The following is a 125,938-nucleotide window of genomic DNA, read 5'->3' on the forward strand; positions in this document are numbered from 1 at the left end:
AGCAACATTTTTAAAACTGATTTAAAAATAATCCCAAGTACATATTCATCTCGTGCAAAGAATTTAACGATACTAACTATATTACTATGGTTATCTAGAAGTTATAAAAGATTGTGTCGATGAAAAAAAAACTGCTGATTTTAAATAAAAAATTATTAACAAAGAATAGTAAAATTTTAAAATGTAGAAAAAAACATTTTTTGAACTAGAGCGCATGAAACAGTACAAAGTTGTAAAGTTAATTTTGAAAATGTTTTTTTCGTTTCGTGCTTTTTAAAAATAATAACTGACGTATCCTTTCATTGATACGTAATTTTAAAATTATATTAAATCTTACTGTAAAGGTTCAAATATTAATAAAATTTGTCAAAAACTAAAAAATTGACACAACCACGCAGGCATCTCGATAATTTGGAAATATTTTTAATAATCTAAATCAATCTTATGACAAAAAAAAGTGAAGCAAAAGAGGAAGCTAGAGAAAAAAAGAACAGAAGGGTACATGCTCAGTATAGATACAGGTGATCTTGTACCGTGAGAACATTCCCACAGCATCCCCCGGACGAGTCACCCCTTCTCATCCTTTCACTGTATACTCAACAATCTCTATCTTTTTCTTGTTCTTGATCGTCAGGTTAGAGCTATTTCGATATCCGGTGTATTCCTTTACTTCCATGAGTGTATCCATAAGGTGCTATAGTGCTAAAAGACCCCCCTGACCAAATAAGTTCAACCCCTGCTTGTGATCGGTCCGGACTATAATAGGAAACGGTTAGGGGCATAATTCTTCCGGGTTGCAGAAGATATTTTTACTGGTACATAAGAGAATCCGCATGAGCAACAGAGCGACGGGATATCATTGTCCTAGATACGGAAAACTGACAACTGTAGAATGCCAAGTGAATAGGAAGCTCAGCTGGATGATTCATGTCATTTCGCTCGTCTTGCTGTAACTTATTTTTATATTTTTAAACCGTCGCGATACTGTCATGCTTTTGGTTTATTCCAAATTACTTTATTATCTACATTTAAAGACTTAAGTCTTTTTTTTCAGCTAATTGAAAACACCAATAAGATGCCCGTATAAAAAAAATCGTCTTAAAATTATCGTTTGTTTAAGGTCTTAAACGTGACACAAACCAAGATTATTTTAAGACTTTTTTAAGACCCAAAAAAAAAAAAAATTCCGAGAGCAGATTTGTGAAATTCGGTTCTCGAATTTGTTATGAAAATAAGACGATATCATAGCGACAGCTGCGGAAAATTATTATAGAGAGTCTTAAAATAGTCTCAAAATCGTCTTAAAAAAATCTTAAAATAGTCTTAAAAAAGTTTTAAAAAAATTTTTCAAGACCATTTTAAGATGGAGCTAACAGTGACAGAGCCCCGGAACATTAAAACGGCGCGTCTTAAAAAAGTCTTAAAATTGTCCGATAATAAGTTTTCAACAATTTCAAATTCAATTTAAAAAAAGCGTACTCAAAAATGTAGTGGTTAGAAAGTCGTAAAATCGTCTAAAAATTAATTTTCATCACAAATTCGAGAACCAAATTTCAAAAATCTGCTTTCAGAATTTTTTTTTGGCGTCTCAAAAAAGTCTTGGTTTGTGTCACGTTTAAGATCTTAAACAAACGACAATTTTAAGACAATTTTTTTTTACACGGGTGATGACAATAACAAATTGTTGAAAAATTTTAATTCTTACCTGAAAATAATTTTCTCTCAAATCAAATAAGATAAATTTATTGAACAAGATAAATAATATTAGGCATGTTAAAAATTTTGTACAAAGACATTAGACCATACTCGAAAAGTTATGTACGAAATGTTTTCTATTGAACTAAACTTTAGTTATAGAGATCATCAGTTAGCACTAAATTAAAAAATTATTATTTGTAAGTTTAATTAAAAATTTCTAACTCTTTACTATTATAAAAATTATTAAAAAACAAAGTAGCAAAAAAGATAGTCAAAAGCAATTAAAATTAACAATTTCTTGTTATCAGTCGTGTGATTTATGTCTATGGGTGAAGACGTGTAATCTACAAATTCTAGCAATTTGAAACTTTATTAATTACCTTTTATTAACGAATGAGCTTCGGCTATTTTTTATAGGCTAATAGCACTGAACGAGTGTCATCGGCCCATAAAAAAAAAGGCCATTCGGCAGCCGAAATGGAAGTAGATTTCATAAATAGCGAATTCTAATTATATATATATATATATATATATATATATATATATATATATATATATATATATATATATATATATATATATATATATATATATATATATTAATAATAATTTATTTATTTATTAATTATACATAATGACTTAAAATTTTTACATTTAAGAATTTTTTATTAACAATATTTTAATCCAAATTTTTAACATTATATTGTAACATCATGAAATAAATTGTCGATTTTTAAACATTTTTAATCTCAATAATTCGTAATTTATTAAACTTAATAAATTTTTTTTTTTTTTTTTTTTTTTTTTTATTAAGTGGAGTAAGGTTAGATGAAGTGAGGTAAGGTAAGGTAAAGTAAGCCCAAATAGATGATCATGTACCAGTATATGATCACTCCATGTATTTGTATACATATATACACAAATATAGGTATACAAATACATGAAGTGATCGTATACTGGTAAGGTAAGAGCCTCAGTATATGATCACTCCATGTATTTGTATACTTATATTTGTGAATATAGATATACAAATACATGGAGTGATCATCTACTGGTACGTGATCAAATACTAGGGCTCGTACCTTACGTGATCATATATACAGTAAAAATTATAAACATACACTAAAAAAAATTTTTATTTCACCGAGAATACTAAATTTTTCATTTACTCGAGTTTTATTGATTTAAAAAAACTGGTATTCATAAACTTAATATGCCACGCTTTATCATAAGGCTAGTTTTATAACAGTAAGTAAACGGCACTCTTATAGATAGAATAAAGAAACATTTACTTGCTAAAAAAAAAATTTTTTTTCAGTGTAATAAAATTTTTGAATAAACAATAAAAAATGAATTGAATTGCAAAATTTATAAAAAAGATGATTAAAAAAAAAAAGTAACCAAAATAAGAGACATAAAAAAAAAGAAATTAGATTAAAAAATAAATAAAAAACAAATACAATTTTATTCACGAAAATGACAAATACTAATTCAGGAATCGTCACGTTTTCAATACAGATTAATTTTGTGCTCTTATATTGATAAATTCTATTCCATACTGTTAAGAATTGATAACAATCAAATTTGAATGTGATGCAATGAAAATAAATGATAAACCAAATTATTAATAAATATATAGCAATAAATAAAAAAAAAATTCTTGAGTTGTATTAGTCATTTTGCCATGGTATAGACCTACTGGGGACCCGCCATGTAAAAGAAAGGGAACGCATCATTCAACACAGTACCCCAAGGGTGATGTGGAAATCTGTGTCATGACAGATTGACCGACGTACAAATATAATAAAAAGTTACTTATCAGTACAATACAAGTTGTAAATTAGAAAAATTCAGTAGAATTTAGGATATAACTATAAAGAAATCCACTAATAAAAAAAAAAAAATAAATAAATAAATAAATAAAATAAAAAAAAAAAAATTAGAAAAACGGTTGACCCTTAAGGTCATCCCTGCAACTTCCCGCCAATTCTAGACCTAAACGCTTGAAATTGCACTTATGACGTTTTTGAGCTCTCCGAGCTCATAAATACAATTTGTATGTTATTTTGGCTCTCCAAGCTCAAAATATAGCTTTTGTATGCTTTTGAGCTCTTCGAGCACAAAAGTTTGATAGATATTTTGATAAACCACTATTTTTGGAATTTTCAAATCGCAATAACTTTTGAATGAACGAACCGATTTTTACGTGGTTGGTGGCAATCGTCGCAGTTTTTTAAGCTCCATAATGAATTTTTAAGTTCAAATTCATAAAACTAAAAATTTCGGAGTTATTCCGAAAAAACGCTTTTTTCGGTTTTCATTCGTCAACGATAACTCACGAACAAATCAACCGATTATGACCGGACTGACGGCGATCAACGTGGTTTTTTGATGTTAAGTGCTAATTAGTTTTTGGAAATGATTGATGGAGCCGTTTAGGAGTTATTAAAAAAAAACCACTTTGAAAAAAATTGTATTTTTCATTTTTTTTGAGATTTCTCGAAATCTATCGGTCCGAATCGGTCCAATTTATATTCGACATCTAAGTTTGGTCAAGCCCCTTCGAATGGCACCAACCGAGATCAAATCGGTCCAGCCGTTCAAAAGTTATAAGAGGTTTACATATATCCACACACACAAACACACACACACACACACGCGCACGCACACCCAGCCATACAGACACCCTCGCTAGAGAAGTCAGGGAAACTTCCTGACACCTTAAAACGTCGAGATCTGATAAAAACTCGATTTTTGAAAAACGGGGTAAGAACAATAACGTCCCGATTTTTGAATATCTTCGATTTTCTTAGCGGGAAGTTAAGAAATTTGGACGCGTTATACTTATTAATAAAAAAATAAAAACGACGGCAAGAGTAAAATTTCATTAAAAATCTACAGACGAAGAGGTTAGTTTGAGTTGAGGAGAATGAATTGGTATGAAAATTGAAGCTCATTAAATGGGCTTTAATACAAAATTTACAAAAATTAAATAAGTTATTTCATTCAAAAGTTATACGCGAAAGAATCTGCCAGAAAATGAGTTTTTATGATTTTGAAAATTTTAAAACCCTGTAATTTCTGAACTACTTGACCGATTGAGCTCATCTTTGAACTTGGCCTTAATTTTCGTCTGAAAAATAAGTATGTTGAGTTTGGAAAAGATCCATGATGAATTGGAGACGCAATCGTCCGGATAAGCCGCGTTATATCGTATATATGTATATATATATATATATATATATATATATATATATATATATATATATATATATATATATATATATATATATATATATATATATATATATATATAAATACATACATATATAAATTTTTGAACTAATGGTATTTTCTGAATCAGCTTGACGAACTGAGTCAGAAAATAGTAAAATTTTTCGAAAGTTGCGTCATGAGGACAAATGCAATAGTTAGATTTCTATGAAATCTACTAAAAACTGGTGACAATGATTTCGCTATCTAGCTCAAAGAATGAATGTGGTGTGATTAATAATATTTTTAACAGTCAAATATTGGAATGATGATATTTTCCGATAATATAATGTCACATATGTTGATTTGCTTCGTCATTTTTTTCCATGATGCTTGTAAAAATATTATTTTTTTTAATCATCTAAATTGAATTTACTGGAGCCGACGATTCGAATTAGCTTCAGAAAGCTGTTTTTAGGATGACGACGTTTTGAATGATTGTGGTTTTTCACGTGTGAAGTAATTTCTGAATCATTTCCAATTTCTTGGCGTCTACTATTATGATGCGTTTCACTCATCGTGATTACACTGTAAATCCAAGTGTTTTAACAAAACATACTTAAAGTGTTTTGTTCCTATCTTGAAGTATTGTAGTCATTTTTAAAACACTTCCACGTGTTTTAATTTCTTATGTTAAATGCCCATTTGTAGTCACTTTTAAAACACTTGGATTTACAGTGTAGTGAAGAATGGCTTAAAAGTAAAAAAAAAAATTAATAAAAATAGTTCGATTTACAAATTTTTTGATTTTTCACGAATTCTTTTCTTCAAAAAATTGTAACTTGTATAATCGACGTTTTTTAATTCACTATCAATTTTTAGTACTTCAGTAATTGTCTGATAAATTTAATTTATCTGCCAAATTATTACATGAAAAAAAAATAGAATCGAAATATCATACCTTTTTTTTATTTTAGCAGTATTTCTTTTAAAATATCTACAATGAACGGAGCGTCCCGACAATTTTTTTACCATAAAATGATATTTTTTGTCAACTCTTTTAGTCGTTGTGATTTTTTGCATGCATTGAAAAAAAGTATTTGTAGTAAAGCAATTGGTCCTAAAATAATTATTTTGATTACTTTACCACTTTTGCAATATTTGAATTATAAAAAATCAATAGTTACAATTCAATAATACAATACCTGCACTTTTCGTAAATTTTATAATTGTTAAAATGATTTAAGCATCGTTGGCACATTAAGTTAACCATAACAAACATCTTTGTTTTAAATGTACCCGTGCAATTAATTTTCACAAAATCAGATCGAGTTTCGTCTGCAGTCATTATATCTACACTTCGACAATTTAACATAAAAAGTGAGATTATTGTATAAAACATGAGAATTTTTAAACTCATTTTACATGCAGTATAGCGTAACTTTTACACTCATGAAATAATAAGATTATTCACTTTTGTAACACTAAAAAAAAAAAAAAAAAAAAAAAAAAAGTAATTAAGCAACAAAACTAATTTCTTACTTATGCAGATGCGTAAATTTATCAAATTTCGTAATATTTGCCGCAGGAATATAATGGATTGTAAAAAATTTAATTACATCGATTGCAATGTACTAGGGATAAGAATCTATCTAATGATAGTGAATTGAATAAAAAAACAGAAGAAACAAGTCCAATAACATTTTATTGCCTGTTTCATTTAGAAGATATAAAAAATAATTTTGCAACTTGAGAATTCATATTACTTATAATTTTTTTTACCAATAACATTCAAAAATATTTACATTGCAAAAATCAACCTAGACCAAACTCAAGTAAATATCAAATTTAAGAAGATATTCACTAAATTTTATTCGTGTTTGTAGAATTTTATAGAGTGATTAAAATCGACTGTAAGTTCGTTTCAATTTTTTTTTTGTGTAATATTATTATTTACAAATATCTAAAAAAATTCAATGAAAGATATAATTACAAAAAGAACTTATAAAATTAACTACAATATTTTACAATTGAGTGAAGAAAAATATATTGATAGAAAAATCAACTTTACTCAAGAGTTGTAATCTTGAATCAAGAATACCATTCTGAAGAAAATGATTTTCTTGAGTCAAGAGAATAAATTCTTGAGTTAAGAAATTATTCTTGATCTAAGAAAATTTTTCTTGTCTCAAGAATTTATTCTCTTGACTCAAGAAAATCATTTTCTTCGAAATGGTATGGTCTTGAGTCAAGTTGATTTTTTTTATCAGTGAATGCAATCATTATTTTGAATGGTATTAAATTGTGACTCACCACTGTGCAACGGAAAATTTTGGATTACCTTTTACCACCTATTGACTACCACGATACAATTGACTTCTCTTTTACCAGATTAAAAAAAATTTTTTTTTTCATTTATTCCAATTAATATAAAAGTAAGAAAATTTTGTTATGCTAATAGCAGTTAAATAGTAACAATTCAGTTTAAATTAATTAAAAATTTAGCATACAATCTGGATATTTTATAATTATCCATGCGTTTTTTTGTAAGTATGCTATTGATAGTGTTTATAACAATATATTGTCTGCAGAACGACGACGTTGATACGCACATAAAAATTCAGTCACTCAACCTTTATAGTAGTATAAAAAATGATCAAATTATAGTATATTTAGAAAAGTGGCCAATCTGTGATTAATAGATTGAATCAACTCAACAACGTAGTTTTTATACGTTATCGGGCAAAATTTTTAATTACAAAAGGTTTTTTATTCTTTCATTATTAGATATCAAAAACAATGTAGATATAAAAATATATTTAGTGTACACATTTTACGAGTCAAAGTATCCGGTAATAACTTTTAAAACGTACGCCAATTAAAAAGTGTATCTTTCCACATGAATGTCACAACTATTACAGAATTAACTTGACATATAATCTGCAATTGTATATTCACGCCCATTTTGACTTATTCATTGACCCACAAAGCTTATTGTCCGGTTTTCATCTGGACCTCTGACCAAAGAACAGGTCCAGCGTGCGCTCATTCCAGTGGTTACTTTGCTTCTGTTCTATTGTTGGGTTTTTGTATTGAATCGCATAGTAATATTTAAAAAAGAAAAAAAAAGACAGGAAAAAACTAAAAAATGACACGCTTTATTATTTAGAACCCAATTATAAATAAAGAATCATTTAAATATTAACAAATTAAAAAATTTTTGGCTTTTTTAGATTTATTTTTAGATTTATGATTTAATATTTCCACGTCATGCATTTAATTTTTTAATACTCAAAATTTACAATACTATGTATCTGCATAACGTTACCTTAATCAAAAGTTGCAAAAAACGAACCAAATTTTTTTTTGGAAATTGAAAAATTCATATTTTTGAAAAAAATAAAAACACTTTTCTAAAAATTTCAGGATTTTTCAAGATTAGTACAAGGTATTTAATAAAAAAAATTCAGTCAAAATTTTATAACTGCGAACTTCATTTTTAACGATTTTCAAAATTTCAAAATTTGACAAATTTGTCATTTTTCGGAAATTTTTTGCAAAGTATTTTTTTTTTTTTCAATATCCCTAAGTGTCTCCTTTTAAACAAACAAAAGGCGATTCCTGTATCTATAATAGCGTTCGAGATATTACAATAAGAAAATTGAAAAACTGTAAAAATTGTAAAATTTTGAATTTTTAAATGCGAAAATTTGCATATCTTTCGAAAAAAAATTTTTTTTTTTCCTTTGGCAGAACTTTGATATATGATAAAAAAAAACTTCTGACCAAAATTTGTCTAAATCGAAAGTGGTCGATTCCAACTATTTGTCGATTTGACATGGAATGACCCATATTGTTTTTGATTTATCAGTCTTCTTAAATTAAGGGTCGATTAGAATAAAAAAAAAGATTTACTGTACGTTATAGAAAGAAAATTAATAAAAAAAATTCAATACTTTAAGTCAAAAATGTATATTCAAAAAAATTGACTGTCTTAAAAATTCACTTTTGACATTTATTTAAATTCTACGCAGATGGAAATCATTTAGTGAGCTTAACACTCTCATGCAATGCGAGAAGTTAATTACAAATGACAAAGAAGCATGCACTCAGGATTCTCCAAGGAACACTGTTTACAAAAAATGTTACTCACAATTAAATAAATAATTATTGAGTCATGATTTTCGGATCCGCTCTGAGCATTGATTATACAAACCGAATAAAAAAATAATCATGTTAATTAATTGCGTTCTTCGAGAGTGATGGTGTCAACACCATGCACCGAAATTATAAATCAAACTTCGTGAAATTTTCTTTTAATTAATTTTTTATATAAAATTTTCTATTAATCAACATTAAAGTGTATGAAAGTTGTTCATTAACGTTTTATCTTTATTTCGATATTTACAAACGATATTTATATTAAAATCAACCAGTTTTCATTTTTAATTTAAGTATCGCTTTTGAGGCACGGAATTCTATTAAAATAAATCCGTATATATTGAAACGGTCATTTACATTCTATATGAATGGGTAGCCCGATAAACATGTGTAAACTATATCTCTGGGAAAATTTTCAGCGACCGTCAAAATCAGTGGACAGGTAGTCCTTCATAAGCGTAAAAGTATTCTACAGGAAGCGTTAGAATATCGGTTGTGAAACTTGTTAGTTCAAGTGTCGGGATAGAAAAAACTCAAAACCTTGATACTTGAAACATCTACATTGATACAAATACATTATTACAGCGATTATAATCATAAATAATACAATAGTGATGCACATTATATCAGTTATGAATCTTAATCCTTTTTTGTACCTTATAACGACACAATTTTTGTTAACCCCGGAAGTAATAAAAATCTGTTAGCAAAATCGGGATGATTACCAATCTAGATTGCAATCATTTGATGTAACAGCCATGAATACACGATCAGATAGAATGAAAAGAAATGAAATGAAATGAGTCGTGGCATGGGTCACCATCAGGGTCACCCGTGGGATCCTCGGGTCATCAGAGTCGTGGACCTGTCGTGGCACAAACCGGAAAACAAACTTGTGGCGATCGAATTATAAAAACTATATTCACTAAGAGCCAGTTTTACAAGAAAAACTCATCGGTTAATCATCAAAGAGGATCGTTAGCACGCGCGCTCTTTTTATATCTCCATGTCATATATTATATACCTGCCGCAGGATTCAGGAATTAAATGTAGAACTTGCACCATGAAATACAACGTTTGATATCAGTTATATATTTAATACTTGATTCTACCTGGTCCAGTTTTCGAAGTTAGGCGATCAAGTCGTTACAACAAGTTTCCGAAAACTCATCGAAAGAATGACCGTTGGGTCGTAGGCCGTTTAGGTCATAGGCTGACCGTCATCGCGTGTACATCCAGTTCAACCGGTGATTCTCTATTCTGGTAAACATCAAAAGTGGACGATGATGAATCCCAGTGCCAGCAAAGGCTAGTTTAGTTGTTAGCTGTTGATTCAATGATACGGGCACGCTTCAAAGTACTTTTTGATCGTTCATTTATTTTTGTTGTAAGGATAAATAGAAATATATAACAAATGTCGAAAGATCTGGTTAATGGTCTGGTCAGTCTGGTCATGTGTCGACGGATTATAAGGTGAAGTCCAGCTAATGGTGATCTTGACCCGTGAGATACACACGAGCGTGTAATGCACTAAAAAACTTCGTGTTCTTCTTGCTCAAAGGTAAAACGCACCCCAAAAAATAAACACACCGTAAAAGAAGATATGTGGCTGTAAATATATTATAAATTACTTCGAATTTATGATCATTGCCCTTGTGGTTATTATAAGTTTGTTAGAGGATATTTTTTTTGCACGCAGTAGAAAATTTTTTTTCAAAAATAAGTAGAAATATATGTTGATCTTGTTTTAACAAAAAATTTATAATTTATTTGTGCTAAAAAAAAAAATTTACGATTCATATCAATTTTTGCATATTGAAATGTCACATAAAAAATGCTATTCCAAACTTTATTTCATGCTGCCTTGAAAAACAGAGGAAATAATCTACTTAAAGCAAATTAGAATTATTTTAAACTAGAAAAAATTTACAATTTACATCCACTGAAAAAAAAAATAAATCTGAAAAACGGTTGACCGACAGGCCATCTCTGTAACTTCTCGTCTTTTTCAAGCTTGAAAGGCTCGGAAATCTTCCTATTAGTTGATTTTTGAGCTCTCTAAGCTAGTAAATAACAATGGAACTCTTCAAAATTATTTTCCAAGTTCGAGATTTTTTTTCTCTTCAAAAATATAATTAATAATTTTATCAGTATAAGTAATCTGTGGACAAAGAAGAAATGATTCAGAAAACAGTTTCGTTTTGAAGTCTTATCTCTAAATATGTCAAATAGTTAGGTACTCATAAGACCAACTTTATAATTTATAAATAAGACATAATATCTCAATTCCATAAAATGCATATTATAAATTATCATAAAATGAACAGTTTACATTTTATTACATACATAATTTCACTAGCTTTCTTACGTAATAAGAAGAAATGCTTGGCTGCACAGTTTTTCTAAGTTCGTGAAAAAATGTTTTTCCACTTTCAGAGAATAAACTCTAGTTTAAACAAAACATTTACATAACTTTCAATTCGATGATTTTTCTATCAGAAACTTGTGCAAGATTTTTCTTTTCACCCAGCTTAAAGTTTGTTTTTATCCATTTAAAGTCTGGATTATTATTTTAAAACCCGAGTGGTTTTAATTAGAAAGATAATATTTGAAGTTGAGATTTTCTTACTGTGAAAGTTATCACTCTGATGAATAATACGTCAATTGCAGAATCCAACTATGATCGAGGTGAGATACAGAGTTTGAATTACTTAAAAGTTGGCAAAGATTTTTATAAAGTTTTAAACTTTTACAACGCTATTTTTCCGGCAATTCCGTATGTACTTTTTATAAAAACACGAATAGCATTAATTAATTCAATTAAAAATCCAATCAATAGAAATTTACATATTTGATTTAGACTTTATTTCTTGTTCGTTTCCCTCTTCTTTTGCTTACTCTCGAGATCAGATTAGCAGACACCAAGAAAAAATTTTCTGATATGTTCATATATGTCTTAATATAGTCTGATGTGCCTATATATGATTTTTCGATCCACAGTTGTTTTAAAAATCACGGAGTGAGGGCTCATGATCACTAAATTGTCTTCTTTCAATAGAAGTAAGTTTAAGGTAGAAAATTTCAAAATAAAAATCATTTTTGTTACTTACCTAAGAAGCTTATTTGAGATTGGCTTTTAGTTTAATAAACTACCAAATTAATTTACGTGATTATTTTTATAAAAAGTATCATTGATTTTTTTACTCTCACATATTTTCTGATATGGCCATATATGACTAAATCGAGTAATAAATGGACAGATATAAAAATTTGCTATATCATAAAATTTTTTCACTCTACCTTTACCTTATTTTAAGGCATTGTACTAACTGATGATCTCGATCATAAAGACTAATATATAAAAGCAAAGGGTTGAAGAATCAAAGCGATTGAGGAAGACAACATAGCATTGAAGCAGTAGACAATGGAGTTGAAGGTAAACATGATAGTGGTTGAAAGCTAGGCGCCTCAAGGAGTATAAATACAGTCTATCGATATCTCTCTGTATGGTACATACATGCTGGTGGATGCGCAGCTGTTTTCTCAAAGCAAGGGGGTACATGATGTTAGTGGATGAGAAGAGAAGTAAAGGATGAGCCGGATAGGAACTTGGTGGGAACACTGAGAGTCAGACACTGCTTCTTACGCTGCACGGGACTGATCTCGTTGGTGTGACGTAATCGTTCCTCTCAAAGCAGCTGTGGCTTCTGACCGAGCTAACCCAAGATTGATTGCAAGATTAGTCTAAGTATTCGGCTCCAGAGGGGTTTACGTCAATGTGCGTAGAGGAATCTAGGCGGGAACGATCGACGAGGGGAATACTAGTCTGCGCTATTCCAATAAACAAAATTCTTCTACACACATACATACGATCTACGATCTACGTCTACATTCTAACCCTTTTTAATGTTTTCTACTATTCTACTTGTTTTTCTGCCTCTTGCTGATTTATGTTGACTTTAAGGACAGACATTAGTATCACTAAATACTTGCATGAATCTTACTTACTTTTAGATTTAGCTAGTTTTTTTATATTTTCAAAATCAGGGTCATTTTTGAATGTTTAGTATCGGCAAAGATATTTCATTGTAACTAATTAAAAGTTGATGTTAAAATTTTTGTGATAAATGAATCACAACTTTCAACTTGGATTTAATTGATCTAAGACAAATTATATTTACCAAGAATATAATTTTGAATGAAACCAGTTAGCTGTCTTGCTTTGATAATTTATTTTTTTTTTGGTTTGAAATTCTTGAATTTGGATCTTGATATTTCCAATCGATAATATTACGACTTGGTTCAAAAGGACGTTATCTTCAATTGATACAATCAGATATTTAAACCAATAAATTCTCTTTAACTTAAAATAATTCAGTTTTATTTTGAGAACTTTAAATTTTCGATTTAATAAATAGTTTTGTCGTTTAAAATTCTAACAGCTTATACCGAAGAAATGAAATTTTTAGTTTCGCAATTTCGAAATATATATTTAAGGCTTATTTTTAATGATACAAATAGTAGCAGAGATCCGATGATTTTTTGATTTTAGCTGCTTACTTTGAAAAAATCCCGTGTAAAAAAAAATCGTCTTAAAATTATCGTTTGTTTAAGATTTATAGACGATTGTACGAATTTCTAACCGCTTCATTTTTGAGTACGCTCTTTTTAAATTGAATTTAAAATTGTTGAAAACTTTTTATCGGACAATTTTAAGACTTTTTTAAGACGCTCCGTTTTAACGTTCCGGGGCTCTGTCGCTGTTAGCTCATCTTAAAATCGTCTCGAAAAAATTTTTTAAGATTTTTGTGAGCCTACTTTAAGATTTTTTAAGATTTTTTTTAAACTATTTTAAGATTTTTTTAAGACGACTTTTAGATTATTTCAAGACTATTTAAAGACTCTATAATAATTTTCCGGAACTGACGCTGTGATATTGTCTTATTTTCATAACAAATTCGAGAACCAAATTTCTAAAATCTGCTCTCAGAATTTTTTTTTTGGCGTCTTAAAATAGTCTTGGTTTGTGTCACGTTTAATATCTTAAACAAACGACAATTTTAAAACGATTTTTTTTTACACGAGTATATGTGGTTCCTGATTAAAAATAATTACGGGCTTTGTTAGAGTGAAACTCTTCTTAGAATCTGGAAAATTTTCTACTTAGTCAAGAGTGATAATTTATTTAACCAATAGTTATCAAGATTATTGCTGTATTTTTTTATATGAGATTTTATTAAATGAGATAATAATTGAATTTTTCTCGATAACAGCTGACAAAAATACGTGCACTGTTGGAAAAATTTAATAACAATAAATTCTATTATTTGGGCACAATTTATTGACTTATCGAATGTAAATACTTTTTTGGAAGAAAAGTACATTTATTGTAAAAAAAAAAAGCTTATATAATAACAAACTTCTTTCTATCAATGTAAAAATACATAATATAATTCTTTGATAAAATAATATTTATATCAGAAATAAAATTTTTTTAATTAATTATTTTTTCCAAGAAACAATATGTGCTTGAGTCATGCACGTTAAGATTTACCAAACTTTTTTTTATGAACATACAGATTATTTAAATAGGAGTATGTTCAGCTTTAAAAATAATTTAAGAAAAAAATTAAACAGTAAATATTATTTCTGCTCTCATGCTTTACTTGCTTTGTCATTCTCAGCGGTATATCTGTAAAAGAACCGAAAATTAAGAAACAAAGTAAATTTGGAAAGACTAATTGTTGAAAATTCTCGAAGTGAAATGGTGCAGCAAATGGATACGCCAGACAGGGCTTAAGGAAAATTATATTTGACATTCGAAATGGTTATCAATTTTGACAGGTACACTAACAAATGGTCCTCTACTTCCTTGAAATAATAGAGCCCGCACGCATAATTATGTGTACAAGACATTAATGCACTAAAGCATAACTTCCAAGAAGTTGAATAAATAAAATTATTATTTATTATGTTAAGATGTTATGAATAAAAATAAATAAACTTTTATTAGCAATTTATGATGCTGCGAAGAATAAATATGTATATGTAAAAGAAATATTGGTATATATAAATAAATTTTGACAAAATGCACAGAGTTAAAAAGAATAAGAATGAGAAAGGAGGCTCTTTGTAAGGATGCATTGTATAGACCACACAGGGATTTTTTTGGCTGTCGCTTCTAACAAATAACAGTAGACCCGAGGACCGAGAACGATGCATTTTTTCGGGGATTTTCACGAGTAACCAGCAACCAAGATGTGCTTTGGAGAAATGAACCTGTTGCGGATGTTTATGAGTGACATTAACATACTTTGTTGGCATGCTGTGGTTGTGCCAGTGTTACTGTTACAGACTCTTTCGTTCCGACACCTACGGGCGCTACCGCAGGATTGGGTTGTCGGTTGTACACTCGATCCTCGTTGGGAGAGGGAACAACCCACTGAACGAGGAGAGACTAAAAAAAACATTTGATGCACTTGTTGCATGCCCACGTATACTTCATCAGCGCTCACGCCGATTCTTCCTATTATTTCACTACCGCAATCTTTTGCACCAAAGAAAGTTTTTTTTTTTTATTTTTTTTTTTAATGAAAAAAATTCCTGGTTAGCAATTATTTTGAAACAAAGAGTTTTTCTTTTGATTGTTCAATCTTCAAATGATTTTTTTACTAAAATGTTAAAGATTTTTATGATACAATAAAAAGAATTTTGATCACAAGAGTGAGTATTAATTTTTATTTTTAATAATTAAAGAAAAATTAGTGTTCGTAATATCAAAAAATAATATTGATTTGTTTCAAAATTTTATACATTTTACACAAATAATCCAAAAAATTTTTTATAAATTTGAGGATTTTTTACCTTGTTAACAATTCGGTGTATTAAAGAAACAATTCATCAACTGAAAGGTTTTTTTATTACTTTTTAATGCGAAATAATTATTTGTTAGAATTAAAATTGATCTGATTGTATATAATAATTACAAAAAAAATTAATTCGATTCTAGAAATAAATTATTAACCAAAAACATCATTTTGAAGAGTTAGATGATTTTTTGAATCAAGAAAATTAACCGTTAAACTAAAAAAGTTTGGAAAATCTAAAAGTGCACCACTCATAATGCTCATTTAATTATGAAATATCCTCTAAATTAAAATACATGAACGTCTTGAAGTTACACTGTTAAAAATGTTTGTAAAATTACAATCATTTTACAAAACAAAGGTTGAGTAAAATTACAAATCGATGTTTACCACTGCGAAATTATGAAACAATTCTAGTAATTTTCCAAAAGATGTCAGGAAACTTAGTAGGATGTGTTGTAATTTTACGATTTTAATGTAAAAATCCTACTTGTATTGTAATTTTACAGAACTGTTTGTCGAATTTCATGAAAAAAATTTTAGATTTACAAACATTATTTGTAATTTGGTTTACTAGAAATTTTTATAAAATCACAAAAGAAAGTTGTAATAGAAATTACAATAGGGTCATTGAAAATTTAGTAATTTTCTTTGTGATATTCAAATTTTGATTGTGAAATTATATCATGAATTGTAATTTCACCAACAATTATTATTTTTTTTAATGTGTGTGATAATTTTACAAGACTTTGCTGAATTACTTTAAAAATGTCTTATATTTGCAAACATTTTTTATAATTTTATTTACTAGAATTTTTTTGGTTTTCACGAACTAAAGTTGTAATATGAATTACAATGACGACTTTAAAAATTTAATACTTTTTTTTGTATTATTCAATTTTCGATTGTACAATTACTTTGTGAATTGTAATTTTGTCGAAAATTTTTATTTTTTCAATGATCTCAGCAATTGTACGAGACTATTTACTGAGATTTTATAGAAAACTTTTCATATTAACAAACGTTTCTTGAAATTTTATTTCCGAGAAGAAAAATTACAAAAAAAAATGTACCGAAAATTTATTTATTTATTACAATGGAGATATTAAAAATTCTTTTCATAACAAAGAATTATCTAAAAACTTAAATTAAATTATGCAAAAATATTTCATTATGTAATTTCGATTTTTTTTTCATGATCAATAATGTCGATTTGCTTAATTTTCATTGAACTATTTAAATTCAATAACATTTTTTAGAATTCCGACTTATTTTGAGCGATTCAACAAAATCTGCAAATATTTAAAATTCATTTCAAATCCTGTATATAAAAAAAACAATATTAATTTTTTCTGATGACAAACTCTTTTCTGAAAAAAATGGGTCCAAAGTTGGTGGGCGAGTCTGTTAGATTCTTTGAGCAAAAAAAAACTCAGTTACAAACTTTTAATTTTTTATTCTAGATATTTTGTTCATAAAAATATTCATTTTAGAAAAATAACGTATTTTATTTTATTAGTTTTTAAACGTGAAAAAAACATTTAAGGCACATTTGTGCAGCTAGAACAAGAAAGCCTGTAAAGGCTTGATTTTATGACTTTAGGTACTTGAGTTGACAAAGGACTCCTCATTTTACTATGTGCAGTATAACCAAATATTACGGTCTTAGTTAAAAAGAAAAATATGTGTTTCACTAAGGACAATACAGAGGGTTAGACTTCACAATATAGTATGTTATACATTTAGAGAAGTAAAAAGTAAGAAATGTCTCAGATCACATGTAATTGGTGGCCGAGGCGAAGCCGAAGTAACAAACGTGTGATCTGAGGCTTTTTTATTTACTTTCCGTGAAGTGTATACTATTTTTTTATCAGGCGAAGCGTCAACTTTGTTTCGCGCATCGTGACGAAAGTTGCCACTTTCCGCTGAGAGGGCAAAAAAAATAGTTTTAAGCATAGTGTAGGTAACATATAGTAATAGGTTTTAACATTATAGTCTATTTGCGACTAAACTCTGTCAGTAAGTAACGACATTTCTCTCAATAAATTTTTTATTATTCATAAAAAATAATATAGAAAATCATTTCAATAATTAAAATCTTATTATTCAATTTTATTTAAATAATGTTATGAAAAAAAAATTATTTATACGTTGAGAGAGCATTCAAATTGCATACTAGCCGCTAGCGACAGATATGTTTAAGGGGGATAGCCACTGTGACGCTGGAAAAAATAGGCAATTTTCGGGAATTTTTTTTACTAGGATAATAAAGGAATTTGGGGATCGGGTTTTTTTTGTTTTATAAAGTATATGTTGAGGATAATTCTCCTAAATTTTTATTCAAAAATATTTTGTTATCACAAAGTTATAAACATTTTTGTAGAGCACCAAAAAAATTTCCCCCTCCATTGCCGGTACTGTAACTCAAAAACGGATTATCTGAAACAAAAAAACCAAACGGCATTTTAATCTATAGGAATGTCGCTATCGTCGCACGTAGGGGATTTTGAAAATTTTGATTTGAGAAAAAATGGCGCCATATTGAAAATTTTTTCGTCTTTTTCCTCATTTTTTTGGACTCAAACAGCCTTAAAAATCTTAAAAATTAAAATTTTCAAAATCCCCTACGTGCGACGATAGCCACTAAGTAGACGAATACGGGGAAACAAAAAAATTGAGAATCGGTTCATATTTACGAAAGTTACAGTACCGGAAAGTTTGAAAAAGTCGTTTTGAGAAAAACGCGAGTAAAGTTTTAAGAAGATTCTCGCAACTTTAAAATCTAGTCTTTCACAAAATATTCATACTCACATCAAACTATCAAGTCCTGGGCCATATGAGGGTTCTTCCTCCTTATCTTTAGTATTGACCTTGACTTTTTTATTTTTTTACTGGCCGTTTCCATGCGGCTTTCAGCAGCTTTAACCCGAGTAGCGTCGCGCTCAGCGCAGTATGAGTAGAGTGTTGGTCCTACTTTAACATCGAGATTCTCTAATATCTTCAGAGTTGCTAGAGCCCCATCATTGAATGTAATTGTTGAAATATATAAAGCTATTTCAACAATAAGGGAATAAGAAGAATTTGTTTTTGGGGCGAGCTGCCACACTAATGCATTGAAGCTTTCATTATTATTTTGTGTAAACCCACCGACACATCGTTCCAATAACTCTGGATTCGATAGATCTTCATAAATCGGTATTAAAGCTTCCGCAATATCTGCAGGAAGTGGTGGTTTTTCAACTAATGAGTCCAAAGTATTTGTTGCCACAGCTTTTTGAAATTGACACCACGAATTTGCACCTTCAGGACAAAGAAAATGCTGCGGATCTTCGGGTGATGAAAACTTGTGATAAAATGTTTGCCAAATAGCATTATACATCTCATCAACATCATTAGAATGACGTCTGATTGCTAAACCATAATACTTTGTAAATTCATTAATTGCTTTGTCCGTTAATCGACCTTTCCCACCTAAACTTTTCTGTGTATTTTCTTCTTTTCCTGTTTTTGTCTTCTTGTTAGTTCGTTGCTTCTTCAAAGCCCTTAGTCGACTGCCCATTCGTTTTTGCACGTGATTAATACATTCCTTTTTTTTTTTATCTTCACCATGTCCCCATACGGTTTAGCATCACAAATATTTTTATACGTTTTAGTGTCACCATCACCTATATAGTTTACATACTTAACGTTATGTAATAACTCTGATCGCATAAACATCTCTTTTATTCCATCTACCTCCATTTGTCCAGAAGAATTTTCATGGTTTATTGGACAGTCTAGAGCATGGTCTTGCATAAATTGATCGTATTCAGCTGTTCCTTTTTTGAGCTCATTAGCGCACACATCTTACAATAACTGGATTTCATACTTACATCTACGATTTTGCCAGTGAAGTAACCAATTAGAGAAGATATACCAAATGAAGATTTAAACCCTCTTTTCTTCCAACTACCGTCACCGGAGACAGAAATTCCAGGAATGTCATTGGATTTTAAATGCTTGCAGGTTTCTTGGATTTCTTCTTTAGCAGCTTTTTTCAACACTAAATCACAACAGTTTCTAGCTGCATTTCTGATTTGTGTGACCAGACGATCGTAAAAGCTATGGAACATTGGTCGTGGTAAATCCATGAAAGCACAAAATCTTTCAGCTCCAGATAACCCAATACCAATTATCCGCATTGCAAAGATGAAACGGCGATTAATTTCATACGCATTCTTGATGAGTGGACATGAATTTATCAAAACTGGATCACATTTTTGCAATTCACAACTAGTTTAAAACCTAATCCTCGAATACTTGTCTCAGTAAAGTTTACATCACCACCACACTTTTTACACGATACACAGCCACTTAGTAAATTAAATATCGAAAAAAATTTATAATTTTGTAGCTAATACTCGAATCAATTGTACAATCAGATTTTTGTGATAATTTCCTCTTGGAAGCACTATCACGTCGTTGAGAGCCAGTATTTTTTCAGTTTCATATCTGTTGAGCGGTCGATTAAATTTTTCCTGTCGTTTGGCAGTTTTCTTTCGTTTTTAATAACTTTACTTTGTTTACGATCCATTATTTAACAAATTTTTTTGTTAAATAAACAAAAAAAAAAAAGATCAGAAGATTAAAAAAAAAATAAGTAAGTAAACAATAACGAGTACACTAAGAAACTCAATAAATTAAAGAACGAGTGTGTATTCATACAAAACAACTAAACTTAACTGTCAAACTAAACTTAAAAGTCAAATAATTGTAACGGTTGACAATCGTGAGGGAAAACAATCGCCAACCCGTACGAATCAAAGACGGAGCGAGCAGGCGACGTTTTCGTCGAAGCGCCGCGCGTAAAACGGTCAATCGACGCGCTCTTATAAAAATGACTATAACTCGAAAACTATTCGGAATTTTTCTATAAAATTTGAAATACATAATTTTGAATATATAAACTTCAGTTTAATGAAAAAAAAAAAAAATTTTTTTTTCCGAAATTTTACAGTGGCTATCCCCCTTAATTTTAAAAACCCAATCATATCACCCAGTGTCAAATTTATTTTGGGTAAATGACTCGAACACACCACAGTCTAGTACGTGTTTTAAATCTGTTCGTTTTTTTGTCATATTACCACGATATTCTCACTCACAAAAACGACAGCAGTATGGACTTATAACAAATACTGGACTATATATTACGCACTATTCAGTACAGTGTTTGTTTGTGGTGTCGTACAGTACAGAATGCACGCTTTAACATGTTTCCTCCTACCCCTTTTTTTTTGACAGAAGAAAATCTTGACACTAAGACGTCTTATGAGAAACGAACTAATCCACATTCAATCGCATTTTGACACCCATCAGGTTTACGTCATTTTCAACTCAACAAAGTCATTGAATTCTTTTTGTAATAGTTCAAAGCGACCTTACGTTTTCAGTAATTTGTAACATAAAGTGAAACTGAGGTGATTAAAAATTAAAATTTATGTGGTGATAGTAATTATAATCTTACTACGACCCAGGATAAAAGTTTCTGTGATAACTATAATTACAATAGATCAGGACTGAGGATAAAAAATTATTGTTTCTACAATCGGCATCAAGTAAGTTTAATAAATTTATTTTAATATTGATTAGTAAATAACTTTTTAAATTTTGGTTTCTAATTATGTATTTGGTATCGTCTACCCTAAGGAAATCGAGGGAACGTTGGAGACAATTCAACGGTGAGTGCTTAAAAATTTTATTGAAATTTGACTTTCAACTCTTCTGCATAAATATTTTTTCATTTGACTTCTATCTAAAAACTTTAAGTTTAAGTTTCTCGAAAAAAAATGTCATAAAAATCTTTAAGTTATTACTTGATATTGGTAAGTTTGTGAATTTAGCTTGACATTATAGAATTAGCATTAAGACGTTTTTTAAGAGAAAAATTTCATCTTACTCAATTTCCCTTTGTTACTTATTTCGTCTGAATTTTCAATCTTTTAAAAATTATGTTATTCCGTTTATTTTGTTGTTTATATGAAATTAATTTATCACTTAATTTAAATTTCAGAATATTTCTCGAAATTTGTCCTTCAAAAGGTACAAAACGGGGTGGGAACCGAAAGGCAACAAATGTTTATCCTAAAGTTATCAAGTTGATCACGATGATTGAACCGTATACTACAGAGTATACTAAAGAGTAACTGCATCAACACATGACGACTGCTCTACTGTCACTATTTAATATTTATTACTTCTCTATTATATGACTTCTTATATTATTAAACCATTGTATTATTACGGAGCTAATTTCTATAAAAATAATAATATTATTATTTATATTTTATGATACTACATTACATAAAATAATTAGTTAATATTAGTTGTAATGAAATGTGATCTCAATTACTGATATTTTATAAAAATTTATTTTTTATGAGAATAACGAGATCATTTTATACTACAAACGATATCTGTAATGTGTGAAATTGCTGACTTATGCTTGATAGCTTTAAGTATGTCTTGAAATAAAAGTCATGAATATTTATAATTTTATTAAACTGAGTTTTTAATAAATGTACCTTATTTTAAATTAACTGAATACTTTTTATTTCGGTGGTTACATAAATATAAAACACGCGTATTGAAAAATTGCAAATGTCTTTCTTATATTAACGGAAATCTAGTTAAAAAAAAAAAAAAAAAAAAAAAAAAAAAAATAAGACTCGACTGTACAAATATTTTATAATTTTCCGAAATTTAAGCAAAATGAATTGAGTATAGTTAAAATACAGTATTTTATAATTACCACACATTTTTAATATTTATTTATTGAGCTAAATTACAACATTCATATTGCAATATTACTAAAAAAATTTTGGATAAATTTTTAGTAAAATTACAACAAATGTTGAGTAATTTTCATCAATTTTTGGTAAATAGTTAGTAAATTTACTGCAAATTTTCTGTAATATTCTTAAATATAGATGGAATGAATGCATAGTATAAGTATATTACTTCATTCTAAAATTACTAAACATCTTGGGTATCATTTGATTAGTAAAATTACAATACGTGTTAGGAATTTTACTAAACTTTTTTTCAGTGAAAGTTTAGTAAATTTCAACAAATATGTTGTAATTTTCTTATATTAAATTACACTAAATAGTATAGTAAATTTACAAAACTGAGTTTTAAAATTACTAAACATCTTGGGTATCATTTGATTAGTAAAATTACAATACGTGTTAGGAATTTTACTAAACTTTTTTTCAGTAAAAGTTTAGTAAATTTCAACAAATATGTTGTAATTTTCTTATATTAAATTATACTAAATAGTATAGTAAATTTACAAAACTGAGTTTTAAAATTATTAAATCGTGGTGCGTAATTACTTCCAACACATTTTTTGTAAAAATACAATAGAAATTTTTAACAGTGTAGTCAAAGGTCGAAACTCGCAAAAAACGGACCACGATTCATTATTGGTTAAAGTTTAGGCGTAGCGCACTATTCGATTTTCTAGTTAACAAAATAAAGAATGTGAAAAAGATATAGATAAAACAGCTGAAATAGCACGATAGTGCGAAAGCGCCGCTAGTGGGATAAATGTACACAATATATATAGCTACACAATCTTCTGATTTTCGTTTTATTTTATTAATTTTAAGTAAACAACACTGAACTACCTAGCCATTCGCATTCGGTGACCTACAATTCTCTCAAAGAATTAAAAAAAAAAAAGGTTAACCCAATTAATTAATTTTTACGCAAGTTACAATGTTTCCGGGGTTTCATACATGACGGACAGGAAATATTTTAAACCTATTTTGATGTTTTTTTCCGTTTCTATTGCACTAAATTAATTTTTAAAAAATATGGAATTAATCTCCATTAAATAATCTTGACAATAGTATCCAAAATATTTTGATTCCGTAAACTAACAGGGCTATAATAATAAAAATAGTTGCCAAAATGAGGCGAAAAAAATTTTTAGATCGTAAAGCACTCTCTGATGCTTCGCATTATGCAATCGTGCAAAATTATTCTTGATTCAAGTAAGTTTTTATTGATTAAGGAACTTTTTTATTCAAAAATTCGTAATAAATTTCAACTAGCCAACAATTATGTGGTTGCCAAGTTCATTTCATAACACTCAGTAGAGATTCTGAATAGATGAGTGAAGTGAAATAATTTGAAACGTTTTGAAATTTTAAAGGCTACTTAAAATTTCAAGTAGTAAACAAAAAGCAAAATAATTGGTATAAAAAATTTTGTACGAATATTTTTGCACCTATGTAAATGAATTGGCCCAAAAATGAAAACTATATCTTGCATCAAGTTCTTTAAATTCATAATCTCGTTTTAAAGGGAAAATTATTATAGGTACTGTATTCCAAATTTTGAATATTTCTAACGTTCAAAATGTTGTGAGCAAAAAAAAAAAAAATTTTTTTAATTTTCTAAAACTTTTTCCTAATAAAAATATCGTGTACCAAAAATTAAAATAGACTTGAAAACAACATTCAAGATTTTATAATACCGAGTAAAACTGATTGTCAGAATTAAGGTGAATTTTCACAATAAACACTTTGTTACTGCTAAATAAATTTTTGACCATAAATTTTAAAATTTACCTCATATTCATTAAATTTAAAAGTTCTTGTCACTGGTTATTAATGATCAAAAGATTTGATGATCGGTAAATGATATTTAGAATAAATCAAAAGTTAAGTCATTTACTACTAAGTCTGTTAGCGTAATTTTTATCACGTTTTTCCTATTGCAGCTGTTTCATTGAAATAATATATATATATATTTATTTATTTATTGTCTGTCTTGGACTAAGTGAAAAGAGCCAAGCTGTGAAAATAATTACATCTCGAAAGACAGAAAGTAAGAGAAGAGAAAAAAACGGTTCCCAGGATTCGAATGGCATCGTCTGTCTCTTATAAAGGGAAGATTGTTTGGGGGGAGGATTGGATGAACGCTACACGGCAGAAAAAATAAGAGTTTGAGTAAGAGAGAGAGAAAAGAACGAAAAAAGTAAAGGAGGGGCTACATTGAACTCGAGACGATGCGAGAGTAACACCAAACGCTTTATAAGGGGAGATATACCTCTGCATCTGCCCCTTCGTTGTAATGATATCTGCCCAAGAGAAAAAAATTTATTGAACGCGACACTTGGCCATCAATTTACCTCATAAATGGAATTTCGTACTAGCACTTTCAAACGTGATGTATCGCACCATTTTGGAGTATCATATCAATCCATGTGACCAATACATTTGATAACTGTATTCATACATGAGACTTTTATATTTTTAATTTATTGAGCGCGGATATTATTATTTAAGCTGTTGAAAACAGTAATTACTAACAGAAATTAGACAAAGAAAAAGGGATATTGCTTTTTTTTTTTTTTTAATTTTCATCAAAGATTCTCCGTGGAAAAAAATATATAAGATTTCATTTCATCAAACATATAGGCAAATACACAAAAAAATTAAACTCTCATATATATTTAATCTTTCATGTATTTTTATTGAAATCGTGCATAAACAATTTTTCAGACGCTTGTCTGTATTTTTATATATTATATTTTTTTCGTGGAGGGAAAGAGACAGTTTAGTTAAGATTGATAATTATACTTAAAAAAAAAACCTCGATTTTTGGTCTTTAATTGGAAATCTTCAAATTCTACATACTAATAGCCAGCACAGACCCAGAAACAGAAAAAAAATTATAGGAAAAATTACAACTATCTTGTCGTAATCACGCAGAAAAAAAAATTTACTTGAATTAAAAATAATTTCGAAGTACATCATATTCTTGGTTTGAGTAGAAAAATTTTTAAACTAAGAAAATTTTCTTGGTTTAATTAAGTTTTTCTTGATTCAAGAATTTTTCGTCTTGATTCAAGAAGATGAAACTTTTCAAAATTATTTTCTTGGTTCAAGAATTTTTCACTTGATTCAAGTTAATTTTTTTTTTCTGTGCACAAAAACTATTCGAGTGTAATTATTATTTTGATTCTATAATTCTTAACTTCCAACATTTCAATTAAAAAATACATTCCATAAGTCGTTTTATAATTTTAGATACGTAAGATTGAATTTGACTTTGGTTTTAAAATTATACAAATTGAATCCATTATTATTTTTCTAGCATTGAATTTCACAGAATAAATTTATTGATAAAAGTAAATTATGCTAAGAATATGTTAGCAAAATTTGTACTGTTTCTGACCCAATCGAGAAACGCATCGTAATCATTAAAACTTAGCATCGAGTATGAGCATATTAATTTTAGAGTAATTACTCGCATGGGAAATTTACTAAATTACTTGTAAGTAATATTTAAAAAAAAAAAGTCTTTTATTACTACACTGATTAATTATTTCAGATAGTTATGATTAGATTCCATTGAACATTCAAACGTTCTATTAAATTAAAAATAAATATCAATATGTCCCTATTCCTGTGTTTCGTGTATCCAGACCACCAAAAATATGACAAACAAAGAATTTACAAACTTACTTTATTCAATAGTCGTAAGTAGGTAATTACCCAATAATTTGACAAAGGAAAAAATTATTTTCACATTAAGGTAGTTCTACTCTACTCAAAAACTGATAGAAAAATCTATCTACATCTGCAGTGTGGAAGAGACCAAAGAATTTCATTCAACTTCGAAGAATTTCACTATTAAAGAAATAATTTATAAAATGGTTATAAACACACAGAACGATAGAATAAATTAGTTGAAAGAGAAAAATAAAATTTTATTCAATAATCAAATTGTTTTGATGTGGACTTAATAATCTTTAATAGCTGTAATCGAAAGTTACTCAACTAATTATTTCGGTGACATGACGCATAAGATGATAAATCAGCTATCGTAGAATCAGAAAAAGAAATAAATAAAATATTTATATCCGTATAAAACTTTTTAACAAGTCTTAATCTCCATGATCGACAAAAACACGGAAATTCCTTTCTTCTGTGCATATATTTACGCAGCGGATTTATAAATGTATAAAAAAATTAACTTTAAACAAGCAATAAAACCATCAGATATATTTAACATTAAAACTCTTAGTTAAGGTAATTAAATGCTGCTTTAGAGATAGTTTATTTTTAAAAGGATTGAAAATATTCGATGTTTACTTTATAATGAAACGTCGATCTGAAAATTCGAGAGTGGGAGGAGTGAAAAAAATTTTATGTATATACAAAGTTCTCATGCTGAGACTCATTATTTATTATTTTATTTTTCGTTCTCTTTCCGCTAAATCTAAAAAAATTTACTTAATTAATCCACTCATCTCATAAATTGCTTTTATATACATATATCTTGATACAGTTTATTTTAAATATCTGGAAAAAAATATATCTCTCGAATAAAACATAAATTATTTATTTAAATTGAAAGCATAGAGAGGGAGAGATGGATGATTATTTTTCTCAAGCTAATTCTTTGAACATGCAGATCGTAGAAAACAGATTAGTCGATAGAGAAACTCGAGATCTTCGAAGACTAGAAATTCGATATCTATAGGCACATATTTTAAATGACGATTCAACAAAATAAAGTATAGTACAAAATACCAGAGGTCTCTTTAACGCCGTATATACCCTATAATTACACAAAAATAGTCGTGTCAGCGTCAGCCGTTTTCCATATACATCCAAAGATTCGAAGGAAGAATTTTTGTAAATAAGTGTACGTCGCATATATATCAAATTCGATGATACCTGTCTGTCTCTAACTACAAATTAAAAAAATGAAGATGATGAGCATTAGTTTTTAAATTACACACATCTCAGTTTTCAGATATCTCTTGTCGTTTACATATATAACGTATATCTAAGTTTAAAAACTTTTAGTAGTCTCTTATTTGGCGCTTAAGGATCGATAACCGTTTAAAGAACAGAAAAAGGATGATACTCGATATTCGCTGAAGAACAACGGTAAAGGATCCCAAACAAAAGCATTTGAATTTAATTATATATATGTACTATGATATACAACATATAACGGAACAAATACTTCAGTTAGGATTCGGTTACTAATATTATTATTATTATTATTATTATTATTATTATTATTATTATTATTATTGTTATTGCATTTAAAAAATTAACATTCTTAATAAACTTTTCATTTCAAGAATTATTTAATTATACATATGATAAAAAAATCAGAGAACCGGATTTTATAACTTGATATAATGAGTTTGAAAAATTTTGTAAGATGTTGCATCATTAACTTTAATGAGTTTATTTTTTTACTATTCCATCTGAAAAATTAAATTGTTAATGAATTTTATAATTTTTTTTTATATAATTATGAAATAATAAGAACACCCATGGAGTATTTTGTTTCACATTATCGAGAAAAAATTGATTTATTTCTTAAAACAAGAAAAAAAAAAGGGTGCGTGTACTTATGTACACGTGTAAGAAGTTATACTTCTTTGGCATAATAATTTTAATAGTTTTTTAATACTTTTAACATTTAAAAAAAAATAGTTTTTGATTGTATGCAAATAATTAATTACAATAAAATAATCCAAGACTGGAAAAGGAGTTATTATAGTCAATAAAGTTCAGTTTACATTTGAAAAATTAAATAAATAAATATTTATTATTATTCTCTTACATTAAGTGTAACATAAATTCTATTATTATTCGAATGTTGTTTTTAAATTATGTTTATTATTATTAATTATTAATTATTTTATTATATTATTCACTCAATTTAATAATAAATATTAGAAATTAATATTTAAATTTGATGTTCAATTTTAATTTTTTATCATAAATTTTTCACTTAATGTTTTATTAAATTTATTGCTTTTTTTTTTTTTAAATATTAAATAATTAATAATAAATATTTAACGTTAATAATTTAATAATATTTAGTATGAATTATATTAAATAATAATTTTGTCATTTATATTACTAAATAATACATACAGATAGAGTTAATCTAAATTGTATTGGAGCACTTAGGAAGGTTGATGAGCATAGTTTTTTCACAAATATTTTCTAATATTAATTAGTATTGATTTAAATATTTAATTCAAATCACTTCTGATTATAACACGTGTTTTAAATGTAGAAACTCAAAGCATGTGGATAAATAATATAAATATAAATACACAGTGAACACAAGCGGCGTGCGTGCCAACATGCGCCACTAATAGAGGTTCTATTTCTATTTTGTTGGTAGCATTTTTTCCTCAACTTAATGAGCGATTTAGTGGGCAACTTCATTTCTGTTAATTTTGTGTCACGGTGTGCGCGCGCATCGTAAAATTTCACTCTCATCAATTTTTCATAACGCGCCTAAAGAAGTATAACTTCAAAAAATATTCTGTCAAGACAAAGCCCCCTCTTTAAGTCAGGCATTATGAATTTTTTTATCCACTATGAATACAATTGAGAGAAAGATATTTGAATGGTCACTTTGCTGTCATCAAACTAAAAAAATTTAGGCGATTTACCGAGTACAGATATCCGTATATATAAGCTAAAACGACCCTCGATATTTTATATTTTGGTCTCATTTTACTAAAAGCTGATCATATTTCATTCATGATTCTCACTTTTACAGTCTATTCGTACAATACTCTCTCCATCCTTACATACGCAATAATTTTTTTCCTTCATTCTCCAGTTTATTTAGTATCTTTCAAACCTTAGATGTATTATCGAACTGTAACCTGACTTCTTATGACATATCTGGATTGGGGATGTAATTTTTTTTCAATACTTAAATTCAATTTTTAAATACCGAAAAAAACTCTAGCAACGCATCTATATGGGCGAAGTACGTATAGAGACACGGTCATTTGTCCGCAAATTTAACCAAAAATAGAGCGACTCACCTATTTACTTTATGCGTCATCTGAAAACGATAAAAAATTTTTTTTATCATTTCTATTGTACCTATCATTTCTAGTCTACCAATCTATTCGCACCCCAATGGAAGTTTTTTAATGTAGGAAATTTACCACTGAATCTAGAAAAAATATTTACGGTATTACGGAGGAATAATATATGGTACAAGGATCAAATAGCATGACCTAAAATGAGGAGCGTGGAAATTCGGAATTCTAGTGCATTCGTAACGGACTTGTCTGCACGCGTAGACTTTTCATACAAATGAATTCAAAACTCGTAATCTGCCTCTTAAAAATTCATTTTCAATAGATTAAGGATTAAGTTACTTGCAGATTTTAATTTTTTAAGATAGTAGAAAAAAAGGCATTTAGTTACATCCGACATGGCAAGATAAATTTCGAAATATTTTTTGGACAGAAATGAAGATACAGTTATATTTAAATCATATTATAAAAAATTTACCCAAATAATTTTTGAAAATTTTTTTCAATCAAGAACATATATAAAACTTAACGCTATCGTGAAACCTTGATAAGCAAAACTCGAAGAGGTTAAAATTTTTTTCGTACACAGAAAAAAAAATTTATTGACTGGAGAACAAAATTCTTGGTTCAAGAAAATTTTCGGATGCCTGAAGGAAGACCGAAGTTGTGTTGGCCGAAGTAAAAATTTTTCTTGAAATTCTATTCTTGGTAGAAGTAATTTTTTCTTGATTCAAATTATCATAAATACTTGATACAATAAATTTTTATATTTGATCAAGATTTTTAGATTTTAGGGAAGCAACGCCACCTAATTTAGCTGAGAAAAAAATTTTCTCACCTTGAGAACATTTTTCTCTTGAATATTTGATACCCATTTTATATTATTTTGGCGTGCAATTAATCATATTGAATAAAAAAAATGATTTAATATTATTTGATCTTCCCACACTGAAAAAAAAAATTTGCTATCATAACCAAAGTCAGGATTACGCAGCTATTTGTTATGATAACAAAACTATCTTGGTTAACGTAACAAAGTAACATTTGTTGTGGTAAGTAAAGTGAAGTTGCTGTTTTAACAAATAGTATGTGCTAAGGAAATTTTTTGAATACTCTCGAAACATAAATTTGTGAAAATTTACTTGAATAAATGAATATTCACTTTTTCCAAGTGCCAATCGAACCACTAGTGATTCAAAGTGGTTTGATTGGCACTTGTAAATAGTAAATATTCACTTATTCAAGTGCATTTTCACTAATTCATGTTTAGAGAGTACGCATAGAATTTTTTCCATCTGATACATTTCTAAGGCTGATAGTCAGTAGAGGAATTAGGGGCACGAAGGCCCCCCTGGGGCACGACGGCCCCCCTCAAAAAAATTTTTTTATATGAATTTTTGGGGAGGGGGCCGTTGTGCCCCAGAAAAAAAAATGGTTTTTCTTCGATTTTTTGCAAAATTTCGACTGATTTGTTCGAAATAGATGGAAAGTAAATATATTTGATGGTTTAAAGCCACAAAAAGGAAAAATCGGCTTAGGGGGGCCTTCGTGTCCCAGGCCCCCCTATTAATTTTAGTTGTAAACGTGATACTTAGCTCAATTTAGACAGATAGTTATTTTTCAGATAAAAATTGTAGACAATTATATAATCATTACATAATCAATTTCGGGAACTTGGAAAATAGTAAAAATAATTAAAAATATGCTGTATGGCATATTAAAAAAAAAATTATCATCTGATTATCAATGTCGACGTTCCGGAAATTGTTTATTTATTTATGAAACATGGATTAGAATCTACAGAGTAATGGTGAACAAAGTTTTCTGAGTTACTTTTATATTAATTTAATAATTTTTGTTTTACATAACATTTATTGTAAGTTCAATACTAATAAATATATAAACATACATACAAACATATCTAACAATTAATTATAGTACAATACGTATTTTTTAAAAGTTAACAAACATGATATTTTAAAACAATGAAATTTTCATTATTAACTGAGGTATAAATGTAGAGAGGAAATGGGTCAAGTAAGTCTTTAACATTGACAAATATAATTTTCTCATCGGTTTTTACTTCGTATGCCCATACATGTTCATTAAACCCTAATAGGTCAATACTTTTGCATGCAAAAACTAATTCATTACGATCATGAAGACTGATGATCAATTCAATTAAAGCAAATGTTGGGCAGAGATCTTTCGTTCCAGTAAGTAGAACCATATTTTGGGTATATTTAATACTTTTATATTCTACCCATCGAAAAAAACTTTTTTGGAATTATTTAATGCTTCATTTGAACAATTATACTTCGACCATGTTTTAGAATCAATTTTCATTTTAATACCAGTAATTTTTTCATCTGTAATAGATCTATTTGTCAAAAAACGATAATTTAAATTTAGTTGGTGCTTTATCGCGATAGATTTACAAATATTTACGCGAGATTTATTAATTGATGCCGGTACTGTTAAATTTGTATGCTTAGATTCAGCTCTGATTGATGATAAATGTGAGCAAGGACCACTTTCTTCACACGTTTTCTCGTAGTGAAGAGAAATATGGCCCTTTGGTTTCATAGATTTACCGGTCAATTCCTTATACAGCTGCCAGTGTCTGATTACAGTGGTATCAAATGCATTTATTTGATCATTTGTAATTTTTTAGCTAAAATAAAATCAAATATTTCTCGCAAAATAACATATAATTGCCAGTAAAGGGTTATCTTTCGACACTAAATCTCCAATGATTATTCCCAATAATCTAACAAACGTGGTTAACTCTGAAGCTGTCATTTTTAATTTATTATTTTTGCTCAAATCATCATCTCTAATAAATGGAGGTTTGTTTAGGGAATCAATAGGCCCATAATCAAAAACTGCTAATCTTTCATTCAATTCCGATACAGAAAACTCATAATATTCACTATTTTGTGAAGTAATTGCACTTAAAATTTCTATTAAATCATCATGAGCTATCCCTTCTCTAAAGTCATACATTTCGTCGACAGAAAAATTTTCTACGGCATGGAATGAAGCTGAATTAAATACACATTTTTCTCGTATACCTGTTAGCGTAATATTGTTTGTTTTAAGGTCTGTCTCGTAGTTTTGTACAGTTCGAGTCAATTCAGGGGATAAAACAATGGTATGTTGACATGTATTTTTGTCCATTTTACAAAATCGACAATAATAAGTTGCATAAAACGATTCAGTAAAGCCTAAAAGACCATGTAAGCCAAGGTTATCTCCTTGGATGAGACCCAACACAAAATAAACATGTTTTTCACCTTGATTTGTTAAAATTTTAATTCCTTTTTCTTCCAAAAATTTTATTTCCTTAATGAGCGGGCGGTAAATGCGAAATGTTCGATTTTTTTTATTTTTATTTAAACGAATCCAACTGTCATACAATAAAACAAGGAAATAATTTTCTAATTTTGACCGGCATTCTGATGATAAACATGGAATTGATGCGTAAATGGGCATAATCTTTCCTGATCGAGAGCCTAGAGGATTATTAACTTCCACGTCATCACCAGATAAAAAATATGGTATCACAATATCATCATCTTTGTATTCAGATCGTTTTTTAGCCCATGATTTACACTGAATATAGTTTTCAATTACTGCTTCATTATTTTTAAGTTGTTCCATATAATTTACCGTGTCAGTTAAAGCATTAGGTTGCTGAAAAAAATTTTTGAACGTTGCACGTAATGGTATAAATTGTCCACATATGTCAATCATTTTACCCTTAGAGCCTTTTTTTGATTTTGAAATAACATAAGCACGATCAATAATGTACGATTTCGGTTTTACATAAAAACCTGATTTTTCAAAATACTTTAACCGTCGATGCTCTGTATCTAAATCCGCAAAAGTATGTTTTATATCATCAAACATTTTTTTAATTACATTAATATCTTTATCGGAACAGTTTGAATTAATAAGAGTATTTTCTACTTTTGATTCTAATATACCTATAAAAGAATCACCCAAGAAAACCTTAATATCATCGATAATAGATTGAACAATATTTTTAGACAAGCGAAGATTAGCGTACAAGTTTGCTATAAGTTCTACTGCTGCTTTATTAAGGGCAGTTTTAAAATCATTCGCTGAAAAACCCGGATTATTTGTATTTTGCTGAAAGTTACTCTGAGTATTACTATCATAATTTAGATTTTCCCTATTAGAAAATTCTCGAGTTTCATTCATCAAATTAATATTTATATCATTTACAACTAATGAGTTCAACTGGCAATCATGTATTCTCTGTAAATGTTTTTGAAAGAATCTTTTGTGCTAAAAGTTGAGTAACAATTCAATTCTCCACAATTGTATACATTTTTACATCTGGATGTTGTTCAACGATATGAAAAATGAGTGTATTAATACAATCAATTTGAATTGAACAAATACTGCAAGTAGGCATTTTAAATTAAGTAATTATGTTGCTAACTAACTAATTATAAACATTTACGGAACTGTAAAATTAAACCATCAATGAAATGCAACTGATTTTAACTTAATAATTAAACTTAATTTTAGGGAGTAAAATGTTTGTACTCTCCAATCAATGTTTCGACGCTTATATAATGGCTGTTGTATGTGTCATCATATGGCAAACCCCAAAGAACTATTTGGAAAAACTGCCATATTGGTGCCGATTCAGGGGGGTAAATTGCGTTGAGAGCGAAAATACACTTAAAAAGCAAAAAAAAAGCTTCTAATAGAGAATTAACTTCATAACGATAGTCTGCATGCAAATAGAGGAAGATTTGAGAAATGTTTTCAATTGGACCCACAACAACAATGAATGGTTGTAAAGTACACTTGTATTGAGCAAGCTTGTCGACTTTTCTTGTCACTATTGCTTCAATGTTGCCAACAACCTATGAAAAATTTTAATTTTATTATAAAGAAATATAAATAAAATAAAACCTCAAATCACGTAAATGTCAAGTCGAATGTTCAACAGAATAAATTTTTCTGACCATTCATTTTTCCTACAACAAAATCATATAAAATAAATATTATCTGAAAATTAATTGGTTATTTTTACTCTCAAATTAATATAAAGAAACATCAAATTTATTGTAGAGAACAGATTGGAAGTAAAAAAATTAATTTGGAAAACTTAAATTAATGTTTTTGAATCGAATAGATATAAGTTTTCCAATAGAATAAAATTGAACCAGTAAATATTTCGCAATCAGAGGAATTTTCATTCAATTCATGTTAAACTTTTCAATTTTACTAAATTAACTTCTGCATGAACATTCAAGTGGAAATTCACTAAAATATTTGTTAAATAAATATTATTAATATTAAACTTACTGATACTTGTAATACGAATCCTCTTCGCATTTCTTCGTGAGTTGGACGAAAATGTTTAATAATTTTTTTATTTTGGATTGCATTACAAACACCGAATAATAAGGCCAAATGAGTTAAAATAAACGCGGTTTTTTCGTCTAAATAAATAAAGAAAATTATATAAAGTAATATACTTTACGACCTTTTAATTTTACAGCTTGTTTGAATTAGATAGATTTTATGTACACTTACTTTCACTTATGTCAGTAACAGAATCATAAAAATATCCCTATCGATCAATTTTTATATAAAAATTGTTCCACTTTTCTCCAATTTTCCGTTGCAATCTGGTCTCGATCAGGATATAAAGTATCAAAATCTTGTTTAAGCTAAAAAATTATATTTTTTAATATAAATTATTCCCTTCCATCAGAGCAAGAGTCGGAGAAAAAAAAATAAACAGAAAGAAACATTAATTGTTTTAACAGCAACATTATTATATTCAAAAAAATTTTTTGAATTAAAATATGTTTAAGGCATTTTGTTCGTTATATAATAAACAAATTAGGTTGATTGGAGCTAAAAAATATAGAACTAAGGATATAATTTCCACGAATATGTTTCTGTCAAATAAAACAAAAAGAAATTTCGAAATAACAATTTGTATTTAATATGAGTTGATTTTAAATTATTCAAGAACTTTTTCACTTGATTTAATAAAGTTAAGTTCTTTGAGATTATATACCAAATTTTTTCTTGTAAATCGATTGACTTATTTTATTTCTATTGAAAGATGTCTAATGAGAAATTTTTATTATTCTGTTTAGTAGTTAGTTTTTAATCATATTTACATTGAAAAAATTATTGTTTTATCAAATAAAATGAATACGACTATAAAAATTTCTATCGCTAATTAATGTATTTAATAATACGTAATAAACTAATGAATAATATTTCTCAAAAAATCGCATTGAAATCATAAGCCACATATAAATCTGTTAATTTGCTCGAAAAGTATCTTCGTTGAATAGTTTTTGAAAGTGTTTTTAAATAAATTAAAATTTTTTGTAAGTCTTGTAAATTTCAAATTTTTTCAACGATCTATTAAAAAGCTCAATTATATAAAAATAGATGTAATATGGAAAATTCTGATCTAATAAACCGCAAAAAGTTTCAAAAATAGCGAGCAATTTCATTTAATTTCTTAATTTTACGTTAATAAATTATCTTAAGTTAAATTATAAATAACAGCGCATTTGGCATACCAATAAATAGCCTCTATCATCTTTGAAAGCGAAAAATTCAGACAAATAATTATAAATTTCAAAATCATAGTTTTATAAAAGATTTCTTCTTTCATCGAAAGTAGCTTTCCAAAGCACTAAAAATTCATTTAAAGGTACATCGAGGTCTTTCAAAGATTCTAAAGTTATAGTCGAGCCATCATTTTCACTTTCTACACTTTCGTTATCTATAGTAAAAAAAATATTTTTATTAACTTTTGAAAGAACAATCAAAATATTCATTATTAAAATATAGATCGGAAATTTTGTACACAGAAAGAAAGATTAATTTCAACCGAGAAAATTTAAAAATTCGCTGAAAGATCTAAGGTTACTTGAAGCCAAAACAATAGGGGAGGGTGGGGCAGGACGGCCCACCTAAGCCGGTTTTTATTTGTTGTGGCTTTCAAGTTTTTCTTTTCTTTTACAATAATAATCTAACGCGGTTAAGTAAGAAACCCACATTTTGAAAAATCTCACGTGAGATTGGGGGATGGGGGAGGGGGTTGAATAAAATCTCACGATATCTTACCAAGGGGGAGGGAGGGTCTGAAATTTCAAAAAAACACCTCACGTAATTAATGAACGCCCCCTTACCAAATGTACAGTACCGATAATTACATTTATGAATATTGTGAGGATTGATTTATAATAATTCTAAATGATAAATCTCACTCCCACAGGGGGTTGCAGGGGTGAATGTCAACAATAAAAATTGTAAATTTTCGACATTAGTTCTTACACACTTGCAATTTGGTAGAAATCTTCATGTATAATCTTCGTGTCAAATTCAGCTAAGAATTGATCTTATTAATTAAATTCCAACCTCAATCAAAATTGTAGGGGTGTTAATAACGAATAATTCTTATTTCCAAACAATAGTTTTATACAAGTATATTTCATATGCAGGATGTGTCAGAGAGATGAGTAGAATAGAAAAATTGTTGTTGTTTATAAATTAGAACTTTTTGAAACATGAAATCTAGAACATGTCATTCAATTTTTAGGATGATCCTGAAGGTCTTAATAATTGTTATTTTTCTTTTAAATAAAGAATTTGTTATTGTTATTCACAATTTTTTCGAATGGTCTATTTCGCCCTAAATCTATAAAATCAGCTGAAAAATATGATTTTTACTTCATTAATCATGATTAGATTATAAAGTTATAAGAAAACTTCTTCTTAAAACTTTTCAGTGGCTCATTTTGCCTTTGTTTTCACACGTAGGGCTAACAATTCATCAATAACCCGAATTTGTCGTGATTAAAAAAAAAAAAATTTTTGGTCAATTTTTGAGGTGGGCCGTCTTGCCCCACCTGGGCCGTCCTCCCCCTACCCTCCCCTAGTTCATAACACAAAAAAACTTTTCTTGAATATCAAAAAAATTATACTTTCACCGAAATTTGTTTGATTGATTAGAACAATTCCTTAATTAAGAAAGTTTATATACATCAAATAATTTTTTTTCTGTGTAAAATTTTCTTGATAATATACAATACAATCTTAAACTTTTTCTTACGAAATTTTCTTATTACCTTCATTTCTCTTACGCTTATTTTTGTTAATGGAAATCAAACCAAGCTTAATCATTTCCCGTCTCGTATTTGACCATCGTCGGTATAATTTGCCATGGCCAGCTACAAACTGTCCGTTCTCAGTAATAAAAATGTACGTCAGCTATTATTACAATTAATTCAAAGTTTTATTGAACAATCTTATTAGATCTTCAAAAAAATATTTTCTTCTTAAAAAATATAAGACCCTAACGAACCTTGTTTTCTTTGGGAAAAAGCTCTACAATGGCCTCAGCTATTTCTATGAAACGTTTTCCTGATATGCTGCAAAAATTACAAAATTTACGAGAATTCGAATCGAATTAAAAGGTAAGTTTTACTCAAAAAAAAAGCCTAAACAATAGTTAAAACTTAAGACCCTACATGCAACTTCTTGCTATATTCAAATGGTCTAAAAATTTCATAGCAATTAATTTTTTAAATCGCTAAACTTTTTAAGATCTTTGGAAAGCGTTTTTTAATTTTTTTGAGTAATTTAAATGTTACCTCTTAAGAAGAAATGAATGTTACTTGACACAAAAGAGTATAATTTGATTTACTGACCATTTGTCAAGGCTACTTTTGATTTCATCATCAATAATTATGTCGACGAGTTTATTCCGATCGTGTTCAGTGAGACCTTCATAATTTTTTTTACGTTTTGGATTTTTTTTATATGAAGCAAGAACTTTTTTACCAAAACTGGATTTTTTTAAAAGCTCTTCTAGTGTCTATTGATAACATACAGTGAAAAATTAATAATCAATAGAATAAATAAATCACGCATATTATGACTCTCTTATCTAAAGTAAAGCAAAAAATCTCTCAAATGAAAAATTTTGGTTTCATTAGATAAATTTAAAGGTATAAAATTTACGTACTCAACGCTAAGCCTTAAGTTAAATGTTAAAAGTATAAGTAAAATTATGGGGTAATACCATCGATTCACTAAATAAAATAGGTCTCTGATTTTCTCGCGGATTTTGGGGGATAGGACTCTCATCACTCGGATCAGAATCCAAATCAGCAGGCCGTGGATCATCTGATGCACATAGCAGATGATTTGAGTAATATCAATAGTCTTTTTTAAAATTAGAACGAGTATCCCTGATTAAGAAATCTAATTTGAAATAATTTAAAATGATTTGAAATGATTCAAATGCATCGGATTTTAATACTATATAGATCTACAGTTAACATGAAAGTAATCATTTCAAATCATCTTTCTGAATCAGGGATAAACAAATTACCATTCAATGGAGTATTTATTTCATCCACGAAGGAAGTGGAAATGAGTTCTGTTGGAGCAAGCGAAAGACTAGACGCACTAAAATCACGCTGGTGACTCTGTTTCTGTGATAATAAATTCAATTAAGTATTTCAATTTATTGTAAACCTTAAATTAATTAAGGAAAACGCATCAAATTTTCAATCTAAAATTTCTGAATGAAAAAATTTTTGTCAGTGTAAAAATATTAATACATGACATCTAAACGAATAATAACAATTAATTATTAACGCTTAACCTTAGCTGAAGATTCTTCCAAATTAGTATTACTAACAAGATTTTTTAAATTATTTCGGAATTTGATTTGCTCGCCTAGTGATAAATTTAATTGTTTTAAAATATAGTCATCAACGGAAGGCAGAAGGTCAACTGTAATCTCTTGACCTGTGGATATTGTTAAAATTAATTGTTTTTCAATTAAATATTTACAAAAAAGTTATTGATTTTACATTCGATACAGAAAAAAATATTATCTAAGTCCAAAAAATGATTGACAACCGTGAAAATTTTCTTTATAGAGTAAAAGTTTTTAAATTTCACAAAATATTTAAATTTATCAATTTGTTAAACATTTTTTTCTGTGAATAAATTTTTAATTATTTTTTATTACAAATGGTGAAAACCTTTCATATTGATACTAACCAATGAACTTGTTGATTGATTCGTCACTTATCCCCCAATTTCTTAACAAATCATACATTTCTTCATTGTCCATTTAAATTGTAATTTTAATCAAACTTGAATAACTATGCATACAGTAAATTATAATTTGATCACTTCCTTTTTATCTCTTAAATAAATAAAATAACTTGGTAACCAAGAATATGAAATGTTAATAAAACCTGATTTATTATTTTGCCTAATACATGTCATTTGTTTCAACGGCAACTTCATTTTACTTGCCACAACAAATATTATTTCGTTGCGTTGACCAAGATGGATTTGTTATCTCAACAAATAACTGCGTAATCCTAACTTTTGTTACAATAGCAAATTTTTTTTTTCAGTGCATTTGACATGTTAATAACTAAAAATATTATGTCTACTGTCCCTACTACGAAGTGTTTGGCAACAAAATTCTAAACCGGACAAACTTAATTAATTTTTATGTAAAAAAATGTGAGGAATTCAATGGTGCTATTTGCCAAACTGCATGAGTAACAGCAAATTAGTTATTAACAAAAAGGTGTGCAAATCGATGCTAGGTCATACTTTAATCGCTATTTATATTATAGTTAATAAAGATGATTGCCTGAAATATTTTTTTTGACAAGCCCCATTATTGGTTCATACCAACCAACCATTTTTTTTATAAAAATCAATTAATTATTAGTCCAAAATAATTAATAAACTTTTACAAGCGAATGCTAACAGCTGAGTGAGTTACCGACGCAGTCCGCGCAGCTCCGAGCGACTGGCGGTGATGCGCGCGCAACTGTTTCGTTCAAATTACCTTTCTAGGTGATGTCTGATAAAAATAATTTAACGTGATAATAATTATTTAAGTATAAAAATAACTACGAAAAAACCATTTATACTAACTTATACTATAATTAACTATTTGCAATATTATAATGTTTTTAACGTCGTCATTAAAAACAAATTAAAATATATTGTAGCCTTTTGTCAAATTAAAATCAGATCTTAGATGTCTAAGTTTCCTGGTATATGTAAGTATAAATGATTTTTTTTCCAGTAATATTTACTGATAAAAATAACAGTAAAATATATAAAATCAATTAACCTGCATTACCTCCTTGAATTAACAACATCAAAATTAAATATAGACATATTTGGCCTTATCATAAAATTTTTTCACGGTTTGATATTAACAATCCTTTCATCTCATTTGGCATTTTATCAATTCTTATTGAAATGATTTTCTATGAAAAATGATTTTTTTTATCAAGAACTTGAGAAAAAATTTTTAAATAGATTGATAAAAAATAACCGTTGGTCACTTGAAAAATCTACCTGAATTACACCGAAAAAAGGATCTAAAAGACTTTTATCCTTTTAAATACAACCGACATGTCTTTATAGAGAATCCTTTGCCTGAGGAAAGAATAAAATAATCAGGTCAGTGTCGGTTGCAGGTCAAAGTTCGGCCAATCGGCAGCCGGACGATCCCTTCAAGTGGAAGGAAGTCTGAAAAAAATGATAAAATGGCTTTACGCCCGATAAACACAAATTAAAATTCGCGCATGGTCCCAGATGATTTGCTGAGTGGGGTTGAATTCGGACGAATGAGAAGACGAACAATCTAAATGCATCTACAGAGTATATAATATCTAGGACACCTTAATACCTAGGTCCGAGTTCGTTGGCTTTGCCTTTCTTGTGTCCCGTGTCCTATGTCTTGGTGTCGTGGTGTCTCTTGTCTCTTCTACTATGTAGCGTACATATTCAAGTATTCTAGAGCTCGGCCAGAGCTCTTTAGATGTCCGTTGTAAAATTGGACTCTATGAGGATTAAGGGCTGTAGGTATTACCCAAATTCACTGGCATGCAGTTCATACAGATTTGAATATCAATCCTAGAGTGAAAAGGATCGCTTGAGGGTGAATCCAGAGTTGTTTTTCAGTGACCCTGATTTTAAACGTTATCCGTTATCTTTTGGTAGACGATTAAAACTGCTGTGCTTTATTGGAATAGCTATAGATTTAATATTTGGCTTACACCAGAACGTATTGAAGTTTATTAAAGAATAATCTATAAACTATATTAGCTAGAGACCGACAAAACGCGGTTTATAAAGTTTAGCTTGAAAGTAGCAGGAAGTTCCAGCGGTAGTCTGCAAGTTGTATGTTTATTTGCAACTTTGCAAAGTTGTATTATTATTTGATTAAAGTTTTTTTGAGGTGATAAGAAATTTTGCAATCCGTCAAAAATGGTATTTTTATTTTTTTTTTCTTATTAGTCAATGAAATATCAAAAAAAGTTAGACTTTTGACAATTATTATTTTATTATTGTTAAATTTATTGCCAAAAATAATATAATGCATCATAAAATTAAAAAGAAAATTAGGAAAACGGTTGACCCTGAAGGTCATCCCTGCAACTTCCCGTTACTTTCGTAATTAAGTGCTCAAAATTGCGCTTATTACGTTTTTGAACTCGAAGAGCTCAAAAAAAAATAATTTTCATGTAGCTTTCCTAGCTCAAAAGTCTGATAGAAGTTTAATAAAACACAATTTTTTGAATTTTCAAACCGCAATAACTTTCGAATGAATGAACCGATTTTCACGCGGTTGGCGGCATTCGACGCAGTTCTTCAAATTCTATGATACTTTTTTATACACAAATTTATAAGACATTTATAAGAAATTTCGGTGCAATTCGAAAAAAATGCTTTTATTCGATTTCTTTCGTCAACGACAACTCACGAACAAATCAACCGATTTTGACCGGCTTGGTGGCAATCGACGTGGTTTTTTAATTATAAGAGCTGATTAGTTTTTGGAATTGATCGATGTAGTCGTTTAAAAGTTACTAAAAAAAAAACTTGGTTTGAAAAAATTTTTTTTTCGTAGTTTTTTAAGATTCCTCATAATCTACCAGTCGAAATCAGTCCAAATTGTATTCAAAATCTAAGTTTGGTCCAGCCCTTTCAAATGACACCAACCGCAATCAAATCGGCCAAGCCGTTCAAAAGTTATGAGAGGTTTACATACATACACACACATACATACATACATGAATACAGACACCATCGCGGGAATAGTCAGGGAAGCTTCCTAGGACCTCAAAACGTCAAGATCTGATGAAAACTCGATTTTCGGAAAACGGGGTAAAAACAATAACTTCAAGATTTTTGAAAATTTTCAATTTTCTTAGCGGGAAGTCAAAAATAATTTTCAAGCCAAAAATAAATACAATATTCCAATCTAATCAAAGACTGCTTTCAAAAATGTTTAATTTCTCATAAGAAAATTCTCATGCACTTAAATCATCTAATTAACCATTTATGTAGTTCATTAATATAAATTAAATATGTAAATCTTACAGATTTTTATTAATTTTTACAGAGTTTTATTTCGAAAAAAAAGTAATTAAAAATAAATATTAGAGTTATTGTTACAGGACATCCTGCTGTAAATCTATCAAGCTGAATGTTTTCTTTTTATAATAATAGATCACAAAAAATAATAGTTTATGTACGGTAGAGCCAAAACTTCTTTATAAGAAAGAGGAAACAATAAAGAATGAAGAATATTAAAAAGTAGATGAAAAAAAAAAAGAAAAATAAAAATAGTAAATCCATCGAATAATAACGGGACATTGTCGGACCCTAAAATCAAAATACAAGAACCTATCATTTTTACTTTTTTTTCTCTTTTCTTTCAACTAATATGTATATGTACATACATATATATATATATATATATATATATATATATATATATATATATATATATATATATATATATATATATATATATATATATATACGTCTAGTGAAAGAGCAGTTACAAGAATACAAGTGTGGCTCACCACGTAATCGGAGTAGAAATACCAACAGGAGAGTAAAAGAAAGATCTTTGGACGTGATGGTCTGCGCTTCTTGTACTCTGGTTCAAAAAGTATCTCGATCGATCCTTTGCGCAACTTATTTCCAAGAAAAACGTCTTGTAGCGAACAAAATGGACGTCGGTAAAACGACAAAGAAATAACTGCCAATGGGCAAACTAGAAAGTAATATTCCCGCGATCTGGTGGCGCGAAGTGTGGGACTATATGCCTGTATCGTCCAATATTATATTATTAAAGTCCCTTTAGTGAGCTCGTAGATTCAGCAATAATTCAATTAGCCGAAAGAATTCAGTAAGGTGGACACCATTATTCAAGCCTGATGTACCTACTACGCGAGCAACCGATGTTGTATTGGACGGGAATAAATTAACCTCTACACTTTGACTGCTTCTCTTTTCCTCTGTGCACTTTTTTTTAATCTCTGTTTTTTTTTTAATCTTTTTTTTCCTATTGCTGTTGCTAAGGCATAAATTAGAAAGAACAATGCTGTCCCAAAAAAAAAAAACGGACATGAGTCTATATGTGCACATTGACGCATGAACGCACCGTCAGTAGTTAGTGTAGCACCAAATAAATAAAAAGTATTACACATACATACATTGTCCGGCAAATGGACGTTACGTTGCAAATTTTGCATCTGATGGATGAAATATGTATACTGGCCACAACGTGGCCTCCTGAACAATTAAAATTCTTCAATGTATAGTGTTACGGACTTTTTAAAAGTGAATATAGTATAAAAGGCACAGGGTTTTGCTTACAAGGCCCAAAGGGTTGCGTTTCAATTTCGGTGTGAACCGTTATATTGCAATGTCCACAGCCAAAGCATTCGGACATTTTTCAACTGTTTGCGATCTTACTAGAGTTCAACCATATATTTTCTCAAGCTATCAAATTATTTAAATTTTATGCTGCCAAATATATTTAGTTTCAATTTAGAAGCAATTACATTCTCTTTTGACAGTATAAATTCACCATAAAAATACTCAATGTTTCTATTTATAATTTCTTATGTTTGTTAAACATTAATTCTACCATGCAAATACTGATTTGTATAAATAAAAAATTACTGTCGGAAAATTTTTTCATGAAATAAACTTTACATTATTTTCAGTTGTATAATTCTTTTGTAAATTGTGACCAAAAAAACTTGAAGTTTTAATAATTAAGTTTTTTGAAAATAATCTGCTTCAGTGTACAGAAAAACAAAAAACAAAAAGTTTTTTTTTTTAAAGGGTTAATTTTGCTGCGTTTTTTTTAATCAGTTTACTTCAGTATTTTAAAATTAAAATAATAAATAAATTGCATGTATTTTATCCTATCGACTGATTTCGAGAAAAATCGACTTTTTAACTTACAAAACGCCATTTTCAAGTATAGTTAAATTATTGGTACATTAGTGCTAGCATTCTTCGGAATTGACAAGGAAGACACTAAATATTACTCATTCTTTCGAAGAAGATTTGATGTGTCAATTAACCTTTTGTATCAATAGCAATTCACAGATATTAAAAAATATAAGCTTGTGTATCAAACAACATCATAACGACGGTCTCATTTCAAAACACGGTAACTCAAGAATTCTGTCAGCTCATTCTTTCGGTATTGCTGTAATTTTTATCTAAAGTGAATAATCTATTTTTTTCTTAAATAATTTTTATTAATCTATATTTTCTAATGAATTTTGCTATCGTTCAAGGTATGGAGCTATAAAAAACGTCAAAGAAGAATAATTATACTCACTTTTTACTTAAGAGTCCTACACAGAAAAAAAAATTAATTTGAATCAAGAGAAAAATTCTTAAACCAAGAAAATAATTTTGAAGAGTTTCATTGCTTGGATCAAGACAGAAAATTCTTTAATTAAGTTAAATTTACTTGAATCAAGAAAAATTTCTTAGTTTAAGAATTTTTCTACTCAAATCAAAAACATGAAATTCTTCAAAATTATTTACTTAATTCAGATAAATTTTTTTTTTCTGTGTAATAAACGTTCATTAGCAGTTAATATTAATTAGCTGTTCATAAATATTTATAAGCTATGAATTATCAATAGTTAATAAAACTTATTGAAAATATTATCAAATCTTCCTTTCAGTGCACTTTTTAAGCTTTGAAATAAATCAGCAAAATTATCTTTTATTTTAATAAATATCATAACAACAACTGATCAAACAGAAACTTGTATTGTAAGAATTCAGTAAGCTTTATCATCAATTGATTAAAAAATAAACTCAATTAATAAATCGATTACTTCTGTTTATCCCAATGCGTTTATTATACCATTACTTATCTACAATTAAAGGATGCTAAAAACGATTGAACTTGGTGTAACTGACAACTTTAATTTTCAGACTCAACGTTAAAAAGATCCAAAGAAAGAAAATAATATGTAAATAAATTAAAGGTGTATTTCTATAAAAAGAACATAAATAAAATAACAATACATGTTAAAATCAACTTAGTTTTTTGAAGTCGTAAAGAATGACGTCGATCAACTTGGAGAATCGTAAGGTCCGAGAGGGCAGAATGGAAGGTGTTTCCGGAAGGCAGATAAACCGGTACGGCCCGTGCCTGGGTCGGGAACTGACAGTCAACCCGGTTTGATCGGCTCGCGCTTCTTCCGTGTTGCGACCGTTCGGGGTTATTCTCGCATACGTCCGATGACCGGGTCACGGTAAGGGTCAGTGATGTCCGACCGATGACCTGGTCCACCCCCCATATACAATTATAAATGCGTTAAACTTACCCCTTTACAAGATAATATTTAAATCGAGCTGAATGTATAAATCGTACTGACACTGCCGGTCATCCAGCGCACCGTCCGGTGCATCGTTCATCAAGGGTTGCCACTCATACACATTTTATTGCGTGTATTTTCACTTATAAATCCTCAAAGGGACACCGAGAAACCCCTTAGAGAGCTGTCTGCTTCCGTCTGTGTATAGACATATCACTAGGGTCTCTTGTATGAGGGCCTTTTACTTATTTTTTTCTTCCCTTACCATTTTGATATATACCAGAAGAAACAACAAAATATATATATAATGTACGAAGAGGGACACTACAACCTATGAAATCGGACAATGAGAAATTAGATACATGCCGTTGGATAGCCAGCTTTAGTACGTGCAAACTGTAGTACGCAAGTCGTATATTTCACTCACACTTGCCTTTACGTCTGACTAAATTTTTTTTGCTAACTAAATTCGTTAGAATTGTATTCGTCCTGTATATTATTGCGTACTTGTGAATTCTTTAGGTATTAAGTGTTGACCCTTCTTCCCCTTTTTCATGAATTAGTATGACGATTCAAAAAGTTCTCTTAAATATTTTAGTAATAAACTTTAATGAAATTCGGTAATAACATTCCCCCCGGATAATTTAAATGAAATGATTCAGTGCTTTACGTATGAAAAAACTTTTTATAAAATTGAGTCTTTTTTTTGGTTCTAAATCTTCAACTTTCAAAATTCAGTTAAAAATTTTTAGACGAAAGTTGGTTCTTAGAACAATTATAGTTTGAAATGATTTTAGTCTAGACTATGTTGTTTTAATGTATTTAGTATAGTTCAACTTTTCTCCGCGAGATGGCAAGTTTTCTCGCATGTAAGTACTTATCCTTCGTTCCCTTATATGCTTGTTCTGAAAACTTTTATTTTCTCTTATTAAAATAACGAAATTAAAAACTAAAATTAATTTTTAAATAATTCGTAAATTTATGTCTGAAAGTTTTATTTTTTTTTGCTTACATGCCAATTGTATCGAGTTTGGAGCATTGCTGTGAATCCTTAATAAATGCTTTCTTTTTCTTTTAATTTGAGAGTGGTTTCAATTGAAAGTACAGCGATAGTAGTAATGTAGGAATTAATTTTTTAGTTTTATATAAGGGGGAGCAAAACTAATTACCTGAAGAAAATGCTTAGTTTTCGGAGATCCAATCATATTAGATCTTTGTCTTCTCAATTCTATTCAAAGAGAATAAAAAAAATTTTCAGCTGCTAATAAATAAAAAAATTTTTATAGAGTACCCCTAAAAAAGTAAAAAAATTTTTTTTTTGCCAAAAGTTGCACAAAAAAAATTTTTGTTCTTTAAAAAAACAATTTTTTTTTTAAATCTTAAAGTTCAGAGCGGTATTTACATCTATCGTTGATATAATATTTAAAGCTTTGGGGTACTTTATTTCGACCCCCTCCCTTTATCCTCCCAGGTGGAAAAATATTATAATGTCATTATAATGATTTGCGCAGTATAATGACGTTATAACGTCATTATAATGCATGTCAAAAATATTTATTTTTCCAAAATTTCCCATTAAAAATCTAAAAAATACCAAAAACTTTGCTTTAAGATAATTAAGTTTGAGCTGGAAACAGTCATAGTGAGATAGGTCAATTGATAATTTAAAAATAAAATTTTCTGAAGAATCAGGAACTCAGCACTAAAACGTTTTTTCCATAAGCTTTACTTAAACGATTAAATCAAAGGAGGTTTACTCAAATTTCACAAAAAAATTGTATAACAATTCGGGAACACTGCGCCAAAATATTTTTTCTTGACCTTGAAACGGTGAAATTTGAGCTAAATTAATTTATTAATTAATAATTATTGTATCGTCTTGAATTTTTATAATAACTGTTTATTGAAAAACAAGAAAAAGAACTCAAATGTTATCTTAACACAGAGTTTTTGGTATTGTTGACATTTTTGATGGGAAGTTTCGGAAAAAAAAAAATATTTTTGACACGCATTATAATGACATTATAATGCGCAAATCATTATAATGACATTATAATATTTTTTCACCTGGGCTCTACCTAAAAGTAAATGATGTATTTCTTTTGCACAACAAGCAGATCATAAAAAAAAGCCACGAGTTCTCCAACTATCTATACGGCGTCTAGAAATTTTTTTTTTAATGGGTAGCCAAAAGTTGAAACCATTGATATTTTTTTCGAAAGTTATCAAATGTGCATCGTCTATTTTTTAGTAGATTTCATAGAAATCTAACTATTGCATTGGTCCTCATGACGGAACTTTTGAAAAATTTTGCTATATTTCGACTATACTCGTCGAGCTGAGTCGGAAAATGCATATGGTTCAAAAGTTTATATATGTATGTATATATATATCAGATATAACGCGGCTTGTCACGATGATAGCGTCGCCAATTTACGTCGGATCTTTACCAAACTCAACATAATTATTCTACAGATAGATACCGAAGTCAAGTTCGTAGATGAGCTTAATCGGTCAAGTAATTTAGAAATGCCAGGATTTTGAAATTTTCAAAATCATAAAAATTTATATTTCTTCACTTTCTTGCTCGAATAACTCTTGAATGGAATAACTTGTTGAAATTCTGTTAATTGCATCTGAAAGCTCTTCAAATAAGCTTTAATTTAAGTACCATAACATATGAGTAGGTCTAAAATTATTCAGAGATGCCAGGATTCCAAAATTCTAAAATTCTAAAAATTCATATATTTTCACTTTCTAACTTGAATAACTTTTGAATGGGATAACTTATTGAAATTCTGTAAAATGCATCTGAAAGCTCTTTAAATAAGCTTCAATTTGAGTACCATACTATATGTTTTATTTCAAAAGTAGGTCCTATTCCGCTATACCAAATATGAAATTTGCTGTTGCACTCGTTTTACCAAACGTCATCCAAAACTTATCGTTGTGGTTTGAAAATTTAAAAAATCGTTCTCTGTGAAACCTTCATCAGACTTATGAGCTCGAAGAGCTCAAAAAGATAGAAAAGTTATCTCTTTCAGCTCCAAGAAATATTTTCAGTTTCTCAATTAAATTGATCATACACAGATTTCCACATCACCCATGAGGTACTGTGCAAGTGAATGCGTTCCCATTCTTTTACATGGCGGGTCCCCTTTAGGCCTAAACCATGGCAAATCATCAACATAAATTTGTAATTCTACTTTGATGTAATAGTTCACAATTCCTGATTAAGAATACCGATTGATAAGAATTTACAAGTGATCACTATATGCAAAGTGTATATCTGTATATACAAACAAATGATTTGACAATATTTTTAGAGAGGGATATTTCAAATGTTTCTATGTTTCCTAAAAAAAATATTGTCAAATCATTTGTTTGTATATTGAGACAAAGAAAAAAGTATTGAAAAGTATTGGTTTTCTAGTCAATCTAATACTTTTAAATACTTTTTTCTTTGTCTTAATACTTTTTTTTTTATTTAGGGTTATTATTATTACTTCTTAATTTCTATTAAGCTAAATTTAGAAAATTTCAAACACATGTAAGTTTATTTTTCATGTAAAACTGATAGTTTTCTCTCTTTATGTTGATGATTTTAATTCAAAATTTGTATCTTTTATTCATTATCTATTTTTTTCATCATATTTTTTCTTATTTTTTTTTTTTTAATTTTTTTCTAATATTTCTTTATTTCTGCAATTTTATTTTTTTTGGTATGATATAATCTCAATATAAGACATATTTATTTGGTTATCAACATAGTTCTTACGTGTTAATGAATTTATTTAGACTATAAATTCTTTGGTCCTCAACTTTCCGTCGTTAAAGCAATAGCATCTTAGGATAATAAAAATATTTCAAAATCTAATTATATTATGTGCCATGCTCCAGTCTGTAATGGTCATCGATATATGTATGTCGTTTTTTTTTTATTATTTATTTTCTTGTAGATATCTTCTCTAGTACCAAGACAATATAGTTAAAATTCAATTAATTAATTAATTAACTAACGCTTAATTAATATTATTTTTCATTGAATATTTTAAATTTCTAAGTATGCTGGTACACAAAAAAAGACTTATGATCCTAAGGTGGAAATTGAACAATAAAGCTCATCTTAGAACATGGCCTTCGTATTTATCTGTAGAATAAGTACGTTAAGTTTAAAAATGATCCATAATGAGTTAGAAACGATAATTTCGTATTCAATCCAAGTAATTTTTAGATTTTTACATTCATTTTCATGAAATCTACTTCCATTTCGGCTGCCGAATGGCCTTTTTTATTGTACAATCAATGATAAAAAAATAATAATAATTATCACTTAAACATATGTCGTATTGATTTTAAATATTTGATTAATTCCTCGACTTTTCCCAATTTTCATCCATAAAATTAATTATACATCACAAAGACTTCTGCAGGATTTTATTCTCTTTGTTGTATTTATCATTTGATTACATTGTTCTGCTTAAGTATGATATAAAATAATTACATTTTGAAAGAATGTGATTTACCGAGGAAATTATGAACCAATTCAAATGCAAATACAATAAAAGATGTGTTTTTAAAATTCGTTTGTCAGATTTTCTCCTCTTTGCATATATGTATACGTTCGTTAGACTATAATTCAATTCAGTTGCCTGGAAGATATTTTTAGGGCTAGTCTGATTTTTTTAGTATTTTTGTTTTTTTCCTCTTCTTCTTTTCAACGTCCAGTAGCAATTGGATCACCTAGTCGTCAGGAGGAAGATAGAACACAAGAAGGTGCAAGGATAAAGACCTGCTTGGTTGACCGAGTTTGAGAAGGGTCACCTTCCGGGATAAACGTAATCTTCATGGTCTTCAAGCAACAAATTTTCTATCAATGTATCTTAACAAAATTATGATTTTATTTTTATGAAAATCAGATATGGTTAAAATAATACTCTACTTGTTTCGCAACCTATGGAAAACTTTACGCGTGAAAAAATTGTCCAGTATGGCTAATTTTCAAATCTCACCATAATGACCTGATAGAACAACAACTCATGGTCTGCTCTCATCGTAAATGACTATTGTATGCTTTATGTGAAAATAAAAACATAATTTTTTGTAAATTTTCATTTTTAATGGAATTGCAGTTAGATAAGGAAACTATTTTTTTATCTGCTAGGGTCATAAAAATTATTATTTACTATTCGACCCAGATGAACCGATAAATATTTTTAAAATAATCTCTATTAAAAAAAAAATGTACCTCAAATTCTAAAGAAAAAAAAATTATATAAATAAAATAAATGTATGCAATTAGTTGTAAAAATATAAAATTATTGATGAATAATTAAATTCTATTTGTTATAAAATAAAAATGTCGGACGTTGAGTCCGACATAACATCTGCATCAACTAACGTCATGTTAAACAAAAATTAATTTAGTGGTAGATTTAACTAGAAACCGATCGATAAGTTTCTTAATAGATTAAAAAAATGATCTTTTCTTCTATCTAAGGAGACGATTTTGCGATCATGTGCGCTCTGTCGGAAATTGTCAATACTACTGTTGTTCAAAAAATTATATTTAACAATATCAGACTAGAAAAAGGTAGATCATTTTTGACGGATAGAGAATATTCGAAAACATGTTTCTTCATTCCTTCTTTATCGAATATAAGCATGTAGAAGAGGTTATCGGAAGAAGCGTGGAATTTAATAATTATGTATTATTAAGCTATAATCATGGAACATAATTTTGTTAGCACCCTAATACCTGATTCATAGGTTATTCAACTTAAATGATCACCATGATAGGAACGGAATAGAGTTTAAAATGTAGGGAATCACCTACCTTTGTTTTAACGGCATCATAATAATAAGAATTTCAGTCCAAATTATAAGGTCCTAAAAACTATCTTTTAGAATTTTATAAATTACCGATACTAGTGATTAGACCTAAATATAGAAGCAGCAAATGATTAAATTTTTTCATATTTTCAATTATAGCTACTATATAGCTTACAGAAGAATAATTTTTATTATAAATAATCTTTTAAATTCTTAATAAAATGAAAATGATCGTTCGAAAATTTTTGTCCCTAAAAATTGAAACTTCAAGCAAATCATTGATTTTTCCATACTCAATAACATCTATCAACTAATTTTGCCAAAATTAGTGAATTTTTATCGTTTTTTAGGAACTAAAAATTTTTTTTTTATTATTTCGAGTTTTCATTATTACAATGTAATTTCTTAAATAATAGAAGTTGAATATTTCAACCAAGAAAATAACGATTAAGGGCCAATTCGCAAAGCAAAAAATTATGAAATAAATTGATAAGTAGTAAACTTTTTAAAATGGGCCATTGAAATTAATTTGTTTCTTGATGAAGTAATATCCAAATATCTGACTTTCTTACAATAACAAGACAAACGAATAACTTTGTTTGAGTTAAGTATAAACTATTTTTATACATTAGAGCGATGCTTCAGAAAACAAAATATTTTCACAATATCATTAAAAACACAAATTCTCATCTAATGAAAATTTTATTAATAGTAATGTTTTTCTCAGGTTGTCCAGTCTTTCTTCCTGTATGATCATACAATTCATTATCAGAGTAAATTTTATATTTCAACACAAAATTTAATTTTTTAATTTCTTCCCGATGTCTCATTGATATCAACATTAGATCAGCATCTCTTGCATTTGTAATTTCGTTATTCAGAGTGATTACCCGGTTAACAAAAGTTGACAATCGACTAATTGTTGTTCAATGGTTTTCGTCAAGTTTACTTTAAATTTATAATTTGCAACAATAAGACTTGAACTTACTCGGTGAGTTGACGTCAAGCTATGCTTAGAAATAGAAGAATAGTTTACTTGAAAATTGCACTCAAGTTGATGGTAAGTTGATAGTGCTTCGTTCATAAGTACAACTGTTGCTGTATTGTTGCCGTCAACTTGATGACTTATTTCAGCCGTACATTTCCGTCATATTTCCGATAATATGACTCACTGAGTATGCTCGACAGATAAATCTCTGGTGTTGATGTCAAAACAATTTCTACACTATCGATGGCTGATATCGCCTTAAAAGCACATATCCAGATAAGATATATCTACTTTTTTAGCATGTTATCAAATGTTGTCTACCTCAATAACAACTTGATAGAAAATTGACATCTATCTGTCAATGCAATTTGGTGCCAATCTGAGAAGCAAATTAGTGGCAAGCGGACTGAAAAAGTTAGAACGCAATATTCGCTTGTACGTTGCAGAAACTACCGTATTTCTTATTTTACAAAAAAAAAAAAAAATGGATAACTCAAACTGAACCAGAATATCGAACACGGGTGGCTATTTGAACGTAGACTGACAGCAGATTTCGGCTTTTCAACTTTCGCAATCAGTTTGCAATCAATCTGCGCCTCACATGGATACCAAACTTCGTTAGCAGATTAGCGTCAATCTTACAGCAATATTTGAAAAATCTGAATCTGCTGTCAACTTGACTTCCGATTGACATTAACCATTGAATAGCAACTTCTATGCTACAACTTTGATTATTGGGGTTGTTATGTTTCTATTTCAAGTATCCAGAGCGATCTTAACTGGAACTTGTCATCAATCTGCATCTATAATGTGAAGCAAACTTAACATTAGAAGTTGGAAAAAAAAGCGTGTCAGTTAACTTGGCAGTAAGTTGCTCTACAATTTGACATAAAAATTTAACGTGCAAGTTCTTTTAGTGAAGTTGAAGTGAAGTTGACCGAAAAGGTTAAATAAAAGGAAAGTAAAGCAGTCAGGGTAGAATTTAAAATTAGTTTAAAGTGATTTCTTTATCTATAAGACTTACTATTGTAGAAAAATAGGAATCGATTTGGCAGCAACAATTAAAGAGACCAGGTTCTCACAATTGATCTCTGTTAACAAAAAGGCATCAATTTGATGGATTTTTTTATTTAACCATTTATCGATAATACGGAATTATATTATTTTATGTTTCAATTTGATGTCATTTTGACTTCTTGTCTGGATGCGTTGGTAAATGGTCGGTAGGCGCTAAAAGAGCCGACGCAAGTACTGTATACAAACTGCCCAGTTAGCACAGGTTGACTATTACAATTAACCCTGATAGCCAAGTTGATCACCACTTTCCCGCAACTTGTCACTAAGTGGACAGCAAATCTTGAAAATGCACTCGGTTGATGTCAATTTGTTCACCAAGTTGTCAGCAAAAACTGCTTCTGAAACTTTTTCACATCAAGTTGGCGAGAAGTTTCTCAAGAAATTGGGCGACAAATTGCGGCAATAGATTGGTCTTCTTTTTCTCAGAAACTTGTAGCTAATTTGATGCCAACAATTACAAATTCGGAACTTGACCGCAAGTTGTCGCTAAATTGGTGGCAACTATCTGACACCAACTTTGTTGGTCTGAAACTGGCTATCAGGGAAGTTGATGTTCAATGGGTTACGTCAACTTTACGTTTACTTAGCCTCAACCTTTGCATTTGCAACAGTTTCTGATAATTTGACTTTAACCTATGCATTAAGTTAACGTAAATCTATTGCCGGAATTTCCCGAAAGGTTCGCTCAAAGGTAACGCGAAGTTGCAGAAAGTTGACGTTAACTTCACGTCATCAGTCATAAGTATTACTATTGCTCTACTGTTAGCGTAAACATTATGTCAAATTCCGGTTGCAGGTTTACGTGAACTTCGTTTCGCTTGTGCTAGCTGGGTGACTGAATTGTTCTACTCAAATCAAGAATATTGAGCTCTTCAAAAATATATACTTGATTCAAGAACATTTTTTTTTCTGTGTGCTACAATTGAGTTACAGACTTATGATTGCACATTTTGATAAGACTTTTAATTCAAATTTGAAGAAATCATCAATCTTATTATAGATTTTTAATGGTTACTTACTCTTATAATTTAATCATGTTTAAATAATGTTTTGAAAGATAATTCAATAATGAAGCGACTTCAATTTGAATAAAAATATTATTTTTACTTGCGTCACAATGATGTATGAAAAGCAGGTAAAAATCAATGTTTTTATAAATATCTTAATGGAAGTTCGAACGAACTTTTTTAACATGCTTTTATTAACTTCACCTGTATGTTTGTATGTTTGTATGTTTGTATGTTTGTTTGTAACTCTCCTTTGCATAAAGAGACTACCATAATGATATTATTTAAATTTTGATTATTATCAACCTAGAACCCAGGTGATGACCTTCCTAGTCATCCTCTGATGACCATCCCGAAGTTATATCTCGAAACCAGGTGTTTTCCTCCGTAGGTTTTCATCGGGAATGGCACAGATAAACCCGTACATCAACCCGGAATCCTCTGATGACCATCCCGAAGTTATATCTCGAAGCTATTTGTAATCTTTCTAGATCATTCCAGAAATTTCTAGACTTTTCAGGAACATTCCATACCGATTCCAGCCGTTGCACACGATTTGGAATCTTTCTAGATCATTCCAGAAATTTCTAGACTTTTCTAGAACATTCCATACCGATTTCAGCCGTTGCACACGATTTGGAATCTTTCTAGATCATTCCAGAAATTTCTAGACTTTTCTAGAACATTCCATACCGATTTCAGCCGTTGCACACGATTTGGAATCTTTCTAGATCATTCCAGAAATTTCTAGACTTTTCTGGAACATTCCATACCGATTTCAGTTGATCATGCAGTCATTTATCTGGGCTCTCGGCTGTTTGCTGCGGGACAAGCATACGTAGCACTCAGCCGATGCAGATCTTTGGACGGGATTCGAATTGAGGACCTTGATTGCTCCAAGTTGACGGGTAAAACCGTATGTAACAGCGAAGCATTAGATGAAATGGAACGACTAAGAAATAATTCATAATAAATATAGTTTAAAAAAACTAAAAAAACACGCTTTTAAAGAATATTTTGAACTAAAAAGTTAAAAATAAATATAGTTAAAAAAAACTAAAGAACACGCTTTTATAAATAATATCGAACTAAAAAGTGGAAAATAATTTTAAAAATAAACTCAAAAAAGTAGTATATAAAAAATACTAGCAGAACTGAGAGAAAAGCGTGGGGCGCTCGATATATGAAAATTATGGCACAAGGCGCCCCACGCTTTTCTCTCAGTTCTGCTAGTATTTTTTATATACTACTTTTTTGAGTTTATTTTTAAAATTATTTTCCACTTTTTAGTTCGATATTATTTATAAAAGCGTGTTCTTTAGTTTTTTTTAACTATATTTATTTTATTCAAAAAGAATTTATCTATTTCAGATGTAATTCGCCAATGTATTAATCCGGAAGAATATGATCATGCTATTGTTATCCATAATGTTGGATCAACTGGTGATTTAAGTCAGTCGACCACTGAAATGAAGGATTTTCGTGTTTGGGAAAAAATGTATGATTTGAATGTATTCTCATCAGCTGTTTTAAACTCAGTATTCATGGAAATATTCAATGACAAAGTTAAAGCTAAAAAGTTAGTTATTAATATGACTTCTATTGCCGCTAAATTGCCAGCAAAGTCAGGTGCATATTATTCGTCTACAAAAGCTGCACGTGAAATGTATTTTAAGGTAATTATTCGGTTTATTTTTTAAATTATGTTCCATCAATTTACTAATTATAACATTGAAAAATGTGATTACTTAGAAATGTGATTTGGTTCTCAGGTCTTTGCTCAAGAGTTTCCAGAAGTCAACGTTTTGAATTTTTCTCCGTATCTCACTGAAACTCATTTGTTGAAAGAGCTAGATGGAATAAGAAGAACTACACAACTGCCTATTTTTTCAATGATATCACGACTTGCAGGATTGATATTAACACCGAAACAAGTAGCTGATCGTCTTGTTGAAATTATACGGGGTCAAAAGTATAAGTCAGGCGACTTTGTCGATTACTATGACCCACTAACTTCTACAATACTTTTGACAGGTCAACAGTTGCATCTAATATAAAAATTGAAATTAAAAAAAAAATAATTATTATATTTCCATTCTTCAATTAACTATTGGGGAAAAATCAAAATTTCTTTTCAAAAAATAAAAATTATTCGTTTATTAATTTTGAAATAATCTCATAAAAATATTATTTTTTTGACATAAGTTTCGAAACAGTTCAAGTATACATGCATTTTATGATCATCGTCATAAGAACGGAAAAAAAAATTTGAAAAATCCCAAAGTAAACGACTAAATGCTCATTTGATGGTTAAAAAAAAAAAATAAGGAAAATGGCTGGCCTTTAAGGTCATCTCTGCAACTTCCCGTTAATTCCATACCTAAGCGTTCGACATTTTACTTGTTTTGTTTTTGAGTTCTTCAAGTTCAAAAATATAATTGTTGTGTTATTTTGAGTTCTCCGAGCTCAGAAATCTGATAAAAAGTTTGTAGAACACTATTTTTTTAATTTTCAAACCGCAATAATATTTGAATGAATTCAGGCTTGAAAATTCAAAAAATAGTGTTTTATCAAACTTCCATCAGACTTTTAAGCTCAACGAGTTCAAAAGTATAGTAAAGCTATCTCTCTGAGCTCGGAGAGCTCAAAATAATACACAAACTGTATTTTTGAGCTATAAGAGCTCAAAAACGTCTTAAGTGCAATTTCAAGCGCCGAGGTATGGAATTAGCGGGAAGTTACCGGGATGGCCTTTAGGGTCAACCGTTTTCCAATTTTTTTTTTAATAGTTTCCTCAGGATTTCTCCAGACCTGAACATGATAAAGAATTTTCATGGTCTTGTTTGAAAAATAGACACTTGGAGCTACAATTTGATTTTTTTTTGCTGTACGATCATTTTCTTCAGAGTTACAGTTCGTTGAAAATTCCTCATAAATTTAGGATTTTTTTTACATCCCTTAATTTTTGTGACTAGTACAAAACGTATTATGACAAAAAATTCTCAAAATTGCGTTATAAAACCGGCTACAACAGCTAGATTTTGAAATAAATCTGAGTAAAAGATATACTACAATATTTTTAACCATGTATCGTTATTATCGAATTGTCAGTGTATACCTACTTATATAACTCGCATAATGATAAATAATGTAAATAATTTTTCTTTATTCTAAATTTTATTCAATTAAATATAAATATTTGGTTCCAATATTTTTTTTACTTCCGTCACAAAACAGAAGAAAATAATAAAGGAAAAAAATTATCTTATTATCATGCTTTAACGAAAGTAAAGAAAACAATACTTTTTAGTAAGTGCATTAATAGCTTACAGAGTTTATCGATTCAGTTAAAATGGGTCCAGAGTTATTCTTGATTGGTAAATTATTTGTGTTGATAACTGGCGCAAGTAAAGGAATTGGCCGTGAATTTGCTATTACATTCTCTAAAATAGCAGAACGCGATTCACACTTTTTATTGATAGCACGTAATAAAACTGGATTGCGAGAAACAATGAGTAAAATGAGCACCGATGTCAATGTTGATTACGTCAGTGTGGATTTATCTTTAGTGAAAGCTGATCATTTGGAAGGTAATATGATGATTATGTTAATGGTGTGAACGAAATGTCCAATTTCGTTAACAACTTGCTCACACTTTTTAAATTCTTTTCTAGATATAATTAGAAAACGTATTAATCCGGATGAATATGATCATGCAATTATAATTCATAATGTTGGAACATCTGGTGATTTAAGTCAGTTGACCAATGAAACGAATAATTTCCGTGTTTGGGAAAAAATGTATGATTTGAACGTGTTTTCGCCAGCCGTTTTAAACTCAGTGTTCATGGAAATATTCAACGATAATGTCAAAGCTAAGAAGTTGGTTATTAACATGAGTTCTCTGGCTGCTAAAATACCTTTATCATCGATGGGATATTATTGTTCTGCAAAAGCTGCACGTGAAATGTATTTTAGGGTAATTATGAATTTTATTTTTCTAAATTATCTTCAATCAGTTTACTAATCATAACATTGAAAAATGTGATTACTAAAAAATGTAATTTGGTTCTCAGGTCTTTGCTAAAGAGTTTCCACAAGTCAACGTTTTGAATTATTCACCGTTTCTCACCGAGACTGATCTGTTAAAAGCGCAGGGAAGCATTAACAGAACTACAGAACTTCCTGAATTAATACACTTAGCGCGACTAGTAGGATTAACAATAACGCCTAGTCAAGCAGCTCATCGTCTTGTTGAAATTATACGAGGTCAAATGTACGAATCAGGCGACTTTGTTGATTACTATGACCCACTAACAATGATACTACTTTCGGCAAATGAAGAATTGCATATTTTAGAAAAATTGAGATTTTTAAACGCTGAGGAAAAAATTTCCCTTGTCCAATCAGTTATTGGAGAGAACTCGAAGTTTCTTTTGGAAAAATCAAAACCAAAAGTAAATTTAGGGATATTGTAATTAAAAATATTATTTTTGCATCATAAGTTTGAAAACATTTAGAAAAATCTAAGCAATCACATGTTATAATTCTCGATCAATTTTTGATGAAAATAATAAAATATTATAATAGAAGTGCCCAAAAATTAAATTCTTACCCTATACAACATGATACTTATGCCGATACATATATATCATGTCTCTCAGTTAAATCTCTTACTTTTCAGCTGTTATTAAATAAAATAAATTATTCTAAAAATTATTTCAATGCTAGTAATCAACGTTACTTTTTTAGGTATTTTTCTCTTAAAAATCAATTTCGTTCGTAATAATTATTACACTCTGTGCATGCACACTGTAAATCCAAGTGTTTCAACAAAACACACTTAAAGTGTTATATTATTGATCAATATTTTTAACTTTACGCTAAGAAAAATCATTGATTTTACCCCGTTTTTTTTTTTTTCGAAAATCGAGTTTTGATCTATTCTCAACGTTCTAAGGTCTTAGTGGAGTGAAGACGGGAAGGAGAAAAAAAACAACCCGACAAGAAGACATTGTGACTGGAGCTCATCGAGGAAACCACGAGAAGATAACAAAGACTAAAGTAAATAACGTTTCCTTACTACGGTAAAACGGATCGTGATTATCGCGATCCATGATACCTTCAGCACCATCACGCATAACCAAGTCTGAAACTTTCGAATGGATTTATTTACAATTTTTGTGATGAAATAGTGATAATTGCATAAATTAGTTAATTAATATTATCAGCGATATGGATGATTGGGTTGTTTTTACTCGAATGAAATCTTGAAAAAATGTTCGATTTTTGAAGGTAAATAAAGAAATCAATCTTCGTATGTTAACTGTGTCAATGCTGTGTCCGTGGTTATTATTAAATAAATAAAATTTTTGTTTCAAAAAAAGTCTTTTTCAGCATGGATGATTTGATCCCATTCTATTTTATAACAAAATATGTTATTGTATGATTTTGTATGACCTTCAGGGTCAAATGTTTTTCTAATTTTTTGTTTGTTTTTGTTTTATTTCAACGTTATTATTTTATTTCATTTTTTTCATTCCACCTTAATAACTGTTTATTGGGTGAAAAACCTACATTGAAATTATAAAATGGGCAAAACGCTATTTTTCAACCGTAACAGTAAGCGTAAAGATACCGCTTTTCTCGCATGAATAATAAAAATTAAATTGTAATTCTTGTTTAAATTTTGTAAATGGCAATAATTGTAAAGCATAATATGTGTAGATTTATTTTGTTTTGTCAATGTACGTTAAAATTAAATTCAAAAATTAATAATTATGTCTAAATATCAACAAAAGACAACCGCACTGTTTTCATTTCATCTTTCTGAGTTTCCAGTCTAGTAGTTGAAAAATACCAGGACCAAAAAAAAAATCAAAATTAATTTATGTCTAAAATTTGGATGCAACAGTACAATTACACGGTACTAATGGCATTAAAAAGTAATTTTGCAAGCAAAAAATAATTACTATTATTTATTAATATAAGTGATCATAATAATCGACGAAATCACCCGACTTATATTTTTGACCTCTTATGATTCGAAGCAGACCTTGAGCAGCTTGAATGGCCATTAATATTTTTCCGCTTCGTCGTGCTTTCTTTGTTAATTCAACCGCTTCTGTAGTTCTATTTATTTTTTCTATAGATCTTATTAGATCTGTGTCGACAATATACGGTGAATAATTTAAAACGTTGACGGATGGAAACTCTTTAGCAAAAACCTAAGAAACACATTATAATTCAAGATTACCTTATTTTTTAACGTAACAGTCAGTTAGCTGATGAAATAATTTCAATAATGAACTCAATAATTACTTTGAAATACATTTCACGTGCAGCTTTTGCAGAACAGTAATAACCGAGAGATTGTAGTGGCATTGTACTGAGAACAGAAGACATATTAATGACCAACTTCTTAGCTCTGACATTGTTATTGAATATTTTCATGAATACTGAGTTCAAAACAGCTGGTGAAAACACGTTCAAATCATACATTTTTTCCCAAACACGGAAATTATCCATTTCATTGGTCAACTGATTTAAATCACCAGATGTTCCAACATTATGGATAATGATGGCACGATCATATTCATTCGGATTGATACGACTTCTGATAATGTCTGGAAAATAATAATGAAAATATCAGAAAGTAATTAACGAAATTGGACATAAATATTAATTTCATACTGTTAAAACGGAATACTATTACCTTCTAACTGATCAGCTTGTGCTAAAGATAAATCCAGGCTTACATAATCAACATTGACACGATTACTCATTTGGCTAACTGTTTCTTGCAATCCAGTTTCATTACGAGCTATCAACAAAAAGTGTGAACCTCTATCTGCTACTCGAGAAAATGTAATGGCGAATTGACGCCCTATCCCCTTACTTGCACCAGTTATTAAAATAAATAATTTGCCTACCAAGAAAAACTCTGGACCCATATTTACCAAATTGATGAACTTTGTGAGTTGTTGATACACTTATTAATAGTTACTATAATTAATTACTTCCGTTGAGGCATAGTAAAAAACGTGCAATTTTTTCCGCTTAATATATGTTTTGGCGATGCCCGTTAAAATAATGTTCGATTTCATTTATTTATTTTGCTCATTAAGCACAACATACAGTAATTTTCACAGCTGTAATATTCATGTTCTCTGTGTCATTCAAATTAGTGAGTCTTACAAGTTATTTTAACATTTATTTGTTTCAAATATTGTGACTTAAATAAAAGTCATATGAATGTCAAATCGGCTTACAAAACATTCAAATATTTATTTTAAATGATAGGAACCACTGGAAAATATATGAAAATGATAAATCATGAAACAGTGCAATTTGTTCAGTCTTTTTCGCTTCAAGCATTTAGAGAAATTCGGGTTATCGGGGATCCGATGCTACGGGTAATAGAGCAAGTGAATCAAATTTACTTAAGCCAAGAAGAATTTCTCAGTTCAAAAATTTTTTCTTGAATCAAGTTTATTTTTTGTTTTAACTTCCCGCTAAAAAATAAAAATATTTTATCATGTGACTATCCTGGAGACAAAATTTTTCTTATACTCTTAATAATATTAATGATAGGATTACAATTAATTCAATTCTAATGGAACCATCAAATAATGGTTCATTATTTTATCTTGTAAAATAAATATTAAAAATTGATAATAAGACTTTTTTAGTAACCCAAATCTTGGATGATTACTATTTTGATAATCATACTCAATCATACAAAGTAATGAATAACAGCTCTAATATTTGGAAATTGTTATCATATATGGATTTAAACGATTGTGTTATCACTCATTTTAATATTTTAAAGAGAAAAATGTACATAACTGAAATATGGATGTAAATGAAGGATTTAATTTGTGACGTGGATTGTTTAATTAGGGTACTAGGAGTTATTGTTATTTTTATTAATCACTTAAAATTTAATAGAAATAATTATTATGACGATTATTTATTAATTTTCATTATAGTATTATTTAGATAATAATATTATTATAATATTGTTATTGAAGGTTTGATTAATTTAGAATTTTGAAGAGTGTGAGAAATTATTTTGCAGCCAAGCGAGTTTATCAAGCAAAAGAATATAATTGTAACAGAATTTAAAAAAATGGGAAAATATTCTAAGTCCCAAGCCGATTTAGTATGGAAAAGAAATTATTTTAAAGAATAAATACTTAAAAATTTGGCTGACGGAATGGATAGATAATGAAAGAATGAAGATTAAAATAGAAAATAATTATGAGTGTTTCGACTAAATTATTTTGCGGAAAATAAAAACTTAGAAATTTTCTAAAGGGGAGTGTTACATGGGAACTAGGGTGTGTTTTGTAGACCGCGTTTTTGAGTTTGGAACCGTGAATACCGTCGTGTATTTTTGAAAAAGAAGGTTCTGTTGTATTAGTTTATTTTGCTTATATTGTTTATATTGTTTATTGATTTTGAACCGTGTTATCGATTTTGAACCGCGAATATGTGTGTAAAGAGTGTTCTTATGTATTGTTTATTTTGTTTAATTTGATTATATTGTTTATATTGTTGATTAACATGATCAGGTCATTAAATAGATTTTCTTTTTTTGATTTCTTAATTAAATTGAAGTGTTTTGTTTATATATATTGTTATTTTGAATACAATCCCCGTTTATGACCCTGGACTTCGGTGAGTAAATTTCGAGCCAAGGATATAGATTTAGATTAATTAATTAGTTGTTTAAAAACGTGAAAAATTACCCCTTACAAATTATATAAATTTACATTATTTTTTCTTTCAGAATTTTCACAATCTGAGATGATTACAGTTACCATCCTCGATTATAACAGTAACAACTTTTAATAATCACAATTATCATTTTCGATAATAATCGTTACTATAATTAATAATAATTATTATAATTGTCAATGATACCTCCTATTATTTTGTTACTAATTAATTTTATTACCGTTTCAGATAGTAGAGTTAATGTCGAATTCGATCCCGGCACGCACCAATATTTTTCAGTGAAAAAATATGTGCGTTACGTTGCCAGCCTCTGGAAGTGGCAGAGATAGCCGGGTGGCACACGCCTGACTTTGGCGATCACCCAGTTAACTAACAACTTGAATGGGTGACCAATCTAGTCGGCGTTGGCTAGCGCGAGGGATCTCTGCACACTAGGAGAGGGGCCTAATGCTCCAGTAGTCGATAAAGAAGAGTTTCTTATCAATCACTGTAGACTTAGCCCAGCTCCGACTGTACTATCATGGGTTTTCTCTGTGGTTTTCCCATGTTACTGTTCCAACAGCCTGAGAAGTGAGGTTCAGGGCAAATGCGCTACAGGAAGCACAAGTCAGTCCACAGCCGCAAAATAAAAGTAGAGGGAGTGTCGGGTGGGACTTGCTGAGGTCCAAAAAACGAAGAAGAGCACGTAAAGCGTAAATGCTAGGAGAAAGGGCAGAGATCAGCCTTGTATAAACCGAGAAAGGTGTACAAGCAAAAAGCAATTCTTCTTCTTCTTCTAGTAAAGTTAATATTATTATATAGTAGGTAGTATAATTAATTTTTCTCAGTGCATTTAATAATAGATTGATTATGTATTCACGTTTGCTTTACATTATTATTGATGCAGAAAATTTGAACATTTTGCATTAAAATGTTGCCGAGTTTCATTGTATGTCAAAGAATACACTGAACGTCATTATTTCTTTATCCTCGTTTGTAATTTCAAGAAGTGCTTTATATTGGTTTGATGGAAAATTATCTGTATAATCATTTGCTGGAAAGACAAAACCTTCATTTCTGTATACACCCTAAAAATATTTAGCAAAAATTAATAACTATCAATGATTGATACAAGCAAGCTTACATAAATTGTATAAATTGATTAAACCGGATGGAAATAAAAGTTCAATGAGTAACCTGATACTAACCATATACTAAGTAATTAAAAGTAGAAAAAGTTTAAATTGATATATCTCAATTATCAAATTCAATCTATTTTAATTGTGATTTAAAAGATAAAATCTTACATCATAATTCGTGGTGAAAAAATTTTTGAATTCAGAATTTTCTTTAAAATTGTTGATTAAGGGCCAATAATTGCAATAGTTAAGTTAAGAATCAGAGTGATAATTTCCAAATAACAATCGATTCAATATTAAATAGTAAGGAATGTATCCAAATTATTTACGGCTAAAAATGCACTTTACAATTGTAAAATTTCTTTCAATTAAAAAATTTTATTGCTTCAAACCAAGACTCAGTTTTTTTACCGTAAAAACTGATATCTTTCAACTGATCTTTTTTACGGATTTATTCTAGGAATAATAAAAAAAGGAATGATTCTTATATCAACACTTTTATGAATTATAATTATTCAAATATTTTCAACAAATGATTAAAATTAAAGTTTTACCGGTTTAGGTGGGCAATTATCTTCAGTAAACCCGAACACGCTCATTATACATCCCAATGCAAAGTCCAACATTTCACAAAAGGGTATTCGTACTTCGATTCCAGAGTCAATGACGTATTCACCCATTGATGCGTCTTTTAATGTAAAATATCCCTAAAAGTCGCAAATCTGTTAGTTAATTTCATAACACGTCAATATTAATTGATAAAGCATTTTAAAACTATCGAAAAGTGAAAAGTTTCGATAAAAATATTTAGCAAATAGCTTAATAAAGCAATAAGCCTAGAAAAAATTTTGGATTGTTAAAAAAATTGTAAGATGATTATTTTTTTAACTTCCCGCTAAGAAAATTGAAAATTTTCAAAAATCGAGTTCTCATCAGATCTTGATGTTTTGAGGTCCTAGGAAGCTAGCCTGACTATTCCCGCGATGATGTCCGTATGTATGTATGTATGTATGTATGTATGTATGTATGTATGTATGTATGTATGTATGTATGTATGTATGTATGTATGTATGTATGTATGTATGTATGTATGTATGTATGTATGTATGTATGTATGCATGCATGCATGCATGTATGTATGTGTATGTTTTTTGATGTTCATGTTTTTAAATGACATGTTTATCAAAATTATTAAAAAAAATATAATTTAGGTAAGTATGAGCTAGGTACTAGAGTGAAAATGATTTTATATGAAAATTGAAGCTTATTTCATTAGCTCCCACATGCTTTTTACATAAATTAAAGAGCATTCAATTTTCTAAAAGTTCTTTTGAAGGAAACAATCAAAAAAATTTTTTGAAGTCCGTAGACCTTTTTTTAGATGAAAAAAAATTTGGAAAATTTTTTTTTTGTGCTTTTATTACGATTATACTCTGGTCCGAAGCATGATAAAAAATTTTTATGGTTATATCTAAAAACTAGATACCTGGAGCTATAATTTGTTTTTTTTTGTTTTGCTGTACGATCATTTTCCTCGGAGTTACTGTTTGTTGAAAATCACTCAAAAATTTGGAATTTTTTTTATATCCCTTAATTTTTGTGACTAGTGTATTAGGCGTCGCTTGAGTTAATAATAATTGAAATAAATATAGTCAATTGCTGTGAATATTTGTTAGACATATTTCATAGTACACAGATACCACACAAACATAATCGAATAATTTTTTTGTAACAAAATTTGCTTATGATAATACCATTAGCCTTATAGTGTTTCGTACAAGCATCTTGCGAATTCTTTTACAGCATCCCGTGCATCAGCTCTCTCTGAAAGTATTAATTACATGAAGTAATAACATGAAATAAGTATACTAAGCTAAATAAAATTTATTCAACTTATAATATGTCATCAGTGTCATCATTATCATTCTGAAACAATTTTTACTAATTACTCTTTCAGTTAAGTTGAAAAAAATGTATAAACAAATAAGAAAGTGATAAATGTGATTACACGTTTAATGAAATTCTATTAATACACAGAAAAAAAAATTTACTTGAGTTAAGTAAATAATTTTGAAGAACTTTATCTTTTTGGTTTGAGTAGAAAAATTCTTAAATTTTTCTTGATTTAAGAATTTTTCGTCTTGGTTCAAGGCAATGAAACTTTTCAAAATTATTTTCTTGGTTCAAGAATTTTTCACTTGATTCAAATTAATTTTTTTTCTGTGGAGAGAATTCTCTATAAATCTAGAAGTAATAAAAATGAATTAAGGTAACTTGTCAAAAACCGTAGATTTTTTTAATAACGCATGCTTTATATGAATAATAGAAGCGAATATTAAAAAAAATTTCTGACATTCCAAAAGACGTACTGATGAACTAATTTCATAAAATAAGTATTGTTTGAATATAGCCATAATCAATTCGCTGTAGTTTTAAGTTAATTAAAAAAAAAAAAATTACCTTTTTCAGCACACTTTTACACCTTCAACAACAATAAAAATTAGTTGGAGTGTAAATATTATAGAACTTCAAAATTGATATTAAAATTATCAGCTTAAATTTTGCAATCAATTTTTACGATGACCTTAAATAGAGTGATTGCATATGCATACATGTGTAACGACGAAAATATTTGTTTTTTGAACAATAATTCAAATTGTAAGAAAAAAAATTTTTTTTTCTGCAAATAGAAATGTTCGATCAATAATAGTCATACATTTCAATAATTACTTATTAAAGCGTCACTTTACTATGATGTGTAATTTCTCAATTTGTTTTTAAAGAGAATTCTTAACACATTTCTGTAACGAATTATGGATAGTTTTTGTTAAATATTCATGGATGTAAAATTCTTACAAGATTAAATTGCTGAATGAAAATGATGAAATAAATAGGCGCAAATTCGGGGTATTACAAGTTTATTAGATGGCAAGGATAATTAGAAATATTAACATTATAAATATACATAAGTAAATATAAAATAGACCGCTTCGGTACGAGGGCTAAAGCCAGACTGACTCATTCGTTTTTACAATAAAGTAATTATAATAAGGCCCTTGGTATTTATATGACTCATTATCGATGAGCTCATGTCTTTCGTACCCTCAACACCTCCCCTCGAAAACATGAGTGAGTACAGCGATTTTTCGCACCACTCAACCCTTTCGTTAAGACATCAGCTGGCATTTTCTCTGTACATAGGTATTTTAAATGTATTACGTTATTTTCACATAATTCACGGATAAAGTGATGTCTCACATCGATATGTTTAGTTCGGGGGTGATAACTGTTGTTTTGTGCGAGCTTTATCGCGCCCTGACTATCATTTAGTATAGTTACACATTCATCTTGAATATCTATACTTTTTAAAACATGACGTAGGTACAGTGCTTCCTTGGAAGCTTCCGAAATCACCATATATTCGGCTTCGAGACTAGATAATGCTACTGTGCGTTGTTTACGTGCTTCCCAGCTGATAGGACCACCAGCGAATATAAACGCGTAGCCGGAGTACGACCTTCGATCAACAATATCTGAGCTCCAATCTGCGTCTACGACACCAAATAATGGGATATTTGTACGTTCATACATAATACCGCACTCAATGGTACCTTTCAAGTATCGTAGAACTCTTTTAGCGGCTTTCCAGTGACTTTCATCGTAATTTGTATTAAATTGACTCAAGTAATTAACAGTATAAGCAATGTCGGGTCTAGTCATTACGGATAAATATAATAATGCGCCTATTAAACTTTGATAAGGATATTGACTCATTATATTTGTATTAACATGTTTGGGTTTTTCTAATTTACAATTTTTCTCAATCGGTGTTAGTGCTTCTCTACATTTATTCATACCGAAACGCTCTAATAATTTTTCTATGTACGACCTTTGACTCATACACACTCTCTTGTCTTTATCGCGTGAAAATTCAATACCTAAGCAATTATTTATTTCCCCCAAATCTTTCATTTCAAATGACCTTGCTAGCTCTCGTTTTACTTCACATAACCATTCGTTATCGTTAGTTGCAAAAATCATATCATCTACATATATACCGATTAACATTATTTTATTTTCTTTACGCGGTATAAACATACACGGTTTTTGTGGTATTAATTCGAAATTTAATCTTTTTAATTCGTCTACTAATCTCTTATGCCATGCTAAACCTGATTGCCGTAAACCATACAACGCTTTCTTTAATAAACAAACCGAATTATTATTTTTATCTATGGCTTTTATCCATCGCTCGGCTGTTTCAATAATTCCCTTATCGCGAATAACACTACCACTCGATCCTACTTTATCATTATTTATTAGCTTAATTAATACTTTACGTAGTTGATCAGGAACTTCCATGTAAACCGTTTCTTCGAGGCTACCATTTAAATATGCAGTAACAACGTCCATTTGATGCATCTCTAAACCTAGCTCTGCTGAAATGGCTGCTAACAATCTCACCGACGTTGACCTCATTACCGGAGAATATGTTTCATAGAAATCCTCCCCTGGTCGTTGTGAGCAACCCTTTGCGATCAGGCGAGCTTTCTTTCTTCCTGTATTTTTCGTACAGAGGACAAGACGATTCCCGATCACTTTTCTTTTCTTTGGACGTGTGGTGATTTCCCAAGTGACATTCTTTATTTGTGCTAGAAATTCGTCTTCCAGAGCTAATTTCCATTGGTCGGCATCTTCAGACTCCATTGCATCTTTCCATGTTATTGGGTCCTGCACTGCGAGATTTGTAATAAATGCGTCGTCATCTTCCGACATCATTACGTCGATCTCATCTTCTTCACTGCTAGTATCTGTATCTATTTCTTGAGCTACATCACGATATTGCTTACGTGGTCTTCCCACTGACCCCGTACGTACTATTCTTGGTCTGCCACGGCCTCTCTTTGGGGGGTCAATTATTTCATTCCAAGTTATAGTTGTTCCTCTTTTGCGCAACATTCGTGTGTTTTCAGGTATTGCTTCTGAAATCGGTTCACTTGCAGATCTCTTCATTAATCTTCTTCCTCTGCTTGCCTTACAGAACTTTCTGTCTGTCAAGTCTTCTCCTGTTATGACAGTTTCGAATTCGACATCAAAATTATTTTCTGTGCATTCATTTTTATCATATATTTCTTTATATTCATTTTCGTATACTGGCTTATCTAAGAATCTGACATCACGGCTTATCACCAGCTTATTTGTCTTCAATAGATGCACTCTGTAGGCTTTTGAGTTTTTGTCGTAGCCCATTAATATTCCTTCCTCGGCTCTTGAGTCAAATTTCCCCTTATTTGCTCTTTTGTCTTTCACAAATACTTTACAACCGAAGGTTTTGATGTATGCGACGGTAGGAGTTTTTCCTTTCCATTGGCTAAATGGTACCTGTCCTTTCAGCGCTGCAGTTGGGCACCGATTTCGAATGTAGCAAGCTGTATTAATAGCTTCTGCCCAAAAAGCTGGTGGGACGCCTGCTTGACTCATCATACATCTGGCCATTTCCACTAAGGTGCGATTCATCCTTTTGGCAATACCGTTTTGCTGTGGGGTATATGGTGTTGTCAACCTTCTCTGAATACCACATGATCTTAAATATGTGTCGAATTCTTCATTTACGTATTCACGTCCGTTATCGGACTGTAAAGCTTTTATTTTTTTATTCGTGAAATTTTCCACCTCAGCCTTGTATTCCTTGAATGTCTTGAGTATTTCACTTTTGTTTTTCACAAAATACGAGGGCTAAATCCAGACTGACTCATTCGTCTTTACAATAAAGTAATTATAATAAGGCCCTTAGGTATTTATATGACTCATTATCGATGAGCTCATGTCTTTCGTACCCTCAACAGAAAAGATAGATTGTTTGAACAGCTTCTCGAACTAACTTGGCAAAATTTGTTTTAACAATCAATGGAGATTCTGCGTTTTTCACAGCAGATGATTCTGTGACAGCACTTGATTCGGTATCATTAACAGGTAACTAAAAAAATAACTTTTTCTTCATACCTCGGTCGAAAGTACGTACTTTCCTCTCTAATGGCAGGAAAGAAAGTTTAACATTAACTCCCTGTGAGAAGTACACGCGCGCCCTCTGTAACGGCGGGAGGAAAGAATTTCTCATGCGTAATTACACCTGTAACTAGGGACTGTTTATTCCATCACTATAGCAAATTCTTAACCGCTGTAATTTCTATTGCTACCTCTAACCTTAAAAATATTTATCAATGTTGTTTTGTCATCTGTTAAATAAGAAAAATTTCTGAAAATAATGTTCCTACCAGTAAACTATCATCAGAATATTCATCTAAAAATTTTAATTTGAATAATCAAGTTATGAATTATCAAAACTGTATACTCAGTGGAGATATAATTTTGAACTGCTCCAATATCAAGTTTGAAAACTGTGTTTTTTTTTGGAAGGATTATTAATAATTGCGATCATTCAAGAGAAAATTGAAACGATTAAAAAAAATGCAATAAGAGTTTTTCGCTTATAATATGTTTCGTTTGATAAATTTTATAATAACTAATATAGTTTGTTCATGTTAAACTAATGAAAATAAATACATCTTTGAAAAAATGAAATTAATTTATTTTTAAAAAATATGACCAGACTTGACTCTTCGAATGTATTTGATGCCTGCCCCCACGACCAGCAGCACTCGCTTCGCTCGTGCCGCAAATGTCAGGGCAGGCATCAAGACATACTTATCTGCACTTGAAGTTAAAAAAAGTAAAATTAATAACGTACTTTCGACCGGCTATGAAGAAAAATCGTATACACTACACAGGCCAAAAGTTGAAATCTCGGTCCTGCGCGTCATGGTGCCCTCGGCTTCGCCTCGGGCATCATGACGCGCAGGGCCGAAAATTCAACTTTCGGCCCTAGTAGTGTAATATACTATTAATCACTGAATCTTTCTACCAGAATAAAATGTATGAATGTTAAAATTTAAAATTGATTCAATTACTGCACAGCAAACGGTGAACAGAAGAAAGAAGGCAAAAATTGCAAGACCCATTTTCATATAATTTATCATTTTTTTAATAGTTTCTTTTTTTTTTTCGGAAATGCTCTAAAGAATGAAATTGACTTTATATAGAGTACTTCCCTTTCTTAAATGATAGCAAAGCAAGGGTTCGAAATTCTAGAATTTTTCTTAACTCGCTAGAAATTATTTGTAATGAAAACTTCAAGCAAAGCAAAAGAGGTGATTTAGTTGCTAAGTGATTCACTTTTTATGAGACAGATAAAAAAGTAAGTTAAAAATTATTTTACTACTTAATGTCTTGAAAATTTAAAACTATTTTTCTCGATATTACGTTTTTATGATATTTCCAGTTGTTGATGCTAAAAGAGCATGGATTTTTTTTTTTTTTATAATAATAAGTTTAGAAATAATAATAATGTAAAAATTCTTAAAAAAAAAAAAAAATAGGAAGACGGTTGATTGTGAAGGCCATTTCTGCAACTTCCTGCTAAGTCAATACCTAAACGTTCAGAATTCCACTGATTTTATTTTTAAGCTTTTTGAGGATAATTCCTGTTATTTTGAGCTATCTGAGCTCAAAAAGATAGCGATTCTATGCTTTTGAGCTTGGAGAACTCAAAAGTCTGATGAGGCTTAGATACAATACCATTTTTGGAATTTTCAAACTACGATAACTTTTGAATGGATCAACTGATTTTCCCTTAGTTGGAAGCGATCGATGTTAATTTTTAAGTTCTATCAAAGATTCAAAATGATAAAAATAGATCTGATAAAAAAATTTTGGAGTTATTTTGAAGAATAATTTTTTTTTGAATTTTTTGTTTTCAGTATCTTACGAACGAATCAACCGATTTTGACAGAACTGGCGGAAATTGACGAGGTTTTTTAAGTTTAAGAGCGGATTAGTTTTTGAAATCGATCGGTAAAGCCACTTAGACGTTATTACAAAAAAAAAACCATTTTTTGAAAACTTTATTTTTGAAATTTCTTAAAGTCTAGTGAACCGAATCGATTCAAATTTTCACGAAATTTAATGGTAGTGATACTCTTTAGATCGCAACTAATCTCGATCCGATCGGTTAAGCCATTGTAACAAAAGTTATTATAGAATTTAAAACTCGATTTTCGAAAATTATGGTAAAACCAATAACTTCCCAACTTTTGAAAATTTTTAATTTTTTTTAGCGGGAAGTTAAAAATAAAAAATAGATTGTTTTTGATCATTTCTTTCTTTTGAACTAAGATAGGCAGTGACATTGATAACAATAAATATCAATTATTCATTTTTGTAAGAAAGCCACGTGAATGTTATACTGATTGGACATTGAAAGTTACAATTAATATTAGCTAGAATAATCACATGAGTTAAAGGAATATGCCAATTCGATGGAATTTGTAATTTGTGGAAGTTAAAACAATACTATAATCGAATTTCAAGTCTAGATCTATAAAAATACAATTTTATAAAGCGCCCAGCAAATCGGGCGAGTAACAGCTAATATTTATTGTATGAAAAAAAAAAAAAAATCATGTTTAAGAAACGACTTTTTCAACTATTAACAAACATTACTTAACTAAGGCTCATTGAAAAATCATTTGTTAAATATTGACAAATCTTCTTTAACACTAAGAAATTCTTCTATCAGTGTCAATAATTAGAAGAATCTACAAAGATTTATTTTCGCGCTATAACGACTTCTTAGTTGATCAAATAAAATAAAATTTTTTTATATTTAATGGGAAAAAATGCATTATCTATTTGAAATTATTTAATCTTCAAGGTAACATGATTAAAAAGAACTGATGTTTTTGTTGATTAATATTTACTGATGTTAGTAAGAAAATGACTCAGAATATTTTTATTGGACAGTAAAAGAAGAATTTAACAACTTTCCGTAAGCATGAAAGTTATAGTCAGAATTATCAATGTCATCTTGTGAGTTATCGGATATCGAAATAAGTAGCTCGTAGCATCTGTTTGAAAATGGTTAAGAAAAACCTACGATTAATACTTCAATTTTCTTACTATTTAAAATTCATTCTTAATTTGAATGTGACTTAGAATTTGTGTAAAATTTTTCTCATTTACATTCTTTTAATACTATACCTAAATCCTTTATGTACCGTAAATATTTCATTTTTTATCGCCTCTTCAGTCTCTGATATCTATTAACTATTGATTAATAAATTTTAAATTAAGTTTGCCAAAAAAGTTTCACTTCTGAAATGTGTGCTCTGTACATGCGCTCTTTTTTTTTTATTTACTCTTCTAGCAACAAATAAATACTGAGTGACTCACTTTTTATAAAACAACCCTGATAGCCAACGCTTTCTTAGAAAATAATTTTCTAACAGTTACAGTTAATTTAACATCAAATCGGCAATAATTCTCCACTGAATATGGCTGTAATTTAAATACAAGTTAACAATCAAACTTGTGGTAAAATTTCCTCTTAAGTTTACTAAAACTTGACTGAAATACTTGTACAGCAAGTCGATATCAAATTGCAGAATAACTTGTAGGCAACTTAACTCAAATTGCTTGCTTTGCTAACTCTTTCCGTCAAGTTGGCTTCAAATTACGGCAGTAGATTGACGGCAAGTTTCAGTTCAAGGTGGCTATCAGGAAATGCTCCTCAACATAATAATTGTTCGTAATCTGACCATCGTCAAAATTGATAGTCTCATAACCATTTATCGACAATGTTTGCCTCAGACTGACTCCAAATTCCTCAACAGATCGATGTCAGTTTGCTACACTTTGCTACCAATTAATGACGGTAAGTCGGTAAATTTTTTAAGAAACTTATCGTTAACTTAATAACAAAAAAGTTTCGGGGCAGTTTTTATTGATAACATGATAAACAAATTGGTGCCAACTGAGTTAATTTCTCATACTTGCTGTCAACTTGATGACAAGTTGCGGCAGTAAATTGACAGCAAGTTGCGATCAACTCGACTATTGATCGGTAACAATGTGTCCGTTTGGTAATATCTCAAGTCAACAATTTTTTTAAATGAGTTGAGAAAATTGACGCACACAACATCAAGTCGCTCAAATCACAACAATTAGTTTTTCTGTGTTGTTCATCATAATCAGCTGACCTCATAATCGTAAAATAATAACAAATAATAATAATAAGCACAATACACTTGTTGGAGTAGAAATAACCTTTGGGGCCAATTAGCCTCGCTCAGCTGTGGAGTTACCAGTGTGTAATCATGGCCTGTACTCTAAAAACAACTAAATTTGGTATTTACTGTCATTTTTAATTACTAATTACTTATTTCTTTATGTAAACAATATTTAACTGTTATATATAACATTTTATTTAATATTTGACTCTACTATGTCCAATATTTCATCATAATGTTATCATATTGCCAATTACCCTCTGCGTGCTATTTAAAATCATAAATTCATTATTATATTAATCATAACATATTTATTGCATCCATCATTATGTAACAGTTCAAAGTACACTTAAAGATTTTATTCGACATTACTTGGTGTTACGTTCTCGCAAATTTTAAATATAATTTAAAATTAATTAATTAATTAATACTTCAATTAATTAATTATTAATCGAAGTATTTCGAAACAGAAATACCTTGAGAGAAGAAATTTGTGAAACGTCAACTCAGCCCAGTAGACTAAACAGTCTACGTTGTGGGATTTCGACTGCGTTCGACTGCGTTCGACTGCGTTCGAATGTTCTTAAGGATAGCCTGAGATGGAACTTTGCTAAAATTCTGTATAAAAAACCCATTGTAATTATTATTCAAAGAGCATTCTGTCTCCAGACTTCTTCTGGAGCAGTCAGTCCGAGGACTTAGTAGAGGAGCAATCTCTGCTGATCCGAGGCTGAACCTGCCAATTCCTTTTTAATAAATCTATTTCATTGTTAATCAATTAAAATGGATACTTATTAAAACCTTAACCCAGGGTTAAGAGAGCTTACCAGCGTTCCACCCTGGTTCCTTTACCTAGAGCGCTAGCCAGCGTTCAGGTATCCTATCCTCTAAATATCCTAACTATTACCCCCAGGGAGTGAGCGCTTATTAGCTGTTCTACCCTGGTGAATTCGCCTAGAGCGCTAGTCAGCAATCAGGCACTCTATTTATCACCTACCTGAAGGCAGGTGAATTAAAAGTAATATCAAAAACTTATAAATTAAATTTTAAAAAGTACTTCGCGGAGGAATCAGTGACATGACCCACCTGGAGTCTATCGATTTCCTAATGATGTCAAAATCTGGACTTAAGTTATTTAAAAATTAATTACCAAAAATTCGGGAACGTAACACTTGGATTACATAAATTTTTCTTTAAAATCAGCCATCTAATTAAAAATTTTTGATGTTTAAAAATTTATTTTTTCTATTTACAGTTAAACAAATCCAACAACTATCTAAAAGATCATTTTCTGAATCATCATTTCCGAAAATAACAACTCACTACACAGTGGTACCTCGAGAAAACGATCCAAGATGGAAAGGTAATTAAAATTTTAAAAAATTTTAATTAATATGATATACAAAAAAAATGATTCGCAGACGTAAATATGGAGCGATACGTCGACGAAACAGACATTCTGATTGTCGGCGGAGGACCTGCTGGACTTTCAGCAGCAATTAGAGCTAAAAAACTAGCGGAGGAATCCGGGCGTGATTTACGTGTCACATTAATTGAGAAAGCAAGTACCGTAGGCAGTCATATACTCAGTGGAGCTTGCATTGATCCAGTCGCCTTGAATGAATTAATTCCCAACTGGCAAGAACTCGGTGCGCCTCTAAAAACACCAGTTACTGAGGATAAATTTGCATTGTTGACGGAAAAGGGTCGCATACCGATTCCCATTGTCAAAGGAATGCCTATGTACAATCACGGAAACTATATTGTCAGGTACTGTTGATGATTAAACTTTATTAGCTAATAAAGCGATACTGAATTGCTTTGAAGAAAAATTAGAAATTAAGTTCTCGGAAAAAATAACTGAAAATTAATAACCAATCTTATTTATATTGATCTTTTTCGATAATGTCGGTTGAAACAAAATTGTTAGGAAATTTATTTATTTATTTATTTATTATTTCCAGCATACAGGTTTACAGAGATGCAAGAGCATCTGAACATAGAGCTAGATATTACAAAATTATCCTATATTTTACAAAATATTTAAAAATATATCGCGTTCCGTTGGGTAAAACGAAAAAAACAATCAGATAGTTATTTTTCCCTTAATTTTTTTATAGAATGTGTTTGTGCCACAAATGCATACTCCGTGAGACCTATTTTTAAGCGTGTCAATTTCTGTATGTAGATCAATTTTAAACTATGGATTTTAGTTGAATCTTCTTTTAAGGAGTTTTAAGAAACATATTTCACCTGTATCTATTTTTGTCATTATAATTTTGTTTGAAAAAAAAAAAAAAAAAAAAAAAACTTAAAATTCGGTCTGACGGTTTTAATTTCAATAAAATTAAAAAAATAAACATTTTTCTCTTCGTTCTTTCGCATACAATTATCTTCTAAAGATTTCAATAAAAAATATGCATTTCAACATTCTACCATAAAAATTGTCAGAACAATAAAATCGCTCCTACAAAATTTTTTCCATGAAAGTAAATGTAAGTCATAAAATAAAACAAATTAAAAAATTACAAAAAAAGGATAAATTTGAGACAATATCTATAGTATACTAGCATTAGTGGTATCAATCATTCAACAGAATCAGTAACTCCACGAAAAAAATCGCAATTTCAATGTAATAAGACTCAACAGTCTAAATAAAAAATTTCACCCTAATCGAATTCATATTTCCGTCTAACCTAATTATTGTAAACATCAATGGCTAATGTAAACATATTTTAAATTTAGATTAGGACACGTAGTATCGTGGTTGGGCGAGCAAGCAGAGGCAGCAGGTGTTGAATTATACGCTGGTTATGCAGGATCAGAAGTTATATATCACCAAGACGGCTCAGTGAAGGGTGTAGCAACTAATGACGTCGGCATAGCCAAAGATGGCTCACCAAAAGAGACATTCGAACGTGGGATGGAGCTTCACGCCAAGTGCACTATCTTCGCCGAAGGCTGTCACGGGCACCTGACAAAACAGGTGTCGCAAAGATTAAATCTGCGATCAGATTGCGAGCCCCAGAGCTACGGTATCGGACTGAAAGAGGTAATCCGATTTAAAACCGAGCAAACAGTCTCATCCTGATCGGGTATTTATAAATCTAATCCTTTAATTAAGTGATAAACCAACTACCTAGGTCTTTGTTTTATTTTACCATATTTGTCTTAGTTACCCGGATTGTTTTAGTTGTCTTGGTCAGATCGGTGTCTGCTAAATGCCAGTGATTGATGTGCTTTTAGGTATGGGAAATAAATCCAGAAAAACATCGTCCTGGCGCAGTTGAACACACAGTAGGTTGGCCGCTTGATAAAAACACCTACGGTGGCTCCTTTTTGTATCATTTAAAGGACGAGACGCCATTAGTGGCTGTTGGATTCGTTATTGGACTGGATTACACTAATCCATACTTGCATCCTTTCAAAGAATTTCAAAGATTCAAGCAGCATCCGGCCATACGTCCAACGTTTGAGGGTGGAAAGAGGTAGTTAATTTATATTTGTCGTTAATTAAACGCATAGACCTAAATAATTTAATTAAGACACCACTAAAGGGCACTTAAAAACATAATAGGATAGCTTACGGTGCGCGAGCTCTAGTGGAAGGCGGTTTTCAGTGCATACCAAAGCTTCAATTCCCGGGCGGGTGTTTAGTCGGCTGCACTGCGGGATTTCTCAATGTACCCAAGATCAAGGGCGTACATAATGCCATGAAAAGCGGTATGCTTGCAGCTGAGAGCGCCGTCGAAGCGATAATTGGGGCAGAGACCACTACTCCAACGGCTCTTGGTCTCGAACCCAAGACTTACACCGATAAAATAAAAAACAGCTGGATTTGGAGTGAGCTTAAAGCTGTGAGGAATTTCCGACCTAGCTTTCACTCCAGTTTGGGATTGTATGGAGGTCTCGTGTACGGAGGCTTCTCGATGCTAACAAGAGGCAAAGAACCCTGGACCCTCTCTCACGGCGGTCCTGATCACGCTAAGTTGAAGCCGGCGTCTCAGTCCACTCCAATTGAATATCCAAAGCCAGATAATCAAGTGTCCTTCGATTTACTTTCGTCTGTTGCACTCACTGGAACTAATCATGAGGCGGACCAACCACCTCATTTAACTCTTCGTGACGACACTGTTCCGGTTAAAAATAACCTCAAGGTTTACGATGGACCTGAGGGACGTTTCTGCCCTGCTGGTAAGTAAAATGTTATATCCTTTTTTTTCTTTTTTTTTTTCAACTTTATTAATCGTGGTGCATTTTCTCGGGTAGTTTTAGAAGACATTGACTTTACGATGTCATTTTCTCGACTATTCGACCTCTTTCGTCGTGTTCCTTTGGATCTTACATTTAAATTCGTGCCCTCGAGCGTGATTTAAATTAGCACTTTAATGAGTTGTTTTTTCGCTAAAAAATAAAAAAAAATAAAGGTTAAAGTGACCCCACTAACTTGATAGCTGGAGATGGGGTTATGGAGATTTTTTTACGTCGGATCCAGCTCGTTTAGATTCGGTTAAAAAAATTGAAATGGAGTGAAGAGGTAAAATTTGATGACCAAGTTTTTTTACAGTTTGATGATAAGTCGGATTTACGAGCACGAGAACGTCAATTAACGAGTATTCAAGAAAATTTTATTTTTTTTCTAGTCTTATTTAAAGAAAAAAAAATTAATAAAATGAAAAGTGAAAGAATAGTTTTCCGAGACGTACATGAATTGAGTTGAGTAATTTTCTATTCGAGGAAAACTGTTTTACTTGAACAATCATTTATTTTTCGTAGGGGATTGAAACTAAAAGAAACAAAAATTCTGGATGAAAGGGTGAAAAAGACAGACTGAGAAAGAGTTTTTTTGAGAGGATGGGAAAGAGAAAGGGATACTAACCAGTCAGTTTTATCGTTCCCATTAATCACTCTGTCGATAGCCGTTTATTCGCGCGAATAGAATCACCGGTAGTCAGTCGATTGCTCGCGACAGTTCCAGGTATTATTCCAGAGACAGATTGTTCGACATTTAGAATTGCTTCTCACAAATCAATTGTTTTTAAAAATAAAATTATTTTAAGTTTCAATCGCTTATTCAACATTGTATCGTTTCATTTTTTAATTAAAATTATCTTTTCACGGGTTCATTTTTAAATGATAAAAGCTAGAAATTTATTTTTATTTTTTAAGTTATATAAAAATTAATTTTATTAAAAAACAATTATTTTTTTAAATTAATATTTTTTTGGTTTTTTTAAATTTACAACAACTAAATTGAATTTTGTACGATCTCGCGAGAATCAATCCTCTTTATTTATTTTTATATTTATTATCACACAATACCCCGAGGAATTAACTTACAATATAGCGTTTGATAAAAATTTATAGATAAAAAAAATATATAAATTTGAAAAGCAAATAAACAAAATTCATGCAAAAATAAATAAAACATTTGAATTTGAATTCACAAGAGGTCATGTATGCATTGCGGACAAATAAATAAAAGTTATAACGTTATGTTACATAATTACGTAGTTAGCTGGAATCGTAAGTAGCGTATCACAAAAATAAGATTTAGAAAATTACATTAAGAATGTATGAAAAAAAAAAAAAAATAAAGCTTTAAAGGTAAATCAGTAAATAAACTGTGAGAGTTTAAAAGGTGCGGAAAATCGTTAGGTAGATAAAACTGCGTTATATTGCTTTATGGTTAGTATCCGTATTGTTACACTTACCTTACATACTGTTTGTCTTTTATATTTAAATGTACCATACCAGAGAAACGAGACTTTCTCATTCGAAAGAGGAGACACCAAAGAAAAATCTCTCACCACATGTGTCTCTTTGTATCTCATTATCACATGATGTGAGGAAAAAATGAAGAAAAATAATAGGAACCGAAAAAGGAAAAATGTCTCGAGTGTACGTTTGCACACACGTTTGCGTGACATTTTGCAATTGCAAAGCTTTTCGAGTTAGATAAGACCACCAGGAGACTTGCAAACGAGCAAAATCTTCTTAATGTTTCAAAGTTTACAAGTTTCTCTTTGGGCTTTTGTAGCCCATACATACATATTACATATATTATAATATATTTATTTTACCTTAGGCCTTTATTAACCCTCATGTTCAACTTTTTAAATGTGATAAAAGATCAAATTAGCTTTCAAATAATCGCGTATTAGCATTAACAAAATGTTTTTTTTTTTTTTTTTTTTTTTTTTTTTAAATCTTACTCTTATTTAAAAATATTCAGCTCTTTTATAAGTCAGGAAATTAACTCTTGAATCAATAAATTATAACTCTTGGATGAGCAGAAAATAATTCATTCAAGAAATTTTACTCTCCGATGAAGCACTTTATTATTTTCAAACAAGTTATCTGTATTTTTTTTTAACAATTCCTTCTTATTGGATAAATACTAACAGTTACATTTGTTCTAATTAATTTTTTTAATATTTTTACATTTTTTTTCTGTTCGGCATCGATAGAATAATTAAAATTAACAAAAAAAAAAAAAAATGATTAATATTTGAATTTTTCGAACTTTCACAATTTTGTCAAACTTAATTGCACACAAAATTATGAAAATTTGTAGTATCGATTGATTTCTTTTCTTTTTGATGCTGAATATAAAAAAATGTTAAAAATGATCTCATTTCTAGTAAATTTTCAGATAATGAACAGAAAAAAAAAATTAGGTTCATTCAAGAAAAATTTTCTTGAACTACGAAAATTCGAAAGAAGAAAGTCGATTTAATTGCTTCAAGAATTTTTTTCTTGGTTCCTAAATTCTTGCTTTCAAATCTGTGTATGCTTGGTTCGAAAGTGCATGTTTTTAACTGAATATAATCTAATTCTCAAACTAAGAAAACATTTTTTTTTTTTGGGATAAATAAAAATTTCAACACCAAATAGCGCTTCGGATAACAACAGCTGTATAGCCGTAGTGCATACATAAATACAATTTTTCTGGAAAAAAAAAAAAAAAAAAAATCGAATGTAATTAATAACTACACCTGGTGTCATAAAATTTCAAGATATTAAACAATAACTAGCTTCTTATAAATGGAAAATTTTTCATTAAATAAAATGACCCAGAGAGTCTTTACTTTTATATAGAAAAGTGTACTCGGAAAACATATTTTTACTCATTTTTAGAATTTTATTCACAGATCCGCTGCAACAAAGAATAAAAACATAATTAATAAGTCAAAATCTTTTTGAAACTTATTGAAGCAACAATTTTGCTTTTATGAATGTAAAGATATTACTTTTTACAACCGAGAAACTACTACTCTAAACAAAAATTTGAAATTCTTGACAGAAAATGAAATTATTTGCTAATTTCAATACAATTTGAACCAAGTCACTGTAGTTAATAGGGTGGGTCAAAAAAATCGAATAATTTATTTTTGACTTTATACTCTGAAAAATAGGTTCGTAGACACCTAAAAAGAATTCTCTCCAAGTATAAGCTCTTAATTATAACGGGAAGGTCCTCCGCTTTGCGGGTTTCTATTTTTTTCGAATAATCAGATAAAAAAATTTATATCTCGCTTCCAACTGCTTGGAAAAATATTCCGTGGCATAGATTTTGTGAGAAATTGAATGCTTTACAAAAAGGTCTCTTATGACTTTTTCAAAAATTCAACCGATTAAAAGATATTCATAGTTGAAGTTTGGCTATTTTAAGGAAAATATTCGTTTTTATTATGAATTTTATAAGTCGATGAAAAAAATTATTTCGGATTGCGGAACTCATGATTTTGTAGGAAATTTACTGCTCTACAAAAATGGTCTCTTATGATTTTTTGATTAAGTGAAGCCGTTACGAGATATTCATCGTCAAACATTAACGAATATCAATATTTCCAGTTTTTGATCAATAATTCGATAAATTTTAATTTAAACTATGAGTTTCAGGAAAATTTACATAAATTTGAGTTTCGATCGATAAAGAAATGTTATAAACAATTTTTTAATATTGTTTTCAGTCTTGAGCTTGTTTGATTGCATTAAAACAAGAAATTAGAGCATTTTTTTCGACATATAGCCAATGATTAGTTTAATTTGAAGTGAATGACATATTTCTTTGTCAAATTTAATATGAAAAGTATTGAATCAAGTGAGAAACAACCAGTATTTAACTTTTTTATAGATAAATTTTTTATTGAATTATCAATTGCAATATAATTGTCTATATTTTTAACATAACAGTACGCTACTACTATAAATAATTTCTTTTATTACAATTTGGGAATGTTTTTGATGTTCTTTGACAACTTGCAATAAGTACTGGAATTGTTCTTCATTTTTTGTCAAGCATTGATTATATTCACTGACTAATGCAACAGCTCGCTCTGCTGAATCATTGACAACTTTTAGTTGTTGAAAGTATTCTTTATTTTCGAGATAACTCTCATTAGTAGGCCATAATTCAACATCGACATCAAGAAAGTCATACGGTAGATCGAAGATTTTGAAAAGATTTAATGACTTTTTAGACACAAAGTCACTCAGAGTTCTCTGCGCCAATGAATTCAAATCTTTTTAGCAATTACAAATCTTTTAGCTTTAGAATCTGTACCTTCACGAGTATTAACAGCTTTAACAATACTTTTTTACTTCTAATGGAACGCCATCGTCAAACAGTGATAAAATGGCAAGTTCATCGCTCAAATACCATAAGTGCGAAATCATTTTTTCACACGTAGCTGAAGAAATCAAAGGATTGATATGTTTGTACTCCAATAAATTTTTCATAAACTGCAAGTCATGATAAGCAGCAGTTGTTGCAGAAGTTGATGAAAACCAAGCTTTTAAATACAATGTGACTATAAAAATACAGAAATGACGAAGACCATGCAATTCTTTCTGAGAGAGTTTGAATTCATCTCTGAATAGATACATTTTCAAACTATAAATGGCCTTAGCCATCCATCTAGCATGATGAACAGCACCAGGACGTTTGAAAGAAATCTTTTCTTGAGGCATTTCTCCAAGGAAAATCAATGATAATTCCAATAATTCTTTATCTAACTTATTATAACATTTCTTTATCGATCGAAACTCAAATTTATGTAAATTTTCCTGAAACTCATAGTTTAAATTAAAATTTATCGAATTATTGATCAAAAACTGGAAATATTGATATTCGTTAATGTTTGACGATGAATATCTCGTAACGGCTTCACTTAATCAAAAAATCATAAGAGACCATTTTTGTAGAGCAGTAAATTTCCTACAAAATCATGAGTTCCGCAATCCGAAATAATTTTTTTCATCGACTTATAAAATTCATAATAAAAACGAATATTTTCCTTAAAATAGCCAAACTTCAACTATGAATATCTTTTAATCGGTTGAATTTTTGAAAAAGTCATAAGAGACCTTTTTTGTAAAGCATTCAATTTCTCACAAAATCTATGCCACGGAATATTTTTCCAAGCAGTTGGAAGCGAGATATAAATTTTTTTATCTGATTATTCGAAAAAAATAGAAACCCGCAAAGCGGAGGACCTTCCCGTTATAATTAAGAGCTTATACTTGGAGAGAATTCTTTTTAGGTGTCTACGAACCTATTTTTCAGAGTATAAAATCAAAAATAAATTATTCGATTTTTTTGACCCACCCTAGTAGTTAAGAGACCAAGATAATAAATTTCTAAAGCTTAAATGTTTTTTTTTTTTGAGTAGAGCTTTTCTGCCAATATATATGAATTTTTTCTATCTAAATTTATCAACAGAAAAGATAGTGAAACGAATAATTTTCATAAATCAATTACATTTTTGACGAATCACCAGCAGTCTGATGAAAAAAAAGAACAATAAAAAAAAACAAAAAAAGAGAAAATAGCGACTAAAGAGATGTGACAATGGCAATAAATCGCACCGACTCCTAACTCGATCCGTCGCTACCCAATATGGTTGCTCGTATTCGGTATAAAATGAACGCGAAGCGACAATTTATTCCATGGAATCCCGTGAGACCGAGTGGTGGTAGAGAGAGTACAGAAAGAGTACAGAGTACAGAGAAAAGCCAACCCTCGGAAGTTTCTCGATTCGCTTCCTCCTTACAGTTAACCTTTTTTTTTTATTTTTTCTCTTATTCCTCTTCCCTTTACTTTCGCTTTGCTTAGCTTTCTTTTTTCCTCAGTCGTGCTCTTTCTCACTAGAGGTCTTTGTCTCTCTGGCTTTCCATATCCTCCCCTACATTCAACATCCTATCTCCCTTCAGTTCCCTTCCCCTTAAATTCGCTATCATGCTTACTCGCGTTTGGTTTTGGTATTCGTCCGGGCAATTGTCCTTCTCTTCGCGCCGGGAGTATCGACCGGTGTGTCCTTGAACCTGTGAGTGGCCCGGACGAACCCCGCACGGCTAGACGACCCCGGACCAAGTAAAAGCACCAGCCCCTCACAACTTTACTACCATCATAAGACTCATCCACTCGTACTGCTTTGCTCATCTTTATCTTCACTTTCATGTGTATCTTCTTCTTCTTCTTCTTCTTCTTCTTCTTCTTCTTCTTCTTCTTCTTCTTCTTTTTCTTCTTCTTCTTCTTTTTCTTCTTCCTTCTCTTCCTACTTTTACATTCTATTTTAACTCAAGCTTTATAGATTCCATGGTCTTGCGTTGGGTCTGAGTATCAGTTATGATCCTTCCCTACCCAACTACTGTTTTTGATCTCCTCCAGAATTTTACCTCATACCATTTACTACCCATCCTTTTCTATCTCTTCCTTCTTCAGGATCTTCAACTTTTCGATACGATACCTGGTGAGTTAATTGCTTTAACGTCTAAGAATCCAGTACGACCGAAGAATATTTTAAGGATTTAAATCTTTTTTTTTTGGTTCCTTTCCTTTTCTTTTTATTTGTAATACCTTGTCTGTAATTTCACACGATACCCACTTACATCCGCATTTAATTTCAATCCAACTCAATTTTCTTATGGTACGCGACTTGAAAGACTACGCTTCTCGTAATTAGATTTATATTTAATCCCGCGGCTGTTAGTGCCAAACCGAAAAATACATTTTCATTCAATAGATTTAATTAAAAACAGAAATGCAAAAGAGATTTGTTTTAATACATTACTGCTTCAATAGTCAATTTATAAAAATAAACATTGATAATAATAATAACAATAATGGTCATATGAAATATAATAATAAATCGTCGGATAATTTCCACCGGAGAAATCGGTGAATTTTAACCTCAACAATTTCGTGATGCTCTATTCTATTTTGCCCATCGAGCAAAATTCTCGAAACTCTTGTACCCACAAATCACCGGCACGCGAGAGGAAGAAAGGGATGAAAATTACTGTGGATCGCTTGCAACCCGTTATTGTGTTCCATTGTTACCGTGCCAGACGACGCGATCACTCTTCCATTTCTCTTTAAATTTTTTTTACATTTTTTCAATGAAACTTTTATTTTTATTCACGATAAAAAAATACATCAATTGGTTGACCCTTCAGTTCAAGAATTTCACGCTTCGTATAGTTTTTTAATATTCTTTCCTCAGTAAAAGAACAAGAACAATAAATGCTACTTTTTTTTTTTCTACTCAATTTTCAAATAATTTCTTCGATGTTAATTTTTGCTTACTCTCTAGATTCAATCCTCACTGTTAAGCGACAAAAATTTAATACTTTAAACACTACTACGTGTTTTCAATTTTACATTTTATTACGGCTTACGATAATATATGGAGACAGTTAACTTCCCGACTGGCTAAAATAATTGTTTTTTTTTTTTTTTTTTTTTTTAATTGAAAAGCTCGAACAGTTTTACACTGATAAGTTAATCAACACTATTTAATTTGTAGTAAAATAAGGCCTATTCGCAAGGTTTTTTAAAAATTTAATTTTGTATTTGTTTATGGTGAAAATTACCATTATTCCATTATATTTTATAGCTAATGTATTAATTTTAAAATTAATGATCCATTGCAATAATTAAATGCAATATTTTCGATTTTTTTCAAAATCTCCCGTAGTTAGTCCTTATTAGGCCTTATTACCCACCGGTACCTTAATCAACAATGTACTCACCATTTTTTAATCTATTACCGCTAACAACGGCCATCATTCTAAAACAAAATAAATCAAGAAATTTTTATTTAAATAAATTCAAAAATTCTTACAAACATTTAGTTCCTGCAATTCCCTCGAAGCAATATTCCTTGAATACAAAAAATTTTTAAACTACATACGTCAAATACAAACAGTTTGAAAAACTCTGTAATTTTTTTATAAAACTATTGAAATCAAAGGGAAATCAGTTTTATTTCAGCTTTGTAAATTCACGGTAATTATACAATATATTTCAAAAATAAATGAGTTTATGTTTTTGTTCATTCATTACTTTCCAATACAAAAGAAATGTTTTCGTTTTTGTACTATGAGCTTTGCCATAAAAATGTAGTTAAAATGTTTGATACAAAAATAAAAAATATTTCAATCCTCGAGTTTAATTATTATTATACTATTAATTAATAAAATAACTGATTGTTGATTGCATTTAATCAATAAATCCACACAGAACAGAGAGTATTTCCTGAGGGATGTTATTTGAGCATAACGACATGAACGCCGGCTGGGTCTTTGTAAATTCGGTCGTTATACTTTGCTGTCGATAACCCAAGTATACACAGTCAGCTCACACCCTCCATTCAAGGAAACGACGTCTCGTCTCGTCTGGTCTGGCAGTGCTAAGAGGTAAAGGTGCGGCATAAGGAAACAACCCTCTGGGTATGCTTTCTCTTGCTTTCTTTATGCTATGCCGCTCGTTTCGACTGCCGTGTGTATTAATATAAAGGAAAGGAAAGGAAAAGGTAGCGGGTCTGCCACCAAGCTTTAACGTAAATGCTATCGCGTAGCTACAGAGAAGGAATGCTAAAGATGAAAAGCAAAAGAGAAAGAAGAAGAAAGTATAAGCAAATACATGAGAGCATGAAAAGACGGAGCTCTTATTGGGGTTAGCTACAAGGAAGTAAGTCAGTTCAATTCCCAAAAACTATCAAAATAAAATATCAAGGGGAAAATTTCCCAACGTAATCTGATATGTCTTTACATGGGAATATAATAAAATTTGATATGACCACATATGGCGTGATATGAAAATTAGTCGATCTTTTTTGATATGGTCTAAAATGACTTGATAGGCCCATTAATAATTTTTCGATCAGAAGTCGTGTTGGAAATCTTGAACAAAGGGCGGATGATTTCTAAATTGTTATTTTACACAAGAGTTAATTTAGAAGTGATAATTTCTAAAATATATTCAAAAAAGGATTTGTTAATATTTGATGAGCTTAATTAACTGTTAACAGATGATTTTGTTAATTTAATAAATATTTATTAGCAGTTAACTAAATCGTTTATTACACAAAATTTAATAGCTGTTGATAAATATTTCTATTAACTGTTATTAATAATTTTTTCAAACCCTCGCGTAAAAGGTAAATGTAAAAAATTTATTTTGACACTTTTTATATCCTCATAACTTCAATAGAAAATTCCATTAGATCAGATACATTAATAGTTTTCTTATAAGAAAGTAGAGAAAATAAAATGAATAATAAAACTACATGGCGAAAAGAACATAAGGATTTTTCTTTTTTTTTGCATTTATCACTAAAATTTATGTAACTTAATTTAATAATTACAAATTTACATAACAATTTTCTCATTCGAGCAATTTCAGATAATTTAAAAGTAAAACAGTGATATACAGTCGGCTTGTGATAAAAAAATTCGAGGAAATTTTTTTTTAATTTTGCCTTACGTTTCGAAAAAAATAAAAATCCAACAGATTATGGACGGTGTGTCTTAAATTGCGATAACTTTTTCGAAAATTGACTTATCGGGACGTTTTTTTCTTTAAAAATTTTTTTATTAAATGTTTTTTTTTTTTGGGAAAAAATAGAAAAAAATTATTCGAACCTATCTTCATCGTTATTTTTTAGATTTTCCGAAAAAACTCCGAATTTCTCGATGATAAACATTTTTAACTCCTTTTTTCTATCTTTCATATGAAACTTTCACATTTTCTACCAATATCCTGAAAATTTCAGAATGGTGTTTATTCAATTTCTATTTTTTTTCAACTGAAAAAAAAAATTTTTTTTTATGTCATAAATGAATTTTTTCTATGTCACATGGATATTTCTATCATGTTAACATTGGAAAAATTACTATGTTAACATTGGAAAAATAGGAAAAATCCCTATGTTTTTTTTTCGCCGTGTATGGTTGTAATTAGGTACAAACATTTTTTTTAATGGGTAAATTTTGAAAATGATTAGTGTATTTCACTAAAAAAAAAAAATCGTTGATAGTTGAAAAAATATTTAGTTACATTTGATGAATGAACAAATTGTTCCCGAATAAATAAATTTATTAACAATCAATAAATTCTTCTATTAGTGTAAAAATAATTTTTTTTTTATTTTCTATAGAGCTTATCTGACATTATCTTTAGTTTAATCAATTACCAAACCATTTTTTGTTCGAAAAAAAAAAAAAAAAAAAAAAAAAAACAATAACTGACATACACATTTCTAGAATAAATAAAAAATCATTATTTTACTTTTATATATATTCAAATTTGGCCACATATGACCAGATCAGACCATATATAATCATGCATAAAAATTTTTTCTCGGACAGAAAGAGGTCCATAGGAATGTTTTTTTTCTTTTATCAGTTACTGGTCTTTTAGCAAGCGAATGTATATGCTTGTATGAATTTTTGCTTAGATGAGTGTGGGTGTGGGTATGAGAGTCTTGAGCGGAAAATGTTTAAGAGTCTTGAGTACAGAATGTGTTCTCATCTAAAATCTAGAGTGTGTAGTGTGAAGGAGAATCTAGAATGCAAAAAGAATGGAGAATAAAAGTGTAAAAGTGTGAATACCAAAGAGATGACTGTACTCGGTAAATTGTTATTCACTTGGTTGACACTTTAGAAGAGACGTGAGAGTACCAGTAATTCGAAAAATTCATACTGCTAAAGTGTATAACGAAAAAGGAAAAAAAAAGATAAATATGTAAACTAACGTATAGGTGTGATGTAAAGTTTGTGTGTATCATATGGAGAATAGAGGGAGTAAACAGGTATGAAAATAAATTTACTCGGAAAATTCGTTTTAAATTGGTTGCCAGACATTTTACTTTCACGGGGTGGTCTGAGAGAGATCGAAATAGGCCGGATGAATCGCTGAGAAGTGGAAAGAGAGAGAAAAAGAGATGGTGGCGGGGATAGACGGAGAAGTGAAACTGTACTGTACTAAGAGAGTTTACAGTCTGGACGTTAGCGTCTACTGGGAGTGGAGTAGGTACTCGTGGGAGTCATACGTGCATACCAGGTACCACGAACTCCGGTCAGCCATGAATAGTGAATGCAATCGAGAGTTAGTCAGACACTCAATGTACTCATTCTACTGTAGATACATAGATACACTAGCACTACTAAATTGTACAGTAAAACATTGAGAATCATCTGCGGGAAATGCAGTTTGATATATTGATGTCACTTAATACTTCTTGGAGTTACTGCTAATAGTTATCATAATAACAATTTTCAATTTTTGTTTTGTTTTTTTCCATGTTCCAGTTTTTGTTTTAATGTGTCTTTTAATTGGAAGATTATTGAGGTTTAAAAAAAATTGATATCTATTAGAGTAATGTTGTTTTTTAGTATTATTTTTACTAAAAATAATTGATTGTTAAAAAGATTAAAAATAGCTTTGAGAAAAAAAGTATACGTCACTAAAATTTTGTATTTTTGTGGTGAAACTTTTGAAGCAAAAATTGATTCTGATTTTGTCATTCAATGATACAATTTAATTGATAATTACGGCCATATTGCTTAAAGAAAATTATTGTGGGTGTTTTGCATTCTTTTAATACTACCGTAGTAGAGAGTAATTAATCAATCTCGAATTTTGGGAATTGAATGAAACATTTTAGAAAGGAAAAACTTTGAACTACACTTTTAATACTTTTATGTGTAAATTTAACATTTATTGTGTTAAATTAACACTAAAAAGTGTTAAATATTTAAATTAAAAATTTTTAACACAAAATTTTTTGACGCATTGACATAAAATTTTTTACTGTGTAGTTGCATTTGACGTATGCAATTAAAATGCTTTTGTAGTATTACATTACAAGTTTGTAATAACTTCGTAACAAACAAGATTTATAAATATAATAATTTAATAATAGTTTTAAGTAATATTAAAATGAGATTATTTTCAAGTTATAAAAGTTTGAACTCCATTTGTTTTATAATATGGAGAATGTTTACTGTTTTTTTTTTCTTTGTTTTTATTCATGTTTTAGGTCGAAAAAAAATCTATTTAATTAAAAAAATAATTTTTAGGTACTTCCTGAAAAGTTATTATTTTACAGAAATGTATTCCAGATCTAAAATGTACCTTCTTCTGGCGAACAATATTTTGAACACTTTTCACTACCTAAAATCCAAAAATTACTTTTTGGACGTCTCAACATCTTCATGAACCATAGCTTATCAAAAAATTTCATTATTACTAACATTTCTTATTGAGAAGCACCAAAATTTAACAATAACGTAGAGTTTACTCACACCGATACATGCAAATAAATTTAACGGTAACTTGTAATACCAATACATTGATAATTATAAAAATTCTCGATTCTATTTTTTTTTTGTCATTCTGTTTTGCAGCCGACTAAGTACGATGTTGGAAAAAAATGCTTGGTTGTGGTGCTGCACCAGAAATATCAGTCGGATTCCAATCTTTCCATATACGTTATGTGTAAAGTGAAAAACCTGGTCGATCTGAATTTGCGAAAATTACCTTCAAGGGTATGCTTACATCGACTATGCACTGAAAAAAAAAATTAACTTGAATCAGGAGAAAAATTCGTGAACGAAGAAAATAATTTTGAAGAGTTTCATTGTCTTGAATCAAGACAAAAAATTCTTGAACTAGGTAAAATTTACTTAAATCAAGAAAAATTTTTTAGTTTAAGAATTTTTTTACTCAAATCAAGAAGATGAAATTCTTGAAAATAATTTACTTGATTCAAGTAAATTTTTTCTTCTGTGTGGGATCTCGTAGGTCGTTATACTAAAGAGTAAGACGAAAATTTTCAATTTTAGAAATGAAAAGTTAAAAATTGATTCCTTAGTCGTCGCAAAAGTGAACTCAGTGGCCTAAATATTCTGTTCAAATGAATTTTTATTTTATTTGCAATAATAGATGTAAATCCCATCTTGCATCAGTCGGATTTACTCGAAATCTTATTTATAAAATGAAAACTCGTAAATATATCAAGACACAAAGAATATCGAAGACATAAGATAAATATGACTTAAATTATAAAAATAGTCACCTGGTAGAAAATCTGGTCTTATCTTCGGTGCCCTTTAGCACACGTTTTAGATAAACCGCAGTTTTCGAAAGTAAGATATTCAACCAAACGGGAACGACACAGCAGTAAAACGTTCATCCGTGCACGTCTGTCACTGAGCTTAAGAAGCTTAGACGATCCATCTCGGATGTACGACTAAGACCGGACGATACAAATGGAGTGAACACCACCAAGAGCATACAATACTTCCTCACCCTTATCTCTTCTCCTCGCCTTACTGTACAACTCTTCATCTTTGAGTAGCCCCTCCAGTTTGCCCCCTCGTCCATCCACTTTTCTTTTTACCCTTTGCCCCTTATTTCGTTGAGACAGGAGATTGAATTTTCTCCGTGGGAAATAAAGTAGCACGGCTTATTTCCTCGAAAGCTTTATCTGATCTTTGCTTCGTGGATTTTCACTTTGAAATAATAACAAGAGAGTACCTATTTCGGTGCCTCTGCTCAAAGTAACAAAAGCACGCTGCAAAAGAAATATGACTAAAAAAAACATTAAAATATAATATAGGATAAGAAAACCACCGGCTTCATTTAATTTTTAAATTCACTGCCACTGCTACTCTAACAAAAAATAAATAAAGTTTAAAACATTTTACTAATAAGCCGGGATTTTTTTGTTAGACTTATTACTTTAAAAACATATTTTACTGCTTAAACAATTTTTTGTATTTCTTACTAGTTGGCGGTTGGCTCTTTCAATTTCTTCCCGGCTATTTACGTACAGAGACGCTACACAGTAAATAATTTTTCCTTTAAGCTAACACAAAATGTTCTGTTGATAATTAATTTAAAAGACTTCATTTTTTTGTCAAAAAAAAAAAAAAACTATTCTAAGAATTATAAAATGTTAAATGTTTGACATATACATTTTAATTAAGATACCGGCGGGTAATAAGGCCTAGCTAATGGAGATTTTGAAAAAAATCGAAAATATTGCATTTAATCATTGCAATGTATCATTAATTTGTAAATGAATACATTAGCCTTAAAATATAATGAAGTAATGGTAATTTTTACCATCAACAAACTCAAAATTAAATTTTTTGAAAAACCTTGCGAATAGGCCTTATTTTACTACGGTAGGGTAATAAGGCCTGCGGGTTATACATACTGGAAATAGTTATACTATACTTGATAAAATTAGTATTAGAGATCAATAATCACTTAAATTGAGCAAAAATACTTTTTAAGATGTTGATAAAAATTAAAACAATAATTTTAAGTTATTGAATGTAAAATTATAAAAAATGTTTACCACTTACTCAAATCGTTTTTTAGGAATTCTTCTGTGCTACTTTAGCATATGACGAATGATGAAATATAGAAGACAAGGAATGTTGTATCGGGACTCTATAAACTTGTAGCGACGTTACTATGCTAGACGCTTCTACCAGAGAAGTCTTTAGGGGAAGCGGTTATTTTAAATAGCATTTCTATCACTTAGTCCTTATTACCCGCGGATACCTTTAATACGAACTTTTTCTAACACAATAGCGAAAAATATGTTACCACTCAAGATTAGTTACCTTAGAAGTAAGATAAAAAATGCAGCTGAAACACACAAAAGCTTTCAGTTAAATTTTTTTCCCTTAGAATCTTCAATTCATGAGAAAAATTAAAGACAGATAGTAAAAAAATAAATGAATGAAATATATGTAAGAAAAAAAAAAAAACGAGTAAGACGTGAATGCCAACGATTAATTTCATTTGGTTTCTTATTCCACTCAAGTAACTATTTTAATTTTTTTTTTATTTTTATATTGTACTAAACTTTTTTGTTTTATAACGCGTTTACTCGAGTACACGATGGAAGAGTAAGTTAAGAGGAAATTCAAGAAAATTACGTGGTTAACAGAACGTGATGGTTCAGATGAGAATGCTAGCCGAAGATACAACGGCATTGTTGAGAGTTTGAGAAAATGATGTTGGAAAAATTTTATATCACGCAGTATGAAGTTGCACAGTATTAACTTGAGGAAATAGATTGTTCAATTGTTATAATTTATTATCAAATATTTTTTTATTATAAGACAGAGATTACATTTATTATTATAACAATTATTATTATTATTATATTCGCTGTGTGCTGTAGTTATATTTACGTTTAATGTGATGTAACATGTGTATGTTTACTGTTATTTTGTAGGAGTATATGAGTACGTACCATTGGAAACCGGGGATGGCCAGAGGCTACAGATCAACGCTACCAACTGTATACACTGCAAGACATGTGATATTAAGGATCCGAGTCAGAACATCAACTGGGTGGTGCCTGAAGGCGGAGGTGGACCTGCTTACAATGGCATGTGAGAATTCAACATCATTTTTCTTTGATTCTTTTTATTTTTATTCTACGTCTATACTCTCATTCTTACTACTATCCATTTATTACTTTTTACGTCTTCCATTATATTAATACAATTACAATAACGATAATTTTCATTAATAGAAGATGATAATCATCATTATAATCACGTTATTTAAGTCCATGGGCTGGTTTTTTAAGCTTTAATGAAAGCCTATCGATTTTTCAAAGATTTGATAGAGAATGAAAAAATTTTTATTATGAAATTAAATTTTAGAAAATTGTTAATTAATTTTTGTACAAAAAAAGAACATATGTTTAATTAGTTTTTTAACTTGAGTTTAAAATTATATTGACAATTGTAACTGTAGAAAATTGAATATAAAAGTTTATTGAACATTCGGTGTTCGAGCAATTTATTATATAGGAAAAATACGTGGCTTTATTGGATTTAATTTTTAACAGGGTAAATGAGGTTATTACTGCGGTTAGAGGTGTAGAACTTACTTCAAAAGCAATCGTTCAAGTTTTATTTTAAGATTTCGTTAAATTTGTTTCTTAACTTTTTTTTAAATGAAGTTTTCAAATTTTTGTAACCCATTGAAATAGAAAATATAAAAAATTAGAACGATTTTTTTCTAGAGGGGTGTATTTGAAAATAAATATTTTTTTTTTTTTGATTTTAATGATGAAATCATTACACTAATAAAGACAAATAAAATTGAAGCAAGAAAATTATTTTAAACAAAATCGGTTTCGTTTTTTCAATCTAAGCGCTTGGTTTTGAAGGTTTGAGATTAAAATTTTTGTATCTATTGTCTATAATTATTGTGAGTTGATTCAAAATTATATTCTCTTAGATCGCAAAAATTAAATTCTTCACTCAAAAGCAATTTTCTGACAAAATGTACCCTGATAGCTACCTTTTCTTCTTTTTTTGAAACTTAAAAATGTTATTTAATTAAAAAAAAAGTCTCTATTAAAAAAAAATAAAAGCTTTTGTTTCAATAAATTATGAAATGTATACTAGACTTTCTTTCAATTGCTTTGTTGATAAATAATATATTTTGATAAATAATCATGGTGATTGTCCAAAAATTCTCTTGAAAGAATTAAGGAAGCTTAATATTTCAAATCAAGGATTGAATTTTAGAGAAAATTTGTTTTTTTAATAAAAGAACCTTTTTTATTAAATTATATGAATAATTTAGTTAAAACAAAAAAAAATGCAGTAATACCTATATTTACCCTACACTATCGATAAGTATTTTTATAACTAGTAATTTTTAATGATATTGTGCAAGCCAACCAATGCAAGACTGTAGTAAAAAATTTTAAAACAAGATACATTCATTGTCCAACGTATCTTTTGTTACGAATTGTATCTTTTTATGCCTTGAAAAAGTGAAAAATTTTATATATTTTATGTAAATAAATTTATGAAGCAAAAAATTTGTTGAAAATTTTATAAATATTATATATTTCATAACTCATGAGTTTATTTTATTAATTGTTTCCTATTGTTTACTTACCCACGCAAATTACTAATGATTCAGAGTATTTTGAGTTTGTTAAATTAAGTAAGCTAGTATGAAAGTTTACGTTCAAAACAAACAAGTTGTAGCAAGCTCACAATTTAGATTTATCAATAATTTCTACCCACTTAGGTAATAAATATATTCCATTTAAATTAAATTATACTGTATGAGAGATCGGGTCACGAGTGGTGGTTTTAAACTAGAGCTCACAAGTTTACCGGCATTTAAGCTCTTTTGAACAGTATTTATCGGATACTTTCAACATTTCGAAAATACAAGTTTATTTATTTACTCGAGTGTACAAAATGTACATACAATACACCAGTAAACACCTATAAATCGCTCGTTCATACACTAAATTCTTCTACAATATCATTTGAAGTACATATGATATTACATCGGAAAACATAATTTAACGGTAGAAAAATGAGATTACAATTTTTTACTTTTCGCCTTATCATTTTTTGTTGATAGATAAAGATTCAAGCGCCTCAGTAAAACGATTAAAGTACTTTACTGTCACTAAAAATCAATTTTTTAAAGCAACTTGTGAAAATATTTGTTTAATATCAAAGCTGAAATCTTGAATCAAGAACACCATTTTGAAGAAAATGATTTTCTTGAGTCAAGAGAATAAATTCTTGAAACAAACAAATTTTCCTCGATCAAGAATAATTTCTTAACTCAAGAATTCATTCTCTTGACTAAAAAAAATCATATTCTTCAAAATGATATTCTTGGTTCAAAGTTTTGGCTCTTGAGTCAAGTCAATTTTTTTATCAGTATACTTGAAATAATTCATTTATTGGAAGTCTCACGAACACGAGTCAGTAAATTAATGAGAAACGAAAAAAACATTATGATAATTGAAAAAACACAAAAAAATCCAATTATTCTTAATTTTTAAAAAACATAAGTACTAATTTACCGATTTATATGCAAGAAATTTTTCATGAATAAATTATTTCAAGTAAAAATATATATTTTGCGTATAAATAATTGTTGAAGAGTACTCAACATATTAAAATACTTAAAAAAAGAAAAAAAAACATATTTTCTTCATCTATAATTATTAGTATACTAAATTGCATTAAAATAATCAATTTTTATTAGTTTTTTTTTTTCGTTAAAAATCAGTGATTCAGTTAATTCTTAATTTAAACTTGAATAATCGTAAGCCAATTAAAACTAAAATGCTTAATTATTATATATTAAATATATATAATCGGGATAAAACGTAATAGGCGATTTAGTATAACCCACACACGTTATTAGTTCCACTTGAAACGTGTACGTTTTCTCGCTTTGATTTACTGGCGTTGATTTTCTCCTTTCATCATGGATGACCGGTCACTAAAGACCCGACCCGGATGTACTACCCTGGATCCTTGTAGTAATGACGTCAATCAAAGCAACATTGCTACTCTTATTGACAGCAATATACTTGCTTTTCTACTCGGATAATGCTACAGTGCCTAGATATAAATAGAGGGCGGCTTATTAGATAACACGAGTATCTCAGATCGAACTACTTAGAGTTATTATAACGCCAATTACATCACTAGTCACAGGGTTTAACGAGTGACAGGAGTGCCTCATAACACTAAACATTAAACATAAATAATAATAATAATAATAATAATAATAATAATAATAATAATAATAATACACAGAAAAAAAATTTACTCGAATCAAGTAAATAATTTTGAAGAATTTCATCTTCTTGATTTTAGTCAAAAATTCTTTAACTATGAAATTTTTCTTAGTTTAAGCAAATTTTATTCAATTCAAGAATTTTTCATCTCGACTCAAGACAATGAAACTCCTCAAAATTATTTTCTTGGATCAAGAATTTTTCTCTTTAAGTCAATTTTTTTTTCAGTGTAAAAATAATAATAATAATAATAATTATTATTATTATTATTATTATTATTATTATTATTATTATTATTATTATTATTATTATTATTATTATTATATCATTAATAATAATATACATAAAATTATATTAACAAAGAAAGATGATTAAAGTATGAGGGTGCGTCATCGTCATCAGGTAACGTAATTTCATCAATGTCTCGATCAACTCGTATCAATACGCCCTCCTGAGAATGTAATCAAATGTAATGGTCTATCTGCAATTTTGATAGGGTCGTAAAACACATTTTATTCTGTACATTCAGTGTACACACACATACATATAACATGCAAGGTTACATTTTATTGATACCTGAATAAAAATAAAGTTAAGGGTCATGTATTTAGACCTTGGGTAGTAACAATAACAGCATACATATATATATATTTTTTTTTATCTATTTCTTGACCAAATTCCAATGGTTTTCGAGGATTTTCATTACCGCCATCGGAGTAATATATCCTCTAGCCGTAAAAATTTTTAGTCCAAGAAAATATTTTTTTTTTATGGTGATGATGATTGATGATAACATAAAAAAATGGGATCCACTATCACTTTGTATTTTTGTTTTCTGTGTGTAAACTGTTTGACACATTTTATCCGCAGTTTGTATAAAAAAAAATTGTGGTCATCCCGAAGGCTGATTGCAGCTGAAAAGTAAAAGTATGAACGAGAACGAGGGTGTCTTTGTGTTGCTATCAAAATTGGTACCGCCCTAGTGTGATGTATACTATATAACTCGAGAAGTAAAATCGGTGGATGATTGAAGGGGATGTGACTCGTATTGGCGGAAATAAAATGCATGAGGGTTGACAATGCGGATTAAAGATCCATCAGTTCAGGGCCAAATGTCCGTCGTATCACACACAACAAAGAATCCTCGTCTCATTGGTATACTGTCATTAAAAAAAAGTTGTGTGAGTTGGTTTATTGTTAACCACTCGAGTTTCTTTGTTAGATGACTCTAAAGAGGTTTCTTCCGATTGTTGACGCTGTTATTAGGGGTTATTTTTAATTCAAATGTTTTATGGCTAGGTCGATATTTATTATATTCTAATTTAGTTTAGTTGTGACAGGTGTAACTTGACTCTGTTTATTTTTTTGTGTTTTTTTTTTTTTTTTTTTTTTTATTCAATAATACTGTTGAGAAGGTCTTCTATTTATTTTTATTTATTTTACTTTCTTGCTTTTTAATGACAATGTAATTTTCTTTTGTCAAACATTGTTGTCTTTTATTCGACTCCGTAATTGTATGAATATTTTATTGCAAATATATTCTTTAAGAATTTTTATTTGCGGCAAATTCAAGCACAATATGATACAAAGTAAAAAGGTTAACAATGCAAAGAGAAACGAAATTAACAATTTAGACGAAGAATAACTTTTTCTTTGATCTCTTGATGAAAAAAAAAAACATTTATCAATTTAATCTAGACATAAAATAATTTTTTTTCAGAAAATAACATTTTTCAAATAGTCTTAAGCCGCTGTACACAGAAAATTTTGCCATATTATGTTTTATTTAATTTTCACTGAAAAAAAAAAAAAAAAAAAAAAAAAAATGCTCTCAAAGATTAAAAAAAAAATGGTATGTGTACTTATGTAAACACGTCAAAAGTTATACTTCTTTGGCGTAAAAAAAAAAAAAAAATTGCAAAAATGATCGAAGAAAAATGTTAAAAACAATTAAAAAGATTTTATACCGTATATACATAAAATCATTAATTATTGTATGAATTTAATTCAATATTATTTAAGATTTATCTTAATCAACTAATTTTTGAGTTGAAAAGTATCAATAGTTTACAATTGATAATTATAAGATATTTTAATTATTTATTTAACTAAAGAACCCACTGAAGAATGGATAATGTGCTATGGATGCAATTTATGGGCACATGAAGAATGCAGTGATGGTCAAAGCACAAGCAAAGGGTTCCTCTGTGATTTATGTGGAGATTAATTCAAATTTGTTCTCTATTTATTATTTATTTTTTACTTATTTGCTATCAAATTACTCATCTACGTACTGTTCAAGATGATTTTATTTAAAAATTTTAATTTCCTTAGTTAAAAATAAGTTGAAACTGTTTATATATGTTAAATTATTCTACTCGTTACTATTTAATATGAACTGTCCGTAATTACCCCACCGCTGTCCAGGATTACCCCACAGATTTGAAAGGATCACGAAAATGACACTTTTCTTTTTTTGACAAAAAAATTACTTAATTTTCAAATTCAATTAAACGTTATAATTAAAATTAATAAATAAAAACTTTATCTTTGTTATTAATCAATTAATTAACGGAATTTTTGTTATACTCGCTCCAAAAGTTCAACTTTTGAGCGCTGGGTGGCGTCCGTAAAGGGACTCTTTTCTAGAGACTCTACCATACCGTCTTTTTTTCACGGCCTAGGCCGTGAAGTTTTACCCCCTCCTTTTTTTACGAACTTTTCGAATACACCCTTACGAAATTGAGAGAGATTGTAAAAAAAAAGTTACATTCTAGTGTACCGACCAATGATTGTGAGTAAATTTTAAACAGTTGCTATTGAGTGGCACTTACTATTTAATAAGTATTTCTCTGCTGGCACTTTATTATGAAGCGGACCTAATGTTAATAAAATAACAACCACGTCATAAATAAATATTAATAAAAAGATAATTAATATAAAATTAAGTTTTGTTGCCCTTGTGAAACTTCATAAAATTTAAATATGTCATTATTTGCCTCCTATCCCTCAAAAGTTAAACTTATAAAGCGATAATAACAAAAAATATTGTATGTCATTCGGCCGTTAAGTGGCGATTTTGATAACGACTTTTTTTCGATATTCGCTTTAATGATTGTGACTTGAATGTTCGAAAACGATCGTAAATTTCCGTTATCGGCTACGCCTCGGACGTTAAAATTAGGCCCGTTTCGAACCTTCCGCCGCAAACCTTAAGCTCATATCGAAATATCGTCGCTGTCAGAAAACCGCCACTTCACGGCCTTATGAGATGAATATCTATTTTATTTAGTATTTTTAATATTTACTTTTTTCCTTACGTGTCCGTAATTACCCCACTCTCCCCTATTAGATGAAAAATACTATAATATGCTGATGAGATGTAAAGAATTCTTGTAGCTTTTATGATAATTTTATTTCAGTTGATAAGAACAAACTACTTAAATTGTGAGTAAATTTTTATTTCTATCCGGAAATTTCCTTTCTATGTCATGGTAGTCGAATGGAGCTTTTTGAATTTAAAGTAAGAAAAATGATAACGATGTATTTTTTAGCGACAATACGATGATCCCTTGAATGTAATAAAATATAAGGTTAAATTTAAAAGAAATCTTGAAAAAAATAATAAAATAGACGGCAGACTGTAAACTTAGAAAGTACTTTTAAACTTTTGCTGAAAAGTCCTTCTCTAGCCTCTCGAAGCAGACTGTAATAAAGTCTTTCTTTTCACATTCCGGATACTTGAAAGAGATACCGAAATTGGTTGAGACTTGTAGAGATTCAAAACAATGCCGCGTATTCATAGGAAATTCGAAGAAACTTAAGGGTACAATGTATACAGAGTGACTACATATATATTTAATAGCGAGTGAGTATAAAGTACAAGAAAGGGATGAAGTGAAATAGGAAAAAGTGAGAAGGAAAATGTATTTCGCTTAAATTCGATTCCTCTTTCTCGTGTAAATATATTCAAAAACTACGCTCTCTTAGTCTCTCGGATATTTATGGAAGATTTTCGGCTCGCTGGAGCAAATTACGAGCTAGAGAAACTAAATCAACCTCCTATTATTTTCAGTAAAGTATTGTGGCACTTTAACTGGGAGTTTGTTATTTACTTTAACTTCCGAGTAAATAGAGTAATCAAACCAACTAAAGTTTCTTGTATTATGATTTTCACTATTTTACACCAACCTGACACCGTCAAATAGTCTCTTTATATATCATAACTCGTAACAATTTACTGCTTAGTTACAATAAAAAAAAAAAAAATAGAAAAAAAATAATAGCAAACGACACTCCAGCAGCCACTCCGTCGGTAGATTGAGACCATAAATTCACCGGGAATACTGTCTTGTTCGTGCGCGATGATAAAATTCGCCAAAGGAAATGAGTAAAAAAAAATATTAAAAATTCCTAGCTTCTCTGTTTGACTCTTTTTGGCTTTTTTACAATCATAAACAGCAATTTATATCAAGTGCTTAAGTACAAGTATAAGTATATATATATTTTAAAAAAAGTAAATCCAATAATTCAAGGAGGTTCCGTTGCATCAGCAAAAGTACATCCATAAAACTAAAATAATAGAGCAAGTAGCTTTATCAAGTTGAATAAACGACACATTCAATTTATGTTCCTTCTACCCAGCGACAATTGTCTTCTACTCTTTCAGATTTAGCTAAATTCCCTTTCCTTTCTCTCATTTTTTTTTCTTTTTTATTATTATTCTTCTCCAATCCCAATCGCCCAACTTTTCACCTTCATCTTTTTAGACTCGGCAATCCCCCAGCAGAGTTTCAGTATTTCTTTGTTCCTCGGCGAATATACGGGATCATATGGAGCGGAAGGGATCGCGACTTTCTAAAACGACTAGCTAAGTGCGGATCAGATTGTTCGAATTGTTTGTTAAGCTAGAGAGATTTTTCTCGTTTAAAGAGTTTATGAGCAACTCAAGAGATAGGAATTTCTTTTATTCTTTTATTCAGCTAAATTACTCAAGTGTCACAAACATGATAACAATCATCTTCAACTTGCTGATAATCACATTCACCATATATGTTTTTTACAAACAAATTACGAACATCATATCAAATCTTTCTAGTATGTAATGTTCTACGGAAAACAATTTGAAAAATCTGAAGACTAACACTTTACTTTGTTCATTAAATTTGTTTACCTGGAAAACTGATAAAAAAAAAAAAAAAACTACAAACAATGGTAAAAAACAAGTATTTCTTGATAACATGTGATTTTTTAATAACTACAAAAATTGTGACGTTTATAGTTTTAAATATTTCGCGGTATTCCCTACTCAAGTAAAAAAAAATATTAATCAACTGATTAACAGAACCTATCAGTGGTTTAATTTGGAGGATTTTTGAGGTTGTTCTCAGATGATCTTAATTGGTCATTTCCGAAATAGTGGCAATTTAAAATTTTTAAAAATTCAAACTACTACACTTTTGTTGGTTGGTCTTAAAATTATTTTTGATCGCGATAATTTGTCGAATTTTTAAACAATACATTTGAAAGCTTATACATTATGCTTTCATTTCTTTTTCTACTTTTTTTTCTCGATCAAAAATTAATTATCTTTTTACCTGTGAAATTGAATTGATGATTCTGCGATTTCTTTGTAACTCCTCGAAATCTACTTTGTCTTTTTCACCAATTGTAATTAAACTATTGAGAATCAGGTAGCCATTTGTAATAGGGCCAGATATCGAATATTTAGGTAGCTAGAATTATTACAAACAGGATAGATACACACATTAAACTAGTTAAGATCCATTCTAAATATTTTATACTGAACAGCCCATGTGAAAAAAAAATCGTCTTAAAATTGTCGGTTGTTTAAGATCTTGAACGTGACACAAACCAAGATTATTTTAAGACTTTTTTAAGACGCCAAAAAAATTCTGAAAGCAGATTTTTGAAATTTGGTTCTTGAATTTGTTATGAAAATTAATTTTTAAACGATTTTACGACTTTTTAAATGCTACTTTCTTAAAAGAAATCAGTGAAATTTCACTGGTTCACCAGGTTCACTGGTGAATCAGTGAAGTTCACTGGTTGAATCAGTAAACAAAATATCTGCGCGCGTGCGCGTTGTTATGTCCACTGGTTAAATCAATGGAAATCCACTGATTCACCAGTGAATTTATCATTCACTGGTTGAGTCAGTGGAATTCCACTGATTTCTTTAAGAGAGTACATTTTTGAGTACGCTCTTTTTAAATTGAATTTAAAATTGTTGAAAACTTATTATCGGACAATTTTGAGACTTTTTTAAGACGCTCCGTTTTAATGTTCCGGGGCTCTGTCGCTGTTAGCTCATCTCAAAATCGTCTCGAAAAATTTTTTAATACTATTTTAAGATTTTTTACGACTATTTTAAGATTTTTTTAAAACTATTTTAAGATTTTTTTAAGACAATTTTTAGACTATTTTAAGACTCTCAACAATAATTTTCCGGAGCTCTCGCTGTGATTTCGTTTTATTTTCATAACAAATTCGAGATTTAAATTTAAAAAATCTGCTCTCGGAATTTTTTTTGACGTCTTAAAAAAGTCTTAAAATAGTCTTGGTTTGTGTCACTTATAAGATCTTAAACAAACGACAATTTTAAGACGATTTTTTTTACACGGGAGAATAAAGTATTTTTTTTATAATTCCGGAGTACTTACACTTTATTTTTTTCTAATATTCATAAACTTTTATTATTTAGAAGTAAAAAATGATTATAATAAACGCGATTAAAACTAAAAAATAACTCAACCTTGACAAGTTGAAATTAATGCACAGTTTCCAGAATTTTACGCTGTGGAGTGTGTAAAAGCAAAAAAAGTAGCAAATTCCATTAATAAGCTAAAGAGAAAATGTAAAAGAGTGAGAAAATAAGAGGCGTCACTAAGAGTATCATAAAGATTTCCGTATGTTTCTTTGTTTCGTCAGGTAGAAGCTGTTTATTCTTGTCTGATCGCATCTTGAATCCCATTCCTAAGTTATAAGACACTTTTGCTTTCTTAGTCTACACGACAGGTCGTTGCTTTCGCCGTCCTGCATCCCTGTCTCTGGCATAGTTTCCTCCACAGCAAACCATATCCAAGGCGGTCTTTACTCTTGCTCCTTTATAAAGCAGATCCTTACGACGGGGCTGGGGTTGTTGCCGTTACCATCCTCATAGTCATAGTTGTCGCAGTTGTCGTAGTCGCCGTAGGTGAGAGAGAAGGACGGAGCGAATAAGGGAGAGAGTGGTTCCCGGGCCACGATGTGTCGTCATGGTAACCGGGAGCCCATTGCCAATCAACGGGAGGGTTGCACTCGTACGTGCGTTTACCCGCGCTCCTGGGTAGGTAACCAGTACATTCTCTATTCTGGTGGACGGCTGATTTCCCACAAACACCGGACACTGTTGCTTCGTAACCAAAACTACATTTACCAGCTTCTGTTACTGTTACTTCAATAAACTTGTACTTTCTTAAATCCCATTATTTACGCCTCCAAAAAATCCATCCTCCCGCTCACTCAATCTGCATAATACTTTTCGATTCATCAAACTCTTTTAGAGAAAATGAATAAATTCATGAATTTTTCCACAAGCATCTACTTGCATTGCAAATTACTATTCTCTTAATGAATCACTGCTTACCACTTTTCACCGTTAAAAAACTTGCTGAATTATTTATCTCGACCCCAAATTAAAGCTGTATATCTATTTATCCAGCCAGCCCGATTGACCCTTTTTGAGATAAACATAGATGTAATTAAATAACATCCTAGTGCTGCAATTAGTGCTGCAGCATTAAGCTAATTACAGATTTTATAAAGTTTCTATCGAAATTGGCAAAGACCATATAGAGGAAAATTATATAATAGTTAAGCCTAAAATTAGCGATGAAGCTTGTCACTACAGATGATGCACTTCCAATTAACTATCACTAGTGTGCAGCAAACCGAATTGCCCTAGTGGAAGCCATATCGTCGATGGACCGATATAAATCCGGTTAATGGACTTGTCAAAGTTGTTTCTCTTTGACGTTGCTCCAACCTACCTATCTGTGTTAACTACTTCATAAAAATTATACTACTCAGGCAATTATACTCAAATCGACAATCTACATCCGATTTCAAAGCACCATATCTGATTACTACACTATATGAATTCAATTTAAAAGTTACTATCTATTCAATAATTCCAGCCAATAATCACACTAATAACTAATAATAGTTACCGTTACAGTTGCAGTAACAGTTGCTATAAAATTGAATTGAATGAAACTTGGACAATGAAAGGTTTGAATTGAAAGGTTTCGAGTGTGCAAGGATATAATATTAATGGTAAATGCTCATAATCTGACAGTTTAGATCTCATTGAGAATTGAGACAGACTGTTGAGCTGCTATTGCTGCCCAAGCTTTCGCTATAAGCTGTATTAGTATACATTGAATTGACCACATTTGCATTCGAATGATGTCCTACCAACTGCTCGACCCAGAAGCCGCCTATTAAGGATACTAAATAGAGTAAAGGTATGTAGGATGGCTGAGTAACAAGCTAAGCATACCTCCAACATTGAACAGTTAATTCCCTCATCTATATTTAAATATCTGGGTTATTATCGCATTCATCTACGACTGAACATACGCACACGATATTATTATGATTTTGACTTTATGAAAAAGCTTATCTTTGGATATTTGTGGGTAAATTTTAATCAGGCATGAATATATGAAAGCAAAATATCATGTGATATAATAGTTAATAGATAATACAGATATGTTGTACGATTAGAGGATAAAAGCTCGGAAAACGGTACTTTGAATGGGGAAATCAGCTTTCGTCAAATATCCGGTGGTTTTGTTACAAATCAATGGAATTAATGATTTAGAGCACTGCCAGCTGATAGAATGGATTGGGTTGAGTCGAGTTGAGCTGCTTCTACAGAATTACACCATTACAAATACGTATGCAAATGTGTATTATGTATAATGGTCATTGCACTACATACTACATACTACACGGCTATTGCTATTGAACTTGCTGATGGATTGCTGTGTTTAGCGGGTCATCAAGGGTCACAAGTCATTACTTATTACGTGACCATTACTTTGACTAATGGTTGAGTACCACTTGAAACTGGGATACCGAATTCACGTGGTCAAACAAGAGATAAATTCACACATTTTAACTTTAAGTAAATCCTATTCATTCTACTGGGACGATTAATTGATTATGAAACTATAGTTTAGCTCTTGCGTTATTAATGGATCACGTGATGATGTTTAACAATGAAAATTTGTCTTTAATTATTTTCTAACGCGAAACACGATACATTGGTTTTCGAGTTTTAAGATCTTAATTCAATAAGTTCAAATACTTAAGATTTGAACTTATTGAATTGATTGATAATGTTTTGAGCTTCTTTAGTAAAATTATAATTTAAAAATCAGAAATACAATAGAAAATATGATTATCAATAAAATCAAAATTGAAAATTGTGAGACAACGATATCTACTTAAAATCGGGAAAAGTGAAATTCCCAAAATCGATCAATTGCATAATATAAAAAGTGAGAAAACGTAAAAAAAATTTTTTTTTCGAATAACGTAAAATTTTACTGGTAGCTTAATTTTAATTAATGTTTACTGTGAAAAAATTTTTTTCAATTTTAAAAGAATCCATTAATTTTATCACGGATCATTGTGTGATTGGAAAGTAAACTAATTATATTTAAATATTTATTAAAATCGATTTTTATTATTAGGACGAATGATTTTGAAAATTTTTGTCACTGAATGGATTAAAAATTTATGCAGATTCGAACTGTAATATAGGCTCTTTTGGATACTATTGAAACTGATTTAGACTCGATTGTTAAAAATTGAAGAAGTAAATAATTAGAGTGGAAGTACCGGTTTTGGCCATCTTAGGACCATTTTTGGCCACTTGATATTTTAGTGCATTTGTAAAAAATTTACCTATTCAAGTAGAATTTTTATAGAATTTATGAATTAATACATTTATACGAATTGAATTCATAAAGTCTTGCGCTTATAGAAATATTTATACAATAATTTGAAAATAAAGTCGCCAAAAAAGGTACACTGGCCACAAACGGTACTTCTACCCTATCCTGAATTAAATAGGGGGCAAAAAAATGATTGCCCACAGGTAATAAATTTTTTTTTTTAGATTTTGTTTATTTTATGCCAAGGCACAGGCCAAATAGCAATTTCAAGTACAGACATATTACATATGATTAGATATATGAGGTTATAAACGTGAGCACATAATAGATTTTTTTGCCCTCCGGGCGGAAAGTGGCAACTTTCGTCCCGCTACGCTAAACAAAGTTGCCGCTTTCCGCCTTCGTCGGACAAAAAAATAGTATACAGCCCTTGGAAAGTAAAAAAGAAAACCTCAGATCACATGTTTGTCGACCTCGGCTTCGCCTCGGCCAACAATTACATGTGATCTGAGGCTTTTCTTATTTTCCTTCCCAAGGGGTGTAATATACTATTTTCTCCTCCCTAGGCCAAAAGTTCGACTTTTTTCCCGCTAATCCGGGAAAAAAGTGGCACATTTTTTCTGTAGGGAAAAAAGTTTGCGCATGCGCACTAGTATCTGCTTCAGTCACGGTCGTATACAACACCGTGGTTTTAACTATTATGTTTCTAACCCTTTTTTCCATTATTTTATATGTACTTCATGTTGTTAATCCTAGTGGTGCAATAAATTACAAGTGATTTCATAATTTTAAAAATATTAATTAAGAAAAAGTGTGTTATAAAAATGAGTTCTTCCGATAGCTCTATTTCAAATGATGATGATGACAATATGAATATTGATCAAGAGGCTCAAGCAATAACAAATGAATTAGTTGCCAAAAATCAGCACCGGCATATCATCTTTGCTACAAAAATTTTTAGACTGGAAAACACACAAAAACATTAACGAGATATCTGAAAACGTGTTGCTCGTTTATTTCAGTGAGTTGTCAAAAACATTAAAACCATCTACGCTGTGGAGTAGATGGTCAATGTTAAAAACCGAGCTTAACCTCAATCATTCAATAGACATAAACACATTTCACAAACTGAAAACTTTCATGAAAAATATCAACAAAGGGTTTCACCCAAAAAATCCCAAGTGTTAACACTGTCTCAGATCAAAATCTTTCTCGTTGACGCTTCTGATGATATTTATTTGGCTATGAAGGTAAGTTATAAAATAATGAATATAAAAAATAGATATTTTTCTGAGTAATGTTCAAATAATGATATAAAATTCAAGATATATACAATTAAATACATGTAAATTATTTACAATTTTTTTATATACAAATAAATATATACTAAGATTATTTTTTATTACAGGTGATACTCATTTTTGGATTTTGCGGGGCGTTAAGATCAGGTGAATATTGTAGTATCAAAACTAATGATGTTAAAGACACTGGAACTCAGTTCATTGTTACCATACGCGATACAAAAATTATTATCCACGTTCTTTCGTCATCATGGATGAATACAGCGATAAAATTCGCCAGTACGTAGCTTTACGACCCGATAATTTGAACACTGACAGATTTTTTATACTGTACGACAAAGGAGCATGCAAACGTCAAGCGATGGGTAAAAATACAGTATCAGAAGTACCAAAAAAATTGCTGAGTTTTTGAAGTTGCCAAATGCCTCTAGCTACACCGGACATTGCTTCAGACGTACCTCAGCAACGTTACTTGCAAATGCTGGCGCAAATCTTACAACACTTAAACAGCATGGTGGCTGGAGATCAAGTACCGTTGCTGAAGGGTACATTGAGAACTCGTTATATAATAAATCGAAAATTTTCAATCAAATTGTAAACTCAGAAAATACACGATTTACTATACAGAATTATTCTATGGACACGATAACAAGTACTTCAAAGCAAAATGAATTGAGACCTTCAACTTCTGCACAACCGACTGAATCGCTAGCTACACCAAAGTATTCGTGCAAAGAAAATATTGCACCAAAAAACAAACAAGAATCACATCAATCATTACCGGACTATCATACTGAACTACGAGCTGTAAATGACATCGTATGGGACGAAGATTTTGATAATGTCGAGTCTAATAATGATTTGTCTCCAGTACCAGGCTTAAATTTAAATTCACAAGCTGCAAATCATTCAAAAAAATTATCAGCAAGAGAAAAAACTTCTGACAATTCAGCTTCATCTACTGAATCTGAAGAAGACCTTAACATGAACTGTCCAACAGTAACTATTAAAAAGTGTAAAATTACCAATCTTACTATTAATTATACCAAATAATATTATAATAATTAAAATATTATTGCAATTACTAGTATTATTATAATTACTTATTACTATTACGCTATAAACTAAGTAAATGATATAATTGTTGATTAATATTATCACTATTGTTAATTTCACAATTAAACTTAAATAAAGTGAATTATTTCAAAATATTTTAAATTTAAAAACTGTTGTTTTGAGTGGGGGGGCTCCGCCCCCCCAACCCCCCGGCCGGGGCTTCGCCCCTGGACCGCGCCGGGGCTTCGCCCCGGACCCCTTTTCGTTTGTCTAACCTAGCTTTATTTTTCGATATTTAATTACGAACTTTTGGCCTGGTGGGAGAAAAAATAGTATGTGCACCACGGGAAAAATAGTAGTACATTTTCTCCCGCGTGTTTGCCACCCTCGCCTTCGGCTCGGGTGGCAATTTCACACGCGGGAGAAAATGTACTACTTTTTTCCCTAGGGGCACAATGTACTATATAGAAGTGGATTATTGCTTTCAATGATACAATAAAAATTAAAAATACATTAAAGTGAAATATACCGTAAAAACTAAAAAATATAACGAAGAAATACAGTGTGAAGATCTGACTTGATTCGACTTGATTTGTAGTCGCTCTGATTCAACTAATAATATTAAGATAGTAATAAATAATAATTAAATAAATAATAGTTGTCTAAAAATACAATTTCCATTAAAATTATAATGTTAAAGTTCAATTGATAATATGTATTATTTTCTTAAATTAAAAAATTTATGTTGAAAAAAGTACTTTTTATTTACAGGAACAATAAAAATTACTATGCTTGAAGTATTTTATCAATTCGGTTCTCTGGATTTCGTATTAACAGTTTGAAATAGTCAAAATTTTGACATTTACTGTTTTCTGTTTACTATATAAATCGATTAATTACTTATACTACTTTCATTAAAAGTAATAATTTTACTTAGTAAAAAAAATTTTTTTTCCCACCGGGCGTAAAGCGTCAACTTTAGCCCCGCTGCGCTAAACGAAGTTGCCGCTTTCCGCCTTCGTCGGAGAAAAAAAAAGTATACACTCCTCGGGAAGTAAAGTAAGAAATGTCTCAGATCACATGCAATTGTAAGCCGAGGCGAAGCCGGCTTTCTTACTTTACTTCCCTAGGGGTGTAATATACTATTATCATTTCATTAAAAAAATTTTCATGTTAAATATTCAAACTCTAGTGTATTAATTATTAAACAATCTATCAGAAAATCTTGAATATCCACTGTTACGTTCTCGTAAATTTTAAATTTATTTAAAGTTTTATAAATCTGTTTTAAAAATCATTAAATAATTATTTAAATCATTTAATTATTATCCGAGGTATTTCGTAACGGAAATACCTCGAGATAACAGATTTATAGAACGTCAACGCAGTCTAGTAGACTAAACAGTCTACGTTGTGGGTTTTGGACTGCGTTGATGTTCTCATAGGGTAACCTGAGGAATCTCTGCTGATCCAAGGCTGAACCTGCCAATTCCTTTTTAATAAATCTATTTAATTGTCAATCGATTAAAATGGGTACTTATTAAAACCTTCAACCAGGGTTGAGAGCGCTTATCAGCGTTTCACCCTGGTTCCTTTACCTCGAGCGCTAGCCAGCGTTCGGGTATCCTATCCAAAAATATCCTAACTATTACCCCCAGGGTAAGAGCGCTTATTAGCTGTTCTCACCCTGGTGAAATTGCCCAGAACGCTAGCCAGCGTTCAGGCACTCTACCCATTCCCCTTCATTATCTACCTGTAGTAGGGTGATTCAAAAAAAAAGAATATTTTTTTTTTCGTTTGGTACTCTGAAAAATAGGTTCCTAGACACCTCTAAGAAAGCCTTTCCAAGCATGAGTTCTTAATTGTAACGGGAAGGTCCTCCTTCTTACAGTTTTCTATTTTTTCTTATTATCAGATAGAAAAATTTATATCTCGCTTCCAACTACTTGAAAAAATATCTTGTTCCTTAGATTTTGTAGGAAATTGAATGCTCTACAAAAAAGGTCTCTTACGATTTTTTCGTAAACCCAACCGTTTAAAAGATATTAACGGTTAAAGTTTGATTATTTTTGGGAAAATTTTTTATTTCTTATGAATTTTATAACTCAATGAAAAAAATCATTATGAATGATGAAACTCATAGTTTTGTAGGAAATTTACTGCTCTATAAAAATGGTCTCTTATGATTTTTCGATCAAGTTGAGCGTTTACGAGATATTCATCGTCAAACATCAATGCATATCAATTTTTCTAGTTTTTGATCAATAATTCGAAAAATTTCAATTTATTCTGTGAGTTTCAAGGAAATTTAGACAAATTTGAGTTTCTATGAATAGAAATATGTTATGAACTATTTTTTTAATTAGTTTTTTTAGTCTTGGACATGTTTGATTACATTAAAACAAAAAATTAGTGCATTTTTTTAAATATATAATTCAATTTAGTGTGTTTCACATGTGTTTCACTTTTTTATCGAAGAATTTATTTATTTAATTATCAACTGCCATATAATTTTCAATATTTTCAACATAACGGTACACTTTTACTGTAAATAATTTCCTCTATTGCAGTTTGGGTAGTTTTTTCGATGTTCTTTGATAATTTGCAATAAGTATTGGAATTGCTCTTCATTTTTGTCAAGCATTGATTATACTCACTAACTAATGCAACAGCTCGTTCTGCTGAATCATTAACAACTTTCAATAGGTTAAAGTATTCTTTATTTTCAATGTAACTGTCATTAGTAGGCCACGATTCAATATCTTTATCAAGGAAGTCATATGGTAAATCAAAGATTTTAAAGAGATTTAAAGAGACTTTTTAGAAACAAAGTCACTCAGACTTTTTGCGTTAATGAATTCAAATCGTTTTTATCAATTATAAATTTTTAGCTTTAGAATCTGTACCGTTACGAGTATTAACAGCTCCAACAATATTTTTTTACTTCCAATGAAACGGTATCGTCAAATAATGATAAAATGGCAAGTTCATCACTTAAATACCATAAATGCAAAATCATTTTTTCACAAGTTGCTGAAGAAATCAATGAATTGATATTTTTGTACTCGAATAAATTTTTCAAAAACTGCAAGTCATGATTAGCAGCAGTTGTTGCAGAAGTTGATGAAAATCAAGCTTTTAAATACAGTGTAACTATAAATATACAAATTTGCCGAAGACCGTCCAATTCTTTATTAGAAAGTTTAAATTCATTTCTGAATAGAAACATTTTTAAACTGTAAATTGCCTTCGCCATCCACCTAGCATGATGAATTGCACCAGGACGTTTGAAAAAATTTCTTCTTGAGGCATTTCTCCAAGGAAAATCAACGACAATTCCAACAATTCTTTATAGTCATCTCGGGGTTGTAGTAACTATCAAAAACAATTAAAAATTTGTCAGAAACAAGAAAATTTTTTTCTTAAAATCGCAGTTAAATCATACCTGTAAGGATTGTGCAATTAAACTAGATATTTCATTTTTTTATCCAAAATGATATCAGCAACAACAGTATCTTCAATTCCAGATTTATAATTAGTTTTATTTATTTCATCCCATGATTTTTAAATCTTCCGAACATTGGTACGTTTGGCCCAGATGACACAGGCCAATATACTTCAAATGCACTTCTCAATATGATCTCAAAAATGTGGTGACGACATGGTAACCAGATTAACTCTCTTCCCAAAGTCTTTTCAATTGCCTTACATGTACCGTTATGAATTCCTGTATAAAGAAAATAGATAACTATCGTTAAATTTAATATTTTCAACAAATTGTAGATTATATTTAAAATCCAAATGAGTAAATAATTCTCAATAATTTCAAAAGTGAAATTCAGTAAGCAATAAAAATTAAACTAGAACGTTAATAATTAAATATTTTTAGATTAAATTATCATTGATAAGTTACCTGTATTAACTGCCGTCGTGTCAAAACACATCGCCTTAACATAATTAGTAATACCCCATTCACTCAATGTCGATAAAATGGCTGATGTTTGATTGTCTGCCGTCCCAGAATTCATTTTTGGAACCCCAAGTAATTGTTCGGTACCAAATGCAGTTAAAATAACTGGTAGCCGTTCCACAGATTTTGATCCAACAAGGTCATTCAGCATTTTTCCGTCCCAATGCACAACGTATTTATCGTGTGTCTTAAAGTTGTCATTAAGTCCTTTAGCAATGTCTTCTCTTTGAAGCATACGAGCTCGTTGAATTGAACTATTACTGAGCGTTGTATCTTCAATTTTAATACCTACTGCTAGTAAAACCGGAGCAATAATAAACATCGCATTTCTACTGCTGACATTAGCTCGGTCGAGTCCAAAAATGACTTCAGGAGTTAAGACATCAAGTTTTGCTCGTTTTGTCGGAATTGGAGGTTCATACTCTGAATCAGATCCAAAATTTGTAACTCCACTTAATGTATACGTAGAGAACGACTCTGATTTTTCACTTGGAACAATCGCATGACTGGTAGACGGTTGATCTAAGTCTGGAATAAGATCTGTTTTATAAATTAAACGAAGAAAATGTATAGAATTTATTCATTTTGATGACAAATAATTAAGAAAGGACTCCAAAAATTGTCTAGTCAAATGTCATCTAGTCATCTATGAAAAGTTACACTACTACCTGACTTTATAATAATTAAATATCTCAGATACTTACTACTCTCATCTATTCCCATCATAGTTGTGGTTAAGTTTGATACAGGTACATTATTAGAAAGAATCTCTTTATGGGTACCGAATTTTTGATCCAAATACAACTTTCTAATATTATCATCAAGCACTTTTAAGGATTTTTCGCTCACAATGTCGAATAATTGTTCAAGATCAGTCTGAAATTTCATTTCCTTTTGGTTTTGCGCTGAATTCTTTTTATCGAAATTTTTTTGTAATTTTAACCATTGACTGTGATAGCGAAGAAATTTTTTGACTGCATTAGGAGCTCCACTAGTTGGAATCTGATTTTTTCTCCACAGTTCAATAACTTGGTCAACTGAATTTTTAGCACTTTGTTTGATTGAATACTTTAAAATTTTAAGTTGGTAGAAAAACACACGCATAACCTCTTTCACTTTTGGTAACTTACGTTCCGAAATTCTTTGTAGAGGTATTCCGATAAAACGTATTTCTTTATTCATTGTAGGTTAATTGATGATAAATAAATTTATGTGATGATTATAAGACTTATTTAAAATGAATTATTTTATTACGTATTCAAGATGATCAGTTTTAGGAACACTGAAAATACGGTATTAAATGGGTAGATACTGAAGATAGTTGAGAGTAAAAAACATAGATGGCGTTAGTTTCAGAAGACAAACAGAAGAAGAAATGGAATTCAAAACAAAAATCCCCTCGATCGAAAATTTTATGTATATTTTGTGAAAAACAATTTAAAAATACGCACTGAACAAATTTCATAATAATAAATGACAATGCGATTAAGATTTTAAATTATTAAAGATAAAATTAAAAAAAAAAATTATTAGAATAAAAACTTTCAAATGAATTTTTGAACAGAAAACATCTATAGGAGTTGCTTTTATAATAAAAACTCAAATTTGTCTAAATTTCCTTGAAACTCACAGAATAAATTGAAATTTTTCGAATTATTGTTCAAAAACTAGAAAAATTGATATGCATTGATGTTTGACGATGAATATCTCGTAAACGCTCAACTTGATCGAAAAATCATAAGAGACCATTTTTATAGAGCAGTAAATTTCCTACAAAACTATGAGTTTCATCATTCATAATGATTTTTTTCATTGAGTTATAAAATTCATAAGAAATAAAAAAATTTTCCCAAAAATAATCAAACTTTAACCGTTAATATCTTTTAAACGGTTGGGTTTACGAAAAAATCGTAAGAGACCTTTTTGTAGAGCATTCAATTTCCTACAAAATCTAAGGAACAAGATATTTTTTCAAGTAGTTGGAAGCGAGATATAAATTTTTCTATCTGATAATAAGAAAAAATAGAAAACTGTAAGAAGGAGGACCTTCCCGTTACAATTAAGAACTCATGCTTGGAGAGGCTTTCTTAGAGGTGTCTAGGAACCTATTTTTCAGAGTACCAAACGAAAAAAAAAATATTCTTTTTTTTTGAATCACCCTAACCTGTAGGCAGGTTAAACAAAAGTAAAATATTAAAATATATTTTATTTATAAATTAAAAATGAGAATTATTAAATTATGTATATTTAAAAAGTACTTCGCGGATAAATCAGTGACATGACCCACCTGGAGTCTATCGACTTCCTAACGAGGTCAAAATCTGGACATTTAAATAAATTATTTAAATTTAAAAATTAATTACACCCAAAATTTGGGAACGTAACATCCACCATAAAAATTTTTAAAACAATTTTTTTTCAATGTAATGAAAAAAATTTTTTACTTTACGATTTTACAGACTGCTTTTATTCTGTCAATGTTAAATTACGCTGTACGCTGCTTCTTTACAGTTTATTTTTCTCTATTTATTTTCCACTTGAAATACCATCGAAGCGTTTAAGCATAGTTTATTTTAAAACTGAAACTGGGTCTTGCCCATTAGAAAATTTTCAATTATCCTACTCATCAGAACCAGATAATATATATAGGCGAATGCGCCAAAGGAATAGCTTTCGGCGAATTTTCTTTCGATTATGCCGGATAGCCATTGAATAGCAGAATACGTAGTTAATTGCAACAATTAAAACAACTAGAGGTATATATTTCATTGATATTGAGCGAGTGTATGCGTCTGTTTTTTTTTAGGCAACTTACACTATTAATGTTTCAGTTAAAAAGCTGGCGATCATTGTTTAAATATACTCTTTGTGTTAATCAGTCTTTGTACAAATGTTTCTCAGTAACGATTAACAAATGTTAATGATACAAGCGTTCCTTTATCGATAAGGCTTCGTAAAATAGAAGGTTACAACTAAAGACAAAGCGCCCTATATATTATTCATTTGTATCAATAAATAGAGGATAAAAGGTCTTTGATAATCGAGCACAAATATAGCTTGTGTAGTATATCTTGTAAATATATGTCACACACATTTACATTACTTTGTAAACAATGTTGTGAAGGTTAAAGAGATTGAATGTGGGTTAGGTCGATGCCAAAGTGACATTGTCCCGGATCCACTGTAAACACTTTTTTTTTCAATGTCTTTACCATTTTATACACAGCTAGCTGGTTCAGTTTTAGACTTTTTTCTGTTTATTTATACTTTGGCGCCATGCCATCACTTTCATTCGGATATTTGGGTGGTGGTAAAGACCGTGAAAGTCTCCAAAACTTTTTTGTAGACTCAATGAAGAAAAGAAAAGAAGCCAGATGTCACCACTGACATTGATTTCAGACTTGCGACCACTTGGAATATTTCGTCCGTTAGCCGTAAAAGTCTAAATGGCTAATGGAAATTCAATTTTTTAGCCAACTATAAATGAAATTTACATTTATCTTTCTCTAAAAAGTAAATAAATTATCTTCGTTAATTATTCATCGGAAAATTAAAAATCGAAAATTTTTGTATTCGATTGAATTTTGGAAATTAAATTTCCTAATACATTAATAGTTGCATAAATTATTAAATTTCATTTTTTATTCGACAATAATTTCATTTATCATAAAATTCAATTTTTAAATAAAAAATAATATTTAAACTCATTAAATACATTTTTTAATAGAGAAACATTTCATTAATTCAGTAAATTTAATTTTACTATGGATAATTTTTTCAATAGAAATGTTTTTAATTATTTTCAATCAACATTCATTCGTTGTTTAATATATTTTTTAAATATAAATAATTCAATTGCAAATAAAATCAACCGAAAGTTATTTAATCACCGAATTAACTGGGTGAATTGAATAATTTAAATACATCACGGTTTAAATACTCGAGTGTTATGAAAGTTTCAAAAGTAGAAAAAATAAAAAATTAACTGTAGTTCTCTGAGCGTTGAAATGTATCTACCGACGAGATGATAATTTCAATTTTTATTGTTTATTTCTATTTTATCTTTTAGAATAAAATCTGACGAGATTGATAGTAAATGTTGATGTTAGAATATTGAAGGATTTAGTGTCGATGACATGAAATATAATTGAATAGCAAATAATCAAAAAGTTGAAATTCGGCAAGAAATCATAATTCTTAATTTTCAGCTAAGAAAATCGAGAAGTTATTGGTTTTACCCCGTTTTGCAAAAATCGAGTTTTCATCAGATCTCGACCATTGAAAGTCACTGGAAGCTTCCCTGATTCAGAAAGATGATTTGAAATGATTACCTCTATGTTAATTGTACATCTATCTATATAGTATTCAAATCCAATACTTTTAAATTATTTCAAATCATTTTAAATTAGATTTTTAACTTCCCGCTAAGAAAATCGAAGATTTTCGAAAAATCGGGAAGTTATTGTTTTTACCCCGTTTGGCAAAAATCGAGTTTTCAACAGATCTCGACGTTTTGAGGCCTTAGAAATCTTCCCTGACCCTTCCCGCGATGGTGTTTGTATGTCTGTATGTATGTGTGTGTGCGTGTGTGGATGTATGTAAACCTCTCATAACTTTTGAACGGCTTGACCGATTCTATCGCGGTTGACGCCAATCGAAAGAGCTTGACTGAACTTAGATTTTGAATATGTTTTGGACCAATTCGGACTGGTAGATTTTCAGAAATCTTTTTGAGTTCTGATAGCTCAAAAACATAATAAGTGCAATTTCGAGCGCTTAATTACGAAAGTAGCGGGAAGTTGCAGGGATGGCCTTCAGGGTCAACCGTTTTCCTAATTTTTTAATCAGGGAATTCCCTGACTACCCCCGCAATATTATCACTATGAGCTCGAAGAACTTAAAAGCATAGAAAAACACTTACTTTGAGCTCGAGGATCTCACAAACATCATCAGTGAAATTTTAAGCCCCTAGGTATGGAATTAGCAGGAAGTTGCAAGGATGGCCTTCAGGATCAACCATTTTCCTAGTTTTTTTTTTTTTTTTTTTTTTTTTTTCGAGTAAGTAAAACATATTAATTTTAACTACTTATACAAGATAAGATCTCATCAATTTTCATGTAAACCCTGATTAAAATATTTTTTTACAAAATAATATCCAATCGTTGAATTTTCATTCCATCAAAGTATTGAAAAAGCATCTCTTGATTTGTAATTCGGATTTTTAATTGTTATGATACTTTTGGGGAATATTATCAAACGACGCCTACATCAATTGAAGGGCATTTGCTCATCATTTAGTATGTGTAATTCACAAGTTTGACACTTTTATGTCCAAGCTAAATAATCATAACCTCAATAAACGGACACGTGAATAATTGTCGTATGCGGGAGCCGAGGTTGTTGGATATTTGGTTACTGAGAGAAAATGCTGTAATAATTTTGCCACGGACTGATTGCGACAAGCGTCACTTGAATACTAGACCAGTGGGACTGAAAATACATTTATGTAAATACATATTATGTTCATTTTTTATGGCACATGAGGGAAGTATCAAGCTATGTAAACTTTCATATGAAATACTAATGAAAATTAGCGACAATGGAAAAATTAAATTCGTTTTTCATCATTATAACTCATAACCACAATAATAAATATATAGGCAGACATAACCACATATGATCATTGTTATTATTCCGCAATAGTTTTGTCAGAATGCATGACACAGGTACTCTTTAAACTTTCATTAAATTATAATCGTAGATTATATAATTATTTAAAACAGCATTAAATTGAATTTCATCAAAAATCATAGGTTGAAAGTACCATGGTAATGTGTCACATGCAGCTTGTGCTTTACTTAATTAATTATTCGGGTAGATTTAAACAATAAAAAAAAAAAAGGTTAATTAGTATGATGAATGTGATAATGGATATTTAGTTGTGGTTTGCGAATTACAAAATATTAATATAAATTGAAGTGGCAAATAACACTATTTTGTTTATTAGTTAGTCGGAAGAGTAGCTATGTCCACCGCAGGAAATTGCTCTGAGATATAGAATGTAAATACCCTGGTTTAATGTTTAAATACAGTTGATAGCGCGATTTCACATAGACGCATATAGCCTTCTCTATAGTTAAATGAGTATTAGTAAAGAGTACATGTGATACATAAATATATGTTTGTATAACAGTATTATAGGTATGTGCGTTTGTGTGTTTTTATGTTTATAAATATACGTGTGTGTATATAGGTGAGGATCTATAGACCATTGCCAGGCCACAGCGGGTTCACGAGGGTTGCTCGTACATCTGGCAGTAACCGGTATTACTGTGCGGCAGCAAATTTAGTGGTACATTATATGCGCGTTTCCTCCCTGTCGAGCGGTTGCCGTTTGTATCTCTATGTATGACGTGCGAGCGTAAAACGCCTGCGACTATAAATTAGCAAATCTGACAAACGCTTTTATGTCTCAGTGTGTGTATATATTTTCATCTATGTATTTATCTATTTTGTTTCAGTTCATGCTGCTCATTTTTTTATTCAAAATAATCATTAATGCTTACCAAACAATATAAAACGCGAAAGTTACATTTATTTGTTTGCAGCGAATTAAAAAATATATATTTAATCAATAATAACGCGTAAAAAAAAATATTTGTTAATTTGATTTGAAATATTCATAGATGACCTGATAAAGGTCTATCTATCTATTTAGCATAGACTCGACCATCATGCAACAAAATTTATTTGTGTTGCTAAATTTGTTGCTAATTAGTTGCTCCATTTAGAATTTTATTGCTTGTTTAAATTCCGAGAAATCGATAATAATATCCGTCCAAGATGGGACGAGTCCATGCTAGCCTGAATATAATTTTTTTATCAAAGGTAGTGTTTAAAACTTCCGACAGAGGGCGTATGATGGCTCAATCGTCTCTTTACAGAAGAATTAAGCTTGGGATATTAAGTTCTAAAATAAAAACTTAACAATGAATCATCCTGGCTCAAAGATAAAGTGCTAAACCAAGTAATAATCGATGGTCATTCTCAAACCAAAGATAAAAAAAAATATATCAAATTAACGGCCTCGTTTGTTTTCATTAAAGGTTATTAATGAATAAGAACTATTGAAATTAGGTTAAGGTAGGCTAAGTAAATAACAAATTAACACCAATTTGATTAGGTTTTTTAATTAAAAAACATTTTTTTCTAAATGATGTTACTAAACTATGTTATGAAAAATTATTGTAACTATTATCATTGAAATGAAATTAAAAAAAAAAATTTAATATAAACTTAAGCTAAAAATGGCCAGAAAATATGAATGAACTTAAATAAAGTATATGAATTGTACAGAGTATGTATAAATATATATGTAAATATGAATATTCAATAAATATATTTTAATAATATCAATGAATCAACATTACATAGGATTTTTTTATCTTTCTTTTTCCCTGAATAAAACATTTCACCTTCTAGTCAAACTACTTAATTGAAGAGCTGAGTTTCAAAAGGGTATCTTTTCATTTTTGATTAATCAATTCAAGAAACTGGTTATCTTTAATTATCAATATTTTTATTGGACTTTTTTAATTTAGCTACAAAGTGCTATCGGTTATAAAGGTACAATTCGATTTTTAGTCCAAAATTTTTATAATTCTTGAAGAAATTAATATTAAAAAGTTCAAAAAACTGCTCTTTTAAAATGTGAAAAGATACCTTTTTGAAAATCAGCTCCTCAATTATATTATATAATATAAATAAATAAATCTACTATCCAGTAGATTATGTTGCACAAACGGGAACCAAAATTAATTATTATATTGCATACAATGTACAATAAAATTGTAACTTGTACATTATAAATATCATATAAAGATTTTTAAACTGAAAAAACTTATCAATTCTTAAACCGATTGTACAAGAATCGTGAAATGAATTAAATGAAAATCAACATTGAAATTGCGAAACAATGTAAAATATCAGATCAATGATGTCTTTTAAAAAATAAAAAAAAATTTTGTTTACTTTTTTGAAGTGCTTATATTCCTTTATTATTAAGTTTAATCAATAATATTTCATACCATACGAAAATTAGCGTACAGTTTTTCTGGAAAAAAAAATAGAAAAATTAAAATTATATTAAAAATTCATTTTTCATTCTCATATATGAACTAATATGGTCATTCATAACCAGATCAACTCGTATCAGGCTGGGTCAAGCTATATCAGAAAATTTTTTTACGAGCCACGGCACTTTGCTATTGTTAGTGTTAGTATGAGTGACGTATGCATAATAAATATAAAGTGTGATGTAACGTGGATTAATGATGCTTTGTCAGAGATTTATATTCATTTTTTTATGGGAATAAAGCCCGTACCGGTTAGGAGAGCTGGTCGAGTTCCCTCGAGCCACAGTGCCACGCGTCGGCTGCGTGCCATTCTTGACGTTCCGCACTGCCAATTTTCAAGATCCCTCGTTATGCTAATTTTTATGCAGCCCCAAAATTGCCGGAGACATGTGTGCTCAACAGCCAAAGCTTTATCGCACGAGATGTCGTATACGAGTTTACTAACTATTATTTTCATGAGGAAATATTATCTTAAAGGTTATTATACAAAAACAAACATATAATTTATTCTGTTCGTGTATAAAATTTAATAATGTAATTTATTCAATATTTTTAGGTATCTAATGAATTTAAGGAATTAATAACCATTTATTATATGCTTGAGGGAATAAATTGAAAAACAAGAACATTTCTTATAAGAAAATAGTGAACTAAGACATGTTTTTCATTTTATGTCACATAGAAAAGTTTTTGGATAAACACATCTTTTCTGAATTAAATAAATTTATTTAATTAATTTTATTTTCTTCAAGAATTGCTTGCTTGATTCATCAAAATTTTTTCGGTCTAACATTTTTTTCGTGTATTAAATTAATTTTTTTTTCTCAAAATGTAAATAATTAAATTATCAAAAACAGAATTGACTCAGTTATCGTCTAAAAAAAAAAACAAAAAAGTATAATATAATCTTGTAAATTTTGAGTATTTTATCCACGTGATATTAAATATAAGTTAATTCTAAATTTTAAAATTGGAATTCGAAAGACAAAAAAGTTTAATTTTTAGGTTCAAAAATTAATCTGATTGATTTACGAACTTCTAGTAGAAGCGTCTAGCATAGAAATGTCGCTACAAATTTATAGAGTCCCGATCAAACGTTCCTTGTCTTCTATATTTCATCATCCGTCATGCTAAAGTAGCGCAGAAGAATTCCTAAAAAACGATTTGAGTAAATAGTAAACATTTTTTATAATTTTATAATTAATAATTTAAAATCATTGTTCTAATTTTTATCAACATCTTAAAAAGTATTGTTGCTCAATTTAAGTGATTATTGATCTCTAATACCAATTTTATCAAGTATAGTATAACTAGATCCAGCATGTATAACCCGCAGGCCTTATTACTCTACCGTAGTAAAATAAGGCCTATTCGCAAGATTTTTGAAAAAATTTAAATTTGTGTTTGTTTATGGTGGAAATTACCATTACTCCATTATATTTTATAGCTAATGTATTAATTTAAAAATTAATGATGCATCGCAATAATTAAATGCTATATTTTCGATTTTTTTCAAAACCTCCTTTAGCTAGGCCTTATTACCCACCGGTACCTTATTTCGCTTAAATCAAGTTAAATTTTCTGTTCAAGCTAAATAAATTCTTGAGAAGTATATAAAAATTTAATAAAATTACTTTATTAGTTAAAGTTTAAAAACTAATCACCAATTCAAATTTTCCAAAATTTTTTTTGGAAAAAAAACTCTTCATGCTAGATTTCTAAAATAATTTTCAAGAAATAAAATATAATCTTATGTATAAAAAATGAAGAAAAATGTTTAACATTAAATTGCAATTATTATAATCGTCTGTACTATGTTTTAATAAAAATAAAATAAGTCTATTGGATTATATGTGTACTTTATGTTTTAGTTATTCTATGTTTTAGACCCAAAGGATAACAGTAATGTGATTGTCATAAAAATTCATGAGCTCCCATTTGAAAAATCGGTCTCAGAAGTCAGAGAGGCGTAAGAAAAAGTCGAGAAATCCCAATGTATATACATATATATTATTTTCTATATATAAATATAAATATAAATATAAATATATAACGGAGTCCTACGACTGGTGGACAGCTGCGTCGTTTCCACATCTGCTATATCACGGACCAGAAAGTAACTGAGTAAACTGAGTAAACCGAGTTGAGAGAGCCTCGCAAAAAACACGAATATACTTGTCATATTTTCCGGGTTCCCTATCTCTGGGTCTCTTCAAGCTTTAGTTTTAACAACTTTTAGTGTCAAAAAAATTTTTCAATTAATTTCTTTAGAATTAATATCCAACTTGTACAATTCTGCATTTGTATGGTTTCATCCTGAAAATAAACTCCACTCACGTTCAACTCAATTACAACTTTATTTTACTTTATTAACTTTATGAAAAGCATCGCAATAATAATAAAAATTTGTCAAACAGTTTTTGCATTATTTTTCCTGAAACTTTGTTGTTTTTTTTTTCAAACAAAAAAAATTTTTATTAAATTACATCAACATGTAAAATATTATAAATTTTAATAATGTCCACGTCTTGATTAAAACAAAATAATCGTCCTGGAGCGGCAAGAATGCGATCCTTTGGCACCAACATCATCATAATCGGCGAAAAAAACCACCCAGCAACAACAGGTTTCCTTTGAGCTCCTCAGTTTATAACAACGATGCATGGGGGCTTACTTTACAACCCTGCTAAACAACACGTATGTATATTACTTATACATCGGTACATATATAATATATATAAAATATAATAAAATATAATGTACAAGAGTGAGAAGGAGAATTGACTGCGACTCTATTACGCGGAGCGGGTTTTTCGGCAGCTGTCGAGCGTTCAGCCTATGCCATCTGCCATTCGTTCTGCGCACACTCATCTTTGGTCTTGATAAAAAATTTATAATATACAATATTATAAAATAAAAACGGGAGACGTGGGGTCTTACGAGGGCCCGGGGCGACACGTACTTGTTATATTATGTACTTGTAATCCACGCCCTGCCGACTTTATTATATTGCCGTAAAGTTTGAACTTTTAATGAATTTTCGCTCGATAGTTGATAATATATTACATATACTTTGTATACTCAATCTTAACGCCTCAGATTTTGTTATTTATTATTTATCACCTTGCAGCACCTTAATTAATTTTTTTTTTGCGTAACATCACGCTTGACAAGTCAATTATAA

At 29.7% G+C, this 125,938-nt stretch overlaps 7 protein-coding genes across 8 annotated transcripts; 3 read left to right on the forward strand and 4 right to left on the reverse strand.

Moving 5' to 3' along the window:
* Positions 1-18,183: 18,183 nt before the first annotated feature.
* LOC141534921 (uncharacterized) lies at positions 18,184-20,096 on the reverse strand. 2 transcript variants are annotated; one of them, XM_074254569.1, is made up of 3 exons: positions 19,811-20,096; positions 18,750-19,714; positions 18,184-18,377 (listed from the first exon to the last, which is right to left on the reverse strand). In XM_074254569.1, the coding sequence occupies exon 2, from the start codon at positions 19,495-19,497 to the stop codon at positions 18,751-18,753; it is 747 nt and encodes a 248-aa protein (XP_074110670.1). In that variant the 5' UTR covers positions 19,498-19,714; positions 19,811-20,096; the 3' UTR covers positions 18,184-18,377; position 18,750. The 2 variants fall into 2 exon arrangements, with proteins under 2 accessions (XP_074110670.1, XP_074110669.1); XM_074254568.1 differs by having other exon boundaries at positions 18,750-20,096.
* Positions 20,097-38,599: 18,503 nt separating this feature from the next.
* LOC141535360 (uncharacterized) lies at positions 38,600-40,258 on the reverse strand. The gene is made up of 4 exons (XM_074255254.1): positions 39,907-40,258; positions 39,503-39,648; positions 39,227-39,329; positions 38,600-38,707 (listed from the first exon to the last, which is right to left on the reverse strand). The coding sequence occupies exons 1-4, from the start codon at positions 39,977-39,979 to the stop codon at positions 38,670-38,672; spliced, it is 360 nt and encodes a 119-aa protein (XP_074111355.1). The 5' UTR covers positions 39,980-40,258; the 3' UTR covers positions 38,600-38,669.
* A 6,021-nt stretch (positions 40,259-46,279) lies between these two features.
* Positions 46,280-57,496, forward strand: LOC141534100 (sepiapterin reductase-like). Its single transcript, XM_074253239.1, has 3 exons — positions 46,280-46,396; positions 56,795-57,115; positions 57,212-57,496. The coding sequence occupies exons 1-3, from the start codon at positions 46,280-46,282 to the stop codon at positions 57,494-57,496; spliced, it is 723 nt and encodes a 240-aa protein (XP_074109340.1).
* A 1,295-nt stretch (positions 57,497-58,791) lies between these two features.
* On the forward strand, positions 58,792-59,917 carry LOC141534101 (sepiapterin reductase-like). The gene is made up of 3 exons (XM_074253240.1): positions 58,792-59,029; positions 59,114-59,418; positions 59,516-59,917. The coding sequence occupies exons 1-3, from the start codon at positions 58,792-58,794 to the stop codon at positions 59,915-59,917; spliced, it is 945 nt and encodes a 314-aa protein (XP_074109341.1).
* A 1,342-nt stretch (positions 59,918-61,259) lies between these two features.
* On the reverse strand, positions 61,260-62,996 carry LOC141535092 (sepiapterin reductase-like). The gene is made up of 3 exons (XM_074254880.1): positions 62,155-62,996; positions 61,761-62,065; positions 61,260-61,666 (listed from the first exon to the last, which is right to left on the reverse strand). The coding sequence occupies exons 1-3, from the start codon at positions 62,390-62,392 to the stop codon at positions 61,421-61,423; spliced, it is 789 nt and encodes a 262-aa protein (XP_074110981.1). The 5' UTR covers positions 62,393-62,996; the 3' UTR covers positions 61,260-61,420.
* Positions 62,997-75,380: 12,384 nt separating this feature from the next.
* Positions 75,381-96,625, forward strand: Etf-qo (electron transfer flavoprotein-ubiquinone oxidoreductase). The gene is made up of 7 exons (XM_074254274.1): positions 75,381-75,541; positions 76,679-76,786; positions 76,845-77,193; positions 78,169-78,475; positions 78,670-78,911; positions 79,001-79,617; positions 94,974-96,625. The coding sequence occupies exons 1-7, from the start codon at positions 75,511-75,513 to the stop codon at positions 95,135-95,137; spliced, it is 1,818 nt and encodes a 605-aa protein (XP_074110375.1). The 5' UTR covers positions 75,381-75,510; the 3' UTR covers positions 95,138-96,625.
* Positions 96,626-112,018: 15,393 nt separating this feature from the next.
* LOC141534102 (uncharacterized) lies at positions 112,019-116,331 on the reverse strand. Its single transcript, XM_074253241.1, has 4 exons — positions 115,324-116,331; positions 114,563-115,159; positions 114,237-114,376; positions 112,019-112,141 (listed from the first exon to the last, which is right to left on the reverse strand). The coding sequence occupies exons 1-4, from the start codon at positions 115,799-115,801 to the stop codon at positions 112,019-112,021; spliced, it is 1,338 nt and encodes a 445-aa protein (XP_074109342.1). The 5' UTR covers positions 115,802-116,331.
* Between the last annotated feature and the right edge of the window lie 9,607 nt (positions 116,332-125,938).

This window comes from Cotesia typhae, unplaced genomic scaffold (genome assembly GCF_013202065.1).
Source record: "Cotesia typhae breed Kobodo isofemale line unplaced genomic scaffold, CoteBio_Ctyphae scaffold_13, whole genome shotgun sequence".
Classification (NCBI taxonomy): domain Eukaryota; kingdom Metazoa; phylum Arthropoda; class Insecta; order Hymenoptera; family Braconidae; genus Cotesia; species Cotesia typhae.

Coding starts and splice junctions, on each gene's coding strand:
- Etf-qo (XM_074254274.1), top strand. CDS start 75,511: ATGGCCTGTACTCTAAAAACAACTAAATTTG. Junction 77,194..78,168: donor CACGGAAACTATATTGTCAG/GTACTGTTGATG, acceptor TTTTAAATTTAG/ATTAGGACACGTAGTATCGT. Junction 78,912..79,000: donor ACGTTTGAGGGTGGAAAGAG/GTAGTTAATTTA, acceptor AAAACATAATAG/GATAGCTTACGGTGCGCGAG.
- LOC141535360 (XM_074255254.1), bottom strand. CDS start 39,979: ATGGACAATGAAGAAATGTATGATTTGTTAAGAAATTGGGGGATAAGT. Junction 39,649..39,906: donor ATCAATCAACAAGTTCATTG/GTTAGTATCAAT, acceptor CAATATCCACAG/GTCAAGAGATTACAGTTGAC. Junction 38,708..39,226: donor AATAAATACTCCATTGAATG/GTAATTTGTTTA, acceptor TGTTATCAATAG/ACACTAGAAGAGCTTTTAAA.
- LOC141535092 (XM_074254880.1), bottom strand. CDS start 62,392: ATGGGTCCAGAGTTTTTCTTGGTAGGCAAATTATTTATTTTAATAACT. Junction 62,066..62,154: donor ACAAGCTGATCAGTTAGAAG/GTAATAGTATTC, acceptor ATTATTTTCCAG/ACATTATCAGAAGTCGTATC. Junction 61,667..61,760: donor CACGTGAAATGTATTTCAAA/GTAATTATTGAG, acceptor TGTGTTTCTTAG/GTTTTTGCTAAAGAGTTTCC.
- LOC141534921 (XM_074254569.1), bottom strand. CDS start 19,497: ATGGGCAGTCGACTAAGGGCTTTGAAGAAGCAACGAACTAACAAGAAG.
- LOC141534102 (XM_074253241.1), bottom strand. CDS start 115,801: ATGAATAAAGAAATACGTTTTATCGGAATACCTCTACAAAGAATTTCG. Junction 115,160..115,323: donor GATGGGAATAGATGAGAGTA/GTAAGTATCTGA, acceptor TTTATAAAACAG/ATCTTATTCCAGACTTAGAT. Junction 112,142..114,236: donor CTGTGTCATCTGGGCCAAAC/GTACCAATGTTC, acceptor TTTATTAAAAAG/GAATTGGCAGGTTCAGCCTT.
- LOC141534101 (XM_074253240.1), top strand. CDS start 58,792: ATGGGTCCAGAGTTATTCTTGATTGGTAAATTATTTGTGTTGATAACT. Junction 59,030..59,113: donor GAAAGCTGATCATTTGGAAG/GTAATATGATGA, acceptor ATTCTTTTCTAG/ATATAATTAGAAAACGTATT. Junction 59,419..59,515: donor CACGTGAAATGTATTTTAGG/GTAATTATGAAT, acceptor TTTGGTTCTCAG/GTCTTTGCTAAAGAGTTTCC.
- LOC141534100 (XM_074253239.1), top strand. CDS start 46,280: ATGACGTCGATCAACTTGGAGAATCGTAAGGTCCGAGAGGGCAGAATG. Junction 46,397..56,794: donor GGGAACTGACAGTCAACCCG/GTTTGATCGGCT, acceptor TTATTCAAAAAG/AATTTATCTATTTCAGATGT. Junction 57,116..57,211: donor CACGTGAAATGTATTTTAAG/GTAATTATTCGG, acceptor TTTGGTTCTCAG/GTCTTTGCTCAAGAGTTTCC.